The sequence below is a fragment of the Lissotriton helveticus genome, assembly GCF_964261635.1.
Source record: "Lissotriton helveticus chromosome 1_1 unlocalized genomic scaffold, aLisHel1.1 SUPER_1_unloc_28, whole genome shotgun sequence".
In the NCBI taxonomy this organism is placed as follows: domain Eukaryota; kingdom Metazoa; phylum Chordata; class Amphibia; order Caudata; family Salamandridae; genus Lissotriton; species Lissotriton helveticus.
Genome location: NW_027611668.1, coordinates 356,888 through 501,066, shown reverse-complemented (window position 1 = coordinate 501,066; position 144,179 = coordinate 356,888). Strand labels below are relative to the sequence as shown.

At 46.4% G+C, this 144,179-nt stretch overlaps 1 long non-coding RNA gene across 1 annotated transcript; it reads right to left on the bottom strand.

Annotated features, from left to right (window-relative positions):
- Nucleotides 1–33,325: 33,325 nt before the first annotated feature.
- LOC144805827 (uncharacterized) lies at nt 33,326–86,800 on the bottom strand. The gene is made up of 5 exons (XR_013605609.1): nt 86,692–86,800; nt 65,369–65,427; nt 65,186–65,273; nt 45,568–45,685; nt 33,326–34,286 (listed from the first exon to the last, which is right to left on the bottom strand). It is a non-coding gene; the product is annotated as an uncharacterized LOC144805827 (long non-coding RNA).
- Nucleotides 86,801–144,179: the final 57,379 nt, after the last annotated feature.

The following is a 144,179-nucleotide window of genomic DNA, read 5'->3' as shown; positions in this document are numbered from 1 at the left end:
TATTGGGATGATGGGCTCCTTTATTCAGAGGGTAGAGACCCCAAGCCTGGTGCAACCAGGAGGTTGGTCATACCTCTGCAATTTAGGGGCTTCCTTCTAACCTTGGCCCATGATATTCCCTTAGCAGGACACCTGGGCCAGAACAAGACTTGGGACAGGCTTGTCCCTCACTTTCACTGGCCCCACATGTCTGAAGATACAAAGGAGTTTTGTCGCTCCTGTGTAACCTGCCAAGCCAGTGGCAAAGCAGGTGGCACAACAAAGGCCCCCCTAATACCACTAGCTGTGGTGGGGGTACCCTTTGAAAGAGTGGGTATTGATATTGTTGGACCAATGGATCCACCCACAGCATTTGGGCACAGATTTATACTGGTGGTAGTGGATCATGCCACCAGGTATCCAGAGGCAATTCCCCTGAGGACCACAACAGCACCTGTTGTGGCAAGGGCCCTCCTGAGAGTATTCTCAAGAGTGGGCTTTCCAAAGGAGGTAGTATCTGACAGGGATGCAAACTTCATGTCAGGATACTTGACTGCAATGTGGAAGGAGTGTGGTGTTAACTACGAGTTCACCACTCCCTATCATCCACAATGTAATGGCCTTGTTGAAATATTTAACAAGACCATGAAGGGTATGATCAAAGGGTTACCTGAAAAGCTTAGGCGAAGATGGGACATCCTTCTACCCTGCCTTCTGTTTGCTTACAGAGAGGTTCCACAGAAGGGGGTTGGCTACAGCCCTTTTGAGCTTCTGTTTGGGCATCCTGTAAGGGGACCCCTATGTCTGGTGAAGGAAAGATGGGAGTTACCTCTCAAACAACCTAAACAAGATATAGTGGACTATGTACTAGGTCTCCGCTCTAGGATGGCTGAGTACATGAAGAAGGCCACTAAAAACCTTGAGGCTAGCCAGGAACTCCAAAAAGCCTGGCATGACCAAAAGGCTGTCTTGATTGAAAATCAGCGAGGACAGAAAGTGTGGGTGTTGGAGCCAGTGGCCCCAGCAGCACTCCAAGACAAATGGTCTGGACTCCACACAATTGTTGAAAAGAAGGGAGAGGTTACCTACTTGGTGGACCTAGGCACTCCCAGGAGCCCCCACAGGGAGCTCCATGTCAACAGACTAAAGGCACATGTCGACAGGGCAGACATGGGCTTGCTCATGGCTACAGATGAGGGGCAGGAGGAAGAGAGTGACCCTCTCCCAGACCTGTTGTCTCAGAACCCTGAAGATGCTTCAGTTGATGGTGTGGCCTTAGGTGGCGTGGCAGCCTCACTGACCACCAGCAAAATGACCGCAGACAAGTCTTACAGTCATTCAGACATATGTTCTCATTGACACCCAGTCAGACTAACTGGTGTACCCATGTGGTGCACACTGGTGACAGTCTTCCTGTGAAAAGCTAGATTTACAGGCAACCTGACCATGTCAGGGACTGCATAAAGACTGAGGTGCAGAAAATGCTGGAGTTAGGTGTCATTGAGCCTTCAGAGAGCCCCTGGGCTAGCCCAGTGGTTCTGGTCCCCAAACCTCACACACAAGATGGGAAGAGAGAGATGAGGTTCTGTGTGGATTACAGGGGACTCAATGCTGTCAACAGGACAGATGCACAGCCAATTCCAAGGGCAGATGAGCTCATTGATAGACTGGCTTCTGCCAAGTTTTTGAGCACGTTTGACTTGACAGCTGGCTACTGGCAAATCAGATTAGCTGAGGAGTCTAAGGCCAAAACAGCATTCTCAACCCCAGGAGGACATTACCAATTTGTGGTGATGCCCTTTAGTCTGAAGAGTGCACCTGCCACTTTTCAAAGGTTGGTGAACCAAGTCCTTACTGGGTTGGATGACTTTTGTGCAGCATATCTAGATGATATTGCCGTCTTTAGCTCCACCTGGGAGGATCACCTGATCCACCTGAAGAAAGTACTAGAGGCTCTGCAAAAGGCAGGCCTCACTATCAAGGCTACTAAGTGCCAGATAGGGCAGAGTAAAGTTGTATACCTGGGCCACCTTGTAGGTGGAGGACAGGTTCAACCACTGGAGAGTAAGATCCAGACCATTCAGGACTGGACTACTCCAACTACCCAGACTCAGGTCAGAGCTTTCTTGGACCTGACTTGGTACTACAGAAAGTTTGTTAAGAATTATGGGTCCATTGTGACTTCTCTTAATGACCTCACTTCCAAGAAAATGCCCAAGAAGGTTCAGTGGACAGTTAGCTGTCAAAAGGCATTCGATGACCTGAAGAAGGCCATGTGCTCTGCACCTATCTTAAAGAGTCCTGACTACTCCACAATGTTCATTGTCCAAACAGATGCTTCTGAGTTGGGGGTGGGAGCTATGCTTTCACAACTTAATGTAGATGGTCAAGACCAGGCCATTGCTTTTATTAGCAGAAGGCTGACCCCTAGAGAGAAACGTTGGTCAGCCATTGAGAGGGAGGCCTTTGCTGTGGTGTGGGCCCTGAAGAAGTTTAGACCATACTTATTTGGGACTCACTTCAAGATTCAGACCGACCATAAGCCCCTCTTGTGGCTAAATCAGATGAAGGGTGAAAACCCCAAACTGCTCAGGTGGTCCACTTCCCTACAGGGGATGGACTTTACAGTGGAGCACCGCCCAGGGACTGACCATGGTAATGCAGATGGTCTCTCCAAGTACTTCTACTTAAACAAGATGACACAACTGGTCAAGGTTAGTCTAGTGTCCCTGTGTTTGGGGGGGTTGTGTAGGAGACTATGGTCTGCTATCCTATGGTCACCCCAATTTTTTGCTTTTTGCTTCACTGGTTTTTGACTTAATGTGGGTGTGGGCCTGCCAATTAGACCCACAGCCTGCTGTTCTCTCTCTAAATGTATGCCAATGCACTTTAGGTGCATTACCAATTGGAACATGGATCACCTTGTGAGCCCCTGTACAGTGTACCCTAGGTACCCAGGGCATAGGTGCATCCAAGGCCTACCAGGGGCTGCAGCACGTATTGTGCCACCCCTGGCCTGGACTTACTATTTGACACAACTGGCTGATCACTCAACTGGGGCAAGGTGGTGTAATCACCCTTTGCTTTAGGTATAGTATCTCTATATCTAACATACAAAGGACACACAGTAACCTATAAGTCACTCCTATGGCAGGCCTTACCAATCCTGGAGGCAGAGTGCTTTGTTATGTGTGAGATGGTGCTCTAGCATGAGCTGAGGCTGTCTGCAGCTTTCGGAACCATGTCCTTTAGCTGTTTCCTGATAGCGTCATACCATATACTCTTAAGTGCATTATGAACCTCGCGGTTAAATGCTAACTCTGGTTTGACACCTCTCCCTCTCGAGGGAGAGGTGTGGCGCCGCGGCCAGGGCGACTGACGCTGGAATCTGGGGACCACGGTTCGATCCCCGGCTCCGGCGGCAGGTTAGCCCAGCACCATGTGACTCTGGGCAATAGCTCGCTTAAACTTCCCGACGGCCCCCAGCGCCTAGAGACCCTTACGGGTGATTGTGCGCTTTACAAATGTGGACTTTACTTTACTTTACTTTACATTGTCAAAACATGTCGAGTAAGGTGTCATACGAATTGGAATACTACCCCCTCGCCAATTCTGGCGACGGGGGTAGCATTTCACCCTTCTAGAGGGACACGACATGTACAGAACCTGAACCCGGTTAAAGTTAAACAGAGCCTCAGCATCACAAAATTGATGCTGCCACCACAGACACAAGTCTGACCTCCTGCTGCTGGGAGTCCTTCCAGCGAGGAAGGCTTGGACAAAGCGTTTCCTGCCTTGGGAGGTGCTAGCACCACCACAGACAGGATTTTGTGTAGTGGGTTAGGGAGGGCTGAATAGAATCAGACATGCCCGGGGGAAAAACACAAGATGTCCCCGTGCATATGCCAGTTCAAACCGGTGCTGGGGCACTCCAGCCCCAGCTCTGGCGCGAAACTGGACAAAGAAAAGGGGGTGTAACCACCCCCCTTCCTGGTCCCACCCATAGGAGGGACCTAGTAGGTAATCCAGCCCCTTGATTTGGTTTAAAGGTAGGAGCTGTGTCCCAAGACTTTAGATTATCCTGAACTACGCTTGAAGAAGAAGAAACTCTGGACCTTCGACATTCTGCTGCTCAGAAGACTGAAGAATCTCCCTTGTAGCCAAGGAGTGACCACCCTGTGAACACAGGCACCATCCAGCGATCAACGACTTGCTTTGCCGCTGCCTCCCGCCAGAGCCGGAGCCCGACAAGAACCAGACTCTCAGACATCTACCAGCCCGATCCACAGTCCCTGCAAAGCTGAGACGAGTGGAGGCGACCTGAGACGTGGGACCGGACCTCTTGGAAAGTCCACGAGAAGCTGACTGCGCAGCACCTGAGGCACCCTCACCGCTGTGCTTGGGGTCTTGAGAAGCCCCACCACTGAGCTACATTTGCACCAAGGACCAGCCCGCCATCTCTCACGAGATCTGTTTGTGGCCCTTTTGCTTTGTTACACTCGACGCGCCTTCCCGGTTCTTAGCCAGCTGGCTAGTGGCCATTTTGGCGACCAAACGACAACTTTCCACCGCTGGTCTGGTTGCTCCAGACTGGCCCTTGCTGCTCCTAAAAGCAGCAACCCCTCTGACCTTGCTGGTCTGGTCTGAGAGAAAAGCCTTCTTTGTTTCCTGTGTGGCTTGCATTAGCCAAGGCCTGTTTGCTCCGATCAAGAAGCCGACACCGCCATCAACTAGAGCCTTCGTGGGACAGCTCATCAGTGACTCCTGGTCGTCGTCATCGTCGCCTGGTCTACGTGGCTGAAGAGAAAAGCTTCACGACATCACCTAGATAGTGGAGAAGTGTGGCTCAGGGGTTAGAGGCGGCAGACCCGGAAGCTGAGATCGGTCCTGGACCAGGGTTCAATTCCCCGCCTCGGCGGGTCTTGGGCTCAAAAAAAATTCCACGGATTCGATAATTCTCGTTCCGGTGCCTACTCGACTCACGGGTTCACACTCTGCGACTCTGGGCAATAGCTTGCTTAATCTCCACTACGGCCCCTCGCGGCGGGATGCCTGGCTTTCACCTTGTGGATACCCTGCTGGGGTTATCTCACAGGGGAATACCAGGACGGGTTCCCAAGGCAAGCGCCTTAATGCCTTCGGGTGATACGTGCGCTATATAAATCGCAATACATTTACATTTACATTTACCTGTTTGCACCCGACAACGCCTGGTTCCTTCCTGGTTCCACGCCGGTCACTGGCTAGTGACTTTGAACATTGTCCCCTCTGCTTTCAGGTCTTCATCACTTCAGATCCACCCTTGGATTCACCGGAACTCTTCACATCAGGTCGCCTGCAGCATCAACACTCCAAGGCTCCATCTGAACTCCTGCAGAATCCCGACACACTTTGGCACCACTGCACCCGCTTCCTGTGGGTGAGGTAACGCAAGCACTCCGGTGCTCCCGAGTAGTTCCACTCTCCTAGTGTGCAGATTCCAAAGGGTTAAGTTCTAGACTGACCGGAAGACTTCCTACCTTTAACTTTAAAACTTTTACGCATCCATTGATTTCAATGTGAACTTCTTCTAACTTTGCGCACTGCAAACCAGATCCCGTGGGCCTCCTAGTTCCTAACCTTAGTTAGATCCTCGTAGCCCCAGCGACTCCCACGGCCCTAGGCCTTTCTTCCTTTCGACTTGTGGTACTTATACCACTTCTTTAGTATATGGTTTTAGGGGCCACCCGGGCATATCCATATTTTGTGCAACTTTGTATACTTATCAATTGAATTGTTTTAACGTGTTTGCTTCTGTGCTCATAAAGAGTTCAGGGGACTATTTGTAGTAAATAAATACATATATATTTTCAATATATATCCTGTGTGGCGTCCTTTCACTTGGTGTTCAAGGGGTTACATATGGTAATACAGCCGGCTTCACATGCCAAAAGAGTTTATCCTAAGACTGCTTTGTCCATGCTACCAATAGGATAGCTGGTCTATAAGGTTGACTTACAACCAATCACCATAAGGGTTGTTTGGACTGATACAAGGTGATCACTAGAACTAGTGAACATCATATATCAGGCCAACGTCTCAAAGTCTCTGCTTCACCTCTGCAAAATAACATTTCTCCCCAGACCTGGGAAGATAATTTCTACAATCTTTATTCAGTAACTCCATTTAATGAGCCGAACACTGTGCTGAGGACTGTGTAAACAGACAACTCTCTAGCTAAACCTGGCAGTTTCCTTAACCTGGCCGACATCCTCAGCTCTGGATGCAATAACCAGAGGTAGAGCTCCAGGATTAGACAGCACTGCAGCATATATCCTTCTGCTAGAAAGAGATTAATTGTCTTAGTATAACCTTTTCTTAACTAATGCCATTATCAGTGGTGCCCCAGTACCAGACTCTTGGAAGGGAGCGGGCGTCGTCCCGTTATATAAGAAGGGGGATATATTCCATCCAGCCAATTACAGGCTGATCAGCTTGATCAACTGTGCAAAGAAAATGTCTGCCCAATTGGTCTTGAGCAAGATTGAGGAATGGACTGCTGCTATGGCCAACGTATCTTCCTTTCAGACAGGCTTCAGGTAGAAGATATTCACGATTATGCCCAGGTTCGCTGGAGAACCCAGGGCCAGGTGACTGAACGATTTCCTATCAATTAAGGTGTTTGCCAAGGCTGTGCCCTGGCACCCACCCAGTTTTCTTTATATCTTAATGTTGTTCATTATCTGCCCTCAATTGATGCACCATACCTGGCAGGCACAAAACGAGCAAGTTACTTAACTTCGGTAACGATGCAACTGTAAGAGACATATATTAGTTATAGATTCCTTAGCTTACAATTACCCCCAGGCGTCAGACTGGATCTGAAGAGATTTTTTCTTAGCAGTACCCCTGCGTGTCGGTAGATGGCATCGGTCGACTCCGCGTCCGTCATCGGCATTGTGGTCGCCGGGATGACGCCGCGGTGTCTACTTAGACACCACTCCTGAGCGCTAACCACAGTGTTGACACAACGTTCAATGCCAGAAGCGCAGACCCATGCAAGACACTGGCCATTGGTACACAAAACTAGGGACCTGCAAGGGAATCCCTATCCCTATAAGTCAGTGTGCAGAATGGGGAGGGTGGGTGGGGCGGTAAGGCATCTATAACTAATATATGTCTCTTACAGATACATCATTACCGAAGGTAAGTAACTAGTTAATCTGAAAGAGACTATTAGTTATAGATAACTTACCCTAGAATAGATACCCCAGCAATTCCAACCCCGTAGGAGGGTCTGCAAACTAAGATCACACCAAGAAGTCCTGGAGAACAGAACGGCCGAAAAAGCCATCTCTCCGGACTTGGCTGTCCAGGCAGTAATGCACAGTAAATTTGTGCAGGGACGCCCACGTGGCTGTGTGACAGATGTCAACCAGCGGAACTCCACGTCCCAAAGCAGTAGTGGCTGCCGTTGGTCTGGTAGAGTGGGTGCGCAGTCCTACTGCAGGTTCCATTTTAGCCAAAGAATAACAGATCTTAATGCATAGGACGACCCATCGAGAGATGGTATCTTTGTGCACTGCCGACCTTTCTTGGTGCCCACATAATCCGTAAAGAGTTGATCGTCCACCCGGAAGTCATTAGTGCGGTCAAGGTAGATAGACAGCGCACGTCTTGGGTCCAGACAGTGGAATCTTCCCTCCTCTTTGGACGGGTGCAGAGGCGGGGAGAAGGTAGGCAAAGCGATGGGGAGACCTATGTGGAAAGAGGCAATCACTTTGGGCAGAAAAGAGGGCTTATATGGAGGACTACTTTGTCCGGATGGACAGCAAGAAAGGGAGGTCTGGAAGATGAGCCTGAAGATCACTCACCCTGCGAGCAGAGGTGATGGCAAGCAAAAAAGCAGTCTTCCAATGTAAATGTAAATGTAAATGTAGTATACTTGTAAAGCGCACAGCTGCCCCAGCAACGGGGCGTCCCGGCGCTGTATAACTCTGGGGAACCCGTCCTGGCTTTCCCTGTGGGATGGTCCCTGCTGGGAGTCCCCAAGGTGGAGCCAGGCATCCCCGGAATTGGTGGGGCCGTTGTGGAGATTAGGCAAGCTAATGCCCAGAGTTGCCGAGTGTGATCCCTGATTAGAGTAAGCACCGAAGCGAGAATTATCGAGTCCGCTGACCAAGGTCCACGACCCTGCCGCGTCGGGAATCGAACCCTGGTCCCGGGCCGACTTCTGCTCTCGGGTCTGCCGCCTCTAACCAGTGAGCCACACTACTCCAATGAGGCCAAGTGGACGATTATGTAGGGGCTCAAAGGGAGCACACATAAGATAAGTGAGGAAAAGATTCAAGTCCCACTGGGGAATTACGAAAGGAGAAGGAGGAAAGAGAGGAGTAAGGCACTTCAGAAATCTGATAACAATAGGATCGATGGCCATGCTCAAGAGCTCGGGGTACCAGACTCTTTGTGCCCAGTCAGGAGCCACAAGAATGACTTGGGACCTGTCGCGTTTGATCTTCTTCAGCAATCTTGGCAGAAGTGGTACAGGCACAACTCCACTCGCGACGGAAAGGGTAGCCGATCGAGATCCGCCTTGGAAACTCTAACACACAGAACTGCTGACATTGCGTGCTCTCTTCAGTGGCGAATAGATCTAACCAAGGCTCTCCCCACTGCTGAAAGAGACCTTGCACCACCTTCGAGTGAAGATGCCATTTGTGATCCATGAGGCACTGAGTTTGTCCATCCTGGCATTCAGTGAACCTGCTAGTTGTTGAACCACCAGAGATATGGCCTGATGTTCCAGCCATGTCCAAAGGCGAAGAGCCTCTTGACATAGGGTCCACAACCCCACCCTGTCCTGTTTGTTGCAGTACCACATGGCGGTGGTGTTGTACGTGAACACCTGCACAACTCTTACTTTAACAGAAGGAAGGAATGCCTTCAGTGCAAGACGAATCGCCCAGACCTCCAGAAGGTTGATGTGGTGCCTGGACTCCGCCGGAGACCAGAGGTCTCTGATCTCCGCCTCTCCCATATGGCCGCACCATCCCAGGAGTGAAGCATACGTCAGTACTGTGAACTCAGGTTGAGGAAGGGAGAAGGATCTGCCGTTGACCCAATCCTGGTTCGTGAGCCATCACTGCAACTGACTTGCAGTCCCCTCCGAAATCTGAACGTCATCGGAAAGATTCCCCTGGTGCTGCGCCCACTGGAACTTCAGGTCCCACTGCAGAGCCCGTATATGCCATCTGGCATGATCCACCAGCAGGATGCAGGAGGCCATGAGGTCCAGCAGCCTCAGGGTCATTCTCACAGAAAACCGGGATGGATGCTGAAACTTTGGTATCATAGTCTGAATATCCTGGACTCGCTGCTCCGGAGGATAGACCCAAAACTGCGCTGTGCCAGAACCGCTCTGATTCAAAGGACTTATGGGAGGGAATCAGGTGCGACTTCCGCACGTTAACTGTGAACCCCAGCAAATGCAGGAAGTCCGCTGTAGTCTGGAGGTGGGAGACGACAGCCTGGGCGAGCCTGCCTTCAACAGCCAGTCATCGAGATAGGGGAAGACTGGAACCCCTGATCTGCGCACCTGAGCTGCAACCACCGCCATCACTTTCGTGAACACCCTAGGGGCGCTGGTAAGGCCAAAGGGGAGCGTGGTAAACTGAAAAAGCTTGTGGCCTACCATGAACCGTAGGTAGCGCCAGTGGGCAGGCAAGACGCGGATGAGAAAGTAAGCGTCCTGCAAGTCCAACGCTACCATCAAATCTCCAGGGTCGAGGGCAGACAAGACCTGAGCCAAGGTTAACATCTTGAACTTCTCCTTCCCGAGAAACCGGTTGATGTCCCTGAGGTCTAAGATAGGACGCAGGCCTTTGTCCTTCTTGGGTACCAAGAAGTAGTGGGAATAGCAACCACGACCTACTTCTGGCACAGGGACGCATGTATCTCTTCTGGAATGGGATGGGAAGGCCATATGGGAGACAGAGATTAGGGAACCCTCGTCAGCGGCAGATACCCAACTCCACATCAAGCTGTTGGAGTTGCGAGCATTTCACTTGGCGGTGAAGGTCTTCCGGCCCACCATCACAGGAGGGCTGGAGCAGCTTCTCACAGACAAGACAGTCAATGGCGATGGTCTCATCAGGAGTCACACTTGAACTTGTTTGACAGCGAGCCCAGGATTCATTGGCTGCAGTTGTTTGGTACGACGAACAGGCGCTGGAACTGCTTGGTGGAGTTTGACTTTCGTGAGCAGTCCCCCTGCGTGTCGGTAGGCGTCGTCTGCGGCTCCGCGTCCGTCATTGTGATCACCAAATGACGTCACTGGAGTACTTAGACGCCACCCTCGCTGATGTCAGTTCTGTACATAGCTTTCCGCGCCAGGAACGCAGAGCCATGCAAGAAACAGACACTGGTACCATGAAACTAGGGCCCTGACAGGGAAATTCCTGAACCCTAGATATCGGTTCGCAGAAACGGGGAGGACGGGTGGGGCGGTAAGGAATCTAACACAAACTAATGTTTCTTACAGATATATCGTTACCGATGGTAAGTAAATTGTGCATCTGAAAGAAACACGTTAGTGTTAGATTCCTTACCTTAGAATAGATACCCCAGCAATACCAACCCCGGTGGTGGGTCTGCGAACCAAAATCACACCAGGAAGTCCTGGAGAACAGAACGGCCAAAGAAGAAGTCTCTCCGGCCTTGGCTCTCCAGGCAGTAATGCTTGGCAAACGTGTGCAGCGAGGCCCACGTAGCTGCCTGACAAATGTCCAGCAAGGGACTCCCCGTCTCAAACCAGTAGTAGCCGCTGTAGCCTGAGTGGAATGGGCGCGCAGCCCCACAAGAGGTTCCTTTTTAGCCAAGGAATAACAGATCTTGATGCACAAAACGACCCACGAGAGATGGTCCGCTTGTGCACTGCCTGTCCCTTCTTAGCTCCCACGTAGCCAACAAAGAGTTGGTCGTCCACCTGGAACTGTTGTGTGCGGTTCAGGTAAAAGGAGAGCGCACGTTTTAGGTCCAGACGGTGGAGCCTCTCTTCCTCTTTCGAGGGATGTGGAGGCGGAAAGATGGTGGGCATGGTAATGGTCTGTCCGATGTGAAAGGCAGTAACCACCTCGGGTAGAAAAGAAGGACGAGTCCTCAGAACAACTTTGTCCGGATGGACAGAGAGGAAAGCAGGCTAAGAGCCTAGCGCTCACTCACTCTTCTGGCCGAGGTGATGGTAACCAGGAAAGCAGTCTTTAGGGTCAGAAGACGGAGAGGGCAATTATGAAGTGGCTCAAAGGGAGCGCACATCAAAAAGGTAAGAACCAGATTCAAGTCCCACTGAGGCATCACGAAAGGAACAGGAGGAAACATGTGCGTGATGCCTTTCAAGAATCTATTTACAACAAGGAACTTGAAAATAGAAGGCTGACCAGGAAGCCACAAGAAGGCTGAAATGACCGAAAGATAGCCCTTGATAGTGCCCAGGACAGAGCCCTGCTGGGCGACAGAAAGAAGAAAGAGGAAAACCTCTGAAAGAGGGGCAGAGAGAGGATCCACAGCCTTTGCTGTGCATCATGCCACAAATTTGTTCCACCTGCAGGCATATACCGTTTTTGTGGGGGGACGTCTGTCTGGCAGAATAGCATCACAGACTTCAGGAGGCAAGTCAAATGGCCTCAACTGTCGCTGCTCAATCTCCACGCATGGAGGTGGAGGCTGGACAGGTTCGGGTGGAGGACCGTTCCCTGCTGCTATGACAGAAGGTCCTCCTGAAGAGGCAGTCGAATCGGGGGATCGATTCACATTCTGAGTAGCTTGAGATACCAGTATCTTTGTGCCCAATCCGGAGCCACAAGGATGACTTGGGCCCGGTCGCGCCTGATCTTCTTCAGCACTCTGGGCAGAAGTGGGATAGGCAGAAAGGCATACAACAGACCGCAACTCCACTCGCGACAAAAAGCGGCGCCGAGCGAGTGCCGCCTTGGAAATTCCAACGCGTAGAACTGAAGACATTGCGCGTTCTCTTCGGTGGCGAATAGATCTAACCAAGGCTCTCCCCACTGCTGAAAGAGACCTTGCGCCATGTCCGAGTACAGACGCCATTCGTGATCGATCATGCACCGGCGGCTGAGTTTGTCCGCCCTGGTGTTCGGCGAACCTGCCAGGTGTTGAACCACCAGGGTGATGCCCTGATATTCCAGCTATGTCCAGAGGCGCAGAGCCTCCTGACATAGGGTCCACAACCCCACCCCGCCTTGTTTGTTGCAGTACCACATGGCGGTGGTGTTGTCCGTGAACACCTGCACTACACTTCCCCGGACAGAGGGAAGGAATGCCTTCAGTGCAAGTCGGATCGCCCGCAGCTCCAGAAGGTTGATATGGAGCCGGAGACCAGAGGCCTCGGATCTCCGCCTGTCCCATGCGGCCACCCCATCCTAGGAGGGACGCACCCGTCACCACTGTGTGCTCCGGTTGGGGAAGGGAGAGGGATCTGCCACTGACTCAATCGCGGTCCATGAGCCACCACTGCAGCTGTCTCGCAGTGCTCTTCGAGATCAGGACGTGGTCAGTCAGGTTGCCCTGATGCTGTGCCCACTGGAACTTCAGGTCCCACTGGAGAGCCGCATCCGCCACCTGGCGTGATGTACCAGCAGGATGCAGGAGGCCATCAGCCCCAGGAGCCGCAGGGTCATTCTGACCGAAACTCTGGATAAAGGCTGAAAGATTGGAAACAGAGCCTGAATATCCCAAACCCGCTGCTCGGGAGGATACACCCAAAACTGCGCTGAGTGTAGAACCGCTCCGATGAAGAGGATCTTCTGAGAGGGACTCAGGTGTGACTTCGGCACGTTGATGGAGAACCCCAGCGAGTGCAGGAGACCGGCCGTACTCTGGAGGTGGAAGACGACTGTCTGGGGCGAGCCCGCCTTCAACAACCAGTGGTCGAGATAGGGGAAGACTGGAACCCCTAATCTGCGCAGATGAGCTGCAACCACTGCCATCACTTTAGTGAACACCCGGGGGGCACTGGTAAGGCAGAAGGGGAGCACGGTAAACTGAAAGTGCTCGTGGCCTACCATGAACCGCATGTAACGCCGGTGGGCCAGCAGGACATGAATATGGAAATAGGTGTCCTGCAAGTCCAACGCTACCATCCAGTCTCCAGGGTCTACGGCAGCCAGAACCTGAGCTAAAGTCAGCATCTTGAACTTCTCCTTCAGGAGGAAGCCGTTGACGCTCCTGAGGTCCAAGATAGAGCACAGGCCCCCTTTGCCCTTCTTTGGAACCAGAAAGTAGTGGGAATAACAACCACGTCCTACTTCTGGACCAGGAACGTGCTTGATGGCCCCCTTGGTCAAGAGGGCCCTAACTTCCTCTCCCAGAAGTTGCAAGTGATCCCCCGACATGGTACTGTGGTGGCATGGCTGGAGGGGTCGCCTCAAAGGGGAGGGAGTAGCCCCTTCGGATGATTTGCAGCACCCACCTGTCCGAAGTGATGGAACGCCAGTGGAGTACGTGATGGCAAACCCTGCCTCCGACTGGCGTGGAATAAGCCTGAAAGCTCGGACTAGGAAGGCTTTGAGGCAGAAGCTGCGGGAGCTGATGTGGACTGACCGGCTCTCTGACCCCCTGCTGCGCCACGGCGGGTAGCACGTCTGCGACCGCGTTGAGGCTGTACAAACGTGTAGGGGTGCCCCTTCCGTGGCCACGAAAGAGACGAAAAGCAGAAGTTTGCTGGCGCTGGCCCGACAGGCCCAAGGACTTGGCCATAGCCCTGAAGTCCTTAAAGCGCTCAAGCTCGCTATCTACTTTGTCGCCAAAGAGGAGACGGCCATCAAAGGGCATGTCCATGAGTGTGTTCTGGACATCTACTGAAAAACTGTCGGACCTCAGCCAGGCGTGACGAGTAATCGCCACAGTCGTTGAATTTGCTCTGCCCAGCGAGTCCGTGGTGTCAAGTCCACATCGGATGGAATACCGTGCTGCGTCTCGGCCATCAGCGACAGCCTGGGCGAGCCTTCTCTGGGCCTCTGCCGGACACTGGGGCAGCACGTCCGCCACCGTATCCCAGAGAGTGGGTGTAACAGCCCAAAAGGCATGTAGTGTTAATGGACCGCAATCCTAGGCTGACCGAGAAGAACAGTTTCTTGCCAAACTGATCTAGCCTTTTGGATTCCTGATCCGGCGGAGCGGTCGGGAATGTGGTCTGGGACGTGGAGGCCTGGATAACCAGACTCTCGGGGGTGGAGTGGGTGGACAGAAAGCAGGCGTCGCCCGGAGCCGGGCGTTGGTCCACGTACTGATCCACAGGGAGAACTGTGGAGGGCTTGGACCAAGTGCCCATCAGAAAGTCAGTGAGGGCCTCATTAAATGGCAGCAGAGGGTTCGTAGAGCTGACTGACGGTTGAAGCACCTCGGTGAGGAAGTTAGTCCTCACGCTGCTGCAGGGAGCTCAAGGGCTAGGGCCTTTGCCGCCCTGCGCAACACCACAGCATAAGTAGCCCCCTCCTCCGTAGTCACGGAGGGAGGAGAGAGAAAACCAGTGTCAGGCAAAGTGTCTAGACCACTGGCATCCCCCAGCTCATCTGCCAGTCCTGACTTAACTGGCACTGCTGTGCCAGAGGGTCCTCAGACCCCTCCCAGTCCTCCCCTTGATCCGTGTCCTGATTAACAGGCATGTCAAATGGAAAATGTCAAAGGTTCTTATATAGCGCCTTATCACCGATAGGTCTCAAGGCGCTTGCTTTGGGAACCTGTCCTGGCTGTTCCCTGTGACATAACCCCTACTGGGCATCCCCAAGGTGAAAGCCAGGCATCCCGCCGCGGGGGGCCGTAGTGGAGATTAATCAAGCTATTGCCCAGAGTTGCAGAGTGTGAACCCGTGATTCGAGTAGGCACCGAAGCGAGAATTGTCGAGTCCGTGGACATTTGGGCTCAAGGCCCTGCCGCGTCGGGAATTGAATCCTGGTCCCAGGTCTGACCTCTGCTTCAGGGTCTGCCTCCTCTAACCAGTGAGCCACACTTGCATAAATGACAGAGCCGGGTCATAGGTGAAGGGCTCACCCATCGACGTCGGAGACGCGCTGCTCCGACGCCAAACCGGGACTGGGGCTAAAACCAGGGACGGTGTTGTCCGAGGATGGCGCCGGGGTCAGCACCAGTGGAGGAGTCATAAGGTCAACTGGCGTCGACCGGGATCCAGGCCTGGATCCCACGGGGTCCTCCACGCCGAGACCGAAGTTGCCGACGGCACCGGGGCCGAAGCCGCCAGCAAGTTAGGACTCCCAGTCGGGCCCGCGGGCCCGAAGCCGCGCCGGCAGGTGTCGACGGCGGGAAGAGAGTCCTCTTGGCAACGAGGAAGTCTCTAATATCGCCCGGAGTCGCATTGAGTCCAGGGAGCGGAGGGTGTGGGACAGGATGCGACTCCTGAGCCGCGTGAGTGGCGAGGGGAGTCCGAAGAGCAACACTGCTTCTTTTTGACATGCCTAGACTTACCCGAGTGCGAGGACTTGGATCCGGATGATCGGTGATGACTGCGGCTCCGCGACCAGTTGCTCGACTTCCTCCCCGACTGGGACCTCGAGCGGCACAGAGTCGACTGCCGGAGCTCGAGGAGCTTACAGGAACGCTCCCGCCTAGCCTTCGACGTCAAGGCCCGGCTTGTCATCCTGGCCGCCCCCCAAACAGTAGGGACAACGGCGGAGGGGGTCGGTAACAGACATCAGTCGGTTAAAGGCGTTACACAGCTTTAAACCGGGCATCCCTACTGGCACCAGGAGTCGAGTCGACTCGACAAAGATAGACAAAAATGTCCAAAAAGTTTGTCAAAAAATGACTAAAGGTACGTGCTCTTCCCGGATCTGCGCTAGCTGGCGCGGAAAAAAGAAGAACTGACGTCAGCGCGCGAGGGCGGCGTCTAAGTACTCCAGCGACATCATTCCGACGATCACGACACCGACCCGCAGACGACGCCTACCGACGCGCAGAGGTACTGCTGACGAAAAACTTTCCGTATCCAGTCTGACGCCTGGGGGTAATTCTAAGGTAAGGAATCTACCGGTGCATGACTTACTATGCCCGGTTGCTCTAAAATAATTTGAATTGACTTGCTGCTAACTGGTCTTTACTGCTGCTATTTTAGAATTGACTTTTCATATATCGCAGAATTTTAAAACTTCTCGCATTTTAATTGGAAATCATTTTACTGTGCATTGGGTGCTTTGCTTAGTGTTGTTTGGTCCCTACCTGCCTGTGCCCTGTTCCACAGCGGGTTTTCCTGTTTGCGTGGAGGACACGGCGGCAGACAGCTAGTCCCCCTGCTCCCATTGGCTGGTACCGGTCAGGTGGTGCGCCAGACTCGGGGCCGGCCATATTTAATGGGGACGACTGGAATCCTCAGTTGGTTCTCGTTACCGGTGCATGACTTACTATGCCCGGCTGCTCTAAAATAATTTGAATTGACTTGCTGCTAACTGGTCTTTACTGCTGCTATTTTAGAATTGACTTTTCATATATCGCCGAATTTTAAAACTTCTCGCATTTTAATTGGAAATCATTTTACTGTGCATTGGGTGCTTTTGCTTAGTGTTGTTTGGTCCCTACCTGCCTGTGCCCTGTTCCACAGCGGGTTTTCCTGTTTGCGTGGAGGACACGGCGGCAGACAGCTAGTCCCCCCGCTCCCATTGGCTGGTGCCGGTCAGGTGGTGCGCCAGACTCGGGCCGGCCATATTTAATCGGGATGACTTTCTCCGCGCACAGCGGACGCGCGCAGCAGGCGTGCGCCGAAGTTGCGCCCGTCCGCGCTAAGGACGCGCAAGGGGCTAGTTGGGCTGGACCTCGTTTTACTCTTCATAAAAATCGTGAGTTATATTTCCACTCTGCACTTCTTGCACTTAGACCTGGGTTTAAACTGTGTCATTTCTCTTCTATTCCTGACAACCTGGTTAATCTCAACTGTTGCAAAGGGGTTTCTAGATCCATACGCCCTCGCCATTATTGTCTGTGAGAAGTTGGCCTGGTAGGGGATGTTTCCAATTCTGGAACCACCTACTACCTGACCAAACAATCCCCTTATGGTGTCTGGTTGTAAGTCAACCTTATTAGACAAGCTATCCTAGTGGTAGCATGGACTAAGCAGCCTAAAGGCTTAACTTAAGAGGTCGTGTTAAGCGAGCTGTTTTACCACATACAATCCTGTAATACCAAATGAAAGGACACCACACAAGTATATATTATAAAAATATAGGTGTTTATTACTAAAAACAATCCCCAGTATTCTTTATGAATAAAGGGGCACAAGCGTTAAATCAAAAGCACTGTTTAAACATACATAGTTGCACAATTATGGATGAGGGCAGGGGGCCACTCAAACCATATACTAAACAAGTGGTATAAGAGAGGCCACTCGAACAGTGGTTAGGCCTAGGGCCTAGGGAATCGCTGGGAGCAGTCAGGACAAGCAATGCTGAAGTCGGGAATGGCCCTCGGGATTCGGGAGATGTGCGGAAAGCGCACGCATGCACCAATGTTAACCAATGGTGCGTAAAAGTCAAATAGTTAAAGTTTAAGGACACTTCCGCTGAACCTAGAGGAACAAAACTTAACACACAGACCCTAGAGGTGTGCACCAGTGTGGGAACACCGGCGGAGCAAAGTTACCTCACCCACAGGAAGTGGGTGCACAGGGTCGAAGTGGCGTCGGGTTTTGACACGCAGGCTCTTGGTGCTTGAAGCTGAAAGGGCTGCAGGCAGGGTGAAGACGAAGTGTCCGGTGGAGTCCAAGGGTGGACTCAAGTTGTAGAGTACCTGAAAGCAGAGGGGACAGAGTCTGGGTCACTCAGCAGTGACCAGGGTGGAACCAGGACGGAACCAGGCAATGTCGGGCGCAATCAGGTGGTCGTCGAGGCGCTTCTCTTCGCTGTCACGTGGGCTCTGGGGCATCTGCGACGTCCAGGAGCAGGTCACGATCTGTCCCACGCAGGCTCTCACCGTCGGTGCAGTCGGCTTCCGGTTTGGAGCAAACAAGCCTTGGTAAGAGCAATCCACGCGGGATTGGAAGATGGCGTCTCACTCGGACCAGGAAGGTCAGAGTCGGGGCTCCCTTTCAGGGGAGCTGGTGTGGATCTGGAGCAACCAGAATCACGAGTCTTCTTTTGTAGTTCGTCGGCACAGGGACCACAAGCCAGCTGGCAAGTGACCGGGCCAACGCGTTGAGCCAAATCGTGCCAAAGGGCCCCACGCAGCACTCGTCGAGTGTGGAGGGCTGAACTTCGGCTCAGGAGTAGCTCAGGGTGGGGGCTTCTCAAACCCCGGTGTACAGCTTCGAGGGTCACTCGTGGGCTGCACGGTCAGCGTCTCGTGGTCACTTCAAGATGGCGTGCCCCACGCTTCCGGTCGCCTCCACGGGTCTCAGCTTTGCAGGGACTGTGGATCGGGCTGTTAGAAGCTGGGCAGGCTTGATCTCGTCGATCTCAGTCGCTCGAGTTCCGGCGGGAACTGCAACTAAGTAGACGTCGAGGGCTGGATGGTGCCTGCTGCTGCAGGGTGGTCACTCCTTGACCACAAGGGAGATTCTTCGGGCTTCCACGTTGAGATGGAGGGCGAAGGGTCCAGAATATCGTTTCAAATGTTTCTTCCAGGAAATCTGATGTGCATTGGCACTGCTCCCACTCTTATTCGAATCTGGTGGGCGTGATTACCTGCTAGGTCCCCTCCTATGGGTGGGACCCAGGAAGTGGGTGGATACACCCCCTTCCTTTGATCCAGGCCGCCCTGGCACGAGGGCTGGAGTGCCCCAGAACCGGTTTGGCCGGATTATGCAAGGGGCAGCCTTGTGCGCCCCAGGCAGTGTCTGGTTTCTTTCAAACCTCCCTGCTACAATACACTATCTCCTGTCTGGAGGGCGGTGACACCCTCCTGTGACAGGAAACCCTTTGTCCAGGACCCCTTTGACTGGGTTTCGGTCAGCTCCAGGGGTCCAGACATTTGTCTGTGGCAGAGGCATCCATTTTGTGGATCTTAAGGCCTTTGGAGAAATCAACCGCATTAAAGTGAAGTAACATGTCTTACCCCTCTAGAGGGGTGGAATGCCATCCCCGTCGCCAGAACTGGCGAGGGGATGGTATTCCAAAGCGTATGACACCTTACACGACATGTTTTGATAAAGCCAAACCAGAGTTGCTAAATAACCGCGAGGATTATAAGGCACTTAATAGTATATGGTATGGCATTATCCTGAAACAGCTTAGGGATTTGTTCCCGACGGCTGCAGACAGGCTCAGCTCATGCTAGAGCTCCATCTCACATAAAAACCATGCACCCAGCCTCCAGGATTGGTGAGGCCTGTCTATAGGAGTGGCTCACAGGTTTACATGTGTCCAGATATAGGTTTAGACATAGGTATACTATATCTAAGCAAGGGGTGTGTACACCACCTTACCCCAGCTGAGTGATCAGCCAGTTGTGTCAATTTAAGAACCAGCCAGGGGTGGCAAAAGATATGCTGGTAGGCCTTAGTGGCTCCTGTGCCCTGTGCACCTATAGTGCATTCTACAGGGGCTGACAAGGAGTCCATTTCCAATTGGTATGTACCTAGGGTACATGGAATCCATTTTACAGAGAGAGCAGATGGCCTGGGGCCCTGATTAGCAGGGAACCAGGTCAACTAAGTCAAAAAACCAGCTAAACACAGGCAAAAAATCTGGGGTAACCATAGTCAGGTAGCCACCTTCCTACATAACCCCCCCCCAAACGAAAGGAGATAAGGCTATCCTTGGCCAGGTAAGCCTATATTGCCTGAGTGGCCATATAAGGAAGTACCTGCACTAGCATGGGTACCCCCTGTCTCATGGTCCACTAAGCAGTCCCTCACCCTTTGGGTATTAGAGGGTCTCCACCATAGGGAATCACTACCTTGGGTGTGTTTATGCAAAGTTAAAGGCTGGTTTGGATATGGAGTATTGAGGTTAGGCTCTACTAAGTTAGGGCTTGGCTTCCTCCAATTATCTTCCACCAGGTGTGCCTTTCTTTCTTTAACTGAGTTGCACTGTGCTCTCAGGGTCAACCTCTGGCTACCTAAAGCTGGAGGCTGGGTCCCTCTGTTTGGCTTGCTGGAGGGACAGTTCAGGTTTGGGCCCTTTGGGTCCCAGGTTTGGCTGTGCCCAACAGAATCCATCTGGGGGAGGTCCCTAACTGTTTTTAAGGGGGCTCCCTCAGGAGTTTTTAAAGTTTTCACCTTACTAGGGCTACTAGTTTTGGTGCACCTAATCTTTTGATGGGGGTGCTTTATTTGACAGGGGGCCCTCTGGGTCTCACTGTCCTTCTTGTCCTCTGCAGCCCTGGGCTGGCTAAGGCAAGGGAGAGAGGGGCAGGTTACCTGCTCCAGACTGGGTCCCACCTGAGAAGGGTCCACTGACATCAGAGGTTCTGTCAGGCTAGGCCCAACCACCTCTGGGGCAGTTCCTTCATCAGGGGTAAGATCAGTTCCCTGAGGAGGCTGATCCTGTCCTAAAGTCTGGTGAGGGGGAGATTTCTCTTCCTCCTCCATGCTCTCAGTTTGTGTGGAGTTATCCATCATTTCAGGTTTCACAACACACGTGTCAGTTTGAGTTTGGGCTGTGGCCATCACAGCCCCACCAACCTTTTCAGGAGGAGACTCAGTTTGGGTTTCTGCTGTTATCATAACAGCTTTGCTATTCTGTTCAGGAAGAGCTTTTGCTAAAGATGGGGCAGGGAGTATCTCCGCCCTACCAACCTTTTCAGGAAGGACATCTTGAATTGGGGCTGTAGCCATTACAGCCCCACTAACCTTTCCATTGGAATTTACCATTCTAGAATGGATTTCCTGTTCAACCCCAGCCCAGGCTGAGATTTCTAAATCATTACCCAGTAGACAGTCTACAGGCAAGTTTGGGGACACTGCCACTCTCTTTGGGCCAGTGACACCTCCCCAGCTGAGACTTACTACTGCCATGGGATGATTTGTTTGGATGCCATCAATGTTTATTACCTGGTATGTGGCACCAGGTAAAAGTTGCTTAGAGGGGACTATGCCATCAGCCACCATGGTGATGCTAGCCCCTGTGTCTCTAAAAGCTTCAACTCTTAAACCATTGATGATGGGTTCCTGTCTATACTTGCTCAAAGTATTTGGGCAAGCAGAGAAGTTGGCAAACCCCATGCCAGCCTCATAAACAAGATCATTGGGTGATGGGGACCTGGATAGGCCAGGGTCCACCTGATTTCCAAAAGTAAACCCACCCAGATTCCTGGGTGTGCTTCCACTTCCTGGGGGATTACTGCTGACAGTAACAGGAGGTGTTGAAGCTGGCTTTGGAGGTATATTTTCTTTATTGTTATTCTTGGGACAACAGCTGTCTGTTTTGTAATGCCCCACCTGTTTACAGGGATAACAATAGGGTTTTTTCTCAGTTGAAGAAGTGTCTTGGGACCCACCCCCATCCTTGGAGTTTTGGGGCCCTGGGGAAGTCTTTTCTTTACTTTTATCCCCACCCTTATCTTGAGGCTTGGTAGACTCCTTCTTCTGGTTACTGTCCTGATTCTTAGGCCTAATCCTGGTTCTGACCCATTTGTCTGCCTTCTTTCCCAATTCTTGGGGAGAGGTCAGATCAGAGTCTACCAGGTGCTGGTGTAAGAGCTGGTTCTGACAATTACTTAGGATCTGCTCCCTCATAATCAAATTATACAATCCTGTAAAGTCATGTACTTTGCTGCCATGTAGCCAACCCTCCAGAGCCTTAGTAGCACAATCTACAAAATCAGTCCAGTCCTGAGTCTGTGTCTTCTGGGTGTCTCTGAACTTGAACCTGTACTGTTCAGTGGTTAAGCCAAACCCATCTATCAGAACACTCTTCAGGACTTTGTAATTGTTTGCATCCTCATGTCTGACAGTGAGGAGCTTGTCCCTCCCTTTCTCTGAAAAGGAGTACCATAAGATTGCTGCCCACTGTTCCTCAGGAACCTGCTGTACCATGCAGGCTCTCTCAAGAGCAGTCATCCATTTGTGGATGTCATCCCCTTCTTTGAAGGGGGGCACAATCTTTGTCAGGTTTCTACTATCATAGGACCTGGGTTTCTCTTTAGGAATATTGCTGCCACCAGTGGCATCTAAGCCACACAATTTTTTCTCTCTTGCCAAGGCAAGTTTAGCTTGGGCCATGCTAAGTTTAGCTTGAGCCAAGGCTACCTCCTCCCTCTCTATTTGGAGTTGGACAGCCCTCATTCTGGCCCTATGCTCAGCTTTTTGAGAAGCACTCATGCCTCTCTCTGATTCTCTGGAGGCACTAGAAAGATGAGAGTCCCCTGAGGGAGATCTCACTCTTCTGTTGCCTGGGAGAATCATATGTTGGGTTCTGGGGAGGTGCTGGCCCTCTCCATTCCCCAGTAGGTCCAAGTTGGCCTGGCTAAGCCTACCAACTGGAACCTGGCTACCCTGATCCTGTACTCCTAAGTCCTCAACATCTGAGTCCTCATCCAAGTCATCATCATCCTCCTCTTCAAGGGGATCAACTGCAGGGGGGTTCCCTCCAGTTCCTGTATCTAGGGAAGCTGCTTTTGCCTTCTCTAAGTCATCCTGTTCTAGGATTTCTACCAGGATTAGGCAGGTGGGGCTTCTGCCCCTTTTTAACCCTCTTGCTTTGCACAAGGCAATCAAGTCTCTGCGGGTTAGTTTGTCATATCCAAAAGTTGCCTGGGTAGGGTCAACTGTCACAGGACTAGACCCTGAGGCCTTTCCTGTGTCAGACATGGTTACTAGTGAGGTGTAAGTGGTGCACTTACCTACACTAAGTGTTTTCCTACTGGACCTTGCTAGTGAGTTGTAGTCAGGGGTGTGCTACTCCCTTCAACCTACAACTACTAAGTTCAGTAGAACTTAATATGCTAAGCTTTTGATTTTATATGTACCTAGAGGTACTTGATGTGATCTTTCAATTTGATATAAAGATTGCAATGGTAAAACAACAGCAAGCTCAAATCCGCACCGCTGCTCACCAATGTGAGAAGTTGGCCTGGTAGGGGATGTTTCCAATTCTGGAACCACCTACTACCTGACCAAACAATCCCCTTATGGTGTCTGGTTGTAAGTCAACCTTATTAGACAAGCTATCCTAGTGGTAGCATGGACTAAGCAGCCTAAAGGCTTAACTTAAGAGGTCGTGTTAAGCGAGCTGTTTTACCACATACAATCCTGTAATACCAAATGAAAGGACACCACACAAGTATATATTATAAAAATATAGGTGTTTATTACTAAAAACAATCCCCAGTATTCTTTATGAATAAAGGGGCACAAGCGTTAAATCAAAAGCACTGTTTAAACATACATAGTTGCACAATTATGGATGAGGGCAGGGGGCCACTCAAACCATATACTAAACAAGTGGTATAAGAGAGGCCACTCGAACAGTGGTTAGGCCTAGGGCCTAGGGAATCGCTGGGAGCAGTCAGGACAAGCAATGCTGAAGTCGGGAATGGCCCTCGGGATTCGGGAGATGTGCGGAAAGCGCACGCATGCACCAATGTTAACCAATGGTGCGTAAAAGTCAAATAGTTAAAGTTTAAGGACACTTCCGCTGAACCTAGAGGAACAAAACTTAACACACAGACCCTAGAGGTGTGCACCAGTGTGGGAACACCGGCGGAGCAAAGTTACCTCACCCACAGGAAGTGGGTGCACAGGGTCGAAGTGGCGTCGGGTTTTGACACGCAGGCTCTTGGTGCTTGAAGCTGAAAGGGCTGCAGGCAGGGTGAAGACGAAGTGTCCGGTGGAGTCCAAGGGTGGACTCAAGTTGTAGAGTACCTGAAAGCAGAGGGGACAGAGTCTGGGTCACTCAGCAGTGACCAGGGTGGAACCAGGACGGAACCAGGCAATGTCGGGCGCAATCAGGTGGTCGTCGAGGCGCTTCTCTTCGCTGTCACGTGGGCTCTGGGGCATCTGCGACATCCAGGAGCAGGTCACGATCTGTCCCACGCAGGCTCTCACCGTCGGTGCAGTCGGCTTCCGGTTTGGAGCAAACAAGCCTTGGTAAGAGCAATCCACGCGGGATTGGAAGATGGCGTCTCACTCGGACCAGGAAGGTCAGAGTCGGGGCTCCCTTTCAGGGGAGCTGGTGTGGATCTGGAGCAACCAGAATCACGAGTCTTCTTTTGTAGTTCGTCGGCACAGGGACCACAAGCCAGCTGGCAAGTGACCGGGCCAACGCGTTGAGCCAAATCGTGCCAAAGGGCCCCACGCAGCACTCGTCGAGTGTGGAGGGCTGAACTTCGGCTCAGGAGTAGCTCAGGGTGGGGGCTTCTCAAACCCCGGTGTACAGCTTCGAGGGTCACTCGTGGGCTGCACGGTCAGCGTCTCGTGGTCACTTCAAGATGGCGTGCCCCACGCTTCCGGTCGCCTCCACGGGTCTCAGCTTTGCAGGGACTGTGGATCGGGCTGTTAGAAGCTGGGCAGGCTTGATCTCGTCGATCTCAGTCGCTCGAGTTCCGGCGGGAACTGCAACTAAGTAGACGTCGAGGGCTGGATGGTGCCTGCTGCTGCAGGGTGGTCACTCCTTGACCACAAGGGAGATTCTTCGGGCTTCCACGTTGAGATGGAGGGCGAAGGGTCCAGAATATCGTTTCAAATGTTTCTTCCAGGAAATCTGATGTGCATTGGCACTGCTCCCACTCTTATTCGAATCTGGTGGGCGTGATTACCTGCTAGGTCCCCTCCTATGGGTGGGACCCAGGAAGTGGGTGGATACACCCCCTTCCTTTGATCCAGGCCGCCCTGGCACGAGGGCTGGAGTGCCCCAGAACCGGTTTGGCCGGATTATGCAAGGGGCAGCCTTGTGCGCCCCAGGCAGTGTCTGGTTTCTTTCAAACCTCCCTGCTACAATACACTATCTCCTGTCTGGAGGGCGGTGACACCCTCCTGTGACAGGAAACCCTTTGTCCAGGACCCCTTTGACTGGGTTTCGGTCAGCTCCAGGGGTCCAGACATTTGTCTGTGGCAGAGGCATCCATTTTGTGGATCTTAAGGCCTTTGGAGAAATCAACCGCATTAAAGTGAAGTAACATGTCTTACCCCTCTAGAGGGGTGGAATGCCATCCCCGTCGCCAGAACTGGCGAGGGGATGGTATTCCAAAGCGTATGACACCTTACACGACATGTTTTGATAAAGCCAAACCAGAGTTGCTAAATAACCGCGAGGATTATAAGGCACTTAATAGTATATGGTATGGCATTATCCTGAAACAGCTTAGGGATTTGTTCCCGACGGCTGCAGACAGGCTCAGCTCATGCTAGAGCTCCATCTCACATAAAAACCATGCACCCAGCCTCCAGGATTGGTGAGGCCTGTCTATAGGAGTGGCTCACAGGTTTACATGTGTCCAGATATAGGTTTAGACATAGGTATACTATATCTAAGCAAGGGGTGTGTACACCACCTTACCCCAGCTGAGTGATCAGCCAGTTGTGTCAATTTAAGAACCAGCCAGGGGTGGCAAAAGATATGCTGCAGCCCCTGGTAGGCCTTAGTGGCTCCTGTGCCCTGTGCACCTATAGTGCATTCTACAGGGGCTGACAAGGAGTCCATTTCCAATTGGTATGTACCTAGGGTACATGGAATCCATTTTACAGAGAGAGCAGATGGCCTGGGGCCCTGATTAGCAGGGAACCAGGTCAACTAAGTCAAAAAACCAGCTAAACACAGGCAAAAAATCTGGGGTAACCATAGTCAGGTAGCCACCTTCCTACATTGTCTTAATAAATCTAGGGAGATATGGAAGTCAGTTTCCCGTTCCTAACGATTTAAGTGAGGCTGGCCTGCTCCTTAATGCTAGGTCGTTGGCTCGTAATAATGTTGCCTTCAACGACTTTGTCTCTCAAAAACAGCCCCCTTGGGTCTTTATTACCGAAACCTGGGGTTCTGAAACCTCCGGCCCTGACTTCGTAGAGGCAGTCCCCGAGGGCTATTCTTTGGCCAGAATGGATAGGTCAGGACAAAAGGGAGGTGGCCTGGGTATCCTTTCCAGAGACACTTTTACTTGTAGCACTAAGCCTCTTTCTTTACCCTCTGATAAGTTTGAGGCTTTGTATTTCTCTATTAATTTCCTTCCCTCTGCCTCTTTCTCTGGTATTCTCCGTTATAGACCTCCTGGCCCCAGAACGACCTTTGCCCATGACATCCTTAAATTGATAGAGCCCTACGTTGATAAGCCCCACTTCAGTATTCTCTGCGATTTTAATTTTCACTTAGAGGCCATAGAATCGAAGGATACTGCAGTACTTGTAGATGGTCTAGCGGCATGTGGTTTGGGTCAACTGGTCATTGGCCCCACACATTTGGCCGGCCATACGCTGGATGGTATCTTTTCAAATGATTCAAGACTTTTGGCAGGAACTCCCATCCCCTCTAGGATTACCTTTAAACTCCTGTGCTTAGCCCATGGTGCTTTTTACGGCGCAGGCTCAGAAGGTATCAGGGCCCTTCTGTGTGTGTATTCCCCCAGTAGAACCCTCCGGTCTTCTTCCAAGAATTTGCTTGTGGTCCCTAAGTTCACAAAGGCAAAGTGGGGAGGCAGAGCTTTTTCTGTTCTAGCTCCTAAACTCTGGAACTCTCTCCCTTTGGAGCTCACTAGCCAATCCTCTTTAGCGGTCTTCAAAAAACACCTGCAGACCTGGCTTTTCTCCCAGGCATATTAGGGACTGCGCCTTTTGTGGCTTCCTGGTTCATCTATCTGGTAATGTGGTCCTTTTGTTTGTTTGTCTGGCGCCTTGATGCCCCTTGGGGCTAAGTTTTGCGCGGTATAAAAATGCTATTCATTCATTCATTCAACACTAACGTGTTCCTTTCAGATTCTGTCTTTCAGATACTAGCTTTTTTGGCATAAGGATTTTCTCCAGTGTGGAGTTTCTCATGGTGAGATAGCGTTTTTCTCTGCAGCTTTTCTGGCATTCAGAACACTCATAAGGTTTTTCATCAATATGGAGAATCGCTTATGGTTAGTGAGGCTGTGCCTATCAGATAGGAATTTCTGGCATTCACTGCATTGGTAATGCTTTTTCCCTGTGTGCGTCTGCTCATGTAGAGTGAGATTGTGTTTAAAACTGATGCTTTCCTGGCACTAAAATATTTTGATGGTGTGTTTTCTTATGGCGCTTGAAATTATCTCTACCTCTAAATCTTTTCTGACATTTAGAGGCAGGGGTGTGGAATTTTTTTAAAAATGTGCTTGTCCAGTGGACAAAATTGTGCAGAAAACTACTTGTCCTGCAAAGAAATCTACTTGTCTAAACTATTTCCTAAATCAATTAAACTGACCGCTAAAAGTGTATGTTTGGTCTTAGAGAGTGCATTTTAGACTTCCTAGTGCTGAAGCATTGAGAGAACAATGTCAACAAAGAGGGAGCATACAGGAATCAGAAATTACACTTTACCCGGTGTATGCTATACTGGTAAATCAATATTCTTAACATTACATATGTTTTTATACAAGATATTTACAATGAATATAAAAATGTCACAAATCAGCCAGAAACAATCCTTGCATTTTTTAAATAAAGTCCACTGTGGTATAAGCAAACATCCAGGGAGAACCATGAATAATGTGACTGACAGGACAAATCTAGCAAAAACAGAACTTGGGGTCCTGATGACAAAAGCCTGAAGAATTAACTTGTTTGTTTTCAAAACATTCCCCATCTTTTCAGATGGAGGCTTGAGAGTACTCTAGCAAATTGTGGGGGCATTTTGAAAGGGCTTGGGTGCAGACACAGAGGATTTTGACCAGAAACAACAACTTATGAATAGTTTTTACTTTGTGCTATCGGGATGTGCTCAACCATCATTTTGTCCCGGATAGTCAACTCACCAGTCTGCAGATAGACAGTAAGGAATATTAGGTTATGCAATAGGGTCACAAATCAATGGCAACTTAAAGAAAGGGTGACATAGTTGGGTGTTAGAAAGACATTTGCAAAATAAGACAGAGGAATGGAAAAATAGGATGAAAAGGATGAACTTACAGTAAAAGTGACAGTCACCTTGGTCATGCGGTTAATATGGAGGTGGCTGTGTCAGTATTCAGCCTCCAGAAATTGATAATGTTCTCAGTATGTGATTAATATTTCACAAATCCGTAGGTGTCTCCCTCACAACAGCAGCCAGAGAATAAGTCAATAGTGACCAGTGAGGCAAGTGTTGCACGTGTGCACTGTACACAAGACGTTTAAAATGAAGCACCGGTCAGTCCTCCAGGTGTAATATGTTCTAGGCATGCCCTGACACCAGAACATGGAAAACCTTCCATCACATGTGACAGATGTAATAACATTTACAAACATTCACATCAGCATTACTTGGGCTCGTTCTAGAGATGAAAAATGTGTTACAGTGGGAGTCAGTGATGACCAAGAGGTTACATGGAGAGCCAGTGATGTATGGGGGGGGTACAGGTGAGTTACAGAGTAAAGCAGTGATGTCCTGAGGGAGGAGTTACACAGGGTGGCAGGGATGTAACTGGGTGGGCAGGTGGAAGGAAGAGTTGCAGAGGAAGGCAGTGATGCACTTAGGCGGGGGTTAAAGTGGGAACCACTGATGGACGATAAGTTCACAGCTAAATATGGGAGAGGTCTGAAAGAAGGAACCACTGGCTTCAGGGGAGGGAATACAACAAAGCTAGGGTTATGCTGATTTTTAAAGAGAGATGGTTTGGTGTTTAACAGAAAAGGGAGATGAGAAACACAGGGATCTAGATGGTTAGTAGAGGGCAGAAGGTCAGGGAAATGGAGGAATAGTGGTTTTGCCCCGGTAGTTTGAGAGCAAAGGAAGGGAGCCAAAGTTGGCTAGAGATGTAGAAGGATTTATATAAAAAGCAAGTCAAAGAAAGGGGACTTTGATTGGGTAAGAAATACAGCATGGGGGTTAGACTGTGTCACAATGGTAAACTGTACCAATGGCAGAGACTTTAGACACAGCAAGAGAAAGGAGATGAGTTGAGCAGGGAATTAGAAAAAAGACAGAGTTCTGAGACTGCAAACAGGATAAGGAAAGGGAGGTAGACATAGTTTGAGGTGGTTAGGGTGTTACATAGCAAGTAGAGGATGTTCTGTAGTTGGTACTTTTGTAATTTATGCCGGCTGGCACACAGCATAAATACATTCAATTGCTTCTGCTGCCACTCCTGAGAGGTTTGCAAAGCTAGCTGTTTCTGCTTTAAGCAGCTTCTAACTGGAACTTTTCCATGTGGTGTATTTATTTGTTTTGCATACGATTACTTTCCAGCAGAAGAAAACGTCCTTCCTGACTGCCTGGGAGTAAAAGCCTTGGATCTGTGGTGGCATTTCATGTTCAGCTTCATTGCAAGATGTAGCTGTGACAGAGAATCCGGGGCTCTAGAGACAGATTTATTTGGAAGCACTTACATTACCTTCTCAACCCAGTTTACTTTCCTTTCTATTTTTAAGAAGCACGTTTCTGTACACTGCTTAAACACACTGTCCTGCCGTACATGCTGCTTTAATTACCCCGCCCAGTACTTTTGAAGTACATTACTGCCTTATGTAGGCACACAATGCACCAGGCTCTTATGGAAACGTGGCTTTATTATCGGCTGCCACAGGAGGGCGCTGAGCCTCTAATCACAACCACTTAACCACATTGTGTAATCCTGGGCAAGTGTTATATGGAAGAGATCACCCTTAGTTTAGCGCCCCAGTACATACCTAAAGTCACGCTTACTACTGCATAGAAAAGCATGTAAAGTCCCTGACAATTTCAAGTGCAAGGTTTTGGTAAAGTTATTTAATTATAATTAAGGCTCAAAGGGCCCGATAAGCCACAGGAGAGTTAAAGGCATAGTGCAGGTACCGTGTGAAACGTGAGAGGCTGATGGAAAGGGAAGTGCTGGCCGGATTTAATGCACACCCTGGTTGTAACGTGAGAGGTCCAGGGGCGGGGAGCAGGGGCTGCAGGTGAGGCCAGTGGGCAGCACAGGCACCACAGGCTCCAGATAAGTGCAGAGGGAAAGCAATGTGAGAAGGGAGGGGCCCTGAATTACACTCACTGCAGGCCTCAAATGCGAGTGAGTGGGGAGCGACCTGAGGGCTGTATTTGAGAGGCCAAAGGGCAGCGCATCAAAAGGGTGAACAAAAAGCCCATGAGAGAGCAGGGTCCGCCAGGCTTTTACCCGCCGATGCAGGCTGTTCTCGGACTGCAGGAGCTGCATCATGTTTCCCTCTTGCTCTAAGGATTAAAAGTCAGAGCCAGAAGAGGAGCCAGGAAGCTGCATTAAGGCTTCGTGGAGAAAGACAAAAACCTCTTAGCTGACAGCGCTGTGCAATTTCTGCCTGCCAATTTGAAAATCATGCTCATATTCAATGGAGACAATGCGGCCTAACAGCCGCAGCGGCCGACTTTGGAGATGGGGAACCAGGTTCGGTTCTCCGTGTCTGTTCAACATCATGTGAGTCTGGGCAAATCTTTTAATCTCCACGTGCCCTGCAGCAATAATATATGAATCCTTGTGTAATGTAACTGCCTCTCATATAAAGCACTTTGTTTCCGTCTGGTGTCTCGATTTAGTTTAGTGCAGAGTCTTCTTGTCCTTCGGACAAAACAGACATTAAAACTTCTTGCCCTTGCAAGAAATCTAGATGTCTCGGGCGTCGGGCGATAGGAATTCCCCTCCCCTGTAGAGGACTGATAATTTTCTTCTCCAGTATGGATTCTCATATGTTTAGTGAGATTACATTTAAGGCTGAAACATTTTTGGCATTCAGAGCACTGATAAGGTATTTCCCCAGTGTGGGTTCTTATATGCTGAGTGAGACTGCCTTTTTTACTGAAACATATCTGGCATTCAGAGCACCTATATGTTTTTTTCCCCAGTGTGGGTTCTTATATGCTGAGTGAGACTGTTTTTTTCACTGAAACAATTGTGGCATTCAGAGCACCGATAAGGTTTTTCCCCAGTGTGGGTTCTTATATGAATAATGAGACTGTTTTTTTGGCAGAAATATTTTTGGCATTCAGAGCACTGAAATGGTTTTTCCCCAGTGTGGGTTCTTATATGCTGAGTGAGACTGTTTTTTTCACTGAAACATTTGTGGCATTCAGAGCACCGATAAGGTTTTTCTCCAGTGTGGGTTCTTATATGAATAATGAGACTGTTTTTTTGGCCGAAACATTTTTGGCATTCAGAGCACTGATAAGGTTTTTCCCTAGTGTGGGTTCTTATATGCTGAGTGAGATTGCTTTTTATCCTGAAACATTTGTCGCATTCAGTGCACTGATAAGGTTTTTCCCCAGTGTGGAATCGCATATGTGCAGTTAGAAGTGATTTAACATTGAAATCTTTTGGGCATTCAGAGCACTGATAAGGTTTTTCCCCAGTGTGGAATCTCATATGCCCAGTTAGAAGTGATTTAAGTGTGAAATCTTTTGGGCATTCAGAGCACTGATAAGGTTTTTCCCCAGTGTGGGTTCTTATATGTTGAGAAAGAGTTCTTTTGTCTCTGAAACATTTCTGACATTCAGAGCATGGATAAGGTTTTTCCCCAGTGTGGGTTATTGAATGTTGAGAAAGACTTATTTTGTCTCGGAAATATTTCTGGCATTCAGAGCACTGATAAGGTTTTTCCCCAGTGTGGATTCTTGTATGTTGAATGAGTTTGCTTTTGTCAATGAAACATTTCTGGCATTCAGAGCACTGATAAGGTTTTTCCTCAGTGTGGGTTCTTGTATGCCGAGTGAGACAGTTTTTGACTCAAACATTTGTGGCATTCAGAGCACTGATAACGTTTTTCCCCAGTGTGGATCTTTGTATGCCGTGCGAGATTACGTTTTACACTGAAACATTTCTGACATTCAGAGCACTGATATGGATGTTCCACAGAATGGGTTATTGCATGTCGAGAAAGACTTTGTTGGTTACAAAACCTTTCCTGGCATTCAGAGCACTGATAAGGTTTTTCCCCAGTGTGGAATCTCACATGGGCAGTTAGAAGTGATTTAAGTTTGAAATGTTTTGGGCATTCAGAGCACTGATAAGGGTTTTCCCCAGTGTGGATTCTTGTATGTTCAGTGAGTCTGCTTTTGCAACTGAAACATTTCTGGCATTCCGTGCACTGATATGGTTTCTCTCCAGTGTGGGTTATTGTATGCCGAGTGAGACTGTTTTTGTAAATGAAACTTTTCTGGCATTCTGTGCACTGATGAGGTTTTTCCCCAGTGTGGGTTCTTGTATGCCGAGTCAGAGTGCTTTGATCACTGAAACGTTTCTGGCATTCAGAGCACTGATAACGTTTTTCCTTAGCCTTAGAGTGGTATCTTGTATGATGAGTGAGACTGCGTTTGTCTTTGAAACTTTTCTGGCAATTCGGGCACTGATAAGGTTTGTCCACAGAGTGGGTTATTGCATGTCGAGATAGACTCTGTTTGTTACAAAACCTTTTCTGGCATTCAGAGCACTGATAAGGGTTTTCCCCAGAGTGGATTCTCATATGTTCAGTGAAATAAGATTTACGGTTGAAACTTTTTTGGCATTCAGCGCACTGGTAAAGTTTTTCCACAGAGTGGGTTAATGCATGTAGATATAGACTCGCTTTGATACTAAACCTTTTCTGGCATTCAGAGCACTGATAAGGTTTTTCCCCAGTGTGGATTTGTATGTGATGTGTGAGCCTACTTTTTAAACTGAAACATTTCTGGCATTCAGAGCACTGGTAAGGTTTTTCGCCAGAGTGGATAAATACATGTCGAGAAAGACTTTGTTTGTTACAAAACCTTTTCTGGCATTCAGAGCACTGATAAGGTTTTTCCCCAGTGTGGATTCTCATATGCTCAGTGAGATAATATTTACTGCTGAAATTTTTTTGGCACTCTGAGCACTGAGAGAGGATTTTCCCAGTGTGCATTCTCTCAAATTCAGTGAGATGAGATTTATGGCTTAATCTTTTTTGGCACAGGTAACTTTTTCCCCAACTTGGGTTATTTTGCTTTGATTGAGGCAGGTTTGAACACTGAAATTGTTTTAACAGCCCGTGTTTTTAAAAGGTGTATTCCTAGAGTTAATATCTCTACATTTAGTTTTCTCTTGCTTATAAGCCACGGTAAGAGTGAACCCGATTTTAGAGTCGGGCTTGTTTAGATAATGTTCAGCATTTATCTCTAAAAGACATTGTGCGTAATCTTCTTAACACTTGCATTGAGCAAAATATGTCTGGATGCAGCCCTGTAACACATGTCGAAATGTTTGTAGCAGATAATAGTCTTTTGGTTGTAGCCTCTCTGGCAGCAACTTATTTTGTGACTGAAGTTTTTCTCAAATCTATTTGTATAGGTTCTTAGCAATGCAGTGATAAGGTGTTAGTCTGATATTTAATGATTAAACTGAGAAGTACCTTTTTGCACTGGCGTAAAGGCAGTAACTGAGAACATTAGAACGTGCACAGTACTATTGTGGATCATTAGGCGCAGAACATCAGTTCCTTTTACCCTTTCTATGTTTGGTGTAAGGTTAAGATTTGTAGTTCTGAAGACGAGGATTTATTTACATTAGCTATAGCGCAACGGTGCTCCTTTAATCCATTTTGATATTTAACAGTTTTACATATCATTCACGCACAGCAGATAATGTCGAGGCGATTTACATAGAATTACAGAACAGCACACAATAAAAAGAAAACAATCTGAGATGGTCATGAACACAATAAAGTGGTGAATTTTTAAGGTTTTCGCCAGAGTGAGCAGAGTGGGTCGAGGTGTTATATCCCGAGGCAGATAGTCTCAAACTTGCGTAACTGGTTAAAAACAGTTGTTGCACAAAGGTGATTTTCCAATCTTTTGGTTGTTAGCGTGTCAGCTTCGGAGACTTCTTTCAGTGTCTTTTCTTTGATGGTTTGCAGAAGAAACCTTTTGTTATATCTTTCTTTAATGCAGTGTGTGCTTCCTCTCTGGAATTACATGATGCTTTAGATCATGCGTGCTTTAGATGAACGTTATTCTGTCATGCTGAGGCAATTTGTCTTTCTGATAATATTTCAGATGAGGATGCTGTGATTGGTCTTTCTGGCATTATTTCTGATGCTGTGTGCACAGATATGACTTTGCTCTGGGTTAATGAAATGCAAAATTAGAGACTTCACTTACAGGTATAGTACTTTCCTCAGCTCCCACTTCCTCGCCACACCTAGATTTTGGAAATTGTTCAAACTTAGAATGCTGGATGTCCTTCAGTTTTTCAAAATAATCCTTCTTATGGCACTAACATTCAGTTGCTTAGTGCTAAATCTTGCTTTCTTCATCCGTAATTTCAATCACCTATAGTATAAAAATTAAATAGTTAATACATGTAGATTTCCCCAAAAATAATTTACAAGCCATATCAATGCAGAATTGCAGAATTTTGAAAATGTTCAGCTGTTCTTCAGACAGAGCAGAGTGTAGAATGGTAGCCTGAGAGTACTTGGATGTAGGAGTGAGGATTTGTAGAATTTATTAAGCTCACAAAGGATACATGTACCCTATGGACTTGTAACATAGAATCCCAAAGGCAGACATTAAAGTCATATGGACAGGCACCAAACAGATATTAAAAAAAGAATACTATTAATTAATTTTTAATGTAGATTTCTGGGACGGGAATTTCCCCTCCACGGACAACAGACGTTTCCCCTGCCCTGAGTTACCACCTACTTGTATCTGGTATCCTGACTTTTGAGCTCTGGACTCTGCCGCACGCAAATCTATTGTGTATTGCGAGGACTATGCCTAGACCTATCCCTCAACTATGGTTTAGAGTATGAATCAAGGGCAATGAAATTAAGGCGTACTTTCATGTGTTCATTTTGTTCCACCTGATTATCAGTTGTTAGGTTTTTCTGCACCCGGATGTACCGGGTGCAGAAAAAAAATAGGACATCCTTTTTTTCCAGACAGAAACATTTTACTGAAATGACGCACCAGACTCTGGGTGCAGCAGAAGCAGCCAAGAATGATGCTGTTTTTTTACTAACTGGGGAAACACACAATTCTTCCCTCTGTTAGAAAATACTTTCCTCTTCCCTCCCCTGCTTCACCCATCTACCCCCAACCAACCACATGCATATATCTACCACCTGCTTAAAACAAGTAAAAGCAGAAAAACACTATGAAATAGTGAATGGCATGTGGTTTGACAGGCAGAAGAATCTGTTCCTCGTGGCAACTCCCCAGTCCACGGCATCAAACTTGTAACTGAACTTTACTGGGATAAATCTACCACAAAACAATTACATGAGATTTTTCGGCCACTCCAGTACTGTGCAACCTCTAACAAGGGACTACGAGAGGTCTTGGACTGGTCCTGTGACCTGGAGGGTCACATCAAGTGTGCCCTTATTTAACCCCTTGCGTGCGGCCGCGTTTCCCCCTCCGGTGCTGAGCTCTAATGAAAACGGGCGTGGTCATGACGGAACGGTTCTGTCATGAGCTGACGGAACGGTTCCGTCATGAGCACAGCTCAGCCGTAGCTCATGACGGAACCGTTATGTCATGAGCACCGAAGGGGTTAAGGCAGAGTACTGTCATGGGTTTAACAGCTAGAGCGGTGGTGGCAATGCACCCTGTTGTAAGGATCAATAGCCTTATGATATCTTTGCATCATGGTCAGTGGAGTGGCGTCCTGCTGACACACTTATGTAATGCTCCATTTCTATGCCTGTGTCCAGACTTTGCGCTAACATCAAGAGCGTGTTTAGGGTGTTGGTATGCGTAGCATAGAAGCAATGTGAGAGTGCGACAGAGTAAACCGCATCTCCTGCCTGCCAGTTATGTGCACAAGTGGGACCATCTATCCCTCTTTTATACCCTAGTTCAAAGTCCTCTGTTACCCAGGAATAAAGTGCTCTACAAAGTACCCAGGTGCCTGCTGTGACACCAGGGATGGTAACAGCCTGATAGTCTATCTAAGTTGCAGGGACATCACCTGCAGGCTGAATTACTTAATGGAGAAGCTGGGTACCTGTCCTGAAGAACCTAGAAGTCTGCCTAGAAGCCTGCATGTCTGGTAAGAAAAGGAAGGGAGTTTGACTATCCAGCAGGAGGACAAGGTTGTCCGGGAAGAAGCAAGGTCCGACACATCCTCATTCTCTGTAGGGCGGGCCGGAAAGCAATCCAGCAGGACCAGCTAGTCTGAGGGACCCCGCCCCCCCCCAAGACTCTCCAAACAGTTCAAGGCAGAAAATAAAAGTCTACGACAACATGATTTTTGAGGCCCAGTAGGACGATTGTGTGATGCCAACAGGCCTGTTCAAGGTTTCACTTGTCAAATTCCTAACACAACAGGGTCTGAATCTATTGACTTCCTGTAGAGCCTGTGTTGGGCTTTTAGCTGCTGGATTTCTGAATACTCTGTGTCAGAAGCTCATGAGGGACTACAACTACTCCAGTGTCGAACACCCTGTCTGAGCTTACGCCTGTGGTCCAGCCAGCCACAGTGTGGGCTCAATTGCTGACGGTCGGGCCTCCAGAGGCGGCTGCACTTACCGACAGGCCAGGTGTGACTGCTACCTTGGGACTGCTGATATTCAGGCAACTGCAAAGAAAAGACAGAGTGGGTGCCCTACTGAATGCAGCACTATATCCAGGACAAAAGCACTCCACAAAAGCCTGCTGGTGGGTCACTGCTCTCTCGAGTCTTCGGGCGTACCATTCAAATGTCGGGAAACAGGAAAGAGACCCAGACAAGACTGACTCATCCTGTGAAAGGGTAAGACGCTTACAACAGAGCATACAAGCATTGGGGTGACTGGAATGACAGAACTGACCCTATACTATATTCATGATACTCCTAAATGCCCCTAAAGGGGAAGAGGGTATCAGAACCGGACGCACCAGTCTGCAGCACATGGTAGTCTGGCATGCCTGCACCATCCTTTCACCCAGACTGTCCATAAATTTGATTTTAGAGCTGTTACGCACATAGCAGGGGGAAATCTCAGACCATTCGCTGGTGGAGGTGCAACTCGATGGTCCGGTTGTGGACTTCATCCTACCCCCAGGGGTTGATCCGTGATATTTAAAAGACAAGACGTTCAAAGCTTGCATGAGAGATAGAGCAGAATTCTATTTTAAGGAGAATGGGCGGCCTGTTGAATCAGCTTGCATGCTATAGGGTGAATTCAAGGCAGTGATTCGAGGCCAGACACAAGCCTTGATTGGGAGAATGTCGATGGAACGTAAATTGAAGTGCGAGGCTCAGGACAAGGAATGTGCTTTCCTGGAGGTTCGCTTGGCAAGTGGGGAATCAGTTTCTCTCCCATTACACCATCAACTGAAGCAGCATACATTAAGAGCACTAATGGAAAATAGCGTGCACTAATGCGCTGGCTACCCAGCATTGTCTATATGATGTCGGTGATAAAGCCAATGAGTTGCTTACATGGTAAGAGAGACCAGACAAAGGACGGAACTGGATCCTTGAGGACACTGACAACAAGGGGACAGAAACACTGGGAGAGACTTCCTGAAAGACCTGACCCTGCCAATGCTAACAAATAAGGACCTAGACGCACTAGACCAAGACCTGACAGGCTAAATAAATTAGACATTAGGAACCTTGCAAAAAGGGCAAGCGACGGGACCTGATGAGCTCCCTTTAGAATTATATAAAAGCATGGTGGATAAAATCAGGGAGTACCTCCAGAGTATATGAAAATAAGGGTGTCTCCCGGAGGACCACAGAACGTCTGAGGTGGCGGTCATCCCAAAAAGGACGAACCAGCAACTGAGTGTGGGTCTTATTGACTTATCTCCCTGCTTAATTTTGAGACTAAGGTCCTTGAATAGGCCCCGGCGATCTGCCTGCGAACAGTAGCTTTATGCCACACCAGGGAACGCGCTTAAATCTCTGACACCTTAATGGATTACTACACGCAACAGGGGATTCCTTTGCTGAACCAGTGGCACTGCTGTCAAGCTCTTGAATGCTGCCCCTCTAGAGTGCATGCACGTCAATAACACAGTCTCCCGAGTCTTTGCCGTCCGACAGGGATGTTCCTTGTCTCCTATGCTCTTTACACATGCGTGGGTTCGCCAGGACCTCTCATATGGGGTATTCCAGTTGATCAAGAGTGGGATGAGAGAATCTCCGTCTACGGTGATGTTTTGCTGTAGGACACGTAATCAGCCTTCTCGAGTGAACAAATCCTACAAATCTTTCACATATTTGGAGATTATTAAAGATATAAGATCAATTGGAAGACGTCCTTAATATTCCTGCTGGTGGCAGGGACGCTGCGGCTGCACTCTAGGTGCACAGTTTGAGTGGCACTACATGGCTTTAAATATTTGGTTGTGGTCATTACAAGAGAGCACAGGCAGGAACATACTCCCGAAATTAGACCGGCTTCGCTGGGATGCCCCACACTTGTGGGCGCTCCCGCTCTCCTTACTGGGCCGAGTGGCCCTATTTAAAGTGATGACCCTCCAGGGTTTCCTGTACATCGTGCAAAAAACGTCCTTTAAGATCCCACCAGACATTTTCTTTTAAAAGGTAGACTGAGAACTTTGGCTCCTGTTGTGGGATGGTGGAACTTCACACTGAGTAAGATGCAGAGGGGAGTTTAAGGTGGACTGGCGGTCCGGAGCATTCGCAAGTATTATTGGGCCACGCAGCTGGTGGCAGTCAACAACTGGGTTTTTCGGACTGTGAGGATCCTGCTTACCGGGTAGATAGATTGGCCATGGGCAAGAGAGGTTACCCCACGCCGTGCTGTATCGAAGAAAGTATGAGTGCACCCTACCTACTCATATCCATAAAGTGGTAAGGGTGTGAAGAGAGGCTACCAAGTGTTTAGGCTGAGAAGGTAAGCTGACTGAAATTACTCCACTGTAGGATGGTGATCTCTTAAGTGCAGTGGGAGGATTGCAGGGCTTTGCAAAATGGGGATTGATTAGCTTAGAACGGCCGGGCGATGTGTGGAGGAGACAGGCACTTGTGTCCTTCACAATCCTACAACAAAGGTATATTAGGTGACTAAAGATGGTTCTGACATTTGCAGGTGGGTCACGCTCTGCAAGGTCACATATGGAAAGGGGGGAGTTGCCTGATGCATCCCCAATGGAGGACCAGCTGCTAACTAATCCCCAACCGAAAAAGCAATCTCGACCATCTATAGGAAGTTGATCTACAATTCTCTGGATCCCTTGGGGATGTTTCCAGGCGGCCATTCAGCAACTTTTGTTCCAAATCTGGAGTTGATTTTTAAAAACCAATAACTAATCACCCTCACACTCTTGGAACTTTCTCCCTGATTAATTTTCTCCCAGGAAGTGGGATTCATTTAAAAACAAATTCTCATCACGACTGCCAGGTATTCCCTGGTGGTCCTGAATAAGAGAAACATATCAGACAGCCTGATCTAGAGAGGAAGGGCCGTCCAATGTATTTACATCAATGCCACTCAAGTAAGGCTGGACACATGACAATCCAGCTGACTTGCATTAGGTCAGGCAGACCATCGGTTTGTTGGACAGGATACTCCATCACGCTTGTGCAGGATTACCCTGCTCACCAAACTCTAAATCAAGACCTTTATCTTGTCTGTGCTATGCATGTATCTCTAGTTCTGCTTCATTATGTCCATCAGTCTTTGTATTAGTTACTTGTTATTGAGGCGTGTGTGTTTAGTACAGCGTAATCTTACGGTGTGTGTGTGGGTTTATTTGAACCCTGCGGTTTAATCTGCACTTGTTGTTTATGCGGTGTTATCACACCCTTGTAATTATAAAAAGTATTCTTGCCCGTGACTTCTGCGGAAGTAATGGTGCACAGTTAACAGCAGCAACATTGCAAAGTGTCAAGAGCCTGATTTAGAGTTTTCTTGGCAGGGTTAGTTAGACACAAACGTGATGGATATCCTGGCCGCCGTATTACAAGCACCACTGAATATAATATATGAGAGCCTCATTTCTTTCTTTCGTACTTTCTATTTCCCTTGTTTTTATTATCTTTACTAGCTGTACCCGGCCAAGCGTTGCTGTGGCTCAGTCTGGTTAAATGGAAAAGAAAGAAAAGAGTAAACGTACGTTTCTAATATGCTTGTGGGTATACAATATTTTTTGTTGTTCCATTGTCTGTGCAGATGTAGAGATTGTCTGGTTTGCCGACTCCAGAACACGCAACATATAATTGTCCCTGTGAGAAGCAATCCGTGTCTAGATCTAAACCGCACAATTCTAAAGATTGGCCCTGAGCTTTTTTTTTTAAATGTTTTTAAAGAAACTGTTTCGAAAAACACAGTTTGTAGTACATGTATCATAGCAAGTACTCATGTTTTTTTTGCTGCTTGTTATCCAGTTTTTACCGATATCAATTTGATACATGTTTAAATCACATCACATCAGTTAATATAACAGAAACAAACAGTACAGATGGTAGCTTTTGGGCGCATCCTTAATATATAACATGTAACAGAACCGCAGGTCGCGGTTGCATCGTGTTCTTTTAAATTATGTTGCAAACTGAACCAACTCCTCCCCCCTTCCTCCACCCACTTCACGTTCTGCCATCCTGACACCAACTGTCCATCCTAATATATGTAGACTATTGTCTCTATGCGTCCCTTGTAGTTGTTGCGCATCAACCAAATCGATAGGGTCTGTTCGGGCTTTCGATTAAAAACACGCACGTATTCGACACGCACGTATTTGAATCCAATGTTGTGTATATAAAAACACGCCCGTTTTCGAATCCAACGTTGTGTCAAAATTTCAAAGCAATCGGTGGAGTACTTTCGGAGATTTGAGATTTTGAACAACAAACAGTTACATTTTTATTTATATAGATAGATTTTACTTTTTTTTATCCTCTTTCTTTTTCTGTTTCTCTCTATTCCTGGCTTATCTTTAATTCATTTCTTAATTTAAGAATGCTTAGCCTCCTAAAGCATTTTATTAAATCATTTTAATTTCTTCTTTCCTGTCATGGGGATGACTGCACAGATATCCTTACAAGTAGGATCTTTTGAATTCTGCATGAACCTATTTACTAATGGTCCTAGTTGAAGGTGTCATTTAGAAGTTAATTATATGTTTCTTATGTGTGGTAGGGTGGGTATGTGTGAGAATGTGTGTGAGTGAGAGAGTGTGTGTGTCTGTGTGTCTATGTTATGTTATGTTATTTGTACTTGTAAAGCGCACTGCTACCCTAGGATGTCCTGCCGCTGAGTACTGGTGACCTGGGGAGCATCAGCTGTTTAGTGGGAGAAGATTCATGTTTTCAAACCCTTGCGAAAAGAAAAAAGGTTTAGCACATTTCTGAGAGGGAACGGAAGTTCATTCCATGCTTTGGAGGCACAGTGGAGAAAACTTCTGCCTCCCCAATTAGTTTTCTTAAAGTTGGAGGTTTGGACTAATTTGGATCCGGAGGAACGTAGGAACATACCATGTAAATCTGGTTTTAAGAAACTCCGGACCAATCCTATTAATGGCCCGAAAGACGACACAAAGTGCCTTGAAGCGTGATATAAGTGGAACTGGGAGCAAATGCAGTTCTTAAGTTCTCCTTTGACCAAAGCAACCCTACGGGTTCCCGTCAGCATTCTCGCTGCCGCGTTCTGGACCAGTTGCAACTTGTTCATATGTTGTTTCTGAACATTAAGATAGAGGCTGTTGCAATAGTCCAGACGGGACATAATGAGTGCAGTGACAACCGTCCTTAGGTTGTCTGCCGATAGGAAGAACTTCATTTTTTTGCTAAAGTTGCCTGATTCACTTGGTCCCCTATGGTGAATTTGTTATCCACCATGACTCCCAAATTCTTAGCTTTCCTAGAGAGTGTAGGGCACGATCCCAGATCCTCCGGCCACCAGTCCGGGGTCCAGACCCAGGGATTATTGCCAAATTTTAACACCTCAATTTTAGCCGAGTTGAGTTTTAAACGGTTGGACGACATCCGGGTGGAAATAGAGCTCATGCAATTATAGAACCTCTCCCCCGCCTCCCTTTCCGCTCCCTCTGTCAGCGATAGCACAATTTGTGTGTCATCAGCATAGGAGGTGACCAGGAAACCAAACGACTGGATGACACTGGCCAGGTGTACCACGTAGATGTTAAAAAGCGTAGGGCTCAACGCCGAGCCCTGTGGCACCCTGCCGAGCCCTGTTGCCATCTAAATCTACCGTCTGACAGGAAGGAATGTAGCAGTTTCCATGCTGAGCCCTTCACACCAATATCAGAGAGCCTGTTCAGCAGGACCTTACGGTGGACCGTATCAAAGGCCGCGGATAGGCCCAGGAGGATTAAGATGGCATTACCTCCCCTATCCACGGCTTCTCTGATTTCCTCGGTTGATTTTATTAAAGTCAGTTCTGTACTGTGAAAAGCTCTAAACCCATATTGCGATGCGTCCAAGGAGTTATTGGCAGAGATAAAGTTGCTGATTTGGCTATTTATTTCTTTTTCCAGTAATTTGGCAGGTAGTGGAAGCCTAGAGATAGGGCAATAATTATTCGGGTACTTAGGGCCAAGAGATTACTTCTTTAGAAGAGGAAGCACAGAGCCTTTTTCCAATTTTTGGGAAAAATTCCGGACCGTAAAACTGCATTAAGCAGGGGTGTGAGCCGTTCCAAAAGTTTCCGGAATTTGCTTACCAATTCCAGCAGGACACGGATCACTAGGGGCACCCGATTTTAGCATAGACAACAATTTGACCAAATCTGCTTTCTCAATTGGGGTTAAATGCTCCAGTAGTTCTGCCGGGGCACCTAAACTTCATGATCTGTTAGATTGAAATCAGTCTGAGTATCATTGATTAGACCATCGAGTGAGGTAAAAATTGTTTCTACTTTACTTTTAAAAAAGCCAGCTATTTTATTACAAAATTCTGCATCCCCCTGTTTCTTTGGAGTGGCGGGGTTAGCTAATTTAGAAAAATCATTCCACTTTTAAAAAAGCCTTCCTTGGAGTCATCGGACCCGAGTAACATCCGTCCAATTTCCCAGCTTCCTTTTCTGGCTAAGGTTACTGAGGCATATGTGAACTCAGTCCTGGCACAATCTGTCGAGTATTTCAAGTGATGGCGCCACCGTTTCATTCTCACATACATGCTATTAAACACGGGGTTCCTCAGGGCTCTATATTGAGCCCTGCACTTTTTAACATCTTTGTACAGCCCCTAGCCCTGCTGGCAAAAAGCAGAGGGTTGTCATTGGTTTCATACGTCGATGACACCCAGCTAGTCATCACTTTTTTCGAGGAACTGCCAAGACAATCTCATCACATTGAAAGAGGACTTGGTAGCTATCTCTGACTGGATGGCAGCTAGTTGTTTACAGCTGAATGCTGCCAAGTCAGAAATTCTAGTGCTGGGTAGAGACAGCTCCTAATATTTAGGCGTCAACAAGTCCTGTATTGTCCGCCTGCAGAGAATCCAGAACCCAGCAGCTGGCGCCCTGCTAGCTTTGCCCAGATCTTGCTCAGTCTCGCACCTTCTGCCTAAAATTGCACTGGCTACCGATAGCGAAAAGAATCCAGTTTAAGTCTTTGTGTGTGGCTCACAAAATATTGACCTACCAAGGACCGCAGATTTTGGCGAATCTGCTGGCCCATTATGTACCGGACTGCCTTTTGCTTTCGGCTAATGCGGGCTTGGTTTGCACTTCCCGTTTTCTCAGAGCTAGAGCGGGCGGTTGATCATTTAAAGTTCATGGTATTTTGTAACAAGAAGTACTCTTTTTTAGCTTCCAAAAGAGCTTGCTTGTAACTGGAAATACAAGTTTTTAAATTCTCCTCTGCTTTGTCATAAAATTTTCGCCAATTCACCTCTGCAGGAGAGGCCCATTTGGGAGTCCACTTTTTGTGAGAAACAAGCTGATCACAGGCATCCAAAAGCCAATTATTATAAATGGTCGTGGCCTCCTCCACATCCAGCGGGAGCTGGTACATCGAGTTTTCCAAGACATTTCCCAGTCCTTCAACATCCAGCTTGTCTGAGTGTCTCAGGTATTCCGGTCACTAAATCCACAATTATAGTTGTCCGTAGGCACCAGGATCTGGTCTAAATCAGGATTTGTACGTCAGGCTGGCCGGGAGCTGCGGGAGACTACGTCCTGATGGCCATGTTGCTTGGCCATGCCCGCATACATGTCAATATTGACTGGAACAGGTTGGCAGTCAAGTTCACCTCTGGTTTTGAATATTAGCAGGATTTAAGGTACAGGGGTCACTACTGACTGGAGTTACTTAGCAGGATAATAGGTCTCAGGGAGCCAATACTGACTGAAGCTGGTTAGTATGATCACTAGTCCTCACAGACTCCTCACATTCCTCTCGAGAGAAGATCCTGCCTCCTACTCATTAGTGTCGTTTCAGTAACTGTTTCTATCATGTGTTCAGGTTTCATTGTCTTGTATTAGGAGAAAAGTGTATAAAAATACATTGTGTAGCATTAGCATTATATACTCCAACTTGCTTTAGGGTGGATGCTCTCGTCCATTGCAAAGACAATTGTCACTTGTTAGTTTGCTTGGCCTTTTGCTATTTCTGCATTAAATGTATGATAGATTTGTTGGCCTCCCAGTGTGTTGTGATTTATTTTACATATCACAAGAGATGACGAGGAAAATGACAGTCCAGTATACACATTCTTCATATAAATCAACTCACAGTATACTGTTCTGGAGGTTCAGTCCCACAGACATTATCTCTAACTGAACGCGGGAACCCTAGGAAGCAGGTGCTTTTCAAACCAGTTGCCCTCTGATGCGGCGTCTGTCCTCGTTATTGGATAAGTCAGTATGTCCTGAATTTTAGGAGGGTTACCGTATCTAGTGCACCCTGTTAGGCAGTGCTCACCTGTGGTAGTAAGATGTTAATAGGCACCTTATCACCTATGCACGGTGCAGGGCTTTGAGTTACAGAGCTCCTCACGCTGTGAAGAAGATTAGGTCACATTTACCCATTTTCCCATACTTGGTCCTGATGAAATGCCAACAGATTGCTCCATGACTACACAAGGCATGAAAAACGTTGACCTGAAGTATAGACCCCAGCTTACCAGCAGGCTTATAGGTGATCGACACTTTCACACAGTGATAGGGGTCATTAGTTCCTCAATTTCTCTGCTACTGTTTTTAATCTCAACATGGACCAGGTAGATCACATTAACTATATTGTGGCAACTGGTCGATAGTTGATCTTATATTCAGACTTCACTAATCTCACATCTTATGACACAACATCTTCCGTCCTACTATGCTCATCCGTCATACTTAGTAAAAGATCTCTGACAAAGTGCGCTCTTGTGCTGCCCGCCAGGCATTGTAGCGCGGCCTGGTGAGGAGTATAGCCCAATGATGAAGCATGTCACCTTCAGGTGAGTGAAGGCAACTTGTCTTAAAAGCACATGCTTCCTAGGGTGTCTGCGTTCAGTTACAGATAATGTCTCTGGGACTGAACCTCCGGAACAGTATACTGTGATTTGATTGTGTTTTATTTTAACAAATGTACATAGCAGATATTGGTCCTTCCTTCTTTCACAAACATGATCGGATACCTGCCTCGGAGCGCACTTCTTACAGACGAGTATGGGGTTATCATGTTGCTGCTACAAGCTCCTTACCTGTGCGAGTTATCGGGAACGATGCAGGGCCAGACCGAAAGCAGCCACACGTGGAGATCAATGACAAATACTGAAAAATGAACAGAGCTTCCAAGCTGGTGACCATTACTTAATTGACCTTGAAAATAAGAGACATGTTTTTAGTATTCTGGTGACTCATGACCATAAAAAACAAAGGTTATAAATTCAATATTGTGTCAAATACTTAAAAAGTGGAACTGGATGTGCTGAATCGGATGTTGTCCCAGGTCATGCGTGACACCTTCCACCACTATTGCTTATGGGACTTGTAGTTTGGTTTTCCTCATTAAAAGGATGGGCTTTAAAGTCCCAGTGTTCTAAGCGATGTTGGTCAAAATCAGAGGCCTGAGTGAGGGTGAAGCATGACATGGCTCTGCTTAGCAGTGAGATGAACGATAGTTCCTCAGCCCTTCCATTCTTTGACAGACAGAGCCTGGTCAGCCGCTTATATTTTTTTGCAATGGGAAAGAAACTTTTATTGCAGCTTCTGTCCTCTGAAGAGATAAAACCCCTGGGCGTGTTTAATTGACTTCTGACAAACATGAACAATCAAGAACATGAGTTTCTGGAAAACTATCAAGCACCCAATCAGAATCAGCCGCCCTCCACACCCAGGAATTCTTGAGGCTTTGGAGAGGGTGAATTGCACGTGGCATAAGAGGAACACTACATCGACTCAAAGCTCACTTCTCAGGGATGTACTGAAATGCCAGCCTCATGGCACACTTAGACAGCTCTTCACCTCCTCCTCCTCAAACTGTTGACCAGCTATCAGGGCAAATGAGCCTTCAGCAAAGCATTGCTGGCTTGGTTCCACACCGGACCAGGCAAGGCGGTCAACTCCATGCTCCTTCAAGTCAGCAAGCACTCTTGTCGAGCCAGTCCTAACCCCACATGGATGTTCCCCATCACAACTATTTTAATGGTACTAAGTTATGTTTCTGCTAAATGTATGAGTCAAAAAGTGAAAGATTTAACTAGGAAATGCTGAAAGAGAAATCATGACGTTTTTCAATATTTCTGAGTCTGCCACAGTACACAGGAGCATTATTTCTCCAGGATTGAATCTTTCATAGGTTCACATGCTTGTATCTTCCCCGTCGTCATGGTGGGAGTCTCACGGTAACAGAATGACCAAAGCAGTATCATAGAGAAGAGAAAACTGCATAGATAAGCCCATAGGGCCTGAAACTATTTGGTAACCAGACCTCCTAGTTGTTTGGTCCAAAACTCAGCCAATCAGCACCCCTGCCCTGACATCACACTCCCCAACAGAACCTTCCTGCCTCAGATTTCCAACCGCCTTCGTGTGAGAAAGGGGTCTCCCTGAGCTCTGCTCAGTTTGTTTGTTCCAGTGTGAACTTTTGACCTTTCTAACTGAATTCTTTCTGGATATAAGGTATTGTGATCTATCTTTTTACCTTATAATGGCTTAAAGCTCAAAGAAGAAGCTTTTCAGGCCTTGCCGATCCTGTGGGAAAGCTAGGCTTTTTTCTGAAGACCCACATAAGGACTGCTTATACTGCCTTCATCCCAAGCATGTTGCTAAGGACTGTAAATACTGCAGAACTTTCTCTGCCAAAACCTTACGGGGACAGAGAAGCTTGCCTTCTGTTGTGGCTTCAAAAGAAGAAGGCCACCTCAGATTCTGATTCTGGAGAGGAATCCTCAAGTCAGCCTCCCAAAAAGAGGTAAACTTCTCATTTTGAGGAGGTGGTGGATCCTAAAAAGGGTAAAAAGAATGGAAAGGAGGCGTCATCTCTTCCTCCTACTCCCTTGAAGAAGCCGTCTAGTCTAAAAGGAGCATCTTCTGCTCCGTCGACCAGTTCTATGGTGTCTCCTGTTAAGATTGTGGTGAAACCGTCGACGACTCCGTCAACCACTACAGTGTCGATGACGACCATTCCGACGGCGACGACTGGGATCAAATCTATACCGCCGACGACGACGACTACGCCGTCGAGACCAGCTACCCCGTCGACGAGGCAATCTTACTCGACGACCACATCGTCGACAACAGGATCGATGACGAAGCCGTCGACGACCTCGACGACGACCTCCTCGTCGACAGTAATTCCGTCGACGATTACCCAGTCGACGACAGCTCCGTCGCCGATGAATATAGTGTCAACTGCGAAGGCTTTTAAATCTCCGCAGTCGAAGACAGTGATCTCTTTAAGATCTTTTCAATCGTCGACGGGATCGCCGACGATTAGGAAGTCATCAGAATTTATGGCATGGACAAAGATATCCCCTCTGCCTCCATCCACATTACTGGAGCAGGATTCTGAGGATGAGGAAGCTTCTGGAGTGGCATATAGTCCTTCTCAGCTTCACATTAAGAGCCAAGACACGGATGAAGAGCGAGTTTTTTCTTTTAAAGATACTGCTCAATCCAAATCTTCGAGATATGAATCTTTTCAGGAACCTTGTGACTATGATGAAGAGGAGCAGCAGGAGGAAGCAAGAGAGGAATCAGTCTCGCTACCAGGATAACTTGCTGCTTTTAAAATTATAGCGCACCTACTTTGTTTGCTGGCACCTTCAGCTCGAGCGTTCTGTGCAGTGGAGCTAGCGCTGTCACAGAGGCTGTATTTACTCTATCTCTGCCGCCATTGACGGCGTGCAGCGAGGCCACGCCCACTTCGAGGCCCCGCCCCCCGCCCTGTGTATATAAGTGCTGAATGCGAGCGCTGTGTGCATGAGTCACTTTCCCTCCTGAGGCAAAGAAGCCGGGAGACAGATTTACTATTTTTTAACCTTTGTGTCACTGATAACTTGCTGCTTTTAAAATTATAGCGCACCTACTTTGTTTGCTGGCACCTTCAGCTCGAGCGTTCTGTGCAGCGGAGGTAGCGCTGTCACAGAGGCTGTATTTACTCTATCTATACCGCCATTGACGGCGTGCAGCGAGGCCACGCCCACTTCGAGGCCACGCCCCCCTGCCTCTCTTAGCCCCCATAAAACATGTGCTTTCACCGGACGCGCAGCAGACGGGCGCAGCGGGCGCGCCGTTTGCGCGCCGAAGGCGCGCCTAAGGCAAGCCCGTCTTCGCCCGTCCTCGCCAAGTCATCGCCTCTCGCCAGTCCCCCTGGCCGGACATCATCAGTACCCCGTCACTATGACAGGGACAACTACTTGCATATAACCTGGTAAGTCCCTGTGTCCACCTAACAGGTACGCTTGGTCAAACATGCCTCAAATGTAATAGCGGTAACTTTACTACTGCTACCCCCCACCGCATCCGACAACTCCAGAACTCACCTATAATTATTCCTATTACGGTCCTGCATCTCAATGTTAGGTCACTCTCCAAACACTATTCCGAAGTTAACACCCTCTTACTGGATGAAAACCCGGATATTCTGTTCCTCTGTGAAACCTGGTTACGTGATGACATCTCTGTCATACCTAATCTTACGCTTCCAGATGAATACCATATGCTTAATCTGAATAGAGATGGGAGAGGTGGAGGCATTGCTGTCATCTACAAGAACATTTATACTTGCACATTCACCAAAGAAGAACTTACTAACTGTGAATGTGCTTACTTCAAAATCAATATTAACCCTAACTTCACTATGTCAGGTCTCTATATTTATCGTCCTCCAGGACCTGCCTCAAAATTCATTGAAGCTCTTCTTGAGACAGCTAACTCGTTAGTGACTAAAACAGCGAACTTTACCATATTAGGTGACCTCAATCTTCATTTTGATCTACCTAATGACCCTACGATCAAAAGTCTTCTTGCTGACCTCTCCGCCTTGCAACTCAACCCCCTGATCCACACTTCTACGCATTTAGCTGGACACACCTTAGACCCAGTATTCACTAACATCGAAGAGGCTAAAACTGAGGTGCCCCTTCCAATGGGATGGACTGATCATCACCTCATTAAATTGACTATTCTAATCAATAAAACTACGTACAAAAACGCACCAGTCCAACGGCTAAAAAGACCATGGCACAAACTTTCCACTAGTGATCTTCAGGCCACTCTTGGGGAAATCCATCTTGAGAATAACTCAGACATTGACTCAGTCTACAGTAGATTCCATAGCTGGATCACGGGAGGACTTGATACTCTCATTCCAGCGAAGTGGACGAAAGGACGTAGTACACCGACTAACCCTTGGTATAATGACATCCTTAAAGCCATGCGCAAAGACTGTAAAAGAGCTGAGCGTCTATGGAGAAAAGAATACAACAACGAAGACAAAAGTAATTATCCAGCTAAACAAAAATTGTACCACAAAGCCATCCGTGGAGCACGATCCGCCTTCTATGCTGAAAAAATCAACTCGAGTGCCACTCCCGCCAAAGAAATCTTTAAGCTTGTTAAAGAACTCCAGAGCTGTAAATCCCCCTCCCCAATATCTCCACTGCCCAACAATGTGAGGAGCTTGCCACGTTTTTCGTCGCTAAAGTACAAAAGATCTACAGCTCCTTCCCACAACACTCCCCTAATCGTGTCAATTGCACTAACCTCCACCCTTACGGCACAATTATGACCAACATTCCAGCAATATCCGTTGACAACCTCATCAAAATGTGTCGTAAAATTAAAATTGGTTCCCCTTCAGACCCCATGCGTCCGGCACAATTTCTGGAGTCTCTTGACTTCTTCCTACCTTCCCTGGCCTCTGTTCTCAATCTCTCCTTCTCTTCAGCCACAGTACCATCTGCATGGAAGCAAGCTTGGGTTTCACCTATCATCAAGAAACCCTCCCTAGATCCTACCAAACTGGAAAACTTCCGACCGATCTCGCTGCTTCCATGGCTGGCTAAACTTGCTGAAGCCCATGTTAATAGTGTACTGTCCCAACATATGGTCCAGAATAACATCCTGGACCCATCCCAAAATGGGTTCAGACCGGGCCATAGTACGGAGTCTGCTCTTTTGGCCACTACCGAGTATCTCCGGACGGTCCTAGATGCCGGTCAAAGCGCTGCGCTGATTCTTCTTGATCTCAGCGCGGCCTTTGACACGGTGTCTCATGACATCCTTCTTGATCGTCTGGAGACATTCGGAGTATCTGGCCTGGCTCTAAGGTGGTTCCATTCTTTCCTTAAAGACAGATCCTTCCGGGTCTCAGCACCCCCTTTTCTATCGAAATCTCATCCAATTGCACAGGGAGTTCCGCAGGGCTCTGCGTTGAGCCCATCTCTTTTTAATCTTTATGTGCAACCTCTTGCAACAGTGGCTAAAGAGTGGGGTCTGACACTGGTGTCGTACGCCGACGACACACAGTTGGCCATTATTCTTACGGAAGGCCCGTCCATCTCGGCTGCTAGATTCAAAAATGGTCTCTCGGCAGTTGCCCAATGGTTGACGGACAACTGTTTACAGCTTAATGCTGGAAAAACAGAAGTGCTACTCCTTGGTAAGAACACCAGCCATTGGAATGAGCACTGGTGGCCGTCTTCCTTGGGCACCATACCACCTCCCAAATCCCTAGTTAAAAATCTAGGAGTGTGGATGGATGCCTCACTTAACTATCAGACCCACACCAAAAAAGTCGCCGGCACGTGCATCGGCTTGCTGAGAAATCTCAGCCATATACTGGGCTTTTTTGATGCTAAAATCCGCCAGCTTATTATACAAGCAACCATCCTCTCGCGTCTTGACTACGCCAATGTTCTCCTTTTAGGTGCTAACAAAGGAGAGATAGCACGGCTGCAACGTGTACAAAACTCCGCGGCGAGAGCCCTGGTCGGCCTTCCACGTAGATGCTCAGCCAGAGCTACCATTCGCAAACTACATTGGCTACCTGTTGACGCTAGAATTAAATTCAAAACCCTAATCATGACTTTTAAAATCCTTAAATTGGACAGTCCCACACTGCTCCGACCCCTCCTCACCCCTTATGTCCCATCGCGCATTCTGCGATCATCTAATCAACATCTTTTATGTGTTCCTCGCACTAAACTCTGCCGCATGGGCGGCCGCTCCTTTAGGGTTTTGGGAGCCAAGTTATGGAACGAATTACCCCTTAACATTCGCTCTTTAGAGAGCTTGTCTGCCTTCCGGAAAGCTACTAAAACTCACCTATTCCCTGCCCCGTAACTTCCCTCTCCTCTACGCCTCTGGTCAGGTCTGTGACTTCATTAGCGCCGGGACGCCTCATTGCTGGGGCAGCTGTTTTGCGCTTTACCAAATAAAGAATAGAATAGAATAGAATAGGATCACTGGTAACGGATCTGAGACTCATGATTATTGATTACTATCGTCGTTTCCCCGAGGCTAATGCTCCGGTCTCGACGCCTACAGTACCTCGAATGCAAGATCCAATGGCTCAGTCTACGCCTCAGACGCAAAAGCTGCGATCGCCACCTGTGGCTACAATCAGAGATGATCTGACCGACAGTGATGGGGATGATCAACCTGAAGAAGGTGAACTTCTATAGGATACCACAGAGGGACAGGAATGGAATCAATATGTGTTACCAACAACTCCTTCTCCTTCGCCTACTCCAGCGTCTTCGCCTCCTCAGGACATTGGAGGTTTTCACGATATCGTGGAAAAAGCAGCTAAGCAATTTGATCTGGAGATGCCGGTTCAGGAAACTGAATGTTTTCTATATGATTTTAAGGATGACTCCAGAAAGTCAACAAGATCAATTCCAATTATTGAACATATTTGGGATGAGGGTCTGAAAATCTTGAAGACGCCAGCATCAATTTCTGTTTCGGTTCCTAGAATCGAAAAGAAATACCGTGCACCAGAGTCCTCTCCGGCCTGTCTGATAGGGCATCCACGCCCAGAATCGGTGGTGACGCAGGCGGCGCAAAGAAATTAGAAAAATCTGGTCTCCACTTCTATGGTTCCACCGGATAAGGAAGGAAGGAGAATGGATGGAGCTGGAAAAAGATTTGCAGTTATGGTGGCGTCTACCATTAAAGATGCCAATGCTATGGCACTACTCAACCGCTTTAACAGGCAAATGTGGTCAGATATAGCGCCACTTTTGGCTTTGCTTCCAGAAGATAACAAGCATTTGCAATGCAATAGGTCTCGCATTAGGAAAGTTTGAGCTATTGGTATTGTAAATGAGAATTTTTTTATTTATGTGTTGGTTTTGAAAATAGTGAAATTAATATCTTTGTCATTTACAATGCCAATAGTTATAACTTTCGCAAATGTGACACCTATAGCATTTGTAATGCAATATGTGTTGTATTTACGTGACTTAGATAAATTGATATTACAAATAACAATGACTTAATTTTTGTAATAATTAATACTTAAATAAAAGTGATTGTAATTTATAATGGGATTAGCTTAAACTTTTGTAAATAACTTTTGTGAAGATTATGTTCAGTGTATTTTATTGTGACTAAAATCCAAGAACAGAAGTGAAATATTAACATCTTTTTGTGACATTTGTAATAAAGATTGAAACATTGAGAGAACATATTTGAACCAGATGTTGAATGGTTGCACAGATTGATGCTGTGGTGGCGCTGAGTGATGTTGTGGTGGCGACGAGTGATGCTGTGGCATTCAGTGATGCTGTGGTAGCGCATAGTGATGTTGTGGGGCCCCTGAGTGATGCTGTGGTGGTGCTGAGTGATGCTGTGGTGATGCGATAGATAGACAGAGTGAGTGCGATAGATAGAGTGAGTGCGATAGATAGAGTGCGATAAATGGAGTGAGGGCGATAGATAGAGGAGGGCGCTATAGATAGAGGGAGGGCGATATAGATAGAGTAAGGGCGATAGAGTGAGGGCGATAGTTAGAGTGAGGGCGATAGCTAGCTAGCTAGATAGTGAGGGTGATAGATAGATAGTGACGCACTGGCGGCGCAAAAGTGACGCAAGGGCTCATAAATAAGCCCCTAAGTTCACAATGAAGAATCTCGGGATGAATGTTGGGATGCAACCTCCATTTTTATTAACTTGTTTCTGTTACAACATCAGGCTTTTTGAATGGTGGCTCACTATAGGCCCCTAGCTACTCACTGGGGGTAGGAACCAATATGTGCATTTGACAAAAGTGCAGGAGTGATGTGTGACTGGCACACGTGTAAATGTGTTAAATAATATTCCTAAAGAAAATCTGCATTTTCTACCCTGCCATACTGATACTAGCTAATTATAGTATGTTGAGCATGCCTCTAATCCCCTTTCCATGTTTTGGACCAGTCAGTCAGGTGCTAATCCACTCTGCACGGGTCACGACCACACACCTCAACTAAATGCTTTAAAAGCATGAATTAAGTACTACAGAAATCCATTATATGCATGTATTTCCCTGCTTCTGCTGCCTAATTAACAGTCAGTTGATTAGCCATTGTAAAGCTCAAGGCGAGTCTGCAGTTGAATAAAACAGAACAAAAATAGCTTCTTTCCAAAGGCTTGTGCATTCGTATTTGGAGGATAAGGCGTCTAGTTTCTATACTTATAGCATTATTTGTTATCCCTAAAAGTGTTCTGTTCCATGTGCTGTCCATATAAAGGAAGCGCTGTCTGCACACCCACAGCTCCAGGTACATAGCACAGCTCTTACACAGCTGAAATACAATCAATCACTCCTATTATACCCATACAGGGCATGTAGCTCTGTTTCATAATGTGTGTGAACGCCTATTCTGGAAATCCGACAGTGACACGCATAGCACTAATGAACCACTCCCTTCACTTGTAGCTGCAAAGAATGCTGTATCTCTGAGGATTTCAAAAAAATGTTGCGTCATTCAATGAATTGTAGGCAAACACCTAATAAATGACTACTCACATGACTTGAGTTGTTGAGTCTTCCATGCTCTTGTCTCCTCCTCACATAGAGTGTTCGGTGCTCCTGTTCTTCTAACACATGTGCGTGCACTGGCGTGGGTGTAACTAAGTGCGTCAGCGCGCTGCTTGCAGAGCAGACTGCACGCTGCTATTCATCCCGCGCCAGGCAACAGTATTTAAGGGTGTGTGGTAAAACAATATTATCTACGTTTGAGCACTCTGGGCTTCATATTCCACTGGTGAATGACAGTATAATAGCGTTGTGTGATGGAACGTCGGTTTTGCAATGCTGTTGCTAAGTGCCTAATTACCTACAGGTAATGACATCGCTTGAAGTGTTTGCCTTATAAATAAGTTCCTTTCGTCGACAAAGAGGGTGTACTTAGCCTGAAGAGGTGAAAACACTTCCAAAAATAAGCCCTCTGTACACATATTGTGTTGTGAAACAGCAAGGCATTTGCCATTTATCCAACGAGCGGGTACTTATAGCAATAGTTACACAGCGGATGCCTCAACTGGTTTTTGTCACGTGGTCAAGACCGTTTGTACAACTCGGAGGATTTAAACAAGGAAATTACTGGGTCAACATTGGTGTCTTCTGTCCCACTTAGGACGTTCCGGAAACATAAAGGACCGATCGTGCCATAAATTAAATTCATATCTCCCGCAAGTGCAAAATGTTCATTATTCATAAAGCACAGAATTGTGTTGCGCCCAAAGTCACTCGCATCCGACATCGTGTACTTTACACAGCTTAAGAGTAACTTATGCACTTGTGAGTACACTATGCACGGGCGAGTGAGAGAGAGTAGGGAAAAGCAGGTGGGCATTCAGAGGCGAAACCCGAGAGTGGCGAGGCTGGCAGTGCAGACTAGAGGAACACCCACAGGGCTGGTTCGAAGAGTTGGTGTCCCCGGCTGAAAGAGAATGCGCGAAGCCCCTCTTTAATTTGCATACACTGACACATTGAGGGGCTGTTTGCATCTCATCAGATGACCCTGCTCCAGGAGCTGCTTGGTGCAGACCTCTCCTGTGCTGCAGTCATAAAAAAATCTCAGTGTCAAAAGCAGTAACTCTGCTATCTGCAAAAAATAAACATCTTTCATCTGCATGATACAAGTTTACTTCCCTGTAGACACATTAGCCCTCTATACTACTTTATGACTTAAAGCGTGACTAGACAAAACACAGACCTTGAAGTTTGCATGCAGTTCCTTGAGGCTGGTTTATAGCTCACTGTGTTATAATTGAAGGATTGCAATTTATGACCTGCAAGTCATAAAAAAAATCTCGGTGTCAAAAGCAGTAACTCTGCTATCTGCTAAAAATAAAAATCTTTCATATGCATGATACACGTTTGCTTCGCTGTAGACACATTAGCGCTCTATACTACTTTATGATGAGGTAAAGTGTGACTAGACAAAACACTGATCTCAGCAGCAATAGCCGCCAGAGTTACCTTACCATTATTATTATTATTATTATTATTATTATTCCATGAGATTCCATGAGATTTAGATGGCACACAAAGCTCTCAGCCGCAGGTGGCTTGATCTCAAAAGATATTTTAAAAAGCAGCCTTTGCAACCCATTAAGCCACAGCATATTTACTGTCACATTTCTACTTGTTTCCTATTTCTTTGTGGAAGACTTTTAAAAGCAAGTGTATTAGAGGACTGTCAAACTGCTGTTCATGACTCATCCCCTCATTACTTAACCCTCTGTTTGTTGCCACATCTGGACCCCCAGTTTACCGGTTCCCGAAGTAAAGTTTTTCCAATTACAGCACTGAACACTAATCTTATTTCTGTTAGTTTTTGTGAACGCGACTCGAATGTACTGGAGCGCTCTAGGTGAGAACCAGTTACACGGCACAACCTAGTACGCCAGGCAAATGTTGACTCGTTTCACTGAATACATCTGTCTGAGCTGCGTGTATGTTCAACAGACCCCCACAAGCCACTGTTCCTTCCCAGTGCGAGTGAAACCGCTCCTCGCAAAGCATTACAGTAAATTAATGCACAACGCGTTTTCAATGTAGAACACAGACCAGACAGTGAAAAACCTTAAAATTCACGTGTCACTAGACACTGTAATAACACGGAGCTGCGGTAAAGCGCTATTATTCAGGCGGATTCTAAGATTTAAAAAATATATATTATTTTACCTCACTGCTGATGAATGGGCACGAGCTTTTAGATAACACATGCTTAACGGAAGGTAGTCCTTGCAGTGAATTGTTTCAGAAAGCAAACAAGAATGGGCTGCCGCCAATTCTTTAGAGATATTTATTTACATGAAAAGAAAAACCAACGCTGCAAGACATTCTGCCACGAGGCTCGGGTTATGCAGCACTAGAAGAAAGTTACACCGAGTGTGTCTGGCGCTGTATTACATCTCCAGCATTCACAAACTCGGTGATTAATAGCGCGGCTCCTCCGAGACCGGCACTTACAGACCAATAAAAAATAAGGAAACCCTCTCCCTCCTCCCACCTGGACCTCCGTGCACCCCTTCCCCGCGTTCTCACCACTAATAACATAGCCGTATATTACCTGCCCCACCTTACTCAGCACGGCAGCCCCCTGTCCTCAGTCGTCACACCAAGAATGCGGCAGCCGCAGCCTGGAAATTCCCATTGTCCGCTCGCTGAAGCCATCCGCACAAAAAACGAGGCGCGCGACGCGATCCGATTCTTTGGACAGGAGCAGCAGTGAAAGATGATCTGAATCTGGTCAGAGGGACCCTGTGGCCCTGCCTACCGTAAGGTTCAGCCTCTAAGTGACGTCAGGCGGGCACACGCACTTCCGCGCAGGCGCAGAGTGTTCTTGGCCGCTTCTCTGCTTGCTGATGGCATACAAGAGGCGTTGGTTGGGACGAGAATAGCCCAAGGGACCCGGTGAGTGGGGTCGGGGGGCTGTGTGTGGGAGTGGGGTGGGAGGGGGGTGCGTGTGTGTGCGTGTGCATGTGCGTGTGTGTGCTGTGTCTGTGTGCTGACTTGCTGGGAATCTGAGGCAGGGGATGTGCACGGCGCCGGGCTGGGCCCGGCCCCTGTCTCAGTTTCCCAGGAGACGGGTGACAATAGTTGTCGAGCTAGACATGCTTCGCATGTGTTCTAGCTCGACCTAAAAAAAGAGTTTTATATGTCACTACGTGCAAAAACCATAAATCGATAACAATATGACGTTGCAGAATTATGAACATACTTTAAACTGGCATCATGAGAAGGATACCGCTTCCGCTCGTTTGAACGATATACTTAACATGTTTGTTCTTATCTTTTAAAATTCTTTTTTAATCATTTTATAGGGATATAATATTTGTATTATGACATTGTTATGGTTTTAAATAACTTAAACAATAAAGATTACTTACTTTAAAGACCTGGCCAAGCCTCATTCGGCTGCTGCCGGGGCCCTGGCCGATGATAAAGTGCCTCCAGGCCGGAACGTGGACGGCGTGCTCAATGCTTAGTGGTGCCGGGAGATGTAGTTCCTCACCCCTGTCAGTCACAGGTTTGTGGCAGGCAAGCAAACAAAGATTAACGGGCTCCCGTTTCAGTGCAAGACAAATTGCCCGAAGCTCTAGAAGGTTGACTTGGAGCCCGGACTCCGCTGGAGTCCAGTGGCCTCTGATCTCCGCCTCTCCCATGCAGCCACCCCACCCCAGAAGTGATGCATCTGACACCATTGTGAACTCTGGTTGGGGAAGGGAGGGGGGCCTGCCGTTGACCCAATTGTGGTTCGTTAGCCACCACTGCAATTGGCGTGCAGAGCCCTCCGTGATCTGGATACAATCGGAAAGATTCCCCTGATGTTTTGCCCACTGGAACTTCAGATCCCACTACAGAGGCCGCATATGCCACCTGGCATAATCTACCAGCAGGATGCAGGAGGTCATAAGGATCATTCTGACTGAAACCTAGGATAGAGGCTTAAAGATCGGAATCATAGCCCGAATATCCCGGACTCGCTGTTTGGAAGGATAAGCCCGAAACTGCGTTGTATCAAGAACCGCTCCGATGAAAAGGAGCTTCTGAGAGGGAATCAGGTGTGACTTTGGCACGTTGATAGTGAACCACAGCGAATGCAGGAGGTCCGCTGTAGTCTGGAGGAGGGAGACGACAGCCTGGGGCGAGCCCGCCTTCAACAGCCAGTCGTTGAGATACGGGAAGACGTGAACCCCTGATCGGCGCAGATGAGCTACAACCACCGCCATCACTTTCATGAGCATCTGAGGGGCGCTGGTAGGGCCCCAAAGGGGAGCACGCTAAACTGAAAATGCTCATGGCCAATTAGTGAACCGTAGGTAATGCCTGTGGGCTGGCAGGTCGGGAATGTAGAAATAGGTGTCATGCAAGTCCAGCGCTACCATCCAGTCTCCAGGGTCGAGGGCAGACAGAACCTGAGCCAATGTCAACCTCTTGACATTGGCTCAGGAGGAAGTGGTTGACGTCCCTCAAGTCTAAGATAGGACGCAGGCATTTGTCCTTCTTGGGTACCAGAAAGTAGTGGGAGTAGCGACCACAACCCTCTTCTGGCACAGGGACGCGTTTGATGGCTCTCTTGGCCAGAGAGCCGCAACTTCCTGGCAGAGAAGGGCCAAGTGATACTCCGACATGTGATGGAATTGAGGTGGCATTGATGGAGGAGTAGTCTCGAAGGGGAGGAGGTAGCCCCTTTGGACTATCTGCAAAACTCACCTATTTGACAGGAGGTTCTGCCAGTGGGGGAGGTGATGGCGAATCCTGCCGCCCATTGGCCCAGGAGGGTCGGACTATGAAGGTTTAGAAGCTGCTGCAGAGGGGGTACTGGTGGACTGGCCCGCACGTTGGCCCCTGACCACGACGCTGCGTCCCACGTCCCTGGCCACGCAGAGGCTGAACAGTATACGCAGGCCTGTGGCTCTGGGCGGAACGTGGTGGGACATCCCTTCCATAGCCACAAAAAGAGCTAAAAAGCAGACTGCGCTGGGCGAGAGTTAGTACCAAGGCTTAAGGATCATTCTCAGCCCTAGAATCCTTAAAAAGCTTGAGCGCGTTGTCCGCTTTGTCACCACACAAACGACAGCCATCAAAGGGTCTGTCCAAAAGAGTTGATTAGACATTGCCCGAAAAGCCAGTAGACCTTAGCCAGGCAAAGCGTCTCAGTGCTAATGACGTTGAAATCGTCCTGCCTAGTGAGTCGGCGGTGTCCAGCCCACATCGTATGTGAACTTTGTTGCACCTCTCCCCTCAGCAGCTGCAAGGGAGAGCACGGCCCGTGACTCTTCCGGGCACTGAGGCAGTACCTGCGGGACAGTGTCCCACACATAGTGGGTATAACGGCCCAAGAGACATGCAGTGTTCACAGACCTCTGTCCTAAGCTGGCGAAAGAAAACATCTTCTTCCCATGATGGTCCAGCTTCTTGGATTCCCTATCAGGTGGAGCAGTAAGGAATGCACCATTGGAAGTAGAGGCTTGGACCACCAAGCTCTCAGGAGTAGGGTTTTGGGAGACGAAAATGGGGTTGCCCGGGGCAGGGCGGTGGGGTGGGGCAATCGTCCTATCCACAGTAGCCCCTGTGCTGGGCTTGGACCAAGGGCCCAGAAGGATGTCTGTGAGGGCCATATTGAACAGCAGCAGGAGCTCCGAAGAGGCCGCTGATGGTTGATGGACCTTGGTCAGGAGGTTAGTACTGATTGCCACCATAGGAAGCTCAAGGTTTAAGGCCTCAGCCACCCTACGCCACACCACTGCGTATGATGCAGCCTTCTCTGTAGCCAGAGTAGGGGGAGAAAGCATACCAAGGTCTGGAGAAGTGTCCAGAGCACTGGCCACACCAAACTCCTCTCTCCAGTCTGGTTCTTCCAACTGGTATGCTAGAGGGTCCACAGACCCCTCCTAGTCCTCAACTTCCTCTGGTTGCCATTCAGGGTGATAGTAAACACCAGGGTAGAACAAGGGTACAAAAGTACCGGGTGGTGCCGGTATCAGCGTCCGTTCTGCTCCGTGTCCATGTCGAGCGGGAGGCCGGGGTAGACAACGGTTGGGGACACAACCTGCAGTGGAAGGGGTGGAGGTGTCGTCAATGGATTAGACGCCGGAGGTGGTGTCGTAATGTCGACCAGCCCCAATCCAGATCCAGGAGTTGATCCATGGGAGCACTGCGGAGCCGAAGCCGCCAGCATCGAAGGCCAAGAACCCCCAGCCGAGTCTGCAGGGTCCGAAGGCGCACTGGCCCAGTAGGGGCACAAGCAGCCCCCATGCTTACTCCTTTTGTCGGTTTAGACTCCATCAGAAAAAGCAGAGAAGTTTTTGGATGTTTATTTTAGATACGGTTAAACATGGTCTAAACCAGGAAATTCAATGGGAACAGGCCATGTGATACAATACCAGTTAAATTACCATGGTAAATCAATCACTGACCGAAGGCCGAGTGCCCATGGCATGGAAAAAGGCATCAGTAAGACCTATTAGGAAGAATACTACAATCCCTTGGACGGATTTGTCTAATCTCAGACCGATATCCCTACCTCCATTCATGGGAAAGCTCACTGAAAGACATGTAAACAAGCACCTTTCGAGCTATATATCGAACAGGCCGGCAGTCTAGACCATTCGCAATTTGGCTTTAGGCCGAAGCATAGTACTGAGTCGGCACTGTCAATAACGGATGATCTACACATGTACCAGGACAGGGGTCATTCGGTAGTCCTGGTACTGTTAGATCTGTCGGCAGCGTTCGACACTATATCTCATAATATTCTGCTCGAACGGCTTGCTAAGATCGGTCTTGTGAGTACAGCACTGGCCTGGCTAAGAAGTTTTCTATCTAACCGGACTCAATCGGTTAAAATGGGCACATTTCGCTCGGTGGAAACTGAGATTACCAAGGGGGTGCCACAGGGCTCTTGTTTGAGCCCAACTCTTTTTAACATCTACGTGGCCTCCCTGGCTAAAATCTTTAGAGAGTTCGGTTTCATCCCAGTATCATACGCGGATGATACCCAGCTCCTGTTTCCTTTTAAAATTCTTACCGACGAAGTGAAAACATCTTTTTCCAATGGCATGAAGGCGGTAGCAAATTGGATGACTTCTAACTGCCTCCAATGCAACGTAGGCAAAACGGAGGTTGTATTCTTTGGGGAAGCGCAAAGATCCTGTGGACCCCGGACTGGTGGCCGCAAGACCTTGGCCCGGTCCCAGACCCTAAATTGGTTGTGAAAAATCTAGGAGTGCGCTTGGATCGTGAACTCTCTTTTAAGCAACATTGTAACATCATTGTGGGTTCCTGCTTCCATGTCATCGGCTTGTTGAGAAAGGTCTTTCCCCTGCTACCGGACTTCACCAGGAAAACCTTGGTGCAAGCTCTGATACTTAGTCGTTTCGACTATTGTAACGGCCTCCTGTTATCGGCCAATGATGGAGTACTAGCCAAACTCCAGATGATTCAAAACACTGCGGCCAGGCTGGTATTAAATGCCCCCCCTAGAACACCGTCTAACCCTCTCTTGGAGAAATTGCATTGGCTCTCAGTCCATAACAAGGTAAAATTTAAGACCTGCTGTTTAATACACAAGAGCCTAAATGGACTGGGGCCATCGCACTGGAGAGATAAATTCATTCCATACAACCCGGTTAGGTCCCTTAGGTCCAGTAACCAGCTTCTCCTGAGAGTGCCAGCTGTGAGAAAGGCCAGACAGGGTGGCAAGACCCTATCTGTAGTCGGTCCGATTTTATGGAACAAGTTTCCCCTTGAGCTGAGGCAATGTTCTGAACATCTGAGCTTCAGAAAGAAGCTCAAAACATTCTTGTTTCAGAACTAATCTGCTATCCACTGACTGCTTGACCATGCTTCTGGTATTTTGGGCGCAGAGATACTCCGGAAGGAGTCGATTCAAGCGCGTTATAAACCCGCAAATAAATAAATAAATAAAACCATCCATGGCGTTTGTTCCAAATTCTATTTTTTGCAATTCCTATATACTATATACACCTCAGCAAAATACATCTATTAGTGGCACATGTTTCATCTTCCACCTTATTTTCTTCAGTCTTACTATTATCTTTCATATTTTATTCCTTTATTTATTTATTTTTCTTAGCTTTATATATGTAGCAGTTACATACCTGCGCGTCGCAATTAATCATCATATACTGTCCTTATCATCGCTTGCCACGGAGTTCCCTGTTAGTACGCCGCCTAGTCAATTCGGATTAGGTCGGCAACACTACACCACCCAGTCAATTTGGATTAGGTCGGCCACACTGTATAAATACATGTGTAGCACGCTATGACTACATTGCTATTCACTTTCCTGATTGCAATACTGTTTCAACAAACAGATGCACGAATACTGCTTCATATAAGGAGCGACATTGCTCTTTATATTATGAAAATTGATTCATTTTAGCTGTGTCACAGACAGTATAAGGTGGTAATATTGCGTAAAGTTAGGCATTGTGCTTCACATATATGTTTTTTACATCGTTCCAATAAAGTTTTGTCAAGGTACACAGACGATTGGCCATCTTTTACCATGTGATACACCCGCTGCAGGTCAAAACACCTTAACCGGATCACGCCAGGTTTAGTTTCCGATAGCAACCAAAAAAATGCCAATACTGATACCATTCAAACTCAAGCAATTATCCCACACACCAGATGACCTAAACACTCTGGTTGAAAATAGTAGAATTCTCTTTTTCTTTTTCAAGTACACTTTTTTACTTATTAGTTATTATTTTCTCTTGATTTGTATTGTTTACATTTATAAACAATGATTCATTAACAAAAAGATAACTAATAAGTAAAAAAGAGTATATGAAAAAGAAAAAGAAAATTCAACTTTTTTCATCCAGCGTGTTTAGGTCATCTGGCGTGTGGGATAATTGCTTGAGTTTGAATGGTAACAGTATTGGCATTTTTTTTGGTTGCTATTGGTATATTGGTCCGAACCTTACTGAATAAGGGCCAAACCCTTTCTTGTTTTTCAGGTTTAGTTTCCGGGCATATTCGCAGAAAGAAGGAACCCCATATCCGGAGGCTCCAAATGACTAAAAGGTAAGTTCGAGCCATTGACACGCCCTAGCTTTAATCAAGTCCGCATAGTTTTTCACAGTACCCTAATTAAGTTTGCATAGTTCTTGCTGGCGCATCGTTATCTCGTGACATTATAAAACACATTTAACTTAACATATGTGGATATTTTGTAACTCTTATTATTCTTCTGCCTATATTTTTCCCCGGTCATATTAAAAGGCACAAGTGAAGTACAATTGTGCATTCTTTCTCCTCTGCAAATTATACGCCTGTGTAACGAAACCCGCTAGTTTAAGCCTCCATTTCGAAGGCTTGATTTCGAAGTATATTATATCAGCTGTACTGTAATTTAATTTTCGCCTTATAGTTACTTCATTTATATTGCAGTAATCCTTGAAATCACAAAACAGAATTGTACTGACCCCTTTCATCTGCACCGCATTGCATCAAAGTAAGTGCTGTGCCGTTCTACATTAATCCCTAATACTAGTATTGACTAGCTATTTATTATCGATCTTCAGTAGGTCTCATTGCTATTACATTTTCGCTAAATACAAACATGCTTTAAGTTTCAACTAACCAGGACAATCCTGTGTATCTTTATTCTTTAGCTTTGAAAATATAGAAGTGACAACCAGTAACTATCAGACATCACTGTGCTATCTTGTTTTTCTGGCGTCGCCTGATTCCTCTCTCTATTGCCCATCAGGCATACAGGTATAAATAGAAAATAGTTTTTCGGATTTGTAATTAAGGACCCATTCTCTATCACATTTGTCCATTTACATATGTTTAATAATTTTTAGTACACCATTATTGAAACACCACGAGGACTTACATATTTCATCCGCTTACAATGTACTGACGGCGTCTTTTTGCCCTTGGCAACTGAGGTAAATATTAGTTAGATACCTAGAATCGCTGTCAATCAAAAACGTTATTAAATGTGAGCAACTATCAATATGCGTCTTCTACCTTCATCGTTTAGATTATACATGAAGTATCGCACTGTCTTCATTTACCGTTCAACACGACGGTTCTCCAAACCCCATCAATAGTAGGTATACTATTTCTGACACCATGAGTTAAGCATGTGACTTTGATACAAATAGGGGTCACCATCGTATACATACACAAATGTTCTGGGTGCCTTTTCCTTTCTTCCTTCCCCCCCCCCTTTTTTAATCATTCACATAGGGTTCCCTTCACTATCTTTATATATTGCCTTTTTCACATCTAATTTTATTCCATTAACCTTACTATTCACTTCTAAAGTAATTATCTTGAGTCATATCTTTCCATTTTCACTTTTACTCTCATTCTTCTCCCTTATTTCATCCAATGCAAATGTCTTCCTTGTATACTTATAACTCATTGTATTCGTGAAAGAACCTTCCTCATTCATAAAGACAATGTTTACTTCACAGATTCATCAATTGTTTGTACTGTGGCCCTCTTCCTGGCGAAGGCACCCCTGTTGCGCCGACACAGACATAGAATTCCACCAGTCATTTGAATTTGTGCCACTCCGTCTCCGATTGATCTTGTTTTTTATATATTGTGTCAATCTATCAGTGTTGAGCAATATGTCATCATACCAACAATGTTTTAAATGTGTCTTCAGTATGTCTGTGAGTTTGTATGATGGACATGAAAGTGAATGAATGATTATTAAAACATTTTTAATTGGTTAACACTTAATAAAGCTCATTTTGTATTTTTGATAAATAATTTGTTCTCTTTGGTTCTTTCTGACCTTTGTCTATTGATTAGCATTTAATTATTGTTTATTGAATGGTTGCCTTAAATCTGTACATTGATTGATTTTTCCCTACCTTAAGGAACCTTTTCTTAATAGTAGGGGGCTCTTCTTTTGCGCTTGTCAGCAATCCTTAGCATCTGAAGGCTTGTGAGTCAGCGATCCTTCACATAGTAGAACATATGTGAAAAAAGAAAACCCAAATCATTTCAGTGATTCTTTTTGTGCCATTTCCCCTTCTCCATTAGATGCTACTTACCTTGCTTGGAATCCTGAAAGTATATATTAGCTGACACTTCCAATATCAGGCGTACCAATCTGCAGAAGAACAATACCAGATATTTTAGCCAGCACTCACACATGGATGACAGTGAATTAACTGATGGACCTAAAAACATCAAGAAGTAATCAATACAGTTTTCTACCATTAAAAGAGCTATGAGCGAACTAAAGTTACAACATCATGTCTGCAGCAACAAACTAAAGTTACATCACACAATGCAAGAAAAACAGGTGGAAAGGTCATAAGATTGCGCAAACATGTGTGAACCTAATTTATCTGAAAGAAATAATTCATAGAGGTGCTCCAAGGAGATGTGGCCACCATACACTCCAATAGGGAGCCAACACTTCCGACTCTAAAATATAAGATCCCCTGAACAACAAAATTAAGAGTTATTCCATGTACAATAGTCCAGTTTAATCAGCAGTGCTTTATTTCCTATCTCTACATGCATCCAGCTGTATTGATAACCTTTGCAACCAACATATGTTTCGTCAATAGGGTATATTCACCATCGACTTCATCAGGCTACAAATAAACAGAAAACCATACATAAACTACATAGTCTCATGCTTATGTAGTAATCAACCACCGTATCCCTGGTGCACGATCTTTTGTGTTACACCGCATTCCAAAAGGCTATTTCTTGAGATTAAAATTATAGTTAAGAACCGTGAAACCACAAACAAGACAATGCATCCAAAGGAAAGTGATTGAGTAGTGCGTCTTCAATACCAAAGAGAAGAAACCTAGTGACACCTCAAAAGAACACCCGTGTTAGGAGGACAGTTGTCCAGAAACAGACTGCAAAAAAGAATACCAGGTGAATAGTTAATACAAAGAGGAAATCCACATAACCACTCATATTACCCAAAACAGTGATAAAACTTGCCGCATTAAGGGCTAATGCTAGCTGCCTCCCTCTTAAAGAGCGCAAGGAAAATGTTAGTGGATTAGAGAGACCCTGCAAAGTATAGGCAGGGAAGCGCGGGATCTCTGTCTCGAAGGCTTCATTTATGTCCTGGAGTATCAGGTCCCAGTATCTTACCAATTTGAAGCAATGCCAAAGTAGATGTACTAATGAGCCTGTCTGCCCGCAGCCATGCCAGCGGTAAGCCGGGGTCGGTCTTTGTTCCAGTGGTTCTGTTGGGCCGCAGTTAGGTACCAGTATGAGGCAACTTTATAAGCTGCTTCGGTACCTGGGATGTTGTGTGCAGTGTGATGTGTTCTAAAAAATATGTCCTGCCACTCCTTGTCTGTGAGGGATCTGCCTATTTCCTCCTCCCACCTTAACTGTCCCTTAGAGTACGTTGGTGTGGTGTCTACTGAGAGGAAATAATACAGTTCTGATATAAGGCGCTTACCGTCGCTTTTAATAATAAGCCACTTTTCATACTGGGTTAATGGACGAGAAGCGCCTGGTCTCATCTCCGGGTAGGTTACCCAGTGATGAATATACCTTTAAATCTCGCATTCTTTTTCCCCGCAGGGAATCACAACGCAGTCGTTACAACAAGCGCGTTGTGATTCCGCATACCATTACTCCACAAGTCAGAACAACAACTTGCAGAGGAGGGGCGCTGGAAGTTGGAATAGTATAATTTACTATTCCAACTCAAGTCTGTGCGGACACTAGGGAAGGTTTTGGATTTTAAATCCAACACCTCCCAACCCCCCCGCAAAGCGCTGTTCCGACTTGCGGAGTAATGGTATGCGGAATCACAACGCGGTCGTTGTAATGACCGCGTTGTGATTCCCTGCGGGGCAAAACATTTGTTGTAAACGCTGTTTACCCCCAGTGACACGCTTGAGTATAGGCGTACTAGTCAGTGACGGGGATTTCGTAATCTTTCTGAAGCTGATCAAAGGGAATGGCCCTGTCTTGATTACACCCCTTCTCACGCCACTGCTGGAATGTTTTTGATTTGCACCCAGGCGGGAAGTCAGGGTTGTCCACCAATGGAGTTAGCGGGGAGGGGAATGAAGTAAAGCCATGGCGGATTGCAGTTACGTCCCATACTTTTAGGGTAGTTGTCATCACCGGGGAGATGTAAAGCCCCCATGCGTTGTGCCTACGCGGGAGCCAAATCTCTCCCCAAGTTTTCGCTCCTGCAATTATTTGGTTACTAAACGATCAATGTTTCTCTGAAAGTGGGTGGTTCCACTCAAGAATGAAGGGTAGTTGTGATGCTTGAAAATACCTGGACATCACTGGGGCCCCCCCATCTTACTTGCGTTTTGTGATCTGCGCAAAGCTGAGTCGCTGTTGCTTCCCACCCCAGATGAAGTGGTTGATGGCCCACTGTAGGTTGCGCAATGTAACCGCAGGTGGGGAAAGGGGGATAGTTTGAAAGATGTACAATATGCGCGGCATTATCGTCATTTTAACTGCTGCAACATGACCCGCCCAAGAGAGACCCGGTCATGACCATGTGGAGGGGGTTTCAGTAGTCTGTTCTAGAAGTGGCCCGTAGTTAGCCGTTAGTGTCTTATTAGGGATTCATACTAAGAAAATCCCCTGGTATGGTATGTGATTGCTGGTCCAAGTGAATGGGAAATGCCTGGACAGGGCCTCTACTGTGTCAGGGGTAGTAGACAGATTCAGTATTTGTAACTTGGGAAGGTTTACCTTGAAGCCCGCCACTTCACTGAACCACGAGAATTTGTCCACTAGGGTCACGAGCGAGGTCTCGGGATTTGTCAAGGACAGGAACACGTCGTCAGCGTAGAGGCTTATAGTATCTATGTCAGCCCCCAGGTGGACCCCGGAGATCAACGGGTTGTCTCTAACCTCTGAATTTGGTGTATCCCGCTTGGATAGATTTGTGATTCTTTTTTCTTCAAGCTGATATTTGGATATTCTCCACCAGTACTTATGGTGGGTCCGATCTTCAATTGGTGTTCTTTTCTTATCTTCATTATCTCTCCTCCTGTTTTCTCACTTCCCTCACTTTCTTGTCACTCTATTCTTAGTACATATAAAAAGAATTCCTGTTAAACTTATCTTTTTTTCACTTGGTGATGGCTGGTGCTTGTTTTACTTACACTGCAGTCAATTCCACCTTTTTTATACTCTTGGATTCTTGAGTCACACTGTTTAGATGTGTATTTAGGTCTACAACAAACTCTGTTAAATTTTGGATGTATAGACCCGTCAAGGAGTGTATACAGCATGTTTTGTTTTACATAACATATGGTTTATCTATGTTTCTCAAATGTATATACAAATGTTGTTTTTTATGTGTTTTTAAATATGTCAATCTCTATATATGTTAGTGAATTATATGGTATTTATATGTTTGTTTTTGTCAATGTATGCAATTTTGTATGTCATATTTATACTAGCATTGTTTGATATTTCCAGCCTTGAGAAAGTCTTAGTGCAAGACGAAAAACGTGTTGGCAAACTGCGTGCTGGGAGATCTTATACGATTTTTTGAATACTAATAAAGAATTGATGAAATCACAAGAAGATTGACATTCAATTGACTCTGAACAGCCTGGATCTTCTTTCTTGGAATTGATGTTGGTTTTACTCTGTCTCATTGTCCAATAGAGGGTATACAGATGCCTTAATAAGCGATTACTTAGCTAGGACTGAAAAGAAACTTATAAGGTGTGCTTTGGATAGCCTCAATGCTGTATGTTCATATTTGGCATCGACGTTGAGCAATGAGACTGGACGATAGGAGGCACATTCAAGGGGATCTTCAGATGGTTTTATGATTACTCAAATGGAGGCCTCCGAGAGGGAATCAGGGAGTGCTCCCGTATCAAGAAATGAGTTAAAAAGCTGTGTCAGAACAGGGGCTAGTGTCTGACAGAATTTGTTATAGAACGGGGGGGGGGGGGTAAAGCCATCCAGGCTCGGGGACTTGGAGGTTTTGAGGCTGGCTATTGCTGTCACTACCTTGTAAACTTGGATAGAGCGATCAATGTAAGATGCAGTATCAGTAGGCAGCGCCGCCAGCTGCGCACCATGGAGGTAACTAGCTATGTCTCTATGTGTAGAGTCTTCCTCCGCACTAAGTTTGCTGTAGAAGGCTCAGAAAGCTTCTGCAATTTTGCGTATACTAGAGTCCCGGACGGGTCTTTGATTGCCGGTATTGTTATGGTAACCTCTCTTTGGCGTAGCTTATGGACTAGCATGCAGCCAGAAGGATTTCTGTTAAGGAAGAATTTGTGCCGGAGATGCACTAAGGCATATTCCGCTCTCTCTAGGTCCAATCGGTGGAGAATTAAGTGTTTCTTCTTCAATTCCCTCCAGAAGCGGGGGGGGTACCGGTGAGTTTGTGTATGAATTCCAGTTCTGCTACTGATGCCGCTATTTGCTTCCTCTGTTCCTTCCGTAGCTTGTTTTAGCTTGCTGATGTGGCTATTAATTCCCCTCGTATAACTAGTTTTAACGCTTCCCACAAGGACGCCGGGCGAACCTAGTCTCGGTCATTGGTGGTGAGATAGTCTTTGATTGCCTTGCTAATAGCTTTAGTTATCTGGTCAGAGTGAAGCATGGCGTCACGAAGTAGCCATCGTGACGGGCATGGTTGAGAGCCACCTAGGTTCAGCGATAGCGTGATCAGGGCATGATCAGAGAGGGAACGGGATTCAATTGTTGCTTCAGCTACGCATCCCCAATAGTGCATCTGCGAGGAGTAAATGATCAATAGGGGCATAGGATCTATGGGCCGCAGAAAAGTATGTGTAGTCTTTGGCGGAGGGGTGTGTCTGACTCCATATATCATTAAGGACGCAATTCATACGCCATTGATGTCCAGTCTGTGTGACGGTCCCAGCTTGTGTAGCGAGATGCCCCGAGCGATCTAAGTCTGTATTCATTACCAGGTTAAGCCCCCCCACCCTATCACCACCTCCCGGTCTTGCGAGGCTAAGACTTGTGTAAGGTAGGTAATCAAGAAGCGTTCCTGGTGTTCGTTCGGTGCATAAATAGATGCCACTGTTAACCGTTTATGACCCCACTGGAGCCTAATCCATAATTCTCTGCCCTTGTGTTCAGCTATCACATCTGTGACCTTTCCCAGGAAGCTCTGGGCAAGCAGTATGGCAACCCCATTTTTTTTAGTTGTGTCAGTGGTCCAGTATGGTCTGGGAAACCTGGGTGAGCGCATGCGGTGGGTATCCCTGACAAGTAAGTGGGTTTCTTGCAATAAGCATATGTCTCGCCGAAGTGTTCTAGTAAGATAAAATCGCTTTGCACTTTACTGGACTATTGAGGCCTCGAACATTGAGGCTCACCAAACGTATATTATGCATTGCACGAGTTCAGGAAGCCCCTATGCAGCTTGTTCACTTTGTCCTCGTCACGCCTGCGAGGTAGCGATGGAGCGCCATACCATGAAGTTCGTAGAACTCTTGGAGCCCTTCTGGAGACTTGGCTGGTGCGGAGGAGAAGAAGTGAAAGAAGATAGAATGTACCCATAACCAACAAAAGGATATACTGAAGAAATCAACAGGAGCCAAGTCTGTCAAGACCCAAGAGTCAGTATGAGGCGACGACAGCCAAGGGAGGACTGTTCTGGAGGACCACCCTCCAAGAGATTCTGTGTGGGACCTCTGAGCGACCCGCAGATTGTACAGTACTGGGAGCATCCTACCAACAGCCCCTCTACCGCCTCCTTCAGTGCCTCGCAAGTCCCTCCGCACCCCGGGAGCAGGGTCGTCTTCAGCTCATGATGCAGTTGAAAAGGTGGATTCCGCTGATAGGACCTGTAGCACCGCCTGTCTCTTTTTCCTAATGGTGGCCAAGTCGGGCCGGGCCCGCAGTGGTTGCTTGTTACCTTCTGCCATGCAGTTCGTATACACTTAGGAGAGGCGGGCTACTCCTCAGAATCATCCTGCGTGGTGATGTGCAGGAGGGCACAGGCTTCCCTGAGTGATCTGATCGAGAGATCCTTCATACTTGAAGATGATGCGGAAGGGGTGGCTCCATGCAAAGGGTATATTAGCCTTTTTGAGGTGTTCTGTTACAGAGAGGAACGTCCTACGTTTCTGCAAGTTGATCCTGGAGAGATCCTGGTAAAAGGTTAGGGAATAGCCTTTGAAGTGGACCGGTGGGAGTCTCTGGCTTTTCTAAGAATGTCCTCTTTGATTTGAAAATTGCGAACGCAAACCAGTATATCGGCCGGGGGACCTTTCCCCAGGCATTCAGCTCCCACTCTGTGAACCGAACCCGGTCTAGCTGTAGTGCAGAGGTTTCAGGAAGTCCGGAGACATGTCGTAGGAGGTCTGTGACAAACTTGCGAAGGTTGGAGCCCTCTGCTTTGGATGGCACACCTCTCATTCTTATATTGTTCCTCCTGGATCTGTTCTGCAGGTCCTCGTTGCGAGCCTGAAGGTCCAGCTGCTGCTCTTTTAGCCGTAGCCCCCCTTTTTGAAGCCACAAGAACTGCTCCTCCCGGCCTGGCTCCCTGTATTCAAGCTTGGCGACTTTCTCGCCCACCTCGGCCACCTCGCATGTCACCTATCGGATTTCCGATGCTAATTCGGTTTTCATCATCTGCAGGTCTGCACGTAGTGAGGAGAAGAGTGTTTCAAGGAATGCCTTAGTGACCATACCCTCTCCGTCATCTGCGTCTAGCCGAGCCTCATGCCCTTGGCTTCTAGCCTTATCTTCCATCCTGGAACTGCCTGACTTTCCGAACATGACGCCTTGTATTACGAGAAGCGGTTGAACCCCCCTGTGTCGATTTGAAGACTGTGCATGACTGGTTCTGTATCGTCTCCGTAGAAAATGGAGGAGTCAGCCTGAACCCTACTCATATGCGGAGATTACCCTCTTAACTATTGGCATCCTTCTCTCTTCTTCATCTCCTGGACTTGGCATTATTGGAGTGAACCCAGCTTGGGAGTCGCCCACAAGAATGACTTTCAACCTCTATGAGCATTTCTTGAAGTTCCTTATTTGAGGACCTCTGCATTGCTGGATCCCCCGTGAGAGTTGACGTGTCTACTTTTTAGATTGATTGCTTGTCCCACTGTGAACTGTACATCATTGCCCTGAAAAAGGTGTAGCTCCGTCTGGGGGCCTTACACCTAAGCGTGCGTCGGCGTTTTGTGTAATCTGGGGTCTAATTGGCTGATCTGTTGTCCATCCCCCTGATTACTATTTTCCATCTATTATTATTAGATCAGCTCATGGCTATTATGTACCTTGGTAATGGATGCCTGGTTGTGGTATGAGAGTGTTTGAAATGCTGGTATGTATGAAGGTATGAGAGTTTTTTTGTTTGATGTCGATATGTGGGACTATATTTGTCAAATCATCAGTTTTTTAGAAAAATCCCCATGTGGTTTGTCATTAATGTATTGAATAAAATGTTTTTCTATGTAATAAAACTTGTATCTATTTTTCATTATGTGCTGAATTAATATGTTTTGATTTGGGTGGTTCTATATGTATCAAAGGACCTCCTTGTGAGTTCTATATTAAATCTATTTGGCAGGTATCTTTTCTCTTGTTGTATTTTGCCTTTCCGTACATGTTCCCTGCCATGGCTTTGAGGCTGAGGGGATTAGCTATCTTTGTGCCAATTATTCGATGTGACCCTGCAAAGCGAAAGATGGGCCAAAACTTGGGCAGGCTGCTCATCACACGCCACAGGAGCACGCCACAGGATTAGGCACGCTTTTGATCCCTACTGTTCACCGGGACACCTGCACGCTCCAGAGTTCTCCCACACTGTGGTCCAGAGCCGTGGCGCATTCCGCAAGCTCTGTTCGCCTCACCAGTCCAGGTTGTCCACACAGCCCCTGGGGGAGAGGGGATCAATCAGCTCCCCTGTCTCCGCGGTCCACGGACCTCTACCCCATGGAGGATCATCACTCGTTCGGTGGACATCCGTATACTATAGGCCGCAGGTCCCGGTCCAGAGACCGCTGGTCCTCTTAGCCTTTCGTTCTTTCGCGCCCATGGTTCTATGCTGCTTCCGCAAGGATCCGCTTGTACCCCCTTCTCTCAGGAGCTTGTATTTACTCTCAGGGGCCCCTACTGGGGAACGAAGGGCTTGAATTATATGCTTATTTAGGCGGCGGCATGGAGTGATCTAAAAGCGCGTCCTAGCCGTCCACCATCTTGGCCACGCCCCCAATTAACTTTTATAGAGGCAAAACAGTGTTTGCAGTGTTGGGCAGTGTTACTTGTCTAAGAGTAGAGTTTACATTGTCTGTGTAGTGTTACCCATGAGTGTAGTGTGTATAGTGTCTGGGCAGTGCTGTCTCTTGTCCCAGGGTAGTGTTTACAGTGTCTGGGCAGTGCTATCTGTTGTCTGGCGGGAGTGTTCACAGTGTCTGAGCAGTGCTATCTGTTGTCTGGCGGGAGTGTTTACAGTGTCTGGGCAGTGCTATCTGTTGTCTGGCGGGAGTGTTTACAGTGTCTGGGCAGTGCTATCTGTTGTCTGGCAGGAGTGTTTACAGTGTGTGGGCAGTGCTATCTGTTGTCTGGCGGGAGTGTTTACAGTGTCTTGGCAGTGCTATCTGTTGTCTGGTGGGAGTGTTTACAGTGTCTGAGCAGTGCTATCTGTTGTCTGGCGGGAGTGTTTACAGTGTCTGAGCAGTGCTATCTGTTGTCTGGCGGGAGTGTTTACAGTGTCTGGGCAGTGCTATCTGTTGTCTGGCAGGAGTGTTTACAGTGTCTGGGCAGTACTGTCTGTTGTCTGGCGGGAGTGTTTACAGTGTCTGGGCAGTGCTATCTGTTGTCTGGCAGGAGTGTTTACAGTGTCTGGGCAGTGCTATCTGTTGTCTGGCGGGAGTGTTTACAGTGTCTGAGGGGTGCTATCTGTTGTCTGGCGGGAGTGTTTACAGTGTCTGAGCAGTGCTATCTGTTGTCTGGCGGGAGTGTTTACAGTGTCTGAGCAGTGCTATCTGTTGTCTGGCGGGAGTGTTACAGTGTGTGGGCAGTGCTATCTGTTGTCTGGCGGGAGTGTTTACAGTGTCTGTTCAGTGCTACCTCTGAGGGTAGTGTTTCCAATGTCTGAGCAGTGCTACCTGTTGTCTGCTTTTAGTGTTTACAGTGTCAGGCAGTGTTACTTGTCTGAGGGTAAGTTTACAATGTCTGGGCAGTGCTATCCCTTGTTTGTTTTTAGTGTTTACAGTGTTGAGCAGTTTTACTGTTGTCTTAGGGTGCTGTTTACAGTGTCTGGGCAGAGTTTCTATTGTCTTAGGGTAGTGTGTACAGTGTATGAAGTGTTGCATGATGTCGGGGGGAGTGATTACAGTGTCCAATCTATTGTGTTTTTAGTGTTTACAGTGTTACCTGTTGTCTGAGGGTAGAGTATGTAGTGTCTGGGCAGTGTTTCATGTTGTCTGAGGGTAGTGTTTACAGTGTCTGGGCAGGGTTTCTATTGTCTTAGGGTAGTGTGTACAGTGTATGAAGTGTTGCATGTTGTCGGGGGAGTGATTACAGTGTCCAATCTATTGTGTTTTTAGTGTTTACAGTGTTACCTGTTGTCTTATGGTAGTGTTTATGTTGCCTGGGCAGTGGTATCTCTTGTCTGAGGGTAGAGTTCACAGTGTCCGGGCACTGTTACCTGTATTCTGAGGGTAGAGTATGTAGTGTCTGGGCAGTGCGTCATGTTGTCTGAGGGTAGTGGTGGTGACCCTTGACCCTGCTCGCAGGGCCGGTCGCTCCACACACCGCACGGCTCCCCGTGTGTGACCAGGACTCCTGCCCTTCACCGCTGCTGCCGCAAGTTCGCCGCTGCACCCGTATTTCTGAGTATTGTTGTTGACTGCACCCAGTGTTTTACTTGCATTGTGCCCTGCTTATTGCCTGTTGCCAGTATATTTTGTGTTTCTCCGTGACTGTTTTTCCCGCTTCTGTGCCCCCCGCTCCCCGCTTCCCACCGCTGCTCCCCTGCGGCCCCGTCCCTTTTCCCGCTGTGCTATGCTCCCTCTGTCGCCCATTGGCCACCCCGCTCCCACCTCCCAGCTGCTCCTCCCTCCCACTTGGCCATTTATGAAGGACGCCGCGCGGAAGCGCAGCGGACGTGCCAAAGGCAAGCCCGTCTGCGCCCGTCTGCGCCTGGACCGCGCCCATCGCCAGAACCCCTGGCCTCCGCCGACACCAGGACATCCGACTAAGATACGACACCGCCGCCCTCATCGCACTCAACACCGGACGACCAACCGCCTGCTACCAAGCCACCCCAAAGCGCACCCACGGACCCTTCACCTGTCAAGCCTGCAAATTCACCTGCCTTCGACCCCGCACCCCGCCCGCCAAACCAAACACCAACAACAACCCCCTTAAGTGCATCCTCCTCAACACCCGCTCCGTTCACAAGCACGCCATCGAACTCTGGGACCTCCTCGACACATCAGCACCAGACGTCGGTTTCCTCACGGAAACCTGGATGAACGCCTCCTCAGCCCACGACATCGCCATAGCCATCCCAGACGGCTACAAAATCACCCGGAAGGACCGAACCAACAAAACAGGAGGAGGAGTCGCCATCACCTACAGGAACACCATCAACGTCACGACCAACGCCGAAGACATCGTCCCCACCGCCGAACACCTACACTTCCAAATCCACACCAACCCCCAGACCACCCTCAGAGGAACGCTCATCTACAGACCCCCAGGCCCGCGCACACAATTCAGCGAAACCATCGCAGGCTTCATCATCCCGCACGCCCTAGCCTCACCAGAATACATCCTCCTAAGAGACCTGAATTTTCACCTGGAAAAAAACAACGACAACGCCACCTCCCCCCTGCTCTACAACCTCACCAACCTCGGACTCAAGCCACTGGTGGACACCCCCCACCCACCTCGCCGGCCACACGCTCGACGCCATATTCTCCGCCAGTAACCACGTCGCCTTCAACCACTCCACCGGACTCCACTGGACCGACCACAGCTGCGTACACTTCATCTTCAAGAAGACTACATCTCACCACCTCGCGCATCGGATCCTCCGCAGATGCTGGAGCAAAATCACCACAGACCAGCTAACCACATCGCTGAGCCAGAACCCACTAGCCGACACCAATCTACCCGACACCAACAACGCAGCCCACAACCTCGCTCAGTGGATCACCAACTGCGCCAACGACCTTGCTCCACTGAAGAACCCCCAAGGCAAGACCGGCAACAGAAAACCCCCATGGTTCACAGATGCCCTCAAAGCCGCAACGAAATCTTGCCAAACACTCGAAAAGACCTGGCGCCACGAACGGACAACAGAAAACATGACAACCCTAAAAAACACCACCTGCGAATACCACCTGCAGATCCGGGCCACCAAGAGGACATCGTTCAAAGAGCGACTGGACAACAACACCAACAACAGCAAAAAGCTCTTCAGCATCGTCAAAGAGCTCTCCAACCCCAACGCCAGCAACAACGACATCACCCCGTCACAAGATCTCTGCAACGCCCTCGCCACCTTCTTCCACCGCAAGATCGCAGATAAACACGACAGCTTCAGACCCCAATCTCCACCTCTGGACACCAAACCAGCGACCCCCACCACCACCCTCAGCGTATGGATCCCCATCAGCAGTGAAGACACCATCCACGTCATGAACTCTATCCACTCCGGCTCTCCCTCCGACCCGTGCCCCCATCACATCTTCAACAAAGCCGACACCATCATTGCACCCCACCTTCGGAACGTCGTAAACAGCTCCTTCGCATCAGCCACCTTCCCTGAGAGCTGGAAACACGCAGAAATCAACGCCCTTCTGAAGAAACCCACAGTGGACCCCAAAGACCTCAAAAACTTCCGCTCCATCTCTCTTCTCCCCTTCCCGGCTAAAGTCATCGAGAAGACCGTCAACAAACAGCTAACCGCATTCCTCGAGGCAAACAACTCGCTCGACCATTCCCAGTCCGGATTCCAAGCCAACCACAGCACCAAGACCGCCCTCATCGCAGCCACAGACGACATCTGAACCCTGATGGACAACGGAGAAACAGCCGCTCTCATCCTCCTAGACCTCTCAGCAGCCTTTGACACCGTCTGCCACCGCACCCTAATAGACCGCCTCGACAACACTGGAATCCAAGGAAAGGGCCTGGAATGGATCACCTCATTCCTCTCCGGCAGAACCCAGAGAGTCTGCCTCCCCCCCTTCCACTCCGAGGCCACTGAGATCATCTGCGGTGTACCCCAAGGATCCTCACTCAGCCCAACACTCTTCAATATCTACATGAGCCCCCTCGCCACCATCGCACGCAAACACAACATCAACATCATCTCCTACGCCGACGACACCCAACTGATACTCTCCCTCACCAAAGACCCAGCCATCGCCAAAACCAACCTTCAGGAAGGTATGAAAGAGGTAGCGGACTGGATGAAGCACAGCCTTCTGAAGCTCAACTCAGACAAGACGGAGGTCCTCATCCTCGGACAATCCCCATCAGCCTGGGACGACTCCTGGTGGCCCACGGCGCAGGGCACCGCACCGACACCCACGAACCAGCTCGCAACCTGGGATTCATCCTGGACTCCTCCCTCACGTTGACGAAGCAAGTCAACGCCGTTTCATCCTCATGCTTCAACACGCTACACATGCTCCGGAAGATCTTCCGATGGATCCCCACCGAAACCAGAAGAACAGTCACCCAGGCCCTCGTCACCAGCCGACTGGACTACGGGAACGCCCTTTACGCAGGAACCACGGATAAACTTCAGAATCGTCTCCAGCGCATACAGAACGCCTCCGCACGACTCATTCTCAACATCCCTCGCAACAGCCACATATCCGCCCACCTGAGAGACCTCCACTGGCTCCCCTTCAACAAAAGGATCACGTTCAGGCTGCTGACCCACGCACACAAGGCGCTCCACAACACGGGCCCCGAATACCTCAGCAGCCGCCTCTCGTTCTACACCCCTACCCGCCAGCTCCGCTCCACCAGTCTCGCCCTCGCCACCGTCCCACGGATTCGTAGAACCACCACCGGAGGAAGATGATCGTTCTCCTACCTGGCAGCGAAGACTTGGAACTCCCTCCCCAAACGCCTACGACTGACCCAGGACCATCTCACCTTCAGGAAACACCTCAAGACCTGGCTCTTCGAGAAGTAGCGGCACCCCTCCACCCCCACTCAGTGCCTTGAGACCCTCACGGGTGAGTTGCGGGCTTTATAAATGTATTGATTGATTGATTGATAGTGTTTACAGTGTCTGGATGGTGCTATCTGACGTCTGTGGGTAGTGTTTACAGTGTCTGGGCAGTGTTGCCTATTGTCTGAGGGTACTATTTACAGTGTCTGGGTGGTGCTATCTGAGGTCTGAGGGGAGTGTGCACAGTATCTGGGCAGTGTTGCCTGTTGTCTGATGGTAGTGTTGACCCAATTTGCAGTTGCAAGATCCCACAGCTATCTGAATACTTTAAAGGAGGGGGTGGTGCTATTCTCCAGCCAGAACGCGAAGTCTTTTGTAATCAGGAGTGGGTGGAGGTACTCGTGTGTCATCGGGGTGGAGGAATGGTTCATGAGGTTGGAAGGCATGGCTTGGCAGTTCGGGTTGGACTGTTCCCATGAGGCACAGGGTCAGACTGATTTGCATATAGCCATGTCTGAACTGGGGTGGCAGAGTGGGCTAAAGAACGGTGATGGATGAAACCCAGATCTTTTGACTGGGTGTGAGTGTTTGATTGGTTCAGATGCTCCGTCCATTACCACCCCCTTTTGTACCGCTAATGGTTCATGAAGTTGCCAGCTGCAGTAGCAGGAGAGGATTCTGAGGCTGACATTGGGGCACAGTGTGATTCTGATCTTCACAATCTCCCCGATTTTTTTTTTTTTTTAGCGTGAAGTGGGTCATGGAAAGGGTTTCTCCGAGTATTGCTGCTACTACAACCCCATGGTGTTGTTGGTGTGTTTCAAGGAGTATGTCTGAAGCATGAGATGCTGCAGCACACGGCACAGGAGTCTAAAAGGCAAGTCTCTGGGATGAGGTGGGTGTGAAGTTTGGGGTGTGCGATAAGGCTGTGTATATCTGGTGCAGGCCTCACAGCAGATCTTACAATAAAAAGATTTCAAGAATTGCTTTTTTTAATGCTGTCTGTCAGCAGATTACACTTAGTGCTGGACGTTGGTAGGATGCTGCTGGACTTGAGGATCTCACTCAGTTTAGGGTCCCTGGTCACGGTTTGTCATTCATGCTTTTCCAGCTGGGTCTGGTGGTTCATTGGATGAATGCGCCCAATGTAGGGGCCTGTATTTAACCTTATGGTCACAGATTCAAATCCTGGCAGGTCCACTCACTCTTTCATCCTTCTGAAGTCGATAAAATGTGTACCAGTGACTTGGATAACAATATAATCTGTTATTCAGCACAATGAGGCCCTTCTGGGTGACCGTGTGTTAGAAATGGGGGTCTCTAGTTGGCAATGATTTGCACCTTTGTCCAAAAAGGAACCCTTCAGGATTAGGGGGTACACTACTGAAATAACCCCAGCTCACTTCCTTGGTAGCTTGGCACGAGCAGTCAGGCTTATATCAGAGGCTGTGTGTAAAGCATTAGCACATAACCAACAGTAACAAAGTGAAAACACCACAAAAGGACACCACACCACTTTAGAAAAATATCCAATACTTTATATATTCAAAACAAAAACAAAACAATACAAATCCAACATACAGTTCTTCAAAATATGAACTTCTCCAGAATAACCTTAAAATAGAGTTCCTTGAAGTCTGTAGCTCCGTTTGGTGCTACAGCGGTGCTGAGAACAGAATCCAACAGTTCCATCAGACTGCATCGGTCATGGGGTCCGCAGATTCGTAAACAGTACCTTTTAGTTGCAGCCGATCACGTTGATGCGTGCCGGTCATTGCAACCGTTGTGGTTGCGATGTGAAGAGTAGCTGTGCAGCGTGCGGTGCCCTCAAGATTCGTACGGGTAGCAGCTTGGTGACGATGGTCGTCGGTAAGACCAGAGTTGCAGGGCGAGATGCGGCTGTGCCCTCTGCGGTGCCTTCCGGACACGTAGTCGGCGACAAAGTCTGCTGCTTTCCCCCTCTGTGGCAACTGAAACTGCGATTCCAGAGGTGGTACCCAGAGGTAAGTGAAGTCTTTGCTGTCCTGGGGACTTCGTGAACAGGAGGTAAGTTCGGTTTGAAGCTCTTGGAGATACTCAGCACAAGTTTAAGAAAGTTCAGTCCAGTCCTTTTACTGCCCAAAGCAGAATCAGCAACTGCAGGCCAACCCAACAAAGCAACAACACAGCAAAGGGGCAGTACTCAACCTGCAGTTCTTCCAGCTCTTCTTATTTGCAGGTTCCTTGATTCCAGCGAATTCTAAAGTTCTGGGGTGGGGGCCCCAATATTTATACTCAGTTCCTCTTTGTTCCCTTGTGCGGAGAGTGTCTGTGCCCAGCCCATACCAGTTCTGTTCTCCGTGGCCCGGCTTCCTGGCAGGAGGTGGAGACAGCATTGTCCAAGGCAGACCAGGCCCATTCAGGTGCCGGAAAATTCCTCCCACTACACTAAATGCAGCCCAGGTCTATTCAGCCCAGCCCTCACTCATCCATTGAAGGCAGGACACACCTCGACCCCCCCAGTGGCTGTCTGAAGAGAATGCTCACCCCCAGCCCCTGTCACTCCAAAGCCAGATAGTCAATCCAAAAACTCAGCAGAGGCACACAGGATCATAAAACTCATCTGAGTGCAGACATACTAAACTCCCTTTCTCGATTTTGTCCCAATGGGAAGATATACTCGTAAAATCTTACAGAGTATTCCCCATTCTATCCTATAGGACAGATAACCTTTCAAAAGTGAACAAGCATTTGCAATGCAATAGGTCTCGCATTAGTAAAAGTTTGAGCTATTAGCATTGCTGATAATAATGCAACGCCAATGACTGAAACATTTAGTAATGCGAGACCTGTTGCATTGCAAATGCTTTTTCATTTCTGGTACGACACAGACCGTATCAGTCTCTACGTCTTAAAGATACTTTTAAATGGTTTGTGTATCCCAAAGAAATCCGGCTCCTATACCATTATGAGTTAAGCCAACCAAGTCATTTACAGTGCTTAAAAACAATAGAAAGGCAACATATAATTGTATATATAAACACCTAACTTCCTATAGACGTGTCGTGGGCGGAACTTCCACGCTGCTAACATAAACGAGGTGGACCCGGAAGGTCTCCTTGGAAATGTTCAATAAGCAGCAAATTTGGAAATACCAGGTACATTTCATTTCCCTCCAGAGTGCTCCACTGCGCAGTGGACCTTGTAATTCTGACAGGGCTTGTAACACTTGTTACCGACCCAATCAGCATTACTAGGCCACTGATAATGAGGCACTTAGACTAACTGAGCCACTACCCTGCTGACAGTGACAGCACATCTCCAGGAACGTATTCAGACTGTTATACTCCGGGCTGCGATACGAACCTCGGCCCAGAAAGCAAACAATGCTGTAATACCACACTAATGACAAATTATACGCTATCTAATTGCCAAATAACAATAATAAGAACATACATAAGCTGACTGAGTGCTCTTGTAGCACTCAGTCAGCTTTATTCATTGTTCAAGCTCGCTGCTAGATACAAAAAATAACCCCCTGTGATTCTGGGCAAATCACTTAATCTCCCGTGCCTAAAAAAATGAAAGTGTGTCCTCATGTAACGTAACTGGTGCTATGTAAAGCGCTCTGATAACTGATTCGGTTCGGTTCTAGTTCGCGCTATATAAAACTCCCCAAAAAAAAAAAATACAACACTATGAAAAAAATTATTTATGCAATATGCGCTAGGTTGAAAAAGAGGCAAAGAAGGTCATTTAGGTAACATGATTTGGCTACAGAGTATAGACAGGAAGAGTGCGAGGTGTGCTGAGTTCTGTTCCCTCCTCACAGTTGGACATCACTGTCCAGTTTCGGGCATGACTAACACTGTACCTGATTGCAAGATTATTGCTGTTCTTTATCCGGGCATTAGTCTTGAGCCTCAAACTTGATCTCCCCAGGGCCTTCATTATAGCGTTGGAACAATCATTCGTCTGCTGCGGATCACCTCGGTGTTTGGAGATGATGGACTTTCATGTTTATTTTGAGTGCAATTGGGCCTGTCCTATCCTGTCTGATTGCAAAACACGCCAAAATGCACAGTACCGACTAACAAAGCTTTATGTAAAGGGCGAGGAATTGCCTGGGTGGCGGTTTATGCTGCAGTTCTCGAAGGATGCTGCGTCAGGGCTTAATGGTGCCGGTGGTTGCAAGTGTTGGGCACCGGCTCTCAGTTTCGGGGCGCGTAACATCTATTTTATCATCAGACTGTTTCCCAGAGAAAGATAGAAAAGGCAGCAAATGAGAGACAAAGGGACAAGAAAGGGAAGAAAAAGAACATGCAAGGTGAGACAAACATAGAGAAAGTGTAGGCGGTGGAAGAAAGCTGCATGACGTCGAATCGGGACTAGGCAGGGCCAGTATTCGGCGTACTGAACATTTGGCAGCACCGAGGGCGGCCTCTTAAAAAAAGAAAAAAAACTTTGTGCCTCAGCACTTGAAAAAAAATGATGTACAAATTAAACAACGACGCTGTCTAATGAACATTACTGCTGACTTCTCCAAAATCAGTCTCAAGATGAGATTTCACACTGCGTGTCCAACATAACAGACCAATTCAGTGGGGGTACGTGTAGAAGAATTTGCTTTGTTATTCTACTTTACCAGGAGTAGGTGTGACCTTGTGACGCAGTTCCCTTTTGAGTCAATATTCCATGTCTGGTGCAAACTGGACTCAACGGGAAGGGGTAACCTTTTCTTTACGAGCGATACGTGTGATACTGGCCAACACAAACCTTGGGGGATGAACAGTATTGTAGGGGCTGAATTTGTGTGTTCTTGAATGCTCCCAACATAAAGCTAGTAATTATTTCATCGACGATTGATTGAACAAGGAAGCAACCTCGAGATTACAAAGAGTGAGTCCATTTCCAAACATCATCACTTCCGAAGAGACAAGTGGTGAAGCGTAAGAGCGAACTTAGCATCTACCAAGTTTCGTGTGCTTGCGTCACGTTCTGTATTGACAACAGCAGGCCTGTTTTGTTTAATTATTTTACAGTGTGTTCTTGCTCCCCGCAACGCTTGATTGGACTTTGTTGAGAGAAGTACACCTGCTTAAGGCCGTGCAAGTTAAGCGCTCCCTATTGCCATCTGTCGCGACTTGCAAGACACAAGATTATGTCTGAGATGGCAATCTCGACTTCTCATCCTTCCGATGCCAATAATTTGAGTCCCATTTCGGTTCGGTTCAGAAAGCTTTATTCGGTTTGCATAATACAACCATAAAAGCGACAAAGAAATATGCATGCAATTACACAGGATCATAAAATACAGGATTATTATTATTTTACAGATGGCATATTTATCTAATCATTCATTTCATTCATTTCCAGGCAATAAATAGCACTTGAAGGGAAACATTATTAATAAGTATTTAAAAAAGTATCAATGGCAACTATCGCATATAAACTAAGAAGACATATATAAAAACTTTCCTTTAAAAGCATTGTACTTAGACAGTGTCCTTGCTAAAATATTATCAAGGGTTTTTACTAAAGTGATATGTGCATAAAGAGAGAGAGCTCAAATTTGCAACAATACAATGCATAGTGAGCATATTCATATTCTCATGCAAAGTGACAAGGGCAAATAAAGAGCCGATACTCACTATAATGTTGAAGTCGGAAACTCAGCTTAATACCCCGACTATATACCCATAAATGTAGACTGGTGTATACTTATCCCAGAATACCAGTTGGAAATTGTTATAATGCTATTGATTTCCTGGCTGCTCTGCATTTTAATGAAAATAGTGCAACCCGGAAACAAATATCTGTATTCTCAAGAGCACACAATAAATTCATTGCATCCACTGTTTTACGTACGTTATATTTTAAAAAGAAGATAGGCTTAAGGTACAATTTCCTAAGGGAGGAATACAATTTACAAAATAATAAAAAATGACAACAACTCTGGTTGGAAATATTGTCACAAGGACATTTCGTAGAAAGACCTTTCTCCTATCTCTGGGAAGGATACTAAATGATGGGCGGTCCCCAGCCTCAGACGTATCAAAACAAAACGGTGTGAGGGTCTTGACACCTCCGTTAAGTATGCCTGAAACCCATTTTTGAGTCCGAGTTGTGTATAAAAAATAAAAGTTTTTTGGAACCTGATTAGTTTTAGTCGCTCTTCCCTTTTATATAATAAGAACGAGTCTTTGATTTCTTTCTTTGTAAAGGAAATTGCGTATTCGACTAGTTAGAATGTTAAAATCAAACAAGATACTACACCAGTAAATAATGTAGCTCAACCAAGGGATGCGAGAACAAAAATCTAATTTGAGACAGTCTCTAATTATTCTCTGGGTGAACTCAGTCTCCCTCTTATCCCAAATCGAGCGCCATAATAGTCCCATTTAATTCAGCAATCTTACCTTGATGCTGTGCATTGTCTTAGCCATGGCAATGTTTCAAATGCATTTTAAAAACAAGCAACAGCATTGCATGCGTTCCTTAGCTTACGTGAACCGAGCTGGTTTAGCGTATGTATTACACCTGTATACCTCCTCATACTCACAATATAGAACAAGTTCTGCCACCGAGTAGTGGGGGCAATGTTAGGGGGTGTTATCGGAGTCCGGGTACGCATTGCTGACAGGCTTACTAAAGCCATTGCAGACAAAGGCTGTGACCGCGTGCTGCAGGAGATACGAGCTGTGAAAGTGTGGGAGAGCGCGAGAAGAGCATGCGCGTTCACAGCGTGTGTCTCCTAAAGCGCACGCGTTCACAGCGCGTGTCTCCTAAAGCGCGCGGTCACATCCATTGTCTGCAATGGGTTTATTAAGCTTGTGCACCTCTCCTGTCCCACTTCGCTACTTACACAGCGACAATAAGTATCGCAGGCGACAGTGCTTCGCGATTCGACGCCAGCGAGACCTAAAAACGAATGACGCTGTAGTTCACCATCAGGACACGTCACACACACCAGGGCATGTGCTACTTTTCAAATACACTGTATCCTGCCCAGAGGGGTACCTTGGGCCTACCTTAGGGGTGCCTTACATGCAATAAAAGGGATGGTTAGGGCTTGGCAAGTGGGTGCCCTGCCAAGTCGATCTGGCAGTCACAACTGAGCGCATACACTGCAGTGGCAGCGACACCTTTAAAATGCTGCTGGTGTGGGCGGCACAATCAGTGCTGCAGGCCCACCCTCATCATTTGATTTACAGGCCCTTGGCACACAGAGTGTACTGTACTAAGGACTTACTATTAAATCAAATATGAAAATCATGGAAACACCAATCCATAACACAATTTACAATAGGAGCACTTGCACTTTAACACTGGACAGCAGTGAGAAAGCGCCCAGAGACACCAAACCAGCAAAAACAGAGAAAGAACCAGGATGTCAGAATGCAAAAAACCAGGGAAAACACACCAAAAGATGCCAGGTCTAACACTGTGCAATTTACACATACACATATTATGCTTTTCACAACTTCAATAGATTGGCACATAGTATGACAGAGAAGCCATCAGTTTTGAAATTCCATCTACAACAACCAATCACATTGAGGCCCAGCATAGCGATAAGGGTTGATGATGTTATCAACAGCACCGGGGTACCCTCTTTGATAGTCTTCACAGAAAACATTGTACATTTAAGCAGGAGGGCTGGTCGGGGTCAGTAGGCCTGGTGGGGGGTCAGTAATGGGGCAGCAGGGCTGGTGGGGGTCAGTAGTGACGTCAGCAGGGCTGGTGGGGGTCAGTAATGGGGACAGCAGGGCTGGTGGGGGTCAGTAATGGGACAGCAGGGCTGGTCGGGTCAGTAATGGGGGCAGCAGGGCTGGTGGGGGGTCAGTAGTGACGCCAGCAGGGCTCGTGGGGGTCAGTAGTGACGTCAAAGGGCTGGTGGGGGTCAGTAGTGACGTCAGCAGGGCTGGTGGGGGTCAGTAGTGACCGTCAGCAGGGCTGGGGGGTCAGTAGTGACGTCACCAGGGCTGGTGGGGGTCAGTAGTGACGTCAGCAGGGCTGGTGGGGGTCAGTAATGGGGCAGCAGGGCTGGTGGGGGTCAGTAGTGACGTCAGCAGGGCTGGTGGGGGTCAGTAGTGACGTCAGCAGAGCTGGGGGGGCAGTAGTGACGTCAGCAGGGCTGGTGGGGTCAGTAGTGACGTCAGCAGAGCTGGGGGGGGCAGTAGTGACGTCAGCAGGGCTGGTGGGGGGTCAGTAGTGACATCAGCAGGGCTGGGGGGGGGGTCAGTAGTGACGTCAGTAATGGGCCCTGATCTCCCTCAGACTCACCTCCTCGGTCCCTCCTCTCCAGGGGGGGGGGGGCGGTGGATCCCTTCTCTCGTGATCTCGTGCGGGGAAAGGTCTGATTCTGAACAGATCCCGGACAACGCTAAACTGCTCTGCGCATGCGTACAACACGGCATACTAGTCCCCCAGGGCTGTGCGCACAAAGGGACAGAATCCCAATCGTCTGTACTGCGCATGTCCATGGTATGTACACTATCATATTGCGCATGCCCAGATTAGCTGGCCCTAGTCTGACTGTACTGCGCATGCCCAGATCCCGCTGTCCTTCGCGTTCCTATCCCGCACATATCCGGGTGTAGACCCCTCCCTCGGTGATGTTCTGCGCATGCCTAGATCTTGATGCATGTTCCATGGTGCTGCTCTGCCTCTCTCTGTGGTGGTCTGCGCATGCGCTAATCGGAGATACTATCTCGTGCCCTCTTGCTGTGCTGCTCTCAGAGGCCCTGCTGCTATTTATGGATTTATTTTATTTTTATATAACGCAGACATTACCCAGAGGTGCTGAAGCGCTTTAGAGGAGAAATATTTTGTACATGGAAGTTACAGGTGTTTGAATATAGACAGCACAGCTGCTGGTAATGACAGAGGTTGAAAGTGCATCAGATACAAAACGAAACTGAATCCCCCCAGAGTGTGTGAGCTGCAGGGTCTTCATGCAGACTTTATATCACGCACATTCGTATCAGGGCGCTTTACATGAGCACTGCTTACATTACACAAGGTCACATTTATTTATTCATTTATTTATTCTAGGTACAGGCAGAGTAAATGATTCTGCTCGGAATCACAGGGGAGAGGGTGTGGCATAACGGAAAGAGCTGCCAACTTTGGAACTGGGGGACCAGGTTTGAGCATCAGCGTCGGCTCAACAGCCTGCGATTCTGGGCAAATCGCTTAATTTCCCCTGTGCCTACCAAAAAATTAAATGTCTGCTGTGTAACGTAACTGGTGCTCATATAAAAGCGCTGTGATATCTTGGGGTCGAGTTTGCATGATATAAATCTGCAACAACAATAAATAAATCATTCAATCAGGATTTGTATAACAAGCACCTTACAATACAATACCATACAAAAAGCCTTTAAATTAAGGCGAGGGATTACCGATTTCAAGGTTAGTCTCCCGCCTCCCTGCATAGAAAAACCCTATTCCTCCTCGGGCCACAGCAGACAGGGACTGGTTTTGTGGGACTAGGAGTATGCAATGCCAGTAATCTGGTTCTGCAGGTGAATGACAACATTTGTAACGCTCTTTCTACCTGCCGTAGGGCTTTCTCTATGCTCCTTCTTGACAGGTGAGGAAAAACATATATTTCCATTTCCCATATGCGATCCTGCAGCAGCGCACTTGAAAATAGTCCCATACATGCCAACAGACCTGATTCAGTCATCAATAGAAGTCAATAGGAGAAATACAGTCTCCCAATTATTTCTTTTACATCTTCCACTTTACTCTTCTAAAGTTTTGGCATGTATGTAGCATGGCTGCTTCACCTGTGAGGGTCTTGAGGCGCTGTGGGGTCCAGCTGCGGGTACACGCTGCCTGTTCCTATTAGTTGAACCTCCAGGTCTTGAGGTCCTTTGTGAACTGTTGAAGCGACGGTGCTGATCTGAGGTGCAGGAGGAGGGTGTTTCAGGTCTTAGACACCAGGTGGGAGAAGGAGCAGCCTCCACTGTTTGCCGGCGGATGCACTGGGTAGCTACTAGGGAGATGAATCTGGAACGGAGTTCCCTAGTAGGTTTGTGGAAATTCACTCATTTGTTCAGGTACTCTGGTCTTTCGTTGTGTAGTGCCTTGTAGTGTGGATGAGCAGCTTGAACTGACATCTCTCTGTGACTGGCAGCCAATGGAGTTTCTTGAGGTGAGGGGTAATGTGCGTCTGTCTGGGGAGGTCAAGCATGGGTCTGGCTGCTGTGTTCTCGATGGTCTGGAGTTTCCTCAAGAGACAGTGATTCCTACATACAGGGAGTTGCCATAGTCAAGTCTGCTAGTGAAGAGAACTTGTGTGACAGTTCCGTTGGTGTTGGTTGGGAGCCATCTGAAATACCTTCCTGAGTATCGAAGGGTGACGAAGCAAGCGGAGGAGACACCGCTGACCTGCTTCTTCATGGATAGCTGGCTGTCGAGGATGATGCCAAGGTTGCAGGTGTGTTCGGTGGGTTTGGGGGTAAGGCCCAGCTCAGGTGACCTCCATTCATTGTTCCATAGAGTGTCCTTTCCCAAATATGAGAACTTCTTTCTTGTCTGTGTTGAGTTTGAGACAGTTGTTTTTCGTCCAGATAGCCACATCTTTCATGCATCTTTGGAACATGTTTTTGGTGGTCATTGGGTCGTTTGTCAGGGTGAGGATGAGTTGGGTGTCGTCGGCCTAGGAGATGATGTTGAGTCTGTGGCTCCTCACTATGTTGACCATTGGTGTCATGTATGTATTAAAGAAGGTTGGTCTAAGGGATGAGTCTTGAGGTACACCGCGGGTGATGTTGTTAAGGAGCGAGCTGTAGAGAGAGATGATGCTCTTCTGCGTCCTTCCTGTGATGTAGAAAGCGAACCACGTGAGAGCTGTTCCGTTGATTCCGATCTAGTGGAGTCTGTTGATCAGTATGTGGTGGGGTAGGGTGTTAGGCTGCTGAGAGGTTGAGGAGGATGAGGACTGCTGTTTTCCGTGATCTAGCAGCATTCTGATGTCGTCTGTAGCTGAGATTAGAGCTGTCTTAGTGCTGGGGATTGCTCTGAAGTCGGCTTGGGAGGGGTCCAGAAGGTTGTGGTTCTCCAGATGTCTGGTTAGCTGGCTGTTGAGAGCTGTCTCAATGACCTTGGCTTCGAAGGGGAGCAGGGAGATGGGTCGGTAGTTCTTGAGTTCTCCTGGGTCGGCGGATGGTTTCTTCAGCAACGGTTTCATATCGGCATGTTTCCATTTCTGAGGGAAGTGGGTTGTGGTGATCGAGGAGTTGAGGACCATTGTGTTTTCTTTGCTGATGGGTTGATTGTCAAGGTTGAAAGTGTGGAGGGGCAGGGATCTGGTGGAGCTCCAGAGTGCATGGATCTCATGATGGACACTGTTTCCGTCTCGGCGAGGGTGTTCCATTATGTGAGCTGGTGTGGGTGGGTGTCAGACCGTGTGAGGAGGTTGATGTCCTCGGTGGTGTATTGAGGTGTGAAGTCTCGGTAGATGGTGTTGATTTTGTTGTGAAAAAAGTCCAAAGGGTGTCGCAGAGGGCTTGAGATGGTGTGATGATGCTTTCGGTTGCAGAGGAGTTGTTGAACTCCTTGACTATGTTGAAAAGTTCCTTGCTGGTGATGGAGCTGTCACTGATGCAGGTGACTAAGGCAGTCTTCTTGGTGTTTTTCAGGAGGTGGTGGTAATGGTTGAGGGCATCTTTTAATCGTTTTTGGTCCTCTAGGGTCTTACTGGTGCACCATCTTCTTTCCTCTGTCAGCAGTTGTGTTTCTGAATTTTCAGTTCTGCTGTGGATTGGAGTTCTGGACTTTTTTGGTTCTGTCCAGAGGTGTCAGGGATAACACCCGAAGACCCCGGAGTTCTACCTGTCTCGGTGCAAAAATAAACAGAAACACGGGCTTCTCGATGGTGGCGTCAAAGACCAAAGGTTTATTACTGCAGGGACACAGAAGTCACAGAAACTGCACACGGGCAGTATCCAGGAGCCTGTTCAATTTGTACAAAGAGGGTTGCTCCTTATATACTGAATATTGGGCTTCAGGCAAATTCTTTACATGTTAGCACATTCCAAAAACTTCGTATCTAAAACAATAAATATTTGGCGTTGCACAGGAATCGTCAACAATATCTGATGTCAAAACATTACGAACGAGGGGTTCCCACTATTCCATCATAATCCCATGTCAACTTTTCATTCAAGACCCGGACCGCCTCATCGTAAATTTCGTTACCTCCCCCTAATAAAGGCCCAGAAGGAAAGGAGCAGAGCCAGGTGTAGAAGATAGAAAAACAGGATAAGAGATGTTTGTGGGTCGTAAATGGGCACGGTTACCGGCTTCGGCCGTCTAATCATGATCAGGCCAACGAACACGAGAACCAGTATAGCAGGACTGGCCTCAGGCAGTGGAGGCAACTTCTGTCGAGTCATGCTGCCACAGCGTTGCTGGCCTAAGGTGCACGTGTCACTAGCAAGGTGAATTGCCGGCTAAAGCCTACGTGTCCTTAAATGAAAAGAGGTCATTGCGTGTCCATTGACTATGTGAGGGCAAGGAATACAAAATGGCTTCCTTGTTCTAAGATGGATGCCACGGGTAGATCAGAAATGTGTTCATAACGGGAGTGCTCTTGCTCGTAGCATAGCAAAAACCCTAGGATATACTAAATGGATCATTTGCGGTTCACTGATACCAAAATTATGTATTTGCGACAATGTTAAAAACACGGGTTCAAATCGTCACGGAACCTCAGACCCTCCTTTTGCCCTTACATAGGCAATTACTCAGTCTATGTCAGAATCTAACTCTATGCTCATTAGGTCAGTGACATGTTGTTGCATCATCATCCTGTCTCGTGCCTTTTCTCCTAATGCAGGTGGTTTTCTGAAACAGGTTGCAGCACAGAGACTACACAAAGCGGGACCACATTGGATAATAAGGCAGCATGAGAACAGAAATACTAGGATGACACCAATGACCATCAGAACCTTCCATCCCCATGCTGTTACCAGAGTCCAAAACCACTCCATGAAGGACCAGTTTCCCTTGTCTACGTGTATAGAGTCGGAAATCTTGTGTAGCTTAGAGATCGCTTCATAGACGGTTGGAGCATTATTGGGAATAAAAACACAGCAGCTCGATTGGATCATTCTGCATACCCCACCTCGATCTGCAAGTATTACGTCTAGAACCATTCGGTTCTGTAACGTCATGAGACGGTCCGCCTGAAGCTCAGCTGTTAAGTTACTAAGGGCACCAGCAGTTTCTGTAATAGTAGATTCAACTACCCGTGTTAGTTGACGTAGATTTCTACTATTGGCCATAGGCCCCCAAAACGGAAGGAAACCTTTGAAGAAGTCTCCAGCTTCCTGACCAGCGGTATCTTCCTTGCTGAAGACACCTCTTGCTACTCTGGTCTTGTGATAATCTGAGGAAGCAGTGTACGTCGGAGGTAACAATCGAGCAATATAACATGAACCTGAGAAGTCAGCAGGCAGCCATGTACACGCTCTGTCTTGACAGATGAAGTAAGTACCCCTAGCAGTAAGGAAGGCAGGGGAGGAGTTAGACGGAAATACGTAAGTCTCAACGCACTCACTCCTCCCTAGCTGAGCTCTCAGATTTCTCCCATTTCCTTGCAAACAGACCTGACCTCGGTGAGGCACGACCCAAACTGAAGTGGAGCTTTTACGCTTGCTTTCTCCCAAACTAAGGCGATACTCGGTAGAGTTCCAACTCAAATACACCCGTAATTCATCTCTAGGGTAAGATGGAGTATTATTGACGTCTTTAATCATGTCAATAATTCCCTGGACTAAAGCTTTGTTGGCTGAGTTGTATTTAGTGGACCGTGGTGGACGCGGAGGATAGGTCTCAAGGGCATAGGAAAAAATGGTCTGAAAGGCCTGAAATGATCCATTATAGCTAAAAGGCAAGACTAGATAGGGAATGCCTTTATCCATAGTGTGAGGTATCAAGCCACACACCCAGCAGTCTGTAGTATTAACTACCAGTTGGTGTTGATGCAAGAGCTGTACAAATGTATTGTTAATAAATTCTGAGCGTCGAGCTTGTTCGTGTTCAGGAAATGAGTGAAAAGAATGCATAGAAGAAACCGTAGAAGTAGTAGGATCAAGGGGAGGTACTGTAGTTACCGGCATAAAAATCAAATGTACACCAAAGATGATTCCACCCACCAACGTTATCAAAACAATTAAAAATGTAACTGCACATTGCATTAGAAAGCATTTGCTGTGAAGTATTCTGTACAGTCTATTTCTGCGCACATAAATTACGTTCTTTCGTTGCAGCTCAGGAAGCTCCATCTTCTACAATCCGCTCGTGACCACTGATGATGTGTACGTAGATGAAAATGCCTCTATCAGCCCTGGGAGTTCCCAGAACTAACAGAAAGATCGACCTTGTGTCTGACCCCCGCAGATTCAACTAGGCACACAGCCACGACCCTACGGCTACCCAGACGGCAAGGCAAAATTTAAAACAACAAAATAATAGCAAACTTCCTGGCTGGAGGCAATGTATCAGAAAATTCAAATGTGAAAATAGGCAGTTTCCTGCTTTATTTGTCCATATTGCGAGGTCGCAAATTGTATCTCAGTTTTGCAGGAGCTGTCTGATCTGGAAACAATGTATTTTCAGCCGACGTTGCAATGTTCACGTTTGCAGATGGCAAATGTTCTTTTGGTGCAGATGGCAAATGTTCAGGGTTCAAAAGAGCAGTTTCAGGAGAAGATCCAGAGTTTGATGTATCAGTGATCAGTTCTGCATCACTGAAAGGGATGAAACTGGGGACTTGTTCTGTTTCAGAGGTACCGATTCCTTTTTTCACCCAGTTATCATAAGGAAGCGGCAGCGGCACCCGTTTGGCGTGTGTTGCATGAATCCAATTTTTCCGGCCAGCCACACGAATAGCAGTCCTCGTTGCCAACAAGACCTGGAATGGTCAGACAAATCTGGGTTGGAGATTCCTTGTCCGACCGAAATTCCTAATGACCACCTGGTCACCTGGTTTCAGCTGATGACCTGGACTCTCCGGTGGCTTTGGCAATGCATCGAAAACCTGTTGGTGAATAAGGCTCAATTTAGCAGTCAAGTCGAAAAGGTAATCAATTAACATTGGGTATTCCAGCTGCTTAAATTCTTTCAGTCTAGGTACCCCCCAAACATTTGCAGGACGACCAAAAATTATTTCATATGGACTAAGCCCTACTCTAGAATGTACAGTTGCTCTTGTTGATAACAAAGCCAAAGGCAATGCATCTGGCCAGGACAAACCCGTGGACGCTTGTATCTTAGCAAGTTTCAGTTTAAGGGTGCCATTGTAACCCTCAACTAAACCCGCGGACTGGGGATGATTCGCACTGTGAAACTTTTGTCTAATCCCTAGGCCGGCACACACACTCTGCATAACTTTCCCTACAAACTCACTTCCGTTATCTGACCATACAATCCGAGGCATTCCGAATCTGGGGAAGTATTCTTTAAGAAGGATCTTGGCAGTGGACAAAGCAGTATTGTCCTTCAGTGGGTATGCTTCGATCCATCTGGAGAACGCACAAACTACCACTAGGACGTACTTTAGATTATTACAACGATCCATGTGAATGAAGTCTAGCTGGATCACTTCGAAGGGGCAGGAAGGAGGAGCGAAATGACCAGCAGGTGTGGGGATTCCCTTGCCAGGATTATGCATCAGGCATACCATGCAATTTCTCACCACTCTCTCTGCACACTTACTAATCCCATCATTCTTCCAAACTGGAGCCAACATCTTACAAATCCCTTTAGAGCTGATGTGTGCTGCTCCATGTGCCATCGTTACTACTGCAAGCACATACGCATCAGGCAACATCCAACGCTGTTGTTCCGACAAGTCAATCCAACACCCACTCGAGTCCAATTTACCCGTGCTCTCTTTCCATGCAAGCTTTTCCTCCTCAGTCGCCTCTTTCTGAATTTCTTTCACGCTTTCCACTGTGTCCTCATACATTCCAGACTCAGAAATCCATCTTGCAGACGTTGCAACATACATTCTACTCATCATATTTCTAGCTGTCTGTTTTGCAGTCTCATCAGCAAAAGCATTCCCACGACCAACATCATCCGTGATTGCTTTATGAGCACTGCATTTCACAATCGCAACTTCAGTCGGCAAGGTTAGAGATTCCAACAAGTCATTAACTAGCTGACCATGTTGGATCTTAGTCCCATGGGACGTAATGAAACCTCTCTCTTTCCACAAACGGCCAAAACTATGGGCCACGCCGAACGCGTACTGACTATCTGTGAACACATTCACTCTCTTTCCCTTAGCTAAAACGCACGCTCTTGTTAGCGCGATCAATTCTGCAGCCTGGGCAGAATTCTGACTCACTCTCGCAGTCTCCACAATCGTACTCAAGGTCGTTACTGCATAAGCAGCAGTCACGTCACCATTCTCCAATTTGAAGCAAGACCCATCAACATACAACGTGCCATCTGGATCTGATAACGGAGTGTCTTTTAAATCAATTCGTCCTTTTGTTTCTTCCTCAGTTCTGAAACAACAGTCGTGTGGTTCGGAATCACTCGACTCTTGACTAGTCGGCAACAATGTTGCTGGATTCAATACATTGCATCTTTTGATCTGAATATGACTCGCTAGCAATGTCAGTTCGTAACCTGATAATCTAGCACTGGTAAGGTGCTGCGTCTTGGTTCGGTTCATGAGTGTATCCACAGCATGAGGAACCATAACCACTAGCATGTTGTTCATTACTAAACCAGCAGATTGTCGAATGGAGGCTGCAGCTGCGGCTGTAGCTCTCAAGCAACTAGGCAACGCTCTAGCTACTGGATCTAATGTTGATGAAAAATACGCACAAGGGCGTTGTTTATCACCAAATTTCTGTGTCAGAACACTCAACGCACAACCTTCTCTCTCATGGACATAGAGCGTGAATGGCTTACTGTAATCGGGTGTACCCAATACAGGAGCTGAACACAGTGCGTTTCGTAACTCAGAAAAACTCTCCTGACATTCGGCAGACCATGGCACTGGACTCGGAACATTTTTCCCAGTCAAAGCTACCAATGGTTTCGCCAAAAGAGAAAAATTTGGGATCCATTGCCTACAATATGAGGTAATACCTAAAAAGGCACTTACTTCTCTCTGCGTGCTAGGAACATTCATCTGTGTAATTGCTTTTATTCTCTCTGGGGTCAACTTCCTTCCCTCCTTTGACAAGAGATGACCTAAGTAGGTCACTTCTTGGCAACAGTATTGCATTTTTGAAGGTGACATCTTGTGATTCAAGTTTAATAAATGATGCAATAAGGAAATTGTAGCTGTTTTGCAAGTTTCCTTGTCATCGGCAGCCACTAGAAGATCATCAACATATTGTACTAAAGCAGAACCAGGAGGAAGTACAAATGAATCTAATTGGCTTTTTAATGCTTGACTGTAAATGGATGGGCTTTCACAATAACCTTGTGGAGCGCGTTTAAACCTGAAGCTTCGTCCTCCTAGAGAGAAACCGAAGATATCTCTGCTTTCCTCGGCTATCGGAATGCTGAAAAAGGCATTCTTCAAGTCGATAACCGAAAACCATGCTGCTGTAGCAGGAATCAACGTTAACAATGCAGTAATGTCTGGAACCACAGGAAACTGTGGAATCACAATTTTATTAACCTCTCTAAGATCAATTACAAACCTATATACTGGAGGCTTTGTTGGGTCAGTTCGTTTCAGAATGGGCAGTACAGGACTATTACAGACATTACCTCTAGTTTCTTCTACAACGTCTTTCTTGATCAGATCTTGTACTATCAGTAGGAGCGCACGCTCACCTTCACTAGAGATTCTGTATTGTGGAATTCGTGGAAATTTTACATTCGCTTTCAAAGTTACTACATATGGTGGGATTTCTAAAAGACCTACATCATTAGGACCAGTCGCCCAAAGAGTATCAGGGAGTGAACGCAGCTCTGGTGGGAGTGCATCCATCGACAAGTACATTGGAGAGATGATTCTTTTACCCAACGTAAGCTGTACTCCTTCTGGAGAACAGTACAATGTCGCATATAGGCGTTTTAACAAGTCTAAACCAAGCAGATTTTCATTACAACCTGTCGTCAAAATCAGGGGTGCTTTCAAGTGGCAGGGTCCAACAGAAATAGACAAAGGACCAGAAACAGGGTTGTGAACAGGGGCGCCTGAAAAACCTACTGAAACGTTTGTTGAGCCAGACAAAGGTGCGCCAGGGAGTTTCGCATGTATGATAGAACTTTTTGCTGCACCAGTATCCAACAGAAACGGTTCGACTATTCCCGATGTTGCTACTGCGACATAAGGCCCACTCTGATCTACTGGAACTGATACTACTCCCTCTCTTTGTCCATGGCTGTCCTAGTATTCACTTGGCTGAACTTCCTCACTAGCTTCATAGTAATCTTCAACATGATATTGTTGAGACCTATTCTGTTGGGCAGATTGTCCATTTCGTTGGTCGAAATAATTAGAAGGGCGATCACTCGTCTGTGGAGGCATAGCACCTCTTCCTCGACCTCTAGAATTCTGCATATAACCACCACGACCTCTCTGAGCTGCAGCAGCATTATTTTGTGCCCGTACCGGACACTCATGTTTGTAATGACCTTCCATTTTGCAATAAGCACATTGATTCCATTGGTATTGTGGCCTCTGAAAATTATACTCTGTCTTTTGATATGACCCTTGCTGTGTATTAGTCTGATTCGTGCGAGGCGGATATGCTTGCTGTAAAAGAACTTTAGTTTTTAACTCTTTCGTCTTTTTATCTGATTTTTCTTTCTCCTCTTTATCCCTATTTTCATAGTACTGAGCAGTCGCAAGTATTTGCGCAGTCGTAGAGACAGCCCACGCACTTTCAGAATTCTTTAATTTACCACTAAGTTCTGGCAACAGATTGTGCACAAATTTATCAACAAATAATCTCTGGCCTCCTTCTGTGCTCATATCCTGACCACTATGATCCACGAAAGTCTCCTCGAATCTTGTGAAAAAGTCGGAGACGCTTTCGTCTTTCTTCTGTTTGCACGCGGACAATTTGTCCCAGTTAACGCGCAATGCGGGCATTAGGGTTTTCATTAAATCGATTATTCTACCGGGCAAATTAGCAATTAAGGGTTCAGGTTTAGAACCACCTATTTGTTGACCATCCGCCGCAATTATAGCTGCCCAATCACCACCTAGGGCAACTGGATGATTCTCTCTACGAATTTTAGCCCAAATTGGTTGTGGTACTACATTACCAAATAGCAGATCTATGTCAGCTAGATTTAATACACAAGCGTCAACTGTCTGAGCCAACTCTTTGTAGTACCCTGCAGGATTTTTACGCGGATCTGGCAAGGCCTGTTTCACTGCTAATACTTCAGCTCGCTTCCATGGAATATGTATCCATACTCTCTGGAATTGGGCCGGAGCGGCTGCAATACCAAGGTTTGCATTAGCTTGCACAGCTTCACGCCAAATTGGTGGAACCTCCCTCATTGGGTATTGACGACTTTGTTTCGTACTACGTTTCTCTAACTCCCTCAGTGAACGAAGGGATGGGTCATTCCTATAACTTAAAATCAGTTCCATCGCTTCTTTTATATTTTGACCAACTATCATACCTGCAGCAAACTCTTTCTGAACCTGAATTAGTTCATCCGGAACTTGTTCAGAATCGCTTTCTTCCCATTCCTCATGCAACAGAGAACACATGACATCAAACACATAGCGTTGTGTCGGTTCGTTCCATTGCATAAATGTATCTAATACATCGTGTATATTATATCTTCCAACTTTCGAAACCCATCTAAGAGCAGTGGAATCTAATATTCCTCTTTCTTCAGTACTGGGAAGCTGACTACGTCTCTGCACAGAGTCAGAGGTAGGAGTCTTAATCAGAGTTTTATAGAAGGGAGATAGAATATTGGAGACAGAATCAGTGATTCTCCGACGAACAGAAAGCGGAGTCATAATATTAGCAGAAGCAGTAAATAGAGTAGCAGTTGGAATAGATAGATCAGGAACAGTAGGAGTAGCGGGCAAAACAGCTTGTGAACTAGCAGGTGTGAGCGATACAGGCATAGGTAAAGAAGCCGGCAACCCTGGAAGAGGGGGTGCCGAAGGAACATTAATATTGACCATAGGAGGTACAGGAACTTGATTCAGAGGAGCAGGAACACCAGGTTGTCCAGCAACCGGTAATTGAACATTCGGTATAGGTGGAGCCGTAGCACCCTGTGCATACGGTGGGGGTGATCGTAACAAGTAAGACAACAGGGGATCCTTTTCAGGGTCCTCTACTATCTTAGCTGTGCTCGATGGCAAAGCAGGATAGCACTTGTCTATCGCTAAATTACGCTCTCTATTGGCCACCTCCATTGCCTTCTCAGACTCGTTGAGTTGCAGCTGCTTAGCAGCCTGTTCTAAAGTCAACTCTTGCTCTTTCTGTTCTTTCTTCAACTTTTTAATTTCTCTCTGTTTAGATTCTTTTCGCCAATAACGGAAAGAATCAAACATTGCCGGCCGGGCTTTCTTCTTGAACAATTTTCTTTCTAAATTATCAAGAACTTGAGGTTCGAAACTACCATGCAGTGGCCAACTAAGGACACCATCTTTCTCTGTGTAGTGGATCCATACCTCGTTATAAGAGATAGGGCCCACACCAAATTTGCAATATAGATCATAAAGGGGAGTTCCAATCGGAGGAACCGAACACGAGTCCTCCAACTGGGAATCACTGTTGCAACTAAAACAAGACAACATACAATTTTTCCGACTTACCATTTTATAACCCGGGACACAAAACAGACAAAACACAAACCAAAAGAAAGGTGCGCACTCGAACCAAGAACTTAGGCCTACCAGAACAGACAAATGTATCGATACCCGAACTGAACTGAATGATTATCGTAACCAGAATAACAAGTGATAATCTTATGAAACCGAACCGAAACTGAAAACTAAAAGGATTATCCAAACAGGAGCAACCCTTACGAAGTAACCAACTATCAACCACTTAATACTTAACTGAGGCACTGAAGACGTCACCAAGGAGAAACCCGTCACGTCTCGCCGTACTAAGGACTGCACCTCGGGTCCAAGACAGGGCGACGGTCAAGGCAACGGACCACTGTAGCCATCCGAACGGGAATCCTCGTGGAAGAGAACGTCGGGCCACTTTTGCGATATGCCGGGATCGATGAAGTGGGGCGCCTCCCTCTGAAATCTTCACACGAAGCTTCTCGAACTCTTCAGGCTTTTGGACCGGTACCGAATGACGTCGCCCCACGTTGGGCGCCAATTGGAGTTCTGGACTTTTTTGGTTCTGTCCAGAGGTGTCAGGGATAACACCCGAAGACCCCGGAGTTCTACCTGTCTCGGTGCAAAAATAAACAGAAACACGGGCTTCTCGATGGTGGCGTCAAAGACCAAAGGTTTATTACTGCAGGGACACAGAAGTCACAGAAACTGCACACGGGCAGTATCCAGGAGCCTGTTCAATTTGTACAAAGAGGGTTGCTCCTTATATACTGAATATTGGGCTTCAGGCAAATTCTTTACATGTTAGCACATTCCAAAAACTTCGTATCTAAAACAATAAATATTTGGCGTTGCACAGGAATCGTCAACAATATCTGATGTCAAAACATTACGAACGAGGGGTTCCCACTATTCCATCATAATCCCATGTCAACTTTTCATTCAAGACCCGGACCGCCTCATCGTAAATTTCGTTACCTCCCCCTAATAAAGGCCCAGAAGGAAAGGAGCAGAGCCAGGTGTAGAAGATAGAAAAACAGGATAAGAGATGTTTGTGGGTCGTAAATCGGCACGGTTACCGGCTTCGGCCGTCTAATCATGATCAGGCCAACGAACACGAGAACCAGTATAGCAGGACTGGCCTCAGGCAGTGGAGGCAACTTCTGTCGAGTCATGCTGCCACAGCGTTGCTGGCCTAAGGTGCACGTGTCACTAGCAAGGTGAATTGCCGGCTAAAGCCTACGTGTCCTTAAATGAAAAGAGGTCATTGCGTGTCCATTGACTATGTGAGGGCAAGGAATACAAAATGGCTTCCTTGTTCTAAGATGGATGCCACGGGTAGATCAGAAATGTGTTCATAACGGGAGTGCTCTTGCTCGTAGCATAGCAAAAACCCTAGGATATACTAAATGGATCATTTGCGGTTCACTGATACCAAAATTATGTATTTGCGACAATGTTAAAAACACGGGTTCAAATCGTCACGGAACCTCAGGACCAGTTGGGGTGGTGTGTTCATTTCTTGGAGTTGGTGGGTTTCCTAGGTGTAACTACGTCAGCGTTTGCTGTGATCCAGTTTGCAAAGTTTTCTCCCACTTGTTCTGGGTCTTCGGTGGTGATGGGTAGGCAGCAGTTAAGAGCATTAGTCCATTGTTGCTCTGATACCTTTAACCAGTTGTGCCATGATTTGCAGGTAGCGGAGTGGAGGTGTTGCGGGGTGCCGCGAAGACAAAATGAACTCGGTGGTGATCGGTAAAGGCGAGTTCCTGGGCATGGGTGTATGTTTCTCAGTTGCTGGCTGATGAAAATGGGCTCGGGCGTGTGTCCTGCATTATGGGTGGGGTCGATGACAAGCTGCTTGAGTCCGAGGTTAGCCATGCTTTCTAGTCGTTCATTTTGGCGTAGTCAGTGTTCTCAAGGTGAAAGTTGAGGGCTCCTAGAAATTTGTGCAGATTCGAGTCGATGGCGAAAGAGGCGATGAAGTCAGGGACTGCGTTGCAGAAGTCAGAACTGGGTCCCAGAGCTCTGTAGGCAAGGGTGCCTCTGCTGGTGGTTTTGTTACTCGGAGTTGGAAGTGGAGATGCTCCACAAAGGGGGTGGAGTTGTCTGTAGTGGTTAAGCATTCAAGGTTTTCTTTGTAGATTATGGTGATGCTTTTGCCGTTTCTGTTGGATCAGTGGGGTGGGTGTGGCGATATCCGGAGTGGATGCAGGGTTCAGTCAAGTTTCTTTGATGAAAATTGTGTCCAGAGCATGGGCTGTGTAGGAGAGTAGGGTCTGCTATCCTATGGTCACCCCAAATTTTTGCTTTTTGCTTCACTGGTTTTCGACTACTGAGGCTGTGGGCCTGCTGATCAGACCCCCAGCCTGCTGTTCTCTCACTAAATTAATGACACATGTGCTATAGGCACATACCAATTGGAAATGGACTCCTTGTCAGCCCCTGTAGAATGCACTATAGGTGCACAGGGCACAGGAGCCACTAAGGCCTACCAGGGGCTGCAGCATATCTTTTGCCACCCCTGGCTGGTTCTTAAATTGACACAACTGGCTGATCACTCAGCTGGGGTAAGGTGGTGTACACACCCCTTGCTTAGATATAGTATACCTATGTCTAAAACCTATATCTGGACACATGTAAACCTGTGAGCCACTCCTATAGATTTCTGTGGCATATTTTCAGAGTAAGCATGTGTGGATCAGCAGGTAGTTCATCTTTCCATAGGTGTTGGCTTCACCTTGTTGGTGGATGTCTGTGGCGTGAAGTGGCTGATAGGAGCGGCGTGGGTGGTATCCTCAGTGACAGGGGTGAATCAGCCATTCTGGCAAGAGAAAGGGCCTTTGGTGGTCCTGGAGGAGGTAAGTGCGCAGTTGTTGTTTTCCTGGCGTCCTGGGTTCAGAGCTTGAAGTTTGTCCGAGGTGAAGTGGTGGCAGTCCGTGGGGGTTGGGGTCCTGGCACTGGGTATGGTCCAAGTGTGTGTGCAATGTGCCCTCTGTATGCTTCTGCTGTGTGGTCGTGCTGTGGTCTCGTAGGGAGATGGGGGGCTGGAGAGAAGGGGGAAGGCCTGGCAGTGGCCTCCGTGGGGTGTAGGTACCAGGAGTGAGGAACAGGAGGCAACGCACGGTGGACCTCTTACTCATGGGGTAACATTCATTTATTGTATTTGCCCCTTGGAGGGCGGCAGTCCCCGGGGATGTGGGGGGACCGCACAGCCCCTGCAATGTATTAAATTAAAGCCCCGGGGAGACAGTGGTACCTGGGGCTAGGGGGGTCCGCGAGGCCCAACGTACTGAATTGTATTAAATCCCTGGGCTGTGGCAGTCCCCGGAGCAATGGGGTTCCACACGGACCCTGCACTATATTTAATTAAAGACCAGGGGAGGTGATTGTTCCCAGGGCAGCGGGGGTCAGTGCGGCCCCACACTGAATTGTAATAAAGCCCCAGGGAGGTGGAGGTCCCCAGTGCTACTATAAGCTTCAGGAGGGGGACCTTGTGCACCCCCTCCTTTTTCTGACACCAATGCCCCCGGGACTTTGCCTACCGAGGACCAAGTAAACAAAAAAGCCAGTGCTTCGCTTTTTTTAATTCTCTCGGCCAGATTCGCGCACCCAGCACGAATTCGGCCAATTCTGTTTAAAAAAAATGCTTTTTTTAGGCCCTTGGGGTCCTTGTGGGACCCCCAGGACCTTGTGGACCTTGTGGTCAGGGTGTTTCTACTCTGCCCCCTTTTCTTGTTTTTTGCGTTTGTTTCGCTGTTTTCCTGTGACTCGGTTCTACAGAGTCACAAGATGGCTGACAACACTTCCTGGTTTGGAGTGTTGACAGTCAATTAGAATAAAGCGCGCGGCTGGGAGGGTGCGCGCATCCACCGTGCCTCTAGATATCGATATATATATATTTTTTTTCTCAGCAACTACTGAACGGATTTACACCATTTTTTAAAAAGGTCACTTTATGAACCAAGCATTTCCTTTTTGGCCAATTTTGTGTAATTACGCTGAGCAGTTCGGGCTGTAGCCTTGGCTAAAGTTTCCTATGGGAAATTGATTTGGTTACTCTTATTTTTTGAATTTCTCAAAAACTACTGAACAGATTTACACCATTTAAAGAAAGAGTCACTTTCTGAACCAAACTCTACGGGCCCGATTCTCAGAACTAACTTAAGACAAAATCCTAAACTTACTACTTTTGGTATTCACAGAAGTTAGGATTTTGTCCTAAGTTTGTCTTAAAACAGACTTAAGACAGACTTAAGTTAGGATTTTGTCTTAAGTCTGTCTTAAGTCTGTCTTAAGACAAAATCCTAACTTCTGTGAATACCAAAAGTAGTACGTTTAGGATTTTGTCTTAAGTTAGTTCTGTGAATCGGGCCCTACCTTTTTGCCAAATTTGGGGTAATTCCATTCAGCAGTTCGTGCTGTAGCCCGTCTCAAAATTTCCTATGGAAATTAACATGGGGAAAACGTGTTTTGGGACTCCCCTTTTTTCTCAGCCCCCGCTTGACGAATCACCCCCAGACTTTCCAGATAGGAGCTGACCTGAATAGACTTTTGTTTGGGAGAATTTTGCGAAAATTCGTCAAACAATGCCAAAGTTATTAGCAAATCAAAAAAAAGTTTCCTATGGAAACTAGGTTCTAACTATAACTACCTACTGGCGACTACCAGTAGGATATATATATATATATATTCACTGAAAAAAACATAGGTTTTAGGAGTGTTATAGTTAGTTGGACATTTCACTCGAAATGTGATTGACTGTCTAAGTGACGAGCCGCGAGGCTCTGCCCTGCCATTGCAAACAGCAGTGTCGCGTGGGTGGATACCCTGGGACACTGCAGGAGCCGGCCCTGGGGGGTGGCGGGCCCCAGGGCCTAGACAAGGCTCCAGAAGGGGGGCCGTGCCCCCCCCCCACATTTTTAAGAAGCCCCAGGGGGTGGAGGTCGTTAGGGAGCCTGAGAGTCCCCCACCCAATTTTCCTAAGCCCCGGGAGGTGGCGTTCCCTGGGGCTGGGGGGGCCTGAGAGCCCACCCACCCATTTGTTAGAAGCCCTGGGGGTGGCGTTCCCTGAGGCTGCGGTGGGGGTCAGTGAACCCCCGCATATATTAAATTAGAGCCCTGGGGGTGGCGGTCCCCGGGGCTGCTGGGGGGGCCCCATGAGCCTCCCGCATATCTTAAATTAGAGCCCCGGGGGGTGGCAGTCCCCGGGGCAGTATGGGGGTTTGGGACACCCCACACTTTTGTTTTTAATAATGACCCCAGGATTTTGCCCCCGGGGGAAGATTTAAATATTTACCGCGGGAGACCGCTTTTCTTTTTTTATATCGCTAGGAAGCGTGGATCCTACGCGCATCTTGCGATTAAAAAACAAATAATTGGAGGTCCCTGGGGGTCCTTGTGGGACCTCCTGAACAGGCCCAGGGGGTCAGCCTGTGTCTACCCTGTCCCCCTAGGCCTGTTCCACCGAGGCACAAGATGGCTGCCAACACTTCCTGATTTTCACTGTTGACAGTCAATTAGCATACAGCTCGTGCACGGCAGGGTGCGTGCAGGCTGCACTTAGGGTACGTGGATAGATACGCGGATCCACTGCGCCCATAGATATATAAATGACTTTGTCATTTTCTCAGGAACTACTGAACGGATTTACACCAAATAAGCAAAAGGCACGAGTCTGAACCAAGGACTACCTCTTTGCCAAATTTGGTGTAATTCCGTTCAGCAGTTCGGGCTGTAGCGGCGGCTAAAGGTACTTTGGGAAATTGCATGGGGAAAATGCGTTTTGGGACGCCCCTTTTTTCTCGGCCCCCACTTGATTCGTCAATCGGCACCAAAGTTATTCCAAATAGAATTTTGCAGATTTCCTATGGGTAATAGGTCCTAACTATAACTATCTACTGGTGACCACCAGTAGATAATATATATATTCCCTGAAAAAACCATAGGTTTCAGGGGCGTTATAGTTAGTTGGACATTTCACTCGTACGAAACCATAGAAATTCCCCCGTTCAGCTAACTATAACTCGCGCCCCCGCAATGCACTGCTGATGATGTCACATATTACATCACTCATGACATGATCAGTGACATCTCTGATGACATCTCAAATTACATCACTGATGACATCATCCAGTGACTTAGTGTTTCTGTAAAGTTTAAATATGTTATATGTATATGTAGGTAAAGGCGTGTTGAGGAATGAGTGGGTGTATAAGTGTCTGAATGGATAATTTAGTAGGTGCGTGACTGACTCTATAAGTGAGTGGTTAAACGTATCTTACTGAATGCATGGGTTAGTGACTAAACTGTGTGAATGTCTGTATCTGTCTGTCTGTTGGTGTGTTAGTGGCTGCATGGGTTTGTGAATAGCTACATGAGTGACTATATGGCTTATTGATTGGTTGTCTGAGTATCTGTATGGGTGCCTGAGTGTTTGTGTGGGCGGGGTGTGTGTGACTCTGTGCATAGATGCATGAGTGGGTGATTCACTGGGTGCATGGTTTCAAGAGTGCATCTGTGATGGACTGTATGGGTGGGTGAGTGTATGTATAGGTGTGTTGGTGAGGGAATGTATATCTCAGTGGTACATGTGTGAGTAACTACGTATGAAAGGCAGTATATATGTGTGTTGGAGTATATAAATGGCTATAAGTGCGAGTGTGTGATTGTGAGAGTGGCTGTATCAGTGATTGTATAAAAGTGTAAGAATGTGCTAGTATTTGTATGAGTAATTGAGCTGGTGTGTGTATAACTGTATAGGTGAGTAAATGGGAGTGCAATTTATTATTTGCATGACTGACTAGGAGTGTGAGTACCTCTATGGATGAGTGGTGGTGTGTGAGTGTCTGTAAAGGTGTATGAGTGCATGAACAATTGTTACTTACCTGTAAACAGGTGGTTCCCCAGTATTGGTGTCCTTCATAGATTCACATGCTTGAATATCCCCCGTCGTCGGAGTGGGAGTCCCACGGTAAATAAAATAGCAATAATATACTACATATATATATATATATAGATATAGCGGAACAATCTCTCCAAGAAAAGATCAGAGGCCACACGGGGGGTTCAGAGCAGGACACAGGTTTATTTCATAAGTCCCAGCGGCGGCGGATGCATTTCGGCGTAGATAGCCTTCCTCAGCGCCCAACGCTGTAAAGAGTAGTTCCCTGTTGCACTCACACCTGTGTCAAATACCCGCCCGCACCACAGTCTCCTCCCCCTACAGCTGTCAGCTGACCAATGGAAGTTCGTAAACGGTGAGTCGGACTTCAAATCCCAGCAGGCACTGTGTCGGCGTTGCTAGGGTCGGTCTAATGGGGGAGTCAGAAGGATCGTTGGATCGGTGCAGGCTCCAGGTGGGTTGGGCAACTCAAAAATATATATATATATATATATATTCACTGAAAAAACCATAGGTTATAGACCATATATAGTTAGGAATTAGCATTTACAAAACCTTGAAAATTCACTGAAAAAACCATAGGTTATAGACCATATATAGTTAGGAATTAGCATTTAAAAAACCTTATTTTACTCACACAAAACCATTGAAATTCCATATATAGTTAGTTGCACTAACTATATATCGCGCACCTGCAATCCACTGCTGATCATGTCACATATTACATCATTCATGACATGGTCAGTGACATCACTGATGACATCACTGATGACATCTCAAATGACATCACTGATGACATCACTGATGACAACATCCAGTGACTGTATGTTTCTGTAAAGTTAAAATATGTCTTACATATTGAAGAATGAGTGGATGTATAAGTGTCTGGATGAAGGATTTAGTAGGTGCGTGACTGACTGTATGAGTGAGTGATTAAATGTGTCTCACTGAATGCATGGGTTAGTGACTAAACTGTCTTAATTTGTGCATCATTATGTCTGTTGTTCTGTAAACTGCTGCATGTGTTGATCATTAGCTATACGAGAGGCTATATGTGTTATTAATTGGTTGCCCAAGTATTTCTATGGGAGATTGAGTTTGTGTGGGGGTGGCTGGAAGGTGTGTGACTCTATGCATAGATGTGTGAACAGTTTATTCACTAGGTGTATGAGTTCAAGAGTGCATGTGGAAACAGCTACATGGGCAGTTGACTGTGTGCATGAGTGTATTGATGAGTGAATGGATATCTCAATGCTACATGTCATAGTAAGTACATATGTAAAACACAGTACATGTGAGAGTTGGCATATATAAATAACTGTGCATGAGAGCCACCGAATGAGTGAGTGGTTGTATCGATCATTGTGAACTTGTATCAGGGATTGTATAAGAGAGTAAATATGTGTTAGTATATGTTTCAATAAGTAAGGTGTGTTTAACTGTATAGTTGAAGAAATGGAGATGAGATTGTTTCTTTGCATGACTGACTGGGTGTGTGAGTAACTCCATGGATGAGTGGCAGTGTGTGAGTGTCTGTATACACTGAGTGTATCTAAGGTTATATTAGAGTCTGAAGAGGTTTATCGTATTAGCACAAGAATGATGTCAAATGAGATGTCATCAGTGATGTCATCAGTGATGTCATTTGAGATGTCATCAGTGATGTCATCAGTGATGTCACTGACCATGTCATGAATGATGTAATATGTGACATGATCAGCAGTGGATTGCAGGTGCGCGATATATAGTTAGTGCAACTAACTATATATGGAATTTCAATGGTTTTGTGTGAGTAAAATAAGGTTTTTTAAATGCTAATTCCTAACTATATATGGTCTATAACCTATGGTTTTTTCAGTGAATTTTCAAGGTTTTGTAAATGCTAATTCCTAACTATATATGGTCTATAACCTATGGTTTTTTCAGTGAATTTCAATGGTTTTTTAATAGCAAATATCATAAGCTGTCGAATGTCAAGTACGTGGTAAGTGAAAACATTTTCGTGTTTATGCACACTGATCTGCTTTGAATGGTGCCCCCCCCCCCTCATTTCTATTAGGAGTACTCTCTCTTTGCAGATAGTGAAAGGTAGTTAACGCAGGTCTTTGCCCCCATTGTAATCCGTCGTGCCTGCTTCTCTCTCCATTTGATTGATTGTTATCCAAGTATTTACTGTTTTAGAATTAGTTCTCTTTGGTTCATTCTCTATTTACAAACAAACACAGAGTCGCAATACTCTGTTTAGTCTTTGCAGATAACGAAAAATCGTGTAAAAAAAAAAGAAAAGGAATCGAGCAAAATCAGTAGGCCACTAATGGGATCTCTTTTTGACCTCGCTAAAATAGAAACATTAGGAACAACCCCTCATGACAAATACAAAACTAGTGAGATGAACTGAACTCCACACAATGATGGCTGCAAAACAGCTCGGCTCCGCCACCCACCCCGCCCAAAATAACGATAAAGAACGGCTGCCATGATTGGTTGCGGAATGACCACGACGGAGCTACGAAATGGTGCTGCTCTCATGCTAACCCCAGCTTCAGTCTGAAACATCCAGAAACACTGTAGACTACCAATTCGATCAGTTCCGGTAGCGCCCCAATGTAACCCGGTAGAGAAGAACTAGCTCTCCCCTCTTTGACTGATGGTTCTTGTTGCCTGTCCCTTCTGTTGTCATTTAACAGAACTATTTAGCCTGCTGAAAGGGGTTGTGTTCCGACCGCTGGTTGGTGGAGACATTTTGACTATATTCTGTACCCTCGTTGTCGCGTAATGCGTCATATGACGCGCCGCGTTAGCGCATCTGGAAGTCATCCGGGGCGCGCAGCGCGTAACGTAAGCATAACAAGTCATGTGACTTGTTAATAAAACTTTTCATTGGTTCATTTTACTTTTCTTATTGTAATGATGAAAGGCTTGGTCATATGACCTAAAAATTACGCTTTTCATTACTTCCGAACATTATTTTTTCTTAAATATATGTTATAATGTTCCAGGCTAATGTACTTTCCCGGAAATTTTACAACTGTCCTGCAAGTAAAATATATTCTTTTTTCGAGAAAAAGAGCGTTTCTTCGTCCCATGACGGAGCCGTTGAGCAAAAGAGGGTCGACCTGCTGTCTTAGTCGCCGATACGCCTGAATATGAGATTCTTATCGATCACTTTATGTTGCAGGAATAGAAAACACAACAGCCCTTGACCATTTATCTTTACTGCGTTCCTTCGTATTATACCTTTTACCCTTCATGTAATTGGTCTGCTTTATTTCACTTTTAATGATTCTAAAACAGTCACTATTATTAAAAACTTTACCAATGTATATACTACTACCATGTTTTCTTTTAAAAACCTTTATTGTGAAAATTTCATTATACAAATACGAGCCTATAACCACGTGGGCCTGCCACAGAGCAAACTGTAATCGTATATGATGAATAGACATTTACACTGTAGAGGAACGTAACGGGCGGGCCATTAGGTTGCAAGAACTAAGGTGTCTAACAGTTACGGAATCGGTGGACGTACATTTTATAATTAAAATACGACAGGGCCAGTTACAATAAAATTATCTAGATATACATTTGCGGGCAAGTACCATGGGTGACGTTAATTCGAACTTTCAACAGTACAGTAATCAATAACACATCAGAACTTAATATCAATAGGGATGTCGAAATATTCAATCAATTCTCGTCCCCGCCCGCCATGTGCTTCAAAACTGCATACGTATCTCGTGATTTCAAGGTTCTGCAACCAGTACACAACAAGGAGTTACGAGTCCCATTTATTCCGGCGCCATTTTGGGCGAGGACGGGCAGGTCCAGGATATAGTCAAAATGTCTCTACCAACCATCGACTATGATGATGTTCATATGCTGTATTTATTAGAGTAACACTCATCTGTCCACATGAAATTAATTTGCCACAATCTAAACATGTCATTTTAATCTTTCCAAAGTTCTTCTAAATATTTGGGACCGTTTCCCTTGCCTCTGAAGCTCTCAGTGCCACTTCTTTGATGAATGTACTAGCAGGTCAGGGGTTCTCCTCCAAATCTCTCTTTTATGCAGCACTATAATTAATTGGTGCCACCTCTCCATATGACGATGCATGGTATAGTTACCACAACTATATTTTTTTTCGGTTCCTCTGGAGAGTTCATCGTGGCAGATGAAGCGTGTAACGTACCGGGCATTTACCTTTTTTTGCATGTACAGGAAAGGAAAAGAAAATCGAGCGTCCGAGTTCTAAGGTGTCCCAGGGCCATTTTAGTGGACCAGGCCCAAATCCAAAGAACAGGCCGCCATTTTGAGAGTCCTCTTGCAGCCGCCTGTCGCTGTAGCATCAAGAGCAGCCGAAACTCAGCTGAATGGCAACTGAAACGGTAAAGGGGCGCCCCACTACAGCAGACGAGCCTCCACCTAGGAAGGCCCATTCACGCCGGCTCCCCCCCCCCTTCGGGCACCCCACGCCGTTATTCGGAGCAGTATTGTAGGATGGCCACACCAGTGCGGCAACTTGCTAGACATCACCTCGGTGGTAACCGAATCTCAACGCCTTGTGGTGTCTCCTATTCAGAAAACATTGTTATGCTGCCTTCGACCTATTCGCCGCAAGTGCGCACACAACTCAACTGCATAGCTTGCTAGACACCACCTCGGTGCCATCCGGATCTTGGAATGTCAGCACCTTTTGGTGTCTTCTCTTCAGAAAATATTGTTGCGCTGCCTTTGGCCCCATTCGCACATCGGTCCGCTACTGACGCCATCTCACAGGCTAATGGGGCGCCCCACGCCGAGTTTCAGCATTGTAGAATAACCACACCAGTACAGCAACTTGCTAGACATCACCTCGGTGCCATCCGGATCTCGGCGCCCCACTGCAGATGAAGTGCCTCTCAACTATGAAACCACCACGGTGACATCCGGATCTTGGCGCGTTGTGCTGCCTTCGGCCTATTCGCACATCGGTCCGCTACTGACGCCATCTCACAGGCTAATGGGGCGACCCACGCCGAGTTTCAGCATTGTAGGATGACCACACCAGTACAGCAACTTGCTAGACATCACCTCGGTGCCATCCGGATCTCGGCGCCCCACTGCAGATGAAGTGCCTCTCAACTATGAAACCACCACGGTGACATCCGGATCTTGGCGCGTTGTGCTGCCTTCGGCCTATTCGCACATCGGTCCGCTACTGACGCCATCTCACAGGCTAATGGGGCGACCCACGCCGAGTTTCAGCATTGTAGGGTGATCACACCAACTTGCTAGACATCACCTCAGTGCCATCCGAATCTTGGCATCTCAACGCCTAGTGGTATCTTCCATACAAAAAATATTGTTACGCTGCCTTTGGCCCCATTCGCACATCAGTCCGCAACTTAGACATCACCTCGGTGCCATCCGGATCTTGGCATCTCAGCGCCTTGTGGTGTCAGTCAGAAAATATTGTTGCGCTGCCTTTGGCCCCATTCGCACATCAGTCCGCTACTGACGCCATCTCACAGGCCAACGGGGCGCCCCACGCCGACTTTCAACATTGTAGGATGGCCACAGAAGTGCGACAACTTACTAGACACCACCTCGGTGCCATCCGGATCTTGGCGCGTTGTGCTGCCTTCGGCCTATTCGCACATCGGTCCGCTACTGACGCAAACTCACAGGCCAACGGGGCGCCCCACGCCCACTTTCAGCATTGTAGGATGGCCACACCAGTGCTGCAACTTGCTGGACACCACCTCGGTGCCATCCGGATCTTGGCGCGTTGTATTGCCTTCGGCCTATTCGCACATCGGTCCGCTACTGACGCCGCCACACGTGCCAACGTATTTTCTCCGCATTTTATACCCTATGCCGCATAACAGGTCATGTGACTTGTTTATAAAACTTTTCATTGGTTCATTTTACTTTTGGTTTCCGAATGATGGAAGGCTTGATCATATGACCTAAAAACAACACTTTTCATTGGATGAAAACTTTTTTTTTCCCCCAAACGATGAAAGCCCCACCTTGTTTCTGGATGTTTCAGACTAAACTGGCGTCAGCATGAGAGCACCACCATCTCGTAGCTCCGTCGTGGTCATTCCGCGAGCAATCATGGCAGCCGCTCCCCACCAGAAGCCTGCAGGAGTCGGGGCCCCCAAAACTTTTGATGAATTCTCAAGGCGGAGGGGACGCTTTCGAGAATGGGGTCCAAGACCTAGCAGACAAGCGTCCGATTTCCAAGGTGTCCCAGGGCCATTTCAGTGGACCACGCCCAAAAAGGAAAGAGCCTGCCACCATTTTGAGAGTCCTGTGGCAGCCGCCTATCGCTGCACCGCAAGAGTGGGCGCAACTCAGCTGAATGGCGGATTTTGACACAGTGGACTAAAAGCGGACGGAATGGCAACTGAAACGGTAAAGGGGCGCCCCACTAAAACAGATGAGACTCCACCTGGAGAGGCCCGTTCACGCCGCCTCCCCCGGGGCGCCCCACGCCGTTATTCGGAGCAGCATTGTAGGATACCAAAACCAGTGCGGCAACTTACTGGACATCACCTTGGTGCCATCGTTCTGCTGCCTTGGAACTATTCGCACAACAGTTTGCTACTGATGACCCACCCCCCGCGACGCCCCACGCCGTTATTTGCTGGGTGGCAACTTACTAGACATCACTTTCGTGTCATCTAGATTTCGGCGCGTTCTGCTGCCTTGGAACTATTCGCACAACAGTTTGCTACTGATGACCCACCCCCCGCGACGCCCCACGCCGGAAATCTGGACGTTGTGCTGCGTTGGGACTATTCGCACAGCCGACCGCTACTTCGTTGTTTTTCCCTAAAAATGTTTATATGTTATTACTATTTTTGTTTTCTTGTATATATTTATAAATTATTAAAGTTTTATAATCTTACTACTTTGTCGGAGTGCTATATATTTTTAATGTGACACATAATTGTAAAAACTTTGATGTACAAAGAGTCATCCCTGGAATCTTCCGCTTCACGCTCGGTCCCCTCCCCAATCACAATACAGGATGGTTTTCAGATAATAGCAACGCTTCTGCTGTGATGGATCTCATCGAGTGTGGGCCTTGATCTACTATAACTCCTTTGAAGAGGGGTGATTCTTTACAGCTGTGGCCATAAACTACATCTGCAGGGCTAGCTGATAGCCTAGGACCGGCCTGGACAATCGGACACAGAGGAAAAGGAGTGTCAGAGGGTGCGGTAGTGAATAGGGCGAAAGGGAGGTGTCGGGCGGGCACAGGGTGTGATTCTCAGGGAAGAGCAGCGCAGATGGGGGGAGGTTTATTACCCATGCATAAGACAGAGAGCGGGGGTGACCACTGCCTGGGTGAGATGCTTGCGAGGGTGGGGAGCCATGCTAAGGATCGACAGCGTGCACAGAGTGGGTCTGGTCAAGGCATCTAAAATGGCTGCCGTGCACGACAAAAGTGTGGCATTTGAAAAAAGACAAGATGGCGCACACAATGTTTTTCAACAATTCCTGATTTCCTTCGAATCGAACGTTAACAGACGTTGGGGCATATTACCAAAGTTAAGCGATATTTATCCCTAACGATGCATTGCAAAGATTTTTTTACCGTCGCAGATAAACCTTGCTATTATCAAGGTTTATCGCAAATACGATAAAAAACGAGCGCAATGCATTAATATCGCTGAAAACTCCGCGATATTCATGCATTACCGAGCTAATGCTCTTAGCCATGTTATCCACCTCCCATTGGATAACATGGCTAAGAACTGCTCAGGGCAGCTGTTACTTTTTGGAGATATTCGCGCTTATCTCGAATATTTCCAAAAGTTGATAATAGGAGATAGCGATGTTAGCGACTGTTTCCAGTCGCTAACATCTTGGCATGCCCACTTTGCATGTCATTAGTGATAAATATCACTCACATGCAAAGTGGGACCCAAGATGGTCGCTATCTCCTACTAGCCGTCGCTAACTGGTGTTAGCAACAGCTAGGTAATACAGATATAATTTTATCTCCGCGAAGCGGAGCGCTGTTACAGATATATATCTTGTTTTTGAACGTTAATTTCTCAAAATGCACTGAAGCACATATATTGAGACATAGCAAAGGCACATCGGGCTACCAGTCCCTAATATTGTACCAAGTTTCGTGCAAATCCATTCAGCCGTTCGATTATTATTATTTTTTTTTTTTGCCCCGCGGGGCCCTTTTAAAACCTCCACATCAAACCTAGGGGGTCAGCGAGGATCTACTATGCCCCCTTATGGTCATTTGCCCCTTCGCTTTGGCCTCCTCTTGTCTCTCGATCCTACCGAGAGACAAGATGGCGGCCGCTACGTACTGTTTGGAATGTTTACAGACACCGGAGAGCCAATCAGCTTCGCTTCGCAAAGCTCCGTAACGCGAAAAGTACGCGAAGCGGTGCGCTGTTACAGATATATATCTTTTTTTAAACGTTAATTTCTCAAAATCCACTGGAGCACATATATTGAGACCTACAAAAGGCACATCGGGCTACCAGTCCCTACAATTTTGCCAAGTTTCGTGCAAATCCATTCAGCCGTTCGGGCTAAAAGTGAGGCCAACCGCCCTATGGAAAACTCAATGTTAAAAACACGTTTTGGGACCCCCCTTTTTTCTCGGCCCCCAATGGACGACCCCCCCCCCAAATTTTCAAGGGCTGCTCAGAAACAAAATGTGCCATTTTCCTGAAAATTTCAGCCAATTCCGTCCACAAACGCCAAAGTTATTAGACATAGAATTTTCAAAAATCCCATAGAGAAAAAATCCTAACTATATATACCTACTGGCGACCGCCAGTAGGTAATATATATATATATGTAACAACATAAAACCTGAAATATGTAATAGAAAAAAGGCATAACAAGCCTACACATATTTCTACATAGGAATGCATGGAAAAGGAAAAAACCATTTGCAGCCTATCATTGTCATTATGTTGGTCCAAACCACAGCCAATCAGGTGCCAGCAACCCTCTAGAGCCTTCTCCTCAGAGCTCAGCACCTCAGATTTTCTTGGCACAAGAGTGACCACAGAGTCTATGAGGAGAAGAGAGCCTCTGAGGGGAGGAGGGTGGGTCGCATGTGAATCTATGAAAGACACCAATACTGGAGAACCACCTGTTTACAGGTAAGTAACAATTGTTCTTCTCCAGTATTAGGGTGCCTTTCATAGATTCACATGCTTGAATATAGAATAGAAAGCAGTAATATCCGAAGAAAACTTCCCAGCATGATACACATGCATAGACTTATAAAACCAAATATGTCTATAGTCATGCAAGACATACAGTAATAAGGTAAACCATAATGGAGGAGGGAAGACAGAGGCTCACCTTATTGAAAAAGATAGCGAAGCATAGCCTGTCCCACTGCAGTGTCTGCTTTGTTAATGGTACCCAGGCAGTATTGTTTCATAAACATGTGCCTGCTTGACCACATGGCGGCTCTGCAGATCTGATGCAGCGGCACACCGGCAAACAGGGCAGTTGAAGACGACATCGCCCTGGTAGAATGGATCCTCACTGAAGACTGTAGAGGCTTGCCTGCCTGTTGATGGCAGAAAGCAATGGCCAAGGAAAACCCCACGAGCAATTGTAGGTTTGGGAACTGGACGCCCTTAGTGGAAACGTCCATAAGCTATGAAGATGGCTTGTCCTTGCCGTATATTTCCATAGGCAATAAACAGTTGATCAGATTTGAGAATGACAGAGGTCCTTTGCAAATAGAATTTTAAAACATCTTCTGATGTCAAGGGTATGTAATGCCCTCTCCACAGGGGATTGCGGATTAGGAAAAAACTTCTTTAAGATAACTGGTTCATTGAGGTGAAAATCCGAAGGGACCTTAGGCATAAACCTTGGGTTTGTACGTAGCACCACAGATTTGGCCGTGAATTGTAAGAAAGGTGAATTGACAGTGAGAGCTTGAACATCATAGACTCTTCTAGATGAAGTTAATGCTAGCAAAGAGAAAAAACGTTGCATGTTAGGAATTTGAAATACATCCTGAAAATTGGCTCAAATGGGTGGCGCATGAGCTGCGCTGATACTACATTAAAATGCCATGATGGAGGCGAACGACGTACAGGAGGAAACATTCTGAGTAGTCCCTTAAAGAACTGTTGAATTCTTGAAGAATAAAGAGAGATGGACCCATCCTGAAGTTACCTTGAAATGGTTGCCAAAAAGACCTTCAACGTTGTATGAGATAAGCCTGATCTTGCCAGGTGCAAGAAAAAAGGTAATATCAGGTCCGGCGTTGCAAGAAATGGGTGAACCCCAGCAGATTAACACCAAATGCAGATTATTTTTTTTAAAGACTGTATGTCTTTATTTTAGTAGGTGCTCTCGCGTAAGCCGAGATAGTCAGATGAGCTAATTCAAGATGCCCAGGCACCAAGCTGCTAATTTTTGAGAAGCCAGATCGGATGGCAAATTTGACCATTCTGAATGGAGAGGAGATTTGGAATTGGTCGAAACTGTATTGGATCGTACTCTGAGAGGAGAAGAAGTTCGGTGAACCAGTATTGGCGAGGCCACCTGTGGGCGATGAGAATCAAACGACATGGCTCTTTCTTCATCTTAAGGAGAAATCTCGGAACCAACGGTATCGGAGGAAAGGCGTAAGCATATGTTTGAGACCAGTTTATCGAAAACTCCTTCCCCTGCGAGTTCCTGTGGGGATGCCAGCTTGCAAAGAAAACAGGCATTAGCTTTTCTTTTTTTTTTTTGTCGCAAAGAGGTGCAGATCGGGATGACCCCACTGATGGAAGATTCGATCCGCCGTTGGCTGACGCAGTTCCTATTCGTGGTTGGACACCTGTTGACCTGCTGAGGGTGACCGCCAGCACATTTGCAACTCCCGGCACATGAACAGCCAAGAGTTTGATCTTGTGCCATATTGCCCAAGCCCATATCTCTTGGGCTTTCTGAGATAGAAGAACCAACCTCGTTCTTCCCTGTTTGTTTGAGTAAGGTATACTTGAAGTATTGTCTGTGCAAACCAATACTGTGGCCCCTTGAATGATAGCACGAAAAGGATTTGAGGGCTAAGAAGATGGCACCTAGCTCTAGCCGATTGATGTGCCAAGCCTTTTGTTGAGGGTTCCATTCCCTGCTGACCTTCAGCCCTTGAAGAATGCTCCCCAACCCTCGAAGGGATGTGTCTGTGGTCGTTGTGTGATTTGGCGCTTCTTGAAGGAATAACGCACACCCCTTCTACAAATTTCTTTCTTGGACCCACCAAACAAAAAGGCCTCTTGCATCCGAGGATTGATATGAATGAGATCTTCGAAGGAACTGGAGACCTGCAACTAACGTAGAAGAACCACCAAGTGGGAGATGCAGGCCCGTCGTTCGTGTGAGACAAACACCTTTGCTAGGTTTGTATTGATTGATGCTCCTAGAAACGTTGATATCGGAGATAGTACTAGCTGGGACTTGTCATGATTTATAGAAAATCAGGTTTTGAAACAGTGACTGACAAGTCTGTGTGTGCTGGACTGCTTGTAAATAGGAGCGAGCCCTTATTATACAGTTGTCTCAGTAATGATAAATTTGTATGCCTTGCAGACGTAGATAGGCTGCCACTGGTGCCAGGATCTACGTAAAGACACGTGAAACGGACCTAAATCCAAGAGGTAGGACTTTAATTGAATAAGTTCTGTACCTATTGTAAAGCGTAGCCACTTCCTAACTTAGGGAGGCATCCTGGAGGTTGAGAGTAGTTATAAAGTTGTTCTGGCATAAGAACTTTAGGATTTTTTTGAGGGACAACATTTGTAAAGTTTGCGCAAAGATCTAAAATCATGCGCTACTTTCCTCATTTGCTTGTTGATGAGGAACTGAGAGTAAACCCTAACGCTGTTGGAGATTCGGAACCACTCCGACGGTCTCTGTTTGTATCCATATAGACACTTGTGCAAGCAACACCCGTAGATGAGAAGGAGGAGGTCCCTTTGGAGGTGTAGAAAGAGGGAAATTTGGCAAATTCTAAAGTGTGCCCTTGGGCATGACGTTTAAAAACCCAACGGTCCTCTGTCACCTTTGACCAATTGGAGTAAAAGTGAGATATTAGATCTGTGACGTTTTTTGGAGGGAATAAAGGTGTGTTCCCGGTAATCCATTGTTTCTTAGAAGAGTTGCCTCGGCTTTACGATGATTGTCTATGTAGGACCAGTTGGTACTGAGCCTATGTGACTGCGTTTGATTCGAGTAACGCAGTTGGTTCTGATTGTAGGAGCCAATACTGGATGGAACTCCTTTGAAACAAAGGACGTGGAGCTACGTCCTCGGCACCACGAAAAGGCTGCGATTCTATATCCCGAAGGTGCGGGCAGTATCTGTGTCCTTTAAGATGGTCTGCAGTGCCTCATCAACATGCTGGCCAAAAGGTGTGGTTCTGAAAATTCTGGACTCGTGTAATAAACTTTGTCGTAGCATGACGATTTTGGTATCAGAAGACCGAGAATGACAAGTACACCATGAACGAGCATTTTCGTCACTTTCGAGTGACGAATTTACCTCGAAATCGTCATTTTCGTCCTGAACCCTTGGCTTCCATTTTGTGTACGGCAGCCATTTTGTGAGTGGACCTCACATAGGCTTATAACTACAGCCAAATTCGATTCCAAAAGACACGTACACCTTAATTGACTTCTCTGCGACCAGGGCAAGCTGGAAACATCGCCCCAGGCCGAACCTGCCCGGCCAGTTCCTTTCCCAGTGGCCGAGCGAGATAGCATCAAGGCACAGCCTACCATAAACCTTTTCATCGCACACACACCCTGCCTAATCTTGCTCACACCTGTACCTGTTTCTTTCTCTACGACTTGCTTTACGAGGAGGAGGTGCCCGTTTTTATTGGGGGTCCACCGATATCTGATGAAAATGTTGGGCCTTGCCGGGTAATTTGTTGTGGGCTGGATGAATTGAAATGTGGGCTTGTCATCATGACTCTGCTTTTTCTTTGTAGTGAAAACATGTGAATGATCTACCGAAATGTAAAGAATGTTTGCCTAAAGCGCAATATTTCATATAAAGAGAGAAGGCTGGCTTTGTAAGATTGAGCAGTCTCCTGAGAATATACACCGTGTTGTTGTACTTCTAGGACGCCTGTTACTTGGTTGCAGCCAATAAATTTGATCTTTGACTTCACCTAGAAGACTCTGAGTTTCTGTGGTCTAGGCAGGAAGTACCCGAAGTCTTAGGGTGTACCCTGACACCGCTGGGTTCAGAAAAACCCAGTACTTCAGCTGGCGCCCAACGTGGAGCGATTCCAACGGTACCGGTCCAAGCCAGAGGTTCGTGAGGAGCTTCTTGTGAAAATTCTGGAAAAAGGCTGCCACTTCATCGACCCCTGCATGTCGACGTGGTCCGAAAGTCATTGCTGCGAGGTTCCCCGCTTCCCGACGGCTATGAAGGACTGCTGCCCTGGCTATCGCCCTGCTTTGGACCCTTGACGATTGGTAGAGCGAAACGATAGACGAGTCTTCTGGTGACGTCATCGATACCTCAGTTAAGTATAAGTGGAGCGTCTCCCAGTCCTTAGTTGGTTCTTAGTTTGGGTATCCTCTTGGGATCTTTGATTTGGAACTTGCAAGTACCAAAGCCGAAGGACTCGTGTATTCACGAGACTATCATAATCGATAATCCTTTGAAGTTTGAAGCTAGACTAGAGAGCGAAGATGCCTGGTCTTAGCAGACTTGGAAATTTGTTTTGTCTTGATTGTAATAATAGGGATTCCCGATTGGCGGTCTCGTGTCCGGTTCCTCTGATTGGAACTCCAACGTATGAATTGTACGTGAAACATGGAGTAGGCCCCATCACATACAATGAAGTGTGGATCAAATACACCAGGAAGGATGGTGTTTTAAAATGGCCCCAATATGATAGCTTTGACACAGAAATCTTAGACAACCTCGAGGTCAAACTTTTTAAGAAGAAAACCCGGCCGGCGATGTTTGACTCTTTCCGCCTATGGCGTAAGGAAGCCAAACAGAAGGAAATTAAATTAGCGAAGAAAAATAAGAGAGAAAGGGGTATTTCAATAATGCAAACTGCTATGCAGTACAAAGATAACGAAGAAGAACAGATGAGTGAGCAGTTGCACAGGCAACGTAAAATGGTGATTGATAAATGCTATCCAGTTTTGCCGCCTCTTCAGCAAGATGCAGCAAAAGAGCTTGAAAAAGACACCCTAATGTCGCATTTATTGAGTTCGCCACCCCCTTATGCGCAGAGTGCTACGGCACCTCCGCAACCTTTAGTTGCTCAACCTTTGGTTGTATTACCTCCTGCTCTTCCACAGCCACCAGCTACTCTTCAGTTGGTTCCTATTCCTCCTATGCAGCCTCCTCAAGGGCCACCGGCTTTTACATCTGCTCTGCCTTTACTTCCTACAAACTTGACTACTATATCGACTACCACTCCTGGTATTCCTCCTGACACTGCGTCTGCCTTGCCTCACCCTGCTTTTCCGCTTGTCTTTTCATCGACTTCTCCCTCTGTTTGACAGAGAGTGGCTAGCACTGTCACTAGTCTCCTATATCCTCTCTTTGGAGCGACAAGTCCGACTCCTGTCCTTGAGCGTAAACAGTTGCGTAGCCAACTGCCTGATTCTAGGGAGAAGGAAACGTTGAATTATTTGGCACATAGATGGGTGACCAACCCGACAAAATATGATCTAGAATGTGTTATGGATGTCTTCCATCAATGGGAAGCACCGAAGCAGAGATACGTCTTTGAGAAAATGTGTACTTTCCTTTGTGAGGATTTAGAGGAAAATGATTTGGAGCCCAATCTGCCTGAGTTGTGTCGTATAAGGTTCGAGTTTGGGAAGGGCGCAATTGTGGGTCCAGATGTTAAGGAATCAGTTGCGACGTTGTTGTCATTAAGGACTGAAGGTGTCTCTCGTTCATTGTTTGCGTCTGATTCCTCTGTTAAGAAGAAGGGAAGACAATTTCCCATGAGAGAAGTTCCTCCAGTATGGAAGGAAGAAATAGCGGCTGGTCCGAATAATGTTCCCCCAGCTATACCAGCTCACTTTCAGCGTGTGTGGGTACATGTTCCATGGAAACGAGCTGAAGTTTTGGCCCTTAAGCAGACATTGCCTGATCCCCGTAAAAATCCTGCAGGGTATTACAAGGAATTGTCACATACTGCAGATTCATGCATTATGAATTTAGCGGATATAGACATGTTGTTTGGGAATGTTGTTCCACAGCCTTTATGGGGAAAGATTTGTCAGGCGGACCATGATCAGGAGTTAGGTGACTCATGGGCTAATATTGCTGCTGCAGAGGGCCGACAAGTTGGTGGTGCTAAACCCGAGCCTTTAGTAGCAGACCTCCCTGGTAGGATCATTAATTACATGAAAACTTTAATGCCTGCGATGCGTGTGAATTGGGATAAATTGTCTGCATAGAAGCAGAAAAAAGATGAAACGGTATCTGACTTCTTCACCAGGTTTGAAGAGACGTTTGTCGACCACAGTGGTCAAGATATGAGTACAGAAGGTGGCCAACGGTTGTTCGTCGATAAATTTGTGCACAATCTGCTGCCAGAGTTGTGTAAGAAGTTAAAAGATTCAGAGAGTTCTTGGGCCGTTTCTTCTTCAGCACAGATATTGGCTACTGCACAGTATTATGAAAATCGAGATAAAGATGACAAAGATAGAGCAGAGAAGAAAACTAAGGAGTTAAAAACAAAGGTCCTTTTACAGCAAGCGTATCCGCCACGTGGTGGTCAAAATAGTGGTGGTCAGAGTAACTATCAGAATAATTATCAGCAACCTCAACAGTTTCAAAGGCAAAGAGTCGAGTATACTCAACCACGTGTCCCTGTAAGTCCCAATCAGTGTTCGTATTGTAAGGAAGAGGGTCATTTTAAATATAGTTGTCCAATTTTGCTACAGCGCGCGAATGGTGTTTCAAACACAAGAGGTCGAGGTGTTCAACAAGCTCCTAGAGGTAGAGGACGTGGAAATGTCCTTCAGAACGCACGTTCCTTTCCGCCTCAAAATTCAATGAATAGTTTTGATCAACAGAATAACGCATCTGGTAGGACGGCTCAGTACTATGCTGATGATTACTATGCAGAAGATGAGAATATGGAAGGTAATGATTGCTAGGACAGCCATAGAAAAAGAGAGGGAGTTGTTTCAGTTCCAGTAGATCAGACTGGACCTTACGTTGAGGTGATTACATCAGGTGTGTCGGAGCCTTTTCTGTTGGATACTGGTGCTACAAAGAGTTCTATTATGCACTCCAAACTCCCTGGTGCACCTTTGTCTGGCGAAATGAATGTTTCAGTAGGTTTTTCTGGTGCCCCGGTTAGAAACCCGATTTCTAGTCCTATGTCTCTTTCTGTTGGTCCTTGTGAATTCGAAGCACCCCTTATTCTGACAACAGGTTGTGGTGAAAACTTGCTAGGATTGGATCTGTTAAAAAGATTGTATGCGACTTTGTATTGTTCTCCTTCAGGAGTACAACTTACACTAGGTAAGAAAGTGGTTTCATCAATGTATTTGTCGAAGGACAAACTCCCGCCAGAATTGTCATTTCTTCCTAATATTCTTTGGGCTACTGGTCCTAATGATGTGGGTCTTTTGGAAATACCACCATATGTTGTAACATTGAAAGCCAATGTTAAAATGCCACGCATTCCCCAATACAAAATTTCTAGTGAGGGTGAAAAGGCTTTGCTAGCGATCATTTATGATTTGATTGAAAAAGATGTGATTGAAGAGACAAGAGGCAACGTTTGCAATAGTCCTGTTCTGCCTGTTTTGAAGCGAACTGATCCTTCTCAGCCACCTGTTTACAGATTTGTGATTGATCTTAGAGAGGTCAATAAGATCGTTGTGCCACAATTTCCAGTTGTTCCTGATATCACTGCCCTATTGACTATAATTCCAGCTTCCGCGACTTGGTTTTCGGTGATTGACTTGAAGAATGCTTTCTTCAGCATCCCGATTGCTGAGGAGAGTAGGGATATTTTTGGCTTCAGTTTAGGAGGTCGAAGCTTCCGCTTTAAACGCGCTCCCCAGGGCTACTGTGAAAGTCCATCAATATACAGTCAAGCTCTAAAAACACAGCTTGATAGGATTGTTTTACATGATGGTGCTACCCTTGTCCAGTATGTTGATGATTTGCTTGTTGCTGCAGATACTGAGGAAATCTGTAAAGAAGCCACGTTGCCATTGTTACGTCATTTGTGTGATTTGCATCACAAAGTGTCTCTCTCGAAATTGCAATATTGTCGACAAGAAGTGACCTACCTAGGTCATCTCTTATCGAAGGAGGGAAGGAAACTGACCCCAGAAAGAATTCAGGCAATAGCGAAATTGAGTGTGCCAAGAACACAGAGAGAAGTGCATGCTTTCTTGGGTATTACATCGTACTGTAGACAATGGATACCAAACTTTTCGTTATTGGCCAAACCTTTGGTGGCATTAACGTGTAAAGATACACCGAATCCCGTTCCATGGTCTGAAGAGTGTCAGAAAAGTTTTTCTGAATTGCGTGATGCATTATGTTCGGCTCCTGTGTTGGGTACCCCCAACTACAGTAAGCCCTTTACATTGTATGTCCATGAGAAAGAAGGTTGTGCATTGTCAGTGTTGACACAGTTGTTTGGAGACAAGCAGTGTCCATGCGCGTATTTTTCGTCGACTTTGGACCCGGTAGCTAAGGCATTGCCAAGTTGTTTGAGAGCAACAGCGGCAGCAGCTGTTTCTATTTGACAGTCTGCTGGTTTAGTGATGAATAACACGTTGATTGTGATGGTTCCACATGCAGTGGACACGTTGGTAAACAGAACCAAGACACAGTACTTAACTAGTGCTGTGTTGTCAGGTTACGAGTTGACATTGTTAGCGAGTCATGTGCACATAAAAAGATGTAACACGCTTAACCCAGCTATGTTGTTACCGATTGTAGAGGAGTTAGATGCTTCTGAACAGCATGATTGTTTTCTTAGAACAGAAGAAGAAACGAAAGGGAGAGTAGATCTCAGGGACACTCCTCTTGTGAAGTGTGATGGTACATTATGGGTGGATGGTTCATGCTTCAAGCTTCCGAATGGTGATATGACTGCAGCATATGCTGTCACGACTTTGCATACGATTGTTGAGGCTGCATGTATCCCACACAATTCAGCTCAAGCAGCAGAGTTGATTGCACTTACACGAGCATGTGTGTTGTCGAAAGGAATGAAAGTGACCATATATACCGACAGCCAATATGCATTTGGCGTGGCTCACAGTTTTGGACGATTGTGGAAAGAGCGTGGGTTCCTGACTTCGCATGGAGCTAAGATACAGCATGGTCAGTTGGTGAATGAGCTTCTTGAGTCACTGACCTTACTGCTACCGGTTGCGATTGTGAAATGCAGTGCACATAAGAAGGTGACTGATGATGTTGGTCGTGGAAATGCATTTGCTGATGAAGTCGCAAAAGAAACAGCAAAGAATGTAATGAGCCGAATGTATGTTGCAGGCCCTGCAAGATGGGTTGGTGATGTTGGAATGTGTGAAGACACGATAGAAAGTGTGAAATCTATTCAAGCTGAAGCTACAGAGAAAGAATTGAGTGTGTGGAGAGAAAGTACGGGTAAAATGGATGCCAATGGTTGTTGGGTTGAATTGTCAGAGCATCAGAGATGGTTGTTACCCGATGCGTATGTGCTTGCAGTGGTTACAATGGCCCATGGAATGGCTCATATCAGTGTGAAAGGGATTTGCAAGATGTTGGCTCCGGTATGGCAAAATGCTGGAATTGCCAAGTGTGCAGAAAATGTGGTCAAGAATTGCATGGTGTGTCTGAAATACAATCCTGGTAGGGGAACCCCAACTCCAGCTGGTCATTTTGCACCTCCTACGTATCCGTTCGAGGTTTTGCAGCTAGATTTCATCCACATGGAAAGGTGCAACAATTTAAAATACGTACTCGTTGTTGTTTGTGCCTTTTCAAGATGGGTGGAAGCCTATCCACTGAAAGACAATACTGCCTTGTCCACAGCTAAAGCCCTTGTGAAAGAGTTCTTCCCTAGATTTGGAATGCCGAGAATGGTCTGGAGTGACAATGGGAGTGAATTTGTGGGTCGAGTGATGAAGAAAGTATGTGAAGGGCTAGGCATCCATCAGAAATTTCACACTGCAAATCACCCCCAATCAGCTGGACTAGTAGAATGCTACAATGGCACGCTAAAGTTAAATCTGGCCAAAATTCAAGCGAGCTCTGGTCTTAAATGGCCTGAAGCTCTGCCCTTAGCACTCCTATCCACCAGAATAACTGTGCATTCGCGAGTGGGACTTAGTCCTTATGAAATAGTGTTTGGCCGTCCGGCCAACATATGGGGAGTGCCAAGGCCTACAAAATTCAGTGAAATCGAATATCCTATACTGCTTGACTATCTGTACGAATTGACGGCTAAATTGCGTGTTTTACACCAACAGGTTCACAATACTCTGCCTCAGGCCTCTGAAGCTCCAGGTCATCACATCGATCCTGGATCCTGGGTGCTGGTGAAAAATTTTCAACTAACAAAGAACGACCAGCCCCGGTGGACCGGCCTACACCTCGTCCTTCTTTCAACAAGATTAGCTGTTCGTGTAGAAGGAAAGAAGCACTGGATCCACAGTGTACATTGTAAGAGGGTGCCTTTGCCTCTGCCGTATGACCGGTGGGTCCAGGAGGGTGTCGCCGACTCAAAGACTGAAACCGAGCCTCGGGGCACTGGGGGTGGCGTTCCCTGAGGCTGCGGTGGGGGTCAGTGAACCCCCGCATATATTAAATTAGAGCCCTGGGGGTGGGGGTCCCATGAGCCTCCGGCATATCTTAAATTAGAGCCCCCGGGGCAGTATGGGGGTTTGGGACCCCCCCACACTTTTGTTTTTAATAATGACCTCGGGATTTTGCCCCCGGGGGAAGATTTAAATATTTACAGCGGGAGACCGCTTTTCTTTTTTTATATCGCTAGGAAGCGTGGATCCTACGTGCATCTTGCGATAAAAAAACAAATAATTGGGGGGCCCTGGGGGTCCTTGTGGGACCCCCTGAACAGGCCCAGGGGGTCAGCGTGTGTCTACCCTGTCCCCCTAGGCCTGTTCCACCGAGGCACAAGATGCCTGCCAACACTTCCTGATTTTCACTGTTGACATTCAATTAGCATACAGCTCGTGCACGGCAGGGTGCGTTCAGGCTGCACTTAGGGTACGTGGATAGATACGCGGATCCACTGCGCCCATAGATATATAAATGACTTTAACTGTCATTTTCTCAGGAACTACTGAACGGATTTTGAGGTTCTGGGTTTTTCAGAACCGGTACCGAACCGGTAACCCAGTGGTGTCAGGGTACACCCAAAGACCTCGGGTACTTTCCTGTTTAGACCACAGAAACTCAGAGTCTTCTAGGTGAAGTCAAAGATCGAATTTATTGGCTGCAACCAAGTAACAGGCGTCCTAGAAGTACAACAACACGGGGTGTATATTCTCAGGAGACTGCTCAATCTTACAAAGTCAGGCTTCTCTTTTTATACGAAATATTATGCTTTAGGCAAACATTCTTCACATTTTAGTATACCATTCACATGTTTTCATTACAAAGGAAAAGCAGAGTCATGATGACAAGCCCACATTACAATTCGTCCAGCCCACAACAAATTACCCGGCAAGGCCCAACATTTTCATCAGATATCGGTGTACCCCCAATAAAAACAGGCACCTCCTCATCATAAAGCAAGTGAGAGAGAAAAGAGCAGGGACAGAGATGAGCAAGATTAGGCAGGGTGTGTGTGCGATGAAAAGGGTTTATGGCATGTTGTGCCTTGATGCTATCTCGCTCGGCCACTGGGAGAGGAACTGACCGAACAGGTTTGGCCTGGGGCAATGGTTCCAGCTTGCCAAGGTCACAGAGAAGTCAATTAAGGTGTACGTGTCCTTTGATATCGAATTTGGCTGTAGTTATAAGCCTATGTGAGGGCAACTCACAAAATGGCTGCCGTACACAAAATGGAAGCCAAGGGTTCAGGACGAAAATGACGATTTCGAGGTGAAATCCTCACTCGAATACGACGAAAATGCGTGTACATAGTGTACTAGCCATTTTCGGTATTTTGATATAAAAATCGTCATGCTACGCCGAAGTTTATTACACGAGTCCAGAATTTTCAGAACCACAAACCCTCCTTTTGCCCTTACATAGGCAATTAACCTATCCTCATGCTAATCTGAGTCCAGGTCTATATTCCTAAAGTCATTGAGATGTTGCTGTAACATCATTCTATTACTTAGTTCGTCTTTTGATACAGGCTTCCTTACACATGATGTAGCACAGAGGCCACATATTGCAGGAGCACACTGCACGCACAGGCAGAACAGGAAAAGAATGGCTAAGACCATCCCAATGACCATCAGAATTTTCCATCCCCAGGCGGATATCAGTTTCCAGAACCATCCCATTAACGACCAATCTCCTTTATCCACATGAGTAGATTCGGAAATCTTATGCAGTTTAGAGATGGCCTGGTACACTGTTGGAGCGTTATCTGGAATGAAAACACAGCAACTCGATTGGATCAATTTACATACCCCACCTCGGTCTGCAAGTATGACATCTAATACGACCCTGTTCTGAAGGGTCATAAGACGGTCCGACTGGAGCTCAGCAGTCAAGTTACTAAGGGTACTGGCAGTTTCAACTACTGTGGACTCAACCACCCTTGTCAATTGCCTTATGTTCCTGCTATTAACCATTGGTCTCCAGAACGGCAGAAAACCCTTTGCGAAGTCCCCAAATTCTTGTCCTGCAGTGTCTTCTGTACTCAAGACACCTCTAACTATCCTTGTCTTGTGGTAATCTGCCGCTGCTGTGTAGGTGGGAGGCAACAGGAATGAAACAAAACATGAGCCCGAAAAGTCAGGGGGCAACCATGTATAGGCTCTATCATGGCAGATGAAATAGGTACCCTTAGCTGCTAAAAATGAAGGGGAAGTCTGAGATGCAAAAACATATGTTTTAGTGCAGATACTCTTCCCTAACTGAGCTCTGGGATTCTTGCCAGTACCTTGCAGACATAGGTGACCCTGATGGGGTACAATCCAAATTGGGGAAGATCTCTTAGCTTGCTGTTTCTCACTCAGAGTAGCTCCATATCTGGTTACGTTCCATCCTATGTATACTAGTGTCTCATCTCTCGGGATAGTCTCGTAAGAAATATCTTCCTTAATCATGTCTACTATACCCTTAACTAGAACACTATTCTTAGGATTGTCTGTTACAGAACGTAGGGGGTAGACTTCAGGTGCATATATGAACATTGTTCTGTATGCCCACACAGAACCATTGTGGCTGAATGGCAGGACCAGATAAGGGATACCTTTATCCGTTGTGTGAGGCATAAGACCACACACCCAACAGTTAGTCATGTTCATTACTAGTTGGTGTTGGTGCAAAAGATGAATGAAGGAGTTATTAATAAACTCTAATCTCCTAGCTGATTCGTGCTCAGGAAGGGTTTGAAAAGAATGTGAGGAAACAGTAGGAGGAGGTACGGGCGATGTAGTGGATGCAAATGTCACTCGAAAAGAGAATAAAACATATCCTTTTAAAAATATCATCATGCTGAATAACATGAAAATGCATACTATCAGAAAATGTTTTTTGGTCATCATTTCACATATTCTAGCTTTAAAGTTCACAGTTTTGGCAGATCTCTCCATCTCGAAAAACTCCATCCTCTCTACAATGCTGCCCGCGATGGTAGGTTGTTTCTGCTAAGGAATGCTTCTGTCAGTCTAGGGCAACTCCCTTAGACCAACCAGAACTGTCGACCTAACGTCGTCAGCTGCACCCCAAAGACTTTGGGCAACCATGGCCCTAGCAGCGGAACCCGGATGGCGGTTCGAAAAGCAAAAATAAGCAAGTTTCTCAGATGGGAGAGCTGCACTTTCAAAAAATAGCAATGAAAAAAAAAGTTTGTTTTTATTTGTCCATAGTTCTCGACCTCAGATTGTATCTTTGCTTTCCAGGTATGGTATGATCTCGGAAAAGGAGTTCAGGTTCTGTAGTGTCCAATCGAATTGACGGTGATACAGTTGGTTGCAAAATATTGTCACTCTCTTTTTCAGTAAGTGTTCCTTTTACACGTGCATCACTGAAAGGCAAAAAACGTGGCACAGTTTCAGTCTCTGAGTCTGCGACACCCTCCTGGACCCACCGGTCGTACGGCAGAGGCAAAGGCACCCTCTTACAGTGTACACCGTGGATCCAGTGCTTTTTCCCTTCTACTCGAACAGCTGATCTCGTAGAAAGAAGGACGAGGTGTGGGCCGGTCCACCTGGGCTGGTCGTTCTTGGTTCGCTGGAAGTTCTTGACCAGCACCCAGGATCCAGGATCGATCTGATGTCCTGGGGCTTCAGAGACTTGAGGCAGTGTATCATGCACCTGTTGGTGTAAAACACGCAATTTAGCCGTCAATTCGTACAAATAGTCAAGCAGTATAGGATATTCGATTTCACTTAACTTTGTAGGCCTTGGCACTCCCCATATGTTGGCCAGACGGCCAAAAACAATTTCATAGGGACTAAGTTCCACTCGCGAATGCACAGTCATTCTGGTGGATAGGAGTGCTAAGGGTAGAGCGTCAGACCATTTAAGACCAGAGCTCGCTTGAATTTTGGCCAATTTTAACTTTAGCGTGCCATTGTAGCATTCTACTAGTCCAGCTGATTGGGGGTGATTTGCAGTGTGGAACTTTTGCTGGATACCTAGCCCTTCACACACTTTCTTCATCACTCGACCTACAAATTCACTCCCATTGTCACTCCAGACCATTCTAGGCATTCCGAATCTAGGGAAGAACTCTTTCACAAGGGCTTTAGCTGTGGACAAGGCAGTATTGTCCTTTAGGGGGTAGGCTTCCACCCATCTTGAGAAGGTACAAACAACAACGAGTACGTATTTTAAGTTGTTGCACCTCTCCATGTGGATGAAATCTAGCTGCAAAACCTCGAACGGATACGTAGGAGGTGCAAAATGACCAGCTGGAGTTGGGGTTCCCCTACCAGGATTGTGTTTCAGACACACCATGCAATTCTTGACCAGACCACATTCTCTGCACACTTAGGAATTCCAGCATTTTGCCATACTGGAGCCAACAACTTGCAAATCCCTTTCACGCTGATATGAGCCATTCCATGAGCCATTGTAACCACTGCAAGCACATACGCATCGGGTAATAACCATCTCTGATGCTCTGACAATTCAACCCAACAACCATTTGCATCCATTTTACCCGTACTTTCTCTCCACATGTTCAACTCTTTCTCTCTAGCCTCAGCTTGAATAGACTTCACACTCTCTATCGTGTCTTCACACATTCCAACATCACCAACCCATCTTGCAGGGCCTGCAACATACATTCGGCTCATCACATTCCTCGCTGTTTCTTTTGCAACTTCGTCAGCAAATGCATTTCCACGACCAACATCATCAGTCACTTTCTTGTGAGCACTACATTTCACAATCGCAACTTGTAGGGGCAAAGTAAGTGACTCAAGAAGCTCATTCACCAACTGACCATGCTGTATCTTAGCTCCATGCGAAGTCAGGAACCCACGTTCTTTCCACAATCGTCCAAAACTGTGAGCCACTCCAAACACATACTGGCTGTCGGTGTAGATGGTCACTTTCATTCCTTTCGACAACACACATGCTCTCGTAAGTGCAATCAATTCTGCTGCTTGAGCTGAATTATGTGGGATACGTGCAGCTTCAACAATTGTATGCAAAGTCGTGACAACATATGCTGCAGTCGTATCACCATTCGGAAGCTTGAAGCATGACCCATCCACCCATAATGTACCATCACACTTTACAAGAGGAGTATCCTGGAGGTCTATTCTGCCTTATGTTTCTTCTTCTGTTCTAAGAAAACAATCATGCTATTCAGAAGCATCTAACTCCTCTACAATCAGTAACAACGTAGCTGGGTTAAGAGTGTTACATCTTTTTATGTGCACATGACTCGCTAACAATGTCAACTCGTAACCTGACAATCGAACACTAGTTAAGTGCTGTGTCTTGGTTCTGTTTAACAACGTGTCCACTGCATGTGGAACAAACACAACTAACGTGTTATTCATCACTAGACCAGCAGACTGTCGAATAGAAGCAGCTGTTGCCGCTGTTGCTCTTAAACAACTCGGCAATGCTTTAGCTACCGGATCCAAAGTCGACGAAAAATATGCACATGGACGCTGCTTGTCTCCAAACAACTGTGTCAACACAGACAATGCACAACCTTCTTTCTCATGGACATACAATGTAAAGGGCTTACTGTAGTTGGGGGTACCCAACACAGGAGCCGAACATAATGCTGTGCGCAATTCAGAAAAACTTTTCTGACACTCTTCAGACCAAGGAACGGGATTGGGTGTATCTTTACACGTTAATGCCACCAAAGGTTTTGCCAACAAGGAAAAATTTGGTATCCATTGTCTGCAATATGATGTAATACCCAAGAAAGAACGCACTTCTCTTTGTGTTTTTGGCACACTCAATTTCGCTATTGCCTGAATTCTTTCTGGGGTCAGTTTCCTTACCTCCTTCGATAAGAGATGACCTAAGTAGGTCACTTCTTGTCGACAATATTGCAATTTGGAAAGTGATACCTTGTGATGCAATTCACACAGATGACGCAACAATGACAACGTGGCTTCTTTACAGATTTCCTCAGTATCTGCAGCAACAAGCAAATCATCAACATACTAAATGAGGGTAGCGCCATCAGGTAAAACAATCGTATCAAGCTGTGTTTTTAAAGCTTGACTATATATTGATGGACTTTCACAGTAGCCCTGGGGAGCGCGTTTAAAGCGGAAGCTTCGACCTCCTAAACTGAAGCCAAAAATATCCCTACTCTCCTCAACAATCGGGATGCTGAAGAAAGCATTCTTCAAGTCAATCACCGAAAACCAGGTGGCAGAAGCTGGAATCATAGTCAATAGGGCAGTAATGTCAGGTACAACTGGAAATTGTGGCACAACTATTTTATTCACCTCTCTAAGATCAATCACAAATCTGTAAACAGGTGGCTGGGAAGGGTCAGTTCATTTCAAAATAGGCAGAACAGGACTATTGCAAACGTTGCCTCTTGTCTCTTCAATTACATCTTTTTCAATCAGATCGTAAATGATCGCTAACAAGGCTTTTTCACCTTCACTAGAGATTTTGTATTGGGGAATTCGTGGCATTTTAACATTGGCTTTCAATGTCACAACATAAGGTGGTATTTCCAAAAGACCTACATCATTAGGACCAGAAGCCCAAAGAATATCGGGGAGAAACGACAATTCTGTAGGAAGTTTATCCCTTGACAAATACATTGGAGAAACCACTTTCTTACCCAGTGTAAGTTGTACTCCTGAAGGAGAGCAGTACAAAGTCGCATACAATCGTTTTAACAGATCCAATCCCAACAAGTTTTCACCACAACCTGTTGTCAGAATAAGGGGTGCTTCTAATTCACAAGGACCAACAGGAAGGGACATAGGACTAGAAATCGGGTTGCTAACCGGGGCGCCAGAAAAACCTACAGAAACATTCATTTCGCCAGACAAAGGTGCGCCAGGGAGTTTTGAGTGCATAATAGAACTCTTTGTAGCACCAGTATCCAACAGAAAAGGTTATGACACACCTGATGTAATCACCTCGACGTATGGTCCACTCTGATCTACTGGAACTGAAACAACTCCCTCTCTTTGTCTATGGCTGTCCTAGCAATCATTACCTTCCATATGCTCATCTTCTGCATAGTAATCATCAGCATAGTACTGAGCTGTCCTACCAGACGCGTTATTCTGCTGATCAAAACTATTCATAGAATTTTGAGGCGGAAGGGGACGTGCGTTCTGAGGGACGTTTCCACGTCCTCTACCTCTAGGCGCTTGTTGAACACCTCGCCCTCTTGAGCCAGAAACACCATTTGCGCGCTGTAACAAGACAGGGCAACTATACTTAAAATGACCCTCTTCCTTGCAATACAAACACTGGTTGGGACCTACAGGGACACGTGGTTGAGTATACTCGACTCTTTGTCTTTGAAACTGTTGAGGTTGCTGATAAATATTCTGACAGTTACTCTGACCACCACCATTCTGGCCACCACCACCACGTGGCGGATACGCTTGCTGTAACAGGACCTTCGTTTTCAACTCTTTAGTTTTCTTTTCTGCTCTATCTTTCTCATCTTTGTCTCGATTTTCGTAGTACTGTGCAGTAGCCAATATCTGTGCTGAAGAGGAAACTGCCCAAGAACATTCTGAATCTTTTAACTTTTTACACAACTCTGGAAGCAGATTGTGCACAAATTTATCGACGAACAACCGCTGACCACCTTCTGTACTCATATCTTGACCACTGTGGTCGACAAACGTCTCTTCAAACCTGGTGAAGAAATCAGACACCGTTTCATCTTACTTCTGCTTATACGCAGACAATTTATCCCAATTCACACGCATCGCAGGCATTATAGTTTTCATGTAATCAATGATTTTACCAGGAAGTTCAGCTACTAAAGGTTCAGGTTTAGCACCACCAACTTGTCGGCCATCTGCAGCCGTAATATTAGCCCATGAGTCACCTAACTCCTGATCATGATCTGCATGACGAATCTTTCCCCATAAAGGCTGTGGAACAACGTTCCCAAACAACATGTCTATACCTGCCAAATTCATGATGCACGACCCTGCAGTCTGTGACAATTCCTTGTAATACCCTGCAGGATTTTTACGGGGATCAGGCAATGTCTGTTTAAGGGCCAAAACTTCAGCTCGCTTCCATGGAACATGTACCCAAACACGCTGAAAGTGTGCTGGAACAGCTGGTGGAACATTACCAGGACCAGCCGCTACTTCTTCCTTCCATACTGGAGGAACTTCTCTCATGGGATATTGTCTTCCCTTCTTCTTAACAGAGGAATCAGACTCAAACAACGAACGAAAAACACCTTCAGTCCTAAGCGACAATAACGTCGCAACTGCTTTCTTAACATCTGAACCCACAATTGCGCCTTTTGAAAACTCGAACCGTACATGGCTCAACTCGGGCGGATTAGAGTCCAAATCATTGTCCTCTAAATCTTCACACAGAACACCACACATTTTCTCAAAAACGTATCTCTGTTTCGATGCTTCCCACTGATGGAAGACATCCATGATAGATTCCAGATCATATTTTATCGGGTCAGTCACCCATCTATGTGCCAAATGATTCAACATTTCCTTCTCCCTAGAATCAGGCTGTTGGCTACGCAACTGTGTGCGCTCAGAGATAGGAGCCGGACTTGCCGCTCCAAAGAAAGGATATAGAATACTAGTAACAGTACTAGCCACTCTCTGACGAACAGAAGGAGAAGTTGATGAAAAGACAAGCGGGAAAGCAGGATGAGTCAAGGCAGACGCAGAGGCAGTGTCAGGAGGAATACCAGGAGTGGTAGTCAATATAGTAGTCAAAGTTGTAGGAAGTATAGGAAGAGCAGATGTAAAAGCCGGTGGCCCTTGAGGAGGCTGCACCGGAGGAGCAGGAGCCAACTGAAGAACAGCTGGTGGGTGCTGTGGAGGAGCAGGAGGCAATGCAACTACGGGTTGCGCAACTAAAGGTTGAGGAGGTGCCGTAGCATTCTGCGCATAAGGGGGTGGCGAACTTAACAAATGTGAGAAACTGTAGTGAGCAACAAGTACTCACAAGATGTGCGCAAATTATTACATGGAACAGTGTGTTCCTACACGTTTTTATCAAGTTCAAATCCACATGATTCTACAAAATCCTTAAGTGATTTCAAAATCTTCATTTATTTGTTTGTGCAAGTTCATAATTGTACTGATGTCATCTCAGTAAATCTTTTATAATCAATCCTCTCAAAACACCCAATGCATTTCGGGTCATGAAAACAGAACGACCCTTCCTCAGGGGTCTGTAAAGAAAACATACAGGACCACGTTATTTACCAGTCAGGTTAAATCAAGCATTATATCTACACAGCGCGTTCAAAACAACTTGCATTTCAAAATTCAATTAAATAGCTCTGCAACATTAATATTTATCGATTGTTTGTAGGAAACTAATTACACAATAAGAAACTATAGGGGACATGAACAAGGTAACTGAAAGCATAATCAAATATATAAAAGCCACTCTTACACCGTATAACGGATACCAGTAATCATAGTACATACACTCTCCAAGTATTATATCACGAACACTGTGTCTACTTACTAGAGAGTTGAACAAACTAGAAACGCTCTCACGGCTTCAACAAGCGAGGGGACGCGCTGCACAATGTTTTAAGCAGAAAGCCGGTAAGCATTAGTGACGCGCGGTCACATGATCAGAGTCAGGAAACACTGATTATTCACAGCCGCGCCAAGGCGGGGAGTCACCACTCACGTGACATGTGCATGCAATGGCTTCAAGATGGCGTACCAAGTTCAAGATTGACAAAATGAATATTCAAAAACATGAAATAAAACATAACAAAAGGAATATATACAACCTAGCTCAATATGCGCAATAATCAGGTGATGTTTCATGTTATAACAACAAGTACATGATGGTGTCAATCGTTTGTGTGTATACGAGTCTCACATTTATGTTTTGATTAAAACACATTCAATCAAATGAATACATACAAGATATATTGAAGATAGCAACAGCGGAGGAAAGACCTTTTACCAATGTCTGTCAAGATCATCAAAATGTTTATAAAAAGCACGTATACTCAATCCTGTCGTTCATCCCAGATGGCTGCAAAGAATTCAGTTTTTTTATCCAAAAGAATTCAGCTTGTAATCGCTGTTTTTGAGGATCGATGTCTTGGCGCTGTTTTATCACCTGCAGAATCGTGAATCTCAACTGTGAAATTTGGTGACGGGCCTCGATCCAATGATTGGCCACAGTAGATTTTTTGTTCGAGAGTCTAATGTTGCTCTTATGTTCTGTGATGCGTACTTTCAATTTTCGTTCAGACTGTCCTACATATACTTTCCCGCAAGGACACTTGATGGCATAGATTATATTTTTACTGTCACATGTTGCAGAATGTTGTAACTCAATTTTATAACCTTTTGAAGGGTGGGTAAATTGATTGCCTACAATTACATTACTACAATGCACACAGTTCAAGCACCTGGACATGCCTTTATGTGTTTTTCTTACTTTTGTAGGACTGCTCAAAATCTCTTTCAAGTTTCGTGATCTTTGGTGAGCGAACATTATTTTATCGCTATATAGTTCTTTCAGATCAGGTTCCTCAGAGATCAAAGACCAATGTTTGTTCAGGATACGCTTAATGCGTGTGACTTCTGTTGAATATTTCAGTACGCAAACTGTTCTTTTATCTTGTCTTGAGATAGATGGTTCAAGCAATGTCTCTCTGGATTTGGTTATTATTCTTTCAAGTGACTCTTTCAAAATAGCCTCAGGATAGCCTCTCTTACGATATTTTTGAGTTTGGATCTCAAAGGATGTGGATAACTCTTGTTCATCAGAGGTGATGCGTTTCAGTCTTGAAAATTGTGAAGTGGGCAGGTGCTTTTTTAGCGCCTCAGGGTGAAAACTCTGAAACAGTAAACAGGAATTGCGATCTGTAGGTTTTGTGTGCACCTTCGTGCTCAATTGTTGATTATGAAGGGTAATCCTCACATCCAGGAAAGAAATTGAAGACTCATCAATGATATGAGTGAACTTGATTCTGGCATTATGGGTGTTCAAGATTTCAATATTCTTTACCAGAGCCTCTTTTGTCCCTCTCCAGATTACGATTATATCATCGATATAACGTTTGAATAGCATCAAACCACTTGTCCAATCTGGATTATTCAGTACATAATCAACTTCAAATTTATGCATATAGATATTGGCGTATGAGGGAGCCCCCCCAAACCCCATGGATGTACCATTGCACTGGTTGTAAAATTTTCCACTCCATTCAAAATAACTGTAGAACAATGCAAACTGCATTAATTCTAAGATGAACAGTTGTTGTGATTGTTCGAGCTCACTATGAAGTAAGCTCCACTCCAGTGCTTCAATACCCTCATTATGAGGTATTGACGTGTACAACGATACTACGTCAATAGTACATAGAAAGTATGTGGATCCTTCCTCAAACCGAATGTTATTCAACATTTTTAGCAAGGCAGTAGTGTCCTTGATGTAGGTAGAACAATTCTGGACTATAGGCTGTAAAAATCTATCTGCAAATTTTCCTATCGGTTCTGAGATGGAGCCACAGGCCGAGACAATCGGTCTAAATGGAGGATTAACTGGATCCTTGTGAATCTTAGGCAACATGTATAGTTGCGGTCTTCTTGGAAAAGGTACTTCAAAGAATTTTTTAGTTTTTTCACTTATCCAATTCATTTCTTTAGCATGATTCACAATGTTGAGTAGAATGGCTTGATATTCTAAAGTTGGATCATGGTCAAGAGGTAAATAAGTGTTCTCATCGGCAAGATGATTATTGACACTGTTGTTATAAAAGGTGGTGTCCATAACAATCAGGGCACCGCCCTTATCTGCTTTTTGAAAAGTAAGATTAGGATTCAAACTCAGATTTTTCAATGTGTTCCACTCTTTGGGAGTTAAGTTCGTTTTGGATGGTTTCGAGAATGGAATCTTCCGTACCTCAGTGAGCACTGATCTCTCGAATGCGTCTATAGTTTTGTGTGAAATAGGGGCACAGAATGTGCTTTTAGGCTTGAAGTCTTGATCCCAACTCATTTCACTTGTGCTTGCAGACATATCTTTGAAAAAGAACTTAAGTCTAAGTAGTCGAAAGAATTTAAACAAAGCAATCTCAGTTTCTCCCAATGATGATCTGTAAGTGGGAACAAATGTGGTACCTTTATTTAATAGTTGTTCTTGAGCTGTTGTTAAAGTAGTGGACGAAATATTAATGACTAAGTTGTTTTCGCACTCTGACTCCTTGTGCGTTTGGCCACTTCTTCTTCGGTTTCTTTTGCCCCTTCTCGTGGGTGTGGAGGAGCATTTGCTGCCGGACTGGTCTCTAAAAAAGACACCTGTTTTGATGTACCATTAGTAGAGGATTTTTCTATCGGTTGAATGGGCCTTCTTGATTGTGAGATCTCAGAGTCTGAGACTACACTCTCTTGGGATGATGTTGCAGTTGTTTTCTGTGGACGAGTGGATGGTTGCCATTTCTTCTGATTGTAAATTTCAGCCCAAGTGTACACTTCTTCTAATTTATAGTCGATAGTGTCACGACGATATTTACGAACTTTTCTTTCATTGACTTCTTTAGCATAACGCTCCAGTTTTGTGTCGATGTCTTCAAGTGTCTTTCCGAGGTCAGGAATTTTATCAATCTCAGTTTTCAAAGTTTTGATTTCATTCTCAAGTTCAGCGAGTGTCTTAGATAATTCCTCCACAATGAGTAAAATAAGATCTAGTGAACACTTATTTAAAATCAGATACCATTTTTCTACAAATTGTTTGCTGTTCCTGCATAACATAGGTTTAAGGGCAATCCTTAATCCACGTGGAATCCGCTGATTTTTGTGATAGTGTATTAACGTGGTGGCATGAAGCCTTTGATTTATTTCCTTCTTGCTAATGTATTCCAATTGCTTGAGTAATTGCGCAGTGGTGGTTTTTTGGCTGGTAAATAATCTGGTCTCCTGAATGAGCCCATAAATGTCTTTTGCCGCTTCCGGCGTAAATGCTAATGTTTCAGCTTTGTTGCTGGTTAACTGAGCAATATCGTCTAATTGCATGGTAAAGGCGGTGCCGGCGGGGATGGGGTTGACTGTAATTCAATGATATCAATCTGTAGTATCCCTGGGCACTCAAAGTTTAAATGTATACTGACTGCTGTTTTGTAGTTAAGGGTTGCGCATACATCTGTCGCACGTCGTCACTCGTGCCTTGAGAACTGAGAAACTGTAGTGAGCAACAAGTACTCACAAGATGTGCGCAAATTATTACATGGAACAGTGTGTTCCTACACGTTTTTATCAAGTTCAAATCCACATGATTCTACAAAATCCTTAAGTGATTTCAAAATCTTCATTTATTTGTTTGTGCAAGTTCATAATTGTACTGATGTCATCTCAGTAAATCTTTTATAATCAATCCTCTCAAAACACCCAATGCATTTCGGGTCATGAAAACAGAACGACCCTTCCTCAGGGGTCTGTAAAGAAAACATACAGGACCACGTTATTTACCAGTCAGGTTAAATCAAGCATTATATCTACACAGCGCGTTCAAAACAACTTGCATTTCAAAATTCAATTAAATAGCTCTGCAACATTAATATTTATCGATTGTTTGTAGGAAACTAATTACACAATAAGAAACTATAGGGGACATGAACAAGGTAACTGAAAGCATAATCAAATATATAAAAGCCACTCTTACACCGTATAACGGATACCAGTAATCATAGTACATACACTCTCCAAGTATTATATCACGAACACTGTGTCTACTTACTAGAGAGTTGAACAAACTAGAAACGCTCTCACGGCTTCAACAAGCGAGGGGACGCGCTGCACAATGTTTTAAGCAGAAAGCCGGTAAGCATTAGTGACGCGCGGTCACATGATCAGAGTCAGGAAACACTGATTATTCACAGCCGCGCCAAGGCGGGGAGTCACCACTCACGTGACATGTGCATGCAATGGCTTCAAGATGGCGTACCAAGTTCAAGATTGACAAAATGAATATTCAAAAACATGAAATAAAACATAACAAAAGGAATATATACAACCTAGCTCAATATGCGCAATAATCAGGTGATGTTTCATGTTATAACAACAAGTACATGATGGTGTCAATCGTTTGTGTGTATACGAGTCTCACATTTATGTTTTGATTAAAACACATTCAATCAAATGAATACATACAAGATATATTGAAGATAGCAACAGCGGAGGAAAGACCTTTTACCAATGTCTGTCAAGATCATCAAAATGTTTATAAAAAGCACGTATACTCAATCCTGTCGTTCATCCCAGATGGCTGCAAAGAATTCAGTTTTTTTATCCAAAAGAATTCAGCTTGTAATCGCTGTTTTTGAGGATCGATGTCTTGGCGCTGTTTTATCACCTGCAGAATCGTGAATCTCAACTGTGAAATTTGGTGACGGGCCTCGATCCAATGATTGGCCACAGTAGATTTTTTGTTCGAGAGTCTAATGTTGCTCTTATGTTCTGTGAACATATGTTCTTATGTACGGAATCTTCCGTACCTCAGTGAGCACTGATCTCTCGAATGCGTCTATAGTTTTGTGTGAAATAGGGGCACAGAATGTGCTTTTAGGCTTGAAGTCTTGATCCCAACTCATTTCACTTGTGCTTGCAGACATATCTTTGAAAAAGAACTTAAGTCTAAGTAGTCGAAAGAATTTAAACAAAGCAATCTCAGTTTCTCCCAATGATGATCTGTAAGTGGGAACAAATGTGGTACCTTTATTTAATAGTTGTTCTAAAGGCATGTCCAGGTGCTTGAACTGTGTGCATTGTAGTAATGTAATTGTAGGCAATCAATTTACCCACCCTTCAAAAGGTTATAAAATTGAGTTACAACATTCTGCAACATGTGACAGTAAAAATATAATCTATGCCATCAAGTGTCCTTGCGGGAAAGTATATGTAGGACAGTCTGAACGAAAATTGAAAGTACGCATCACAGAACATAAGAGCAACATTAGACTCTCGAACAAAAAATCTACTGTGGCCAATCATTGGATCGAGGCCCGTCACCAAATTTCACAGTTGAGATTCACGATTCTGCAGGTGATAAAACAGCGCCAAGACATCGATCCTCAAAAACAGCGATTACAAGCTGAATTCTTTTGGATAAAAAAACTGAATTCTTTGCAGCCATCTGGGATGAACGACAGGATTGAGTATACGTGCTTTTTATAAACATTTTGATGATCTTGACAGACATTGGTAAAAGGTCTTTCCTCCGCTGTTGCTATCTTCAATATATCTTGTATGTATTCATTTGATTGAATGTGTTTTAATCAAAACATAAATGTGAGACTCGTATACACACAAACGATTGACACCATCATGTACTTGTTGTTATAACATGAAACATCACCTGATTATTGCGCATATTGAGCTAGGTTGTATATATTCCTTTTGTTATGTTTTATTTCATGTTTTTGAATATTCATTTTGTCAATCTTGAACTTGGTACGCCATCTTGAAGCCATTGCATGCACATGTCACGTGAGTGGTGACTCCCCGCCTTGGCGCGGCTGTGAATAATCAGTGTTTCCTGACTCTGATCATGTGACCGCGCGTCACTAATGCTTACCGGCTTTCTGCTTAAAACATTGTGCAGCGCGTCCCCTCGCTTGTTGAAGCCGTGAGAGCGTTTCTAGTTTGTTCAACTCTCTAGTAAGTAGACACAGTGTTCGTGATATAATACTTGGAGAGTGTATGTACTATGATTACTGGTATCCGTTATACGGTGTAAGAGTGGCTTTTATATATTTGATTATGCTTTCAGTTACCTTGTTCATGTCCCCTATAGTTTCTTATTGTGTAATTAGTTTCCTACAAACAATCGATAAATATTAATGTTGCAGAGCTATTTAATTGAATTTTGAAATGCAAGTTGTTTTGAACGCGCTGTGTAGATATAATGCTTGATTTAACCTGACTGGTAAATAACGTGGTCCTGTATGTTTTCTTTACAGACCCCTGAGGAAGGGTCGTTCTGTTTTCATGACCCGAAATGCATTGGGTGTTTTGAGAGGATTGATTATAAAAGATTTACTGAGATGACATCAGTACAATTATGAACTTGCACAAACAAATAAATGAAGATTTTGAAATCACTTAAGGATTTTGTAGAATCATGTGGATTTGAACTTGATAAAAACGTGTAGGAACACACTGTTCCATGTAATAATTTGCGCACATCTTGTGAGTACTTGTTGCTCACTACAGTTTCTCAGTTCTCAAGGCACGAGTGACGACGTGCGACAGATGTATGCGCAACCCTTAACTACAAAACAGCAGTCAGTATACATTTAAACTTTGAGTGCCCAGGGATACTACAGATTGATATCATTGAACTTAACAAATGTGACATTAGGGGATCTTTTTCAAGTTCTTTTGCTGCATCTTGCTGAAGAGGCGGCAAAACTGGATAACATTTATCGATTACCATTTTACGTTGCCTGTGCAACTGCTCACTCATCTGTTCCTCTTCGTTATCTTTAAACTGCATAGCAGCTTGCATTATCGAAATACCCCTTTCTCTCTTATTTTTCTTTGCTAATTTAATTTCCTTCTGTTTGGCTTCCTTACGCCATAGGCGGAAAGAGTCAAACATCGCCGGCCGGACTTTCTTCTTAAAAAGTTTAACTTCCAGGTTATCTAAGATTTCCGTGTCAAAGCTACCATATTGGGGCCATTTTAAAACACCATCTTTTCTGGTGTATTTGATCCACACTTCATTATATGTGATGGGGCCTACTCCATGTTTCACATACAATTCATAAGTTGGAGTTCCAATCGGAGGAACCGGACACGAGTCCTCCAATCGGGAATCCCTAATATTACAACCAAGACAAAACAAATTTCCAAGTCTGCTAAGACCAGGCATCTTCGCTCTCTAGTCTAGCATCAAACTTCAAAGGATTATCGATTACGATATTCTCGTGAATACACGAGTCCTTCGGCTTTGGTACTTGCAAGTTCCAAATCAAAGATCCCAAAGGGATACCCAAAAACTAAGAACCAACTAAGGACTGGGAGACGCTCCACTTATACTTAACTGAGATATCGATGACGTCACCAGAAGACTCGTCTATCGTTTCGCTCTACCAAACATCAAGGGTCCAAATCAGGGCGATAGCCAGGGCAGCAGTCCTTCATAGCCGTTGAGAAGCGGGGAACCTCGCAGCAAAGACTTTCGGACCACGTAGACATGCAGGGGTCGATGAAGTGGCAGCCTTCCTCCAGAATTTTCACACGAAGCTCCTCACGAACCTCAGGCTTGGACCGGTACCATTGGTATCGCCCCACGTTGGGCGCCAGCTGAGGTTCTGGGTTTTTCAGAACCGGTACCGAACCGGTAACCCAGTGGTGCCAGGGTACACCCAAAGACCTCGGGTACTTTCCTGTTTAGACCACAGAAACTCAGAGTCTTCTAGGTGAAGTCAAAGATTGAATTTATTGGCTGCAACCAAGTAACAGGCGTCCTAGAAGTACAACAACACGGGGTGTATATTCTCAGGAGACTGCTCAATCTTACAAAGTCAGGCTTCTCTTTTTATACGAAATATTGTGCTTTAGGCAAATATTCTTCACATTTTAGTATACCATTCACATGTTTTCATTACAAAGGAAAAGCAGAGTCATGATGACAAGCCCACATTACAGTTCGTCCAGCCCACAACAAATTACCCGGCAAGGCCCAACATTTTCATCAGATATCGGTGTACCCCCAATAAAAACGGGCACCTCCTCATCATAAAGCAAGTGAGAGAGAAAAGAGCAGGGACAGAGATGAGCAAGATTAGGCAGGGTGTGTGTGCGATGAAAAGGGTTTATGGCATGTTGTGCCTTTATGCTATCTCGCTCGGCCACTGGGAGAGGAACTGACCGAACAGGTTTGGCCTGGGGCAATGGTTCCAGCTTGCCCAGGTCACAGAGAAGTCAATTAAGGTGTACGTGTCCTTTGATATCGAATTTGGCTGTAGTTATAAGCCTATGTGAGGGCAACTCACAAAATGGCTGCCGTACACAAAATGGAAGCCAAGGGTTCAGGACGAAAATGACGATTTCGAGGTGAAATCGTCACTCGAATATGACGAAAATGCTTGTACATAGTGTACTAGCCATTCTCGGTCTTTTGATATAAAAATCGTCATGCTACGACGAAGTTTATTACAGGAGTCCAGAATTTTCAGAACCAAAACTTACACCAAATAAGCAAAAGGCACGAGTCTGAACCAAGGACTACCTCTTTGCCAAATTTGGTGTAATTCCGTTCAGCAGTTCGGGCTGTAGCGGCGGCTAAAGGTCCTTTGGGAAATTG